The sequence below is a fragment of the Daucus carota genome, chromosome 8, assembly GCF_001625215.2.
Source record: "Daucus carota subsp. sativus chromosome 8, DH1 v3.0, whole genome shotgun sequence".
In the NCBI taxonomy this organism is placed as follows: domain Eukaryota; kingdom Viridiplantae; phylum Streptophyta; class Magnoliopsida; order Apiales; family Apiaceae; genus Daucus; species Daucus carota.
Window position 1 is genome coordinate 3,216,101 of NC_030388.2, and position 124,840 is coordinate 3,340,940.

A 124,840-nucleotide genomic window follows, 5' to 3' on the forward strand; every position below is an offset into this window, starting at 1 on the left:
ATTTATAGAATGTATTTCACAAAATAACCAATTTCATACATTTTGCAATACTTTTATGTCATTCGATAGTTGCAGAACATACGTGATCTACGGTACTACGGTAAATACGTGGACTACATGGAACTTAACTCATATATATATATATATATATATATATATATATATATATATATATATATATATTAAAAAATAATTAATTATATAATTTTTTGAATTTTCCTAATTAATGGCTTGAAAATGATAAATTTAGCTAAATTTTAAACAAGTAAAGTCTTGTAACTAATGATCATGGAGATAGATTTAAAAATATATATCATTAAATTTGTTTTAATAATGTAAATGAATAAGTAAATAAAAATAATATTTATTTTAAAAATACACATGTTAAAGGGAACGTACTATTTCATTCATAGTTATGGCCTCGATCTCAATCTTTGGAATTCTGACGACTATCTTGTTGATTATAAGATTTTCCATGATCGACTCTATCATGGTAAGATTATTTCTTTAAACATTATTTATAAATAACTCTCACTCTTTTACTATTGTTGATTTTTCGAAACTCTAATTCCGTCGCTGTGAAATTTAATTTATAATGATCAATTTAATTTTAACAACTCCACCTTTTCAAGAGCATATATATGGTCCCTGTGTATCGTGTGTGATCAAATAAACAGAAACGAGAGTCCTTGAATTGTACACTTGTCAATAAATTGAATAGTGGCCATTCGAGGCCTTACAAAATTCTAGAGAGTATTAAATTTTGTACACCTATATTTAGCCTTCTAACTCCCGAAAGAAAAGGAAGAGGACGAAGAGTTTTAAATATCAAGCCTTAGCTAGTACATATTCCACAAGTTAATTGTGGGACTCTGCAGCATGACACATTCGGAAATGTATCATCTCGACTTGTCCATTTCAGTCGTCCATGTTTGTGGACCGGCTCGCTAGTCACTCGTCATACGCAAAAATAATTGAAAGAGCTAATTAAATCCAACCGGAGTTGGCGAATTTATGTGCGTGATGATGTTTTACTAAATCTACCGGTGGTGGTTATTATTGCATGGTTCTCTTTCATGATTGGTAATAAGTTTTCCGGTAAACTTAGATCACTAGTTCAGATTAGGGGGCGGTTTGAGTTAACTTTGAAAAATTGATTTTTTATTTAAATTAAAAAAGTGGAATAAAATTGATGTAATAGAATTGAGAACTAATAAGTTAATAAAGTGTTTGTAAAAAATAAGAAGTTGTGAGAGAATAAATTAGCATTCTCAGCCTCTTAAAATATATCTACTTATTTACCTCAAACGGGTCAAAAAATGTAAAAGCCATAAGTACTTGATTTTTCAAAACAAACAATTTATAGCTCATACAATATTTAGGTTACGAAATTGATCATTCATGTGTAGAGAATATAAGATATAATATGATTTTGATAAATCATTTTTCCACTATTTTACAATTTTTTTTTATAATTTTGGGAGAACTTGTTTGTTAACATTATATTTACATGCTCGTCAAATATTATTTGACAATAAATGTCTGATTTTATTTTTTTTTGATTGTCTTTTATACAAGATGATATAAAAGCTTATTTTTTCCGTCCCAACAGACGTCATCTATTGCTGCTTGGTGGCAGCAAGATGGCGGAGATGGTGACAGGCTGCCTGGTGGTAGTAAGGTGGCGATGACGGTGGTTCCACCGTCGTATGGATGAATGACGATGATAAGAGGTTGAACACTTGATCGTAATAGTCACCGAGAGTTTTAAGAAAATAGATAACCTAATATTTAGTTGTTATATTCAAATAATTAATAATTGTGTTTAGTTTTTAAGACTTATATTGGTTTATATTTGATCATCTTCTTATATATATATATATACACAGGCTTTTGGTAATTGTCTCGCTAGAGACACCACACACTAGTTCAGTACACCCCTCCACACACAATCCCACATATTCCCTCATTTCTAAAATGCGAATTTTCAGTTTGATTTTATATTGTTCGGTTTTTCCGGACAAAACTGGTTTGGGTCCGGTTTCAGTTTTAAATAAGTTTGTATGACTTCCTTCTTCTATCTTAATCATTTCTTTACCGTGCCCTTTTTAGGTATTTCATCCAATTGTTTATCTTTGAAAATTTACCAAAAATAGTCAATGAGTCCACCGCTTTCCCATTTTTCTTCTCTTTTCACACTAGTTTTACTTCATTATTTCCATTTTATACATTAAAATTAATCAATCCCAACATTTCACTCACTTTTCTTTCTTTTAACCTCCGTATCCAAACCGCATGTAAACAAATGGCTCCGACAGCAAATCCTACATTCAATTCTTCACCTACTAAACATAACAGCTGGAACATATGTAACTATGGAACTGAAAGATGAAAACTGCACGGTGCTGCATCTAGTTAAATACAAGTACCAAATAATGTAAAACCTGAGCACTGAAATTGTAAGAGAAACAGGCAGACAAGCTGACCATTCCCTCAAATACCAATGTATAAACAATTGGTTTTACCAACTGCTGTGCCTTATCAATCACGACCAAGATTCTGTCCAGCTTGTAATGACCAAAAGGGCATCTTACTTGCCTCTTCTTCTTTTTTTTATTGTTTACATACGCGTCTAGAAGTATGCGAAATACATGTAGATATGCAAACGTGCCTTCTTCTATCTTCTCCTGTTGATTGGTTTATCAGTTTTTACTTTTTACAAAAGACTATCATTGACGTTATATTGTAACAATGAGTCAAAAACTTATCAATTTTAATCACTGATTTTTACAAGAGAAATTATTCTATGACACAAAAATGCTAAGTAGCTTTTTCTTTAAAATTTACTCATTAGCCAATTGGAACTTTCGAAACATCTTCGAAATATTTTTCCTGTTTGTCTTTAGTTGTATTCTTTTAATACTTTTTTTGTTTGTCTTTATCACGTTTGTCAACACACTTTTGATTGTTAATTTTTTTAATTTTTTATTAGTATAAAGTATAAAAACTTCCATAGTAATTAAATACTCATAAATATGAATCCAATAGGATCACTGACGACTATATTTATTTTATAAATTAGACGTAAATTAATAATCAGTCACATGTTATAAACAGTCCCGACATGTAACGAGAAAAGTTACAAGACACGGAGAGAGTATTATTATGCGCCGGGTCTCCTAGCTAGCCTACTACTATTTGTCCAGAGAATTTGACCTCTCAACGACCAAATTAAGGGAAATGACTTGCACACAAAAGCATGGGACTACGGTAGTGGTAAAAACACAAAAGTCACAAAACTTCAAATAAAAGAGCCCTAATAATTCCAAGCCTCTAAGTCCACCAACTTTGACAAGCAACACACTAAAAACATAAATAGGGTGGACAAACACAAGGACCCTCTTCAACTTCATCTTGCTCATCAGTAGATCAAACTTTATGAACACCAGTAAAGACTCATCCGGTCTCCATCACAAGCCAGTGATGGATTACCGTCCTAGCGGAGGCATATACGCGTGAGTATTTAAATGGTCTTGAAAATACTAAAGAACTCGAAAATAAATTAAAATAGAATCAAAGGGCTTAAAATCAATTGGCATGATAACCATCACATATTACATGACTAATTACACTGATCATGGCAATGTATAATTGCTTTGTGGGAAATATGTATAGTAGACTTTATATATGCACAAAATGCACAATCAATATAAAACCCTACTCCAAATTGTACTCCCTCTCCCCTCAATTCTTTACATTACTTGTTGTCATGTTTTCTAAGACTCATTTAAAGTACAGTTTCATAATATATTTTTAATTTTTTTTCCTGAATAAAAATTTGATAACTTTTTATTCAGAAAAAAATTCAAAAATTTTATGGAACTATATTTTATAGGAGCGTGCAAAACCTAGAGGGAGAGAGGGAGTAATAAACAAAACACAACCACCGGAAAATTCAAATCCACCGGCCGGTTTCTTAAGATCTTCCCCATGCATGGTAAGGAGACGGCGAGGATTCGATCATTTTTTGCTGCTTCCACTGATCCATATAGAACTTCATGATGAAATCTTCAGCCTCCTTGTCAACTTGATAAGCATTATTATTAATATTCTCCTCCCCATCTTTTCTCAAGAAGGGTGAATCTGTAACCCTAGTCTGCCTCACCATCGGACTCCGGCCGAACCCGGGCAAATGAATCATCGGTGAGGCCTCCACAGACACATTGCTGTCTTGATCAGACTGGCGGTGGTGGTGGTGGTGGTGGCGGTGCTTTCTCTTGGAGTTGTATGAGGGGTAAACAGGGCTGTTACTGCAGCTGAACTCGTATTCTCGAGGGTAGACTAGTGACATGGCGACGTCGGTGGAGCCGCAGCTGAGGGTGGTGGGGTAGTGGTGCTGCAGCATGAGATCACTTATGTTTTTGCTGGCCAGCTTGCCTCTTTTGAGCATCAAATGAATGTCTACCATTAGTTTGCTTTTGGGGACGCCTTTCCTTAACATGTAGAAGACTATTCTCACGGTGTTCCATAGCTTCTTGGCCACCACCGGTGAGCTTGGTTCTGTTTTCATGTGTGTGCTTGATATTGTTTATACGGAGAGAGGGGAGAGAGGGGGGGGGGGGGGGGGGGGAGGGAGAGAGAGATGAGAGAGAGATGGGATGGGATGATTAGAAGTGAGATATGAGAGAGGTATATATAAGGTCAAGAAAATGAGGAAGTTCCACTGAAAATAGAGCTAAGACGATTAAGAAAGTGATAAAAGGTGTGTCTTAAACATACCCTATTTCTTTATCAAGGTAAGAATCAAAGCCAAACATACCCTAATTCTTTATCATGATATCAATCGAACTTGGTGAGAGTGTTAATAGAGAGTTGTTTGAATACTCTCATATTTAATGGCTTTTAATATTAGGGTTGTTAAACGTACGGATAATTTGGATACGGATATTCGTAATTGTCGGATTTGGAAACGGATAATATCCACTTTATCTCCGATACAGATAATATCCGCTTTTTCTCGAATACGAATGCGGATATTTCAGACGGATGTCGGATTTTTTGATGACCCTACCATTGACGATGATTTTAGACCAAATTTTTACGACTAAGCTCAAATGATATTTTTATATATGTATAAATTATTTGTACAATTATACAAAATTTGTATAAATGTATTATTTAATGCATATACATACGGTACAAGCTAATAGAATAATTTTTTAATTATATATTATATAATTTAAATATTATATATGTTTTTAAGTCGGATTCGAATACAGTAATATCTGCTTTATTTCGGATACGGATAATATCCGCTTTTCTCGGATACAAATGCGATTTTTTCGGACGGACATCAGATTTTTCGAATTTTTTGACAGCCCTAACTTTTAAAAATACAATGATGATTATATTATTAAATTAAAGTATTGGGAAAAATGGTGATAAACCTATAGAGTCACGGTCCTAACAATTTATATATGTTTAGATATATTATCAAATGGAAAAATTATTAGATAGCCTAATTCCAATTTGGAATTGGTTGGTTGGTAACTTGTTTTAGTTTTTGAATAGAGGTATTATTTAACAATAATTTATTATTTGAATTTTGTCACTAAAATATTAAAATTTATTATTAATATTGAAAATGTGAAATACATTCAATTATTATTTACATATAATATTTATATACTTATACACTTTCTAAAAAGTATATGTTATAATATAAATAATAATATAATAAATTTTCAAATCAACTAACCAAAAATTAATAGCCATGAGAGATGAGCAAACAAAATGTTTGAATGAATAAAGCTTTACAAAAATTAAAATTTGTGTAATAGTTACTTACAAGGGTTGAACCTTGTACAACTTTGTGTGTTTAAAATTATTTATTTTGAAATAATTTATTGTATATATTTAATTCCGACATTCCTTTGTACGTGTTGCACCTAAAAGTTAGGTGAGTATTCAACCATGGACATTATCAAAATATTCGTACAATAACACTTTAAAGTATAATTAAGATATAAGGTTGATATTATTTATATGTTTTGAAAATTGTCGATTATATATTTTGTGAAAATGTCTTTATTACTAGAGACATTTGGAACTAATTTAACTAGACACCTTTCTTAGTCAGAACAACATAAAATCTCTTTTAAATATAATTTTATATATAATATTCATATTCAATTTTTATAAATGAATTTAATTTTTCAAAATAGAAATCTTAAAATATTTACTCCCTGATCCGCCCCCATTTTATATGTCTTATTTGACTTTTTGTGGTCAAATTGATCAAACTTTGACTGGTAATTGGTAATTATTCTTACATGATCTTAAAATTTGAAAATATACATTTTAAAGTAGAATGGATGTAGATTCTAGTAATATATTTTTCATAATTTTTTCTAGTTATTTTATATATGTAAATTTTAGTCAAAATTTAGTCAATTTAACCATAAAAAATCAAACAAGACAAATAAATTGGGACATTGGTACTCCCGGCATCCCAAACTAGATGAGCTTGACTTTGGGCACGCATTTTAAAGTCTACGTTACTTATTTTTATAATTTTATTTTTATAAATAAAAATTTAAATATGAAATTTTCATTTACAAAAGAAAAATTAAAAAATAAATTTTGAAACTAGACGGTCAATGCACCTTAAAGTTACGTGCCCAAAGTCAACTAGCTCATCTAATTTAGGATGGAGGGAGTATAAAAAAAAGTAAACTAAGATCATGATAACTAGGGGTGAGCATCGGTCGGTTTGGACGGTTTTGAAGGTCCAAACCGAACCAAACCATAATTATCGGTTTTTCAAAACTGCAATCCGAAACCAAACCGTTAAGTAAAAAACCCGAACCACACCGATCCGTTTAAAACGGTTTGGTTCAGATTGGTTTCGGTTAAAACCGTTTTTTATCAATATAACAAATTCAACAACAAAATTAAACTTGAAATTGCAAAACAAGAATTGAAAGTTTGAAATATATTATGAATTTGTATATTAGATTTTAATTATATTTTAAAAAAGATATTAAATTATAAGAGCTTGAAAAATATAAGGAGAGGGAGAAAGATGATAAAAATGTAATTCTTATACTTTTATTTAAAAAAACAAAAAGATAATACATAAAAATTAGTATATCAATATTCTTTAAAAAAAATATGATAATAGTTTTATATGTTTTATTTTTCACATATTTTGTAGAATATAATTTTATTATCAATTTATTATTCACACATGTTTATTATTATATTCGGTTCGGTTTGGTTATATCGGTCGGTTTGGAGGTAAAAACCGAAACCAAACCGAAAAAATTCGGTTTTTTAAATTTCAAACCGTAACCAAACCAAATCGTTAATAAACCGTAAAAATCGGTTTGGACGGTTTGGATTGGCCGATTTAGGTCGGTTTGGAGAATTCTTGCTCACCCCTAATGATAGCCTTCCCAATCTTGAGTTTATGAAGTTCAACAAATTGTTGTTCGGGAGATGACGAAAGGTTACTATGTTAGATTAAATTACTCAAGTTTGTCCATCCCAATGATTAAAGATATTTAGACGCCGTAATAAATGTGCAAACCAGCACGCCACCTGGAAATTGAGGTCCAAACAGATGACACAATTGCTCATAATGAATACGTACATGTAAATTGTTTGCTGGCTAGACGAACTTATGTAACGGAGCAATATGTTAAAAGCTTTTGGACAAAAGTCTAATGTTTGTTGAACCATTATTTCGTTGATATTATGTTAATCGACGTATAAAACTTAATTATTATATTAGAAAATTAAAATAGATTAATAATTCCAATACTTACCCACGCCTGTCTTTTACACAACTCAATACACACTTTGTTTTTTAATCTAGATTTTACTATTCATCGCTGCTTTAAAGTCGATTTCGTTGGTGCTCGGATTCGAGTATCTAGTTTCATTGCTCTGGATATATTTTGAATTTCTTTTTTAATCATTAATTAAATTCAATAAGATATTGGTGGTTCGATTCTCAGTTCTTAAACACAATATATTAAATTTTAACTGTTATAATATTGATTTTAAGATATAAATAAATGTAAAATTCTGATAATTATATTATGTTTAAAAAATATGATAAAAATACTGAAAGAGAAATCATTTAATTAACTCATATACAGTGTGTTAGATCCTTAAAAATCTTCTGTTCTACTTGCAGTCTACTTTAAGCACATCCATATAAATGTATATTGATTGTAGTATTTCTCAGGCAATACAGAGTGATGTTTAATTATAATTTATATCTCTTCAAATGTGTTGTTTAAGAATCTCTATACAAATTTTAATGCAAATTTGAATGCAATTCAACCATCTAAACTTTATATGGCAATTAAATTCATGGTGCATTTACAAAAGAAACTAGAGCAGGTAGAGCTGTGTTCATGTGTCAACTCTTCTCCAGAGAGAATGTTTTGCTGTTTGGCCGGACTTAAAAACCCGGCTTCTGAGACTATAAGTCAAAAGTACATACTTGTATCATCGTTTGTGTAAAAAATTAAAAAATATTTATAAGAATTTGAAAATACTAGCTTTTATTTCATGACTCCTACTTCTCTCAAACACTTTAATCATTTATAAGTCTTAACTTGTTTGTAGCTTGTACTTCGCTTCTTTGTTTTTAAGCAGAAAACACTTATTTTAAATTCGTCCAAATAGTTTATACCAGTGTTCTAAAAATCCCCGATTTAACCGATTAATCCCCTGCAAGGTCGGCCACCGATCCGATTTCTAAAATCCGATTAATTTTTATATATATTTCTTAATTAAAGTATATATGATAAATTATTAGAATTAAAATACTATATTACTTTAAATATGAGTAATTATAAAGTTTATGAATATAGTAAATATATTAGTTACTAAATAGCTAGTATAATAATAACTAAATATTAAATAATATTTTAATATTAAAATAAATCTGATTTTCACACCGATTAATCCTTCTGATTAATGCCTGAATCGGTAGCTCAGCCGATTAGATCTGATTCCCGATTTCTGTAACACTGGTTTATACTGTGTTAACCATAACAGGATTCATGTAGATGCTAGGTAGCTAGAATGTCTAATGGTGGTGCATAATGGTGCTAACCAACATATTATATGCACTTTAACTCTTGTTGTCTTGAAGCCAGCTTGAGAAGGTTGGCATGAATGAAATGCGTTACCTACTCCTCCCCACCTGCAGGACGACCTTCAAGTCCTCCTTTTTATGTTTCTTTTTAAGGTGGGCATTCATACATAGGACACTCTGTCCATTTTTTTATTCATCAGATTGTGTATATATGTCTTCATATTTATTGATGATCCAACAATTATAACACGGTAGAAATTGTCTTTCAATGGCTTATAACTGTGAAATTAGGACGGCTCATGAATGGAGTTGAGTACTTTTTGGTTTAAATATATTTACTGCTGGTGATCGAATCGATTTTTTATTATATAAAAATGGATTAAAAAAGAGCTATACTCTAGTATTTATTGAAAACAAGTCAAAGAATTTTAACAATCAAGTCCGAGCTTGAATTGTTTAATTAAACACTATTTGTGTTTGAGTTCAAATCTAAACAAATTGAAACCGAGTTTGATTGGACGATAGTCGACATCTCTACTGAAACTGAAAATAAGATATTACATCTTAAATTTATCACTAAATCATGATTATTAATAAAACTAATAATAAAGAAAACTTATACTTATATCTACACAAAATATCCGCTAAACACAACCAATTATCAAAAGTTCCGATCATCAACCGCTCCTTAAAAACTTACTAATGTATGGGAAACATATGCAATGTATATGTTACGAGTTCCAATCATCACTTAAAAACTCACTATAATACTGTACCTAAAATAATATTTTAATGTTATATACATAGTACACTACATATGCAATGTACACTTAAAAAACAGCAAATATCAATTAGAAACTAAATAATATGTAGTTTAAAGTAATATTGCGCAACATATTCTAGAAGGAATTGTGAAAATTGGAGTAGGATTGTGGATGAGGGTGATTCACTATTTCCTCAGTTTGCATGTTGTATTCATCTTTCTCATCTCTTTTAATTTATCTGCCTTTTTCCCATCTCTCTTTCTCTCCCTGTATACACACAAAATGGACTTTTGTGGTCTCCAAGACCACCACCTCGATCTGGTCCAATTCCAAAAGGCAATCATAACAATGACGAAAACATATGTTTTACTGAATTATAAATATTTCAAACAATATATGTTATGACGAAAACATATGTTTTACTGAATTATAAATATTTCAAACAATATATTACAGTACTCTACCCATTAAATTCTTATCTCCTAGATTGTCGAATAATATTACTCGACACGTCTCTTTTTAGTTTGTCACCCTCCTTTTTACACGTAATTTCAGTTGATTAAAAAATATATTTGTAATTATTATTTTTCAAATTGTTTCTTATTGAATAAAAATATAAAAGTTTAACTTGAAAAGGAAAATTTTAAAAATAATAAGTGACAATAAGTGAAAAATATGATTTTTAATCATCTTAAATTACGTGTAAAAACTCAAAGTGACAATTAAAAAGGGACGGAAGGAGTATTAACTTACGATCTGTCGAAAAAAATATTAGACAGACAAAATCTTGAATAAATCAATTTTGTGTTGAGTGATTCTCTGACTCTTCACTGAAAGCTCTTGGAACTAAAATTCATCCATTACCGAATTAGTTGTTTATCAAGATTTTACTATATATCCTCTTTATTTAAAGGATATGTTTCTTAAATTGATATTTTAAAATTAAAAAAATTCTCTACGTATCCTGATCATTTTTTGTATATTATCTGTTATTGGAGGATCAGATGAAAAAAGTGTGGATTTGGATGACTTATTCAAATATTTTAATTCATCTATCTGTACTTTTTCTTAATTAAACATTTCTTGAAAAAGTAAAGCTTCAAGAGAATATTGGCAGGCTTAATTATGATTCTTGGCTTAACGTTTTGACAAAAGTATAAAGACACACACATTATCAATGGGGCCTGTTTGCCTCCAGTTAATTAAAATTAAGTGCGCACCATGTTTATCTTTGTTTAGGTAATGATGTTATAATAATTAAAAGTACAGTGCGATTTCGAAAATTATACTATATTATTGTCATTAGAATGAGATATGTAAAAATGCAATTATTGTTCGTACCTTCTCTCTATTGTTGTTTCAATCAAAGTAAAAATATATAAATAGATTTTTGAATCCCGATTTCAAGAATTCGAATATAAGAACCGAATCGGTGTATATTGTTGTCCAGCTATACGATCTTAACTTCATAATAACATCATAATAATATGATATTGTGTGTTTCGAGCTAGTCGAACGCGCACGATTTTATTTTTGGACAACTTTTAAAAAAAAACTCATACTATATATATGAAATTATTCTGATGACCTTATATCCTGCCTCATCCTTAAGTTTATTTGGGTCATACTTAAATTTATTTGGGTCATTCATCCGCATCTTCTGAAACCCATTCGAGTCATTCATCCGCATCCTTTTAGACCCATTCTAGTTACCACATGAGATTAATATGACCAATCTGATATTTTGATATCAGTTGTTAAGCCAGCTAGACGAGTCTAACTTCATAATAATATGATATTATCCGTTTTGGATTTAGTCCGCAAGATTTTTGTTTGAGCACGTCTCAAAAGATCTCGTAATATTATAATTACTTTGGTTGACTTATATTTTAGCTCTTTATCTTTCTCACAGCCGATATGATACAACTACTTATATATATTTCAACATCGTAAATCAACATAATTGAGTGATAAGAAGTTGCATGTCGAAAATGTAAGAATATAATGATCGAGAGTGTATGTTTATACTTTAAGATTTTAATCTAAAAAATATTCGTTTGCGTAATAATCTTAACTGACAAAATATGCCAAACTTAAAAATCAGATATTAGTTTGAGATATTTTTTGGATGACCTAATTTTTAAATTTTTAAAAAAAATTAAACAAAAATCATTTTTATTTCAATTATTACATTTTTAATAATTTATAAATTATTAATAATTCAATATCATTCAAACAAATATTTCAAACTCCACATTCATCACACTAAATTACACCAAATCATAAATCATAATTTTAAATTCAGTCAAACGAGCTCCGAACCCGAGTTCATGCTAAGATCGATTACGGTATCACGATGAGTTTGAAGAAGTTGCATGTCCAAAAATGCAATGAATGGAAACACTAATATCTGTGGCCACTCCCAACTGCATTGATGTATGAGTTAAAATTTGTTGACTCTTAAAAGGGGTTTAAATTATTGGTGGTCCGGCTATGGACATTTTCCAACTTAGTTGCTTTCTCTTTTATTTTCCTTCTTATCACCTGCACTTGAGATTATTGAGTTTATCTCTGCGCATATAAATCTCGCCGAGACTTGGTGATTGGTGAAACGACCCTTATCAGCCGGGCACTCATCTGTTTTAATTGTTGCATGACACTTTCGAAGTAGTAACTGCTTATTTATTTCTTGCAATTTGGGAATGCATTTAAGATGACTTCGGACATGACTACATTGTCAATAATTCGGCTCAATAATAACGAGTGACATTTACAAAAAGGTCAAGCTCAAATAGTGTTTGAAATACGTGTATATACTTTGCACACTAGTGATAACGAACTATTCATCTTCAGTATAGGACTTTGAAGGAAGTATTTTGATCAAATGTAAACATATTGATGATCGATAAAATGAAAATCTAATTACACAAATCTCTTGAAATGATAAAGCTTGTTTGTCAGAAATGAATCTGATTTAATTTCAGAAGTTAGGTTGAACTATTTTTTTCGATGACTAATTTTTTTAAAAAAATTGATAAAAATATTTGCTCTTATCGATATGCCAAACATATGGTGTGTCTTTCATTCAAAAAACTTACTATCTAACCGAACGATACGAATATGTCTCCGAAAATTTAATTAGACAATAAAAACTTAATGTCCGAAAGAAAAACATCCCGATTTGTAAGATCACGCTACCAGTAACAAATACGATCCATTAATAACATGAAAATAACAAAAAATAAATTTAATTTTTAAAATCGATATACTTTGTCAAAAGAGGGTAAAGTGGATGAATAAATAAATAAATAGTTTTTCCAAAAAAACAAGATAAATATAAAAAGGAAAACACAAAAAATATATCTAAACAAAGGAAGACCCATTTGTTAGATATATAACAAGCTAAATAATTATTAAGAATTTGATTAATAATATAAATATTAAGATATAAATGTTAAAATATAAAACTCTAATCTTCAAAATATTATCTAAAATTTTAAGCAACAAATTAAATATAATAAACGAGGCAACAACATGGCACCAGATTGCCGTTTACTAGGCCTAGAATCTACCCCATCAAGTATGACCACCCATAAATTGGTATAAATAAAAACATCAATGACTTAATTTTTATTATAAAACCTACTTATAAATTAAAAGTTATCCCTAGTTCATTTTTATTTTCATTATTATATTTTTAATAACTCATAATTTATTAATAAATCAAAATTGTTGAAAATAGACATTTTAATTTATCAAGAAGTCGGTTTCTACTTTTCTTGACGTGGTTGCATAAAAAATCAGAAGTATTTATAAAAAGTTGAGAATTTTAGCTTTTGTTTGGGGTTTCGACCTTTTGTTTCAAACAGTTTAATCATTTATAAGTCTTAACTTACTTCTTACTTTTAATCTGATTTTTCATTTTAAGCAAGAAATCATCTTTTTAAAGTTTATCCAAACGGTCCTTAAGTCATGTTAGAGTAAGTCACAATTTTAAATTCAGACAAACTATCTCGATGTCGACTAAATTTTTTCAAGAAGATGTCCTCATATTTAGCGAACCAAGAATTCAAATATTACGAGAATGAACCGACACGAGCGAGCATTGACGAACGAACGGGACAACACACCAATTGTCATCAGGAACCTACAAGCCCAAAAGGGGCACATTCAACTTGGGAATCCACTTAGAAAGAACATAAAAAACAAATCTTTATTTCTCCTTGTATACATATACTTGCACAACTTAACTGTAATGCACAAGGTACTATACACTAAATAAAACAAAGTGTCATCATTCACAAATTATTTAAATTTAGCTTTGCATAAAGCTCACTAATCTCTGCTTTATATTACTAAACAAACTAAACTTGAGTTTTGCTTTAGCATAAAGATTCAAAGAAATGAATCTCTGAGCATGACCAACACAAGCAGGCTTGAACAAAGGGGAATCATTATGACACCATCTTTACTTAAACTACTGAAAGCATGAGAAACTAAAGGAAGGTCTTTCATCGAACAATCGATATGTCTTTCATGATAGTACATTATGCATGATGATAAAATCGCGGAGCCAGCATAATACTCGTTGATCATTGGAGTCGAGGGCTAAATTGCACCTGCAATTCTTGAGAGGACCAAATTATATCAAATATTGGAATTGGCCATACATAAAAGTCCGAACGAGGCAGTTTTGAAAGATAACTTGGTGATCTGGAATCTTGATAACATGATAGTATGTCACAGAGGAGAACGATAAGAATTTGAGACTAAAAGTAAAGGCTATATCTAAAAGAATAATATCACATTCTCCTCTGACAATCACGCAACTTCCTGTGGCAGCCTGTTATAAGGAACCAACATGAGAAGCTTCAAATCTGAAGTTAATGCTGTATCGAAGACGTGATAGGGTGAGCGACCAGACTTAACCCACTGACATAAAAAAGCCTTTCCCTTGTGATTGCCTAAATCGAGAGTTCTAAGATGTAACATCAGGCTCAATTTCTTTATGCAGAAACAGTCCAATTATATAGTATTCTTAAAAAGCACTACTTCACCAGTGAAGTGTGAAGGGTGGGAGAAACATCAGAGTTCAACTCAATCCAGAGAGCTTATGGCATGTAGAGAATGCACACTTTAGAAAAATTTGTTGCAGTAGCTAAAGAATATATATCAAGAGCATTTCCATTGTTATTATATCGATTATGCAGACGCTTTTATTCCAGACACGGACTAGACATATAGGATATAAAGTTATAAACAATCAATTATATAATGGGAAACTTTGGAATCTAATATGTTTTACTGCCATGGTAACTTAGAAGATCATATTAAGATCTATTTATAGTATGCAGAGGTAAAGTCTTAAGCATTTTTAAAATTAATCTAGGTACATTAATCTTCTCAAGCATGGGAACCTTTTGACGACTCTGGTTCTTGACTGATAGTTTTATTATGTTGTTCTATGCGATATCTACTGTTGTCACAGTACCGGAGATCACATAAATCAGTTCAAGGGAAGAACACAGGCATTCACTACTGTAAGCAGCTAACCTGGCAGGCGTGCTCTGTACTCCTTGATATGACAGAAAAGTGCAGCCCAGGTGGCATTGATACTGTAGCAATGAAGACTCTTTAATAGCAGAAGAGCATCAGCATATGCCTGTGCAAGCATTATGAAAGCCTCCATTAAATTGCACAGGACCACAGTAGCACTTAATCCCATTCTTGAAGTCCTCCAGGGCAGCACATCTACAGATAGACATGATCTCCAAATGTATGATCACTTTCTTAGGAAAACAAAAAAAAAAAAGTATAGTGATTTATAATTGGACTCGGGGTTTAACATTGCCATATGAACAGGTGTGGCAAAATCCGACACGACCCTGAACCCCACACGAACCCGACTCGAAAAAATACAAATTAGGTTGAGGATTTTATATTTCGGGTCGGGTAAATTTTTACCCGAAAAAATCGGGCCGGTTTCGGGTTGACCCAGTGTACCCGAACAACAGATATTCCTTGCCCCTTCAAGCTAAATGAAAAGTGCAGGATAGAACACGAACAGCAGAAAGTATTTGTTAGGTACAGTAAATTTGAACTTTCAAAATGGCTGTCTTGTTACATGATGCAATTCTATATAGGAAATTAACAGTTGATCAATATATTACAGCCAGAAATGTAAATAAAAGGAAACTTGCGAGGGGAATCTGATTAGGAGTATAATCACTGCTGCATAACTCTTCAATACTCCAAGATAGATGTAATCCAGCCTAGAAAGCAGGGATACTTCACTCACCCGCCGCACCGCGCACTCGATTTTTGGGGATTCTTCGATACTCGGGGATTCTTGGGGATTCTTTTCATATGATTAATTCTGTGATTAGTTGAATACTCTATCACTTGACTACCTTATAATGTGATAATTGTGTTATTAAATAATTATATTGTATATTGTTAAGGATATTGAACTTATTTATTCAATTATTTGGTTTAAATATGTATATAACTCTTCAAATACATTTATAAAATATATTTTTAATATATTAATATTTGCCGAATCCCCCGCACCCGAATCCCCATAATTTTAGATTTGCCGAATTCCCGTATCCCCGTACCGCGCACCCCCGTACCCGCACCCGCACTCAGGCTTCCTAGAATCCAGCACACTTGGAACTGATTACTAACCTTAAGATATTCAACATTCTTAATCTTTACAGACTCTGCTATTGATCAGCCACATTTTGAGCTTGCATACAAATTTCAGTTTTAGAGCTTACAGGAACTAGGAATTCACCATATTGATTGAAAACCAAGAGAGGAGAGTAGTGCAGATCATCACACTAGCAAGTAATTTTGATTTTAAAAAAATAAGGAAACTGCTGTGCTACGACAGTTCAGACTGCACAAAAGATGCAAGTTCTTTTAGCAGTTAGAATGCAAATTAAATTACAACCTTCTTGCCCATGATTAAAATGAGGTATATAAGTTTCATAAATTAATATCTATATGCTGCTGCAAGTTTACACTTACAGAGCATGCATTTTCCTGTAGGGGTCAAATTGCAAATTGAAATCCCGGTTTTCATTTTGCCATTGATCGAGTCTGAGTATTATACTGTGGGATCTCTGTATAGAACACACCTGAAACTGTTAACAAAGCTAACTTGAGAAAAATGCCAACTAAAATCTCGCCATGAATCTTAGCATAAATGAATGTAATCAATTCATAATCACGGATTCACGGTCTTGGACAATGCAAATGCAGTACAATTAGCCAGTAGTTAAGTATCATGGTCATGTTAGTAATGGGAGGCATAAGAATTTAGCCACAATAAGGTGATTAAAAATTTATAATGTGTGCAGTACTGAAACAACGCAAACCTCTTTTAGTTCGAATTTGTAGCTAAGCTATACGCAGGAATCTTAGCAAGTTTATCCGTCTTCATAACCTTTCTTATCTTCGAAACCTCTTCCCACATTCCTTTACTTGCATATATGTTTGATAATACCACATAAACCCCGTCATTCCAAGGTTCCAGTTCTCTTAAATGCTTTGCAACCCACTCAGCCATCTGCACATTTCCAAATTTCTCACATGCGCCCATCAAACACCCCCATATGACCACATTGGCTGGCATAGGCATCTCCTCAACCATCTCTCTGGCCTCATCAAACATCCCAGCTCGGCCAAGCAAATCAGCCATGCATCCGTAATGCTGCAACAAAGGTTTTATGCCATAAGTGTTCTTCATCATATTCAAGTAGTATTTTCCTTCTTCAACGTTCCCACCATGTACACATGCACTTAAAACCCCAATAAAAGTAATATGATTAGGCCTAACTCCTGCCTCTCTCATACAGCGGAAACATTCGAATGCATCCATACTAAGACCATGCATAGCATAACCCACAATCATAGATGTCCACGACGAGACATTCCTCTCATGCATTCTTGAAAATACTGTATAAGCCAAATCCATTCGCCCACATTTGCCATACATATCAATAAGAGAATTACACATCAACATATCAGATTTCTCCACACTCTTAGCTTGAAAAACATACTTATGTAACTGAAGAGCTAAATCCAAATCCCCTAAGCTTCCACAAGCCGACGTAACACTAACCATAGTCACATCATCCGGCTTAAATCCACTCTTCTTTAATTTCACAAACATATCCACAGCTTCCTTTGCACGTCCACCATGAGCCAACCCAGCTATAATCGCATTCCAAGAACCCAACTTTCTGTCACAATTCTCATCAAACACCTTACGTGCACATTCAAATAAACCCCCTTTCGAGTACAAGCTAATAAAACCACTCTCACAAAAAGCACTTGTCACCAACCCAACCCTCACAGCAACCGCATGAAATTGTGAAACCAACCCAATATCCAAATCCTGACCAACAGCCTTCAAAACAATGGGTAATGTATAACAATCCGGGAACACACCAGCCCGCGCCATAGCAATAAACACACACAACGCCCTGTCAGGTGAATTCAACCTAGTGTATGATCTTACAATATTGTTCCAATAAAATGGAGCATCATAAAAAGATAGCAACTGGGTTCTGATAATATGGGCATAATAGTGACCTAATTGTTTCAAATTTGCACAATTCGAGACCTGGGTCGATATGAATTTAGCCCATTCTTGGCTATTTTCTTGATATGGAGGCAAAGGTTTTCGAAACAGATCATCGGGTTTGGTATATTCAGAAGCTGAAACAATGGAAGACAGAGACTGAAACTGATCAAAATTGTGATAGGCATGGTTTGAGATGTTTCTTGAAATCCTGATGAATTTCACAGGATGAAATGGAATCATATCTGACAGGCCCTGAAGACAAACACAATATGTAAAGAAGTTCACAACTTTAATGAGTTCACCTTAAAGCCTTCATGTAATTTCATTGCAGTTGCCACTTTTCATGATTTGTAACATTCATATGCTGAAAATAGCTTCAGAACTTTTTTCATTTCACTAACAAGATGATTTCGGACAGAGTCCAATGATTTTGGGAACCTCTGAAAAATCGATAATTTCAATACTATTTCTTAGGTAGTTCTCGACTTGAGATGACCCATTAATTAAACCACAGCTGATACATACATATTTTATAGCAAAGCAAACAGGTGCAATTCATTATCATACAATTTACCATGATTAGAAGATGAGCTGGATGAATTGGAGGAAAAGAAACATACTAATAGTCTAATACCATACGTTCTCAAAGCAAATTATACAATCTATATTTAAGAAGTAGAAATGCCAGAACAAACTTCTTGAAAAATATCAGGTTACATCATAAGTTTGAAATTAATGCAGTTCGGACTTTATAACGTGCAACCAGGAGTAAAATAACGCATTTTTGTTGGCAGCCCATGGCCTCGTTTGAAGGCAGATATGAAACATTTACCGCCCCTTTTCAAAACCAATCCTACTGCGACCAGAACCGCCATCATAGCCATCTCGCATGGACGAACCTGCACTAGCTTTCATTGTACCACTGCCCCCAACCTTTTCCATGGCCTTCTTACCCTTCTTGACCTCAGTCAAAAACTGGTCCAAACCAAATGGATCAGCTTCTTCATGTTCCTTCTCAAATTCCACAGGCCTGTCCCTCGGGCCAGTTTTCTCAGATGTGCCTGTAAATGACTTGTCAGGTTTGAATCTATCAGTCTTCATAATCTTGTCTAGCTGCTCGTCTGCACCACCATATGTATCAGCATCAGCATCTTTCTTTGGCCTGTAAAGAGTTGAAAGTGTATTCTGGGCAGTGAACAACCCCTTGTCATACACGTTGTATTGCTCCTCAGTTCCAAAGCCTGAGTCCATGCCTTTCTCCTGGTTGAACAAACGCGTGTCATACATGACTTCGCCACCTCGTGCTCCTCCAGCAGACGCCATTCCGAGTGCAACTTTTTCACTAATATCACGATCTCTATCTCTGGTAATCTTACTTTTCTTCCCCATCGCAGCATCTTTTGCTTCTAATCTTCTCTCTCTTTCCCTCTCACGACGCCGCTCCTCACGGATCTTCTCTCTCCTCAGTCTATCTTCTCTTTCCTCCTTTGTCTCCCTTGGTGCAGCCCTCTCTCTTCCATTATCATTGTCTCCTCTCATGTCATCAACATCCCCCATACTCTTGTCATAAGGAATTGAGGCAGCTGGTGGAGCAGCACCGGTTCTTTCAGATCTAGCTTTCTGAGCTAATGCTCTCAATTCTTGTTCCTTTTTCTCCTTCTCCCGCAACATCATTTCCTTTTGAACCTTAGATCGCATGGAAACAGCCTCTCTTGCCTTCTGTTCTGATAGATACAGAGCTTCCGAGAGCTTTGCAAAATTGTCATTAATCTGAACCTCCTGAAGACCCCTACCATCTGCAGCCAAACGCTTATCTAGTGGGATTGTATAACCCTTTGGATTCTTCCAGTTAGATATACATGGTGGGATTTTCCAATCCTGCTGATCCTTCACAGTCACAGGGCGAGGAGGAGAATGCATTACAGGAACAGGGGGAGAACCATTAGCCTTGGGAACCCTCTTGTGCTTGAACTTTGGTGGCTCCAACGGGTCCACTGGCATCTCAACCATCCTAATAATCCTTTCCTTGGCACCCGAATTATGAGCAGACGACTGATGTGAAGGCTTGTATTTGATAAATTTTGAGTCAGAAGATGTTGTAGTAACGTTTTTCGGCTGTGCAGCACTCAACCTGACATTCACAATCTTCTCCAGGGCCATCTTCGTCTCCAACGTGGTCTTATCTTCAATCTCTTTTCTTTCATCAATATCTTCCTCGTCTTCCTCCATCTCATCTTTCAAGATCTTCGGCACAAGATCCCTATGCTGCGAATACACAATTTTAGATGCATTCTCATTCTGTTTCACTATAGCATCAAACGTAACTCTGCCATGCTCATCAACAGTAACAGGCAACGTCTTCTGACCAGAAACAGCATCCTTTTTCCTACCCATATCAAGAGGATACTGTGCATAAAGTATTTCCGGAAAAGCACCCCCATCACCAAAATGCTCCGGCCTTGATGGCCTAAACCCATCCCTGTTCAAATACAACGGCACAGAATTAGCCTTCACAACCGCAGACACCTCATCCTCAGCCGCAGTATACCTCTGCTTAAACCACGGATCACTAGTGTGATCATAATAAGTAGTCCCACTCGATTTCGCAGGTGGAAGAAGCTCTCTCAAAGCCGTCATAACTTAAACCAAAAAACCTTACTCAAAAACTGCTAAAGCCCCCAGCTTTAGGCCCCAAACCTGATCACAAAAACAAAAAGAGGCAAAATCAATTAAAAAAAAACATGATATCAGGTACCAGAATCAAGAAATTAACACAAAATTAACCCCAAAATATTTTATTTTATTTTCAATTAAACAACAAAATAAACTATTTAAAGCTTTAAATTGCAAATCCGTGCCCCATATATACACAGACATCACTTAAACATATCATAATCGCAAGTAACTAATCAAAATCGATAGCACAAATAAATTAAAGCTCCTTAACCTAACAAGACAATAATAACAGATCGATATCGAAACCAACGCTCCTAAATCCTTTTCATACTAATTCGACAAAACAAATCGACATCGATAATAAACAAGATACCAGAAAACAACACATACAGCAGTAATTCAACGAATCCATAACAGCATAACATGACTAATTAGAGCCTACAGACATCAAAGCCCCAATATATAAACCCTAACCCTAACCCTAACCAATGAAACAAAACAAGATTATGTAGAGGTTGTTTACCTGATTGATTTGATTCGAAGCGGAGCGACGAGATTTGGGGTTCGAGATTTAATAGTGATAATGGGGGCGTGACGGCGTCGTTGAGATGTGTATCGGGTCTTGTTATTGGAACCTATCGGGTTGCTTTTATAAGACCCATGGATGAGGGGCCTCGTGGAATCCGCGATATTAAATTTTTAATTACTTTTTTATAAATTTGAAGAAATGATTAATACATTATAGGTATTGTTATTGTTATATAGTATTTGTTGATAGAATTTGAATTTTTTTAATTATTTAATATACAATTTTGGTTAAAAATTGGACACTTGGCTGAATAAAATTTAAAATCCACTATTGATATAAAACATAAGGGTATAAAAAGATATGTCTTATAGAATAAAATATTTTTTAGTTTTTTAGTTTAGTCAATATATATGTTTTGATTAAAATTTAAATAAATTGACCACATAAAATAAATGGACCAACATAAAATTGACCACATAAAATTTTAAAAAATCATTAATCTAAACTAAGAGATTATGTATTCATATACTTGTATGATATAAATATTTATTTTAATATGATATTGTGAACATATAAATATATATACCGTGAGAGGGCTGGGCTAGAGATCAAATATAAACCAAACCTTAAATAAAAATTAGAACCAGTCCAGTTTAATGATATTCATTTTAAAAATTAATGATTTGTATTGTAGAAATCGATGAAAAGCTCCAGAATTTAGTGAAAAATCTTTAGTCTAGGTTTGTTGTCGATTCTGGTGGAGATGACAATCACGGGGATAGGTGGTGGACATGGAAGGGCGGGGGGAGGCTGGGTGGCAACACCGAAACCATCATACATGGTTAAAATTTGAAAACAAAGAAACTAGGGTAATGGTCAATCCACTTTACAGGCATGGATGATTCTTCTTGGATCTTCATCTCGAGTTTCTTCACTTTGCAACCTGTATCTGCTATGCTTAATCATAAATTTAGTGGTAAGACATCGTAGTGTACATCGTAAACACAACTGAACATCACAATATTTATACCTTTGTAGAGCAGTTTTTGTTACAAAAATGAACATGTTTACTTGTAATAGGCATAACAGGTTTGCATTACAAGTTAAAGAGTGGCTAAATGTCTCAATAAGCATCATCATCTATAAATGCCTCATTAGGAACTTCCCCTGCGGCACTTTAGACACCATGAGATGAGGATTCTTTGTACAGTTTTTGGTGGCAAGGACACCAACCTCAAAGAGATAGGAGTGGTTGTCAACTTATCAAACTTAACTATTGTGAATCAACAATGGAGGAAAGTAATTGTATTGCAGAGTAAAGAAAATAGTTTGTTACATTGAAAAGTTGTTAACAACAAAGCACTCTGATCCTCTATTTATAGCACTACTCTTCTATACACACAGCTTGTATCTATATATATATAACTAACTTTCACTACTTTTAGAAAGTTCTATAATGACAACATGTCACAGTGCCAGTATGCCAGCATGTCACCATGCCAACATATCACCTCTAGACTAATATATCCCAACAGTGGTAGGCATCATGAGCTACGAAACAGTAATTCTTTCACCTCATGATATTCACAACAACGAACCCTTTTTTGCTAAGAACTCTCCTAAATCCAACTCTTCTTCAGTGTCTTTCAAGATCTTATATTGGAGAACTGAAACTGTTTCAACAGTCCACGTCCCCACATAGCTTTAGTTGTATCTATAGTCTTCCTCTCATCATACCATAAGTCTGCTATTTTAGCTTTATCAATATTGGGTGCCCTCAAGTCTTCTTTTATCAACTGCTGACAATAAATTAAATAGTATACATATAATGTAACGGTAAAGAATTACATAGTTTGAATATCAAATTTTTGTTTTTTGTGTTATTATTTTGGTAGTGAACATTCTAATTAAGGTAGACATGTTTTGTTTATATCGTGAACAGTAAAGAATGACATATTATGAATATTAAATTTTTGTTTTTTGTATTATCAATTTGGTTTTGAACATTTTAATCAAGGTGGACATGATTTTTTTATTAGTGAAGGATAAGATGTTCGGATAAATGAGGATCGAACTTTGGAAAATGGACTAGTTTAAGTGAAAAAATTGAAAAAGTTACTAATATAAAATATATGTATAAATTTGTGGTAGACAAATTTTGAAATTTATCATATCTAACAACATCAATTGTGTAATGATCTAGTTGGAGTTTCCGATGGTATATCTATTGTTACCCAAAATCAACATGATAAAATGTACAAACAGGGGTACAAATATGCTCAATGTCAAACAAACGAAAATTGTTTTTTGGTTCCAGTGATGAACTTAACCTTAATAGCTCCACAACATTATCATTGAACCCATAGTGTAATTCTTCCAACTGAAAATCAATTACATAATTAAATACATCATAGTGATAATGATGTTCAACAGATATATTATCTCTCTATCGCACAAAACGGATACCATCCATATAACAAGCACTCAATTCTGGTACATCAGTTATATACTGCTGGCACACTGATATTACATATTTAAAATGTAACTAATTCCATGGCATCCAAAATATCGATTGACTTAGTTTGTAAGACTCGGCAAAGCAAATCCGTAATGCCCATAATCTTATGCATCAAGTGTAGTACAAATAGAAAGTTAAATGATTTCAGTGTCCTTAGAAAACCTCTAACTTCTCCCCGCATAGAGTTGGAATAAGTACTATCTAAATATATTCTCCAACACAACAATTATTGCATATACTTATTAATCAAGCCACAAACAGAGTTAAAGTAAGAGCTCCACTTGGTAGATCTAGCGCGTTGTAAATTTCTAATCTGATTAAGCTCTGTACCAGCCTCACCGTTCTCCTCTAGCTACAGAATTATCAACCTCAATCCCATGTGTAGTCTGCAACTCTACCAAGCATTTAGAAAAACCACTGACAATATACACAATATTAGAGACACCAAAGAGAAGAAATTCCAAATAAAATCTTGTTTTTCGACTGCTCCAATCAATGCTAGTTGTAAACAGTGAACAAAATAATGTACATAATAAGCATTTAGACATTCCTTAAGAAACAAAGCAATTGTAAACAATATATCAAATAAATGAGTTTATATAGAAGGAAAAACAAAATCACATCAGTTTTGTATTATCCTAAATTGCCCAACTCCAATATATGTAATGATCTTTTTATATATAATTATTATTTGTAAGAAAGTTTGAGTAACGTGTGTTCTTGTTTCAGATAAACTTATATCATGCTTAATCATTTTTCGTTCCAGCATTAACTGAACTAATAATGAAAAATGGAAGAAAAAGTACTAATAAATTTGGGATATAACCACTCTGTTCTAGTTAACAATTAACTATTGATAATCTTAACATAAATAATCTTAAATTAACACATATCAGATAAAATCTACATCAAAACATCAAATAATTTCATCCCACCAAACCAAAAGCCACAATATATTCCATTTTCATAGCACCAAAATACCACAAAATAGCTCAACAATACTCACACCAACATACTAACAAATCACTAATTTCGAAACAGAACTGAAATTAGAAAACATAATGAAAAGATTCCACAAACATACATATTTGAGCACTGTTGAACAAAGGGTAATAGTGCAAATTACGGCCTTATCTTGAGCAGTGCGCATTTATGCTGCTAGTCAAGCTACATTTGAGTCATTGACTGGTGTCTCAACTACCGTTGATTTGTAATCAACGAAACTAACCAGGATCAATCCCATCTGAGTTTGGAAAATCAAAATGAGTGATTATTGTGACATTATGGACAATAACTTGGTTGTTCATCCAGAGTAAAAGGAGTCTCAAGTCTCAACTGTCAACAGACACAGTTTTATGTAGTTGGAAAAAGAAGCGAAAGTACATATACAAATGTATATTACCTCCAGTACACGAGGTTGATGTTCCATAAAGTTGAATTTCTGAAGCTACACTCTGCAGCTTATCTTCAAAGTGGAAGGTTGTCATCCCGGGGAAGACGAATGTGTTGTGGAATGTTAGGTAGTCATCGCTTCTTGAAATAAAACGTATAGTCTGAAACCTTTCAATATGCCTGAGCCCTCCACTCCTTAATAAATCAATTCAGATCAGACTGGACAAAAGATAAGCACCACTTTAAAATTAAAGTATACAGAGGCATCTTAGTTAAATATTTAGCAAATATCCACAAATGGAAATCTCTTCCACCCTACTCTAATAGGACAAACTTTCCGGCTCAAACTATCATCTATAATCGCCTAAATAAGTTTATAAAAGAAGCCTTGTATAAACTGAATATTCAATATTCACAATCAAATCTCCAGTTATTTGTACAAATCATTTGAACCCATTATTATTATAGATAGTATCTGAAGGTAATTAATACCACAAACTAATAAGCGCCACCTACATATACACAAAATATTCTCTACTACAAAGAAACTTCTCATGCAACTATGTCTTAACTCTAAACTCATTCACATAAAAATTTCAGCACATCATAGAATTCTGGATTAAGTTCATTGTGTGTGTTATAGTGTTAGGAATATGTACCAAAGAAAGTTTCAAGTTCATACTCTCAGGAAATTAGGCCTCCATCAAAAGAATTAGGCCTACAAAGGCAGGCATAAATATCTTTTTATACAAATTATCAGGAAAATTATCAAACAATTTCTGAATAAGAGACCCATAATTCAAAGGAAGCTTAGATTACCGAATAAAATCAGCATAGGATGCTCTCCGAAAAGCCCTATTAAGAACAACCACTTTATAGATCTCTTGTGGTCCATGTACTCAAGAACAGAGGCCACACAACTCTCCGGCAAGTCCATACCCCAAAAATGAAGATTTTAGTGCGGGGGTTTGAAGAGGAAATGAATTTTTTTTGCCTTCTTTTATCAACAACAGACCTAGATGCCATTCCCCTCAAGCCAGAAACTGTTAACAATAAGGATTAAGAAGATAAGCTACAATTCAGGGAAGAAATAACGGGAATAAAAAGGGGATTTGAAACAAAACATAAACTAACCGCCTTCACGAGCAAAAGATGGAAAGCTATCAAGGTTTAGATGATTGTAAGATACCTGGACAAATAAGAGAAGAAATATATTATATTTTACAAAATCAATTGTCTTCCAAAAAATATTATGAACTTGAATCAAGGAGAATTAACCTCTTTCATCGATTCAGAGAGCTTTGTGATAATAGTGAAAAAAAGGGAGACAAATGAGGAGAATTGTGAAGAAATGAAGAAGGAAATTTCATGCAATTCAATTTGAATTTCAAATCGAAACAAACCTTCAAGTATTTACACAAGAAGAAATAAAGCAGATGCTGCATCGGGGGAGAAGCCGAAATTGAATCTTGTTTCTTTCGGTTTTGAGAATGAGACAACAAAAGATGCTTAGAATGGTAGAGACTCTGCAGCTTATGTTCAAAGCGGAAGGTAGTTGTCCTGTGCAAGAGCTTGGTGCTGAGCAATGTTATGTTAATTTAGGAAGTTTGGACACGTGATATGTCAGAACAGATGAGGTGTTTATTTTTTAATTGTATTGCTTGGAGCATCAAGCTGAGCGTAGTAGTTTTCTGGTGGCAGAATGTGTAATTACATATGAAGTTTTGGGGTAGTGCATGGAAAAAAGTGGCTTTTTATGTAACATGATTTATGATTTAGAGGGATTTATGGATTACCTTTGACAAAAGAAGAACAAAGCCATAATAAAAATATACTTTATTTATTTGCATCTGTCACTTTTTTTTAATTTAAACATATACATGATGATAGTTTTATCAATTTTTTTTGTTAAATAGTTGATTATATCAAATTTTATTGAAGACTTTAAATTCTTTTTATTGTATGTTGATTAAAGTTTTTATTTTTAAATTTCTTTTACCCCAGTGATGTCATATTATTTAGATTTTCTATTTTGATTTTTTGATTGATTTTCTTCAAGAATAAGTTATCAATAATTAATAAAAATCTTATCAAGTTTGTAAAATTTATCTATTTTTAATTTAAAATATGAAACATGCATGTTAATTATGTTCTATATTAAAATATTAAACATAAATATTTTTCATTATATAATTTTAATAAACACTTACTAAAAAATAAGATGTAACGGTCTTTATTATTTCATATCACTAAAAATCAGTATTGTAAGAAGCGGGAATCGGACTTAGTCGGTGAAGGCACCGTCCAACGATTAATCGGATAATCGGAGATTAATCGGAGTGATTAATCGAATCATTAATCGCAATCAATTTAATATTATTTTTTAAATTATGTATATATATATATGTATTAATATAATTATATATAGTATGAATTTATAGTCATATAAATTTAAAAGATTAATGATTTTTTATAACACAAAACATGCTTTTATATACATATACAAGTCCAGTCATCTCATATATAAACTTGAATTTGATTAAATCTACTAAGGAAGATATTGCAAATTTATGTAATTAGAGTTTAGGAGCTAATATTCAAAGAGGGTAACGTAATAAAAAACAACTTTAATTTTTGTGTTTTGTCATTTCCGTGCCTTTTATTTTATTTAAAATTAAATTTAAAATTTTAAAATTTTTTTACTTTTTATTTTTAAATTTTTTAAATTCACCGATTTTTTACATGACTTTTTCCGATTAATCCTGATTTTGACCGATTAATCCCGATTTTGACCGATTTTCTGAAAAAACGATTTTTTCACCGATTAACGCTTAATCGAGACGGTGGTCGACCGAACAGCGATTAATCGGCGATTAATCGGGATTAATCGCCGACTTTTAGAACACTGCTAAAAATAATATAATAAATAATATTAATATTAATATTAACAAAATCAGCAGCTCACTCCTGCAAAGTCTTCCCTTCGTCTCCTCCCAGACTATAACGACTCTACTCTCTCTCTCTCTCTCTCTGCAAATTGCAGAGCTTGAAATTATCATCAATGGTGGCTGCAGAGACCGCGAAAGACAAAGCTCTACGCTATGCATTCGGAAATGTCCTCTGCTTCTTCATCCTCCTCCTCATCGGCGTTCTCGCCTTCTCGATCCGTATCTTCTCGGTATATATGAATACATTGCCATCTAATTTAGATCAGATCTCATTTATTTCAGTTAATTCGATTTGATTTTGTGTTTATGTTTGTGATTGGGATTGTAGGTTATAAAATACGAGAGTGTTATTCACGAGTTCGATCCTTATTTCAATTACAGAGTCACTCAGGTTTGCATCTTCGTAACTCAGATACTCTTTTAATCAATTATTTGCGAAATGTTTGTTGCTACTCGAATGTTTTGTTATCGCATATCTGAAGTTTAATGATTTTATGAAGTGATTGAAACTGATGAAGTCATTTGATTAGTGATGGTCACATTTTCGGATGACTTAGTGTTAAGACAACTTTTTAATTTCCAAATAACCATACTTCTTAAAACAGATATGATCGTTTATAAATACCTTTGAAGTTTGAACAGGCCAACTATGGCCGATTATTACTCTAATTCCACACAAATAAAATCAAAACTTTTTAGTTACACACATAACCTATACCATTTCTTCCAAAGTCATAGTACTTGCCTTCTATAATTTGGTCAAAAATATAAATTGATGAAAAAACTAATAAAAATATTTGTAGAATTATTTAATCTATTATAGTTCTGTAGCCTTTAATTGAAGGGTAGTAATAAAAATATTTATAATTATATATATCAATTTACAAATTTCTAGAATATCATATCAAATATCTACTGAATAAATAAATAGTTACAAATTTATAATCATGTAATATAGCATTTAATTCATTATATAGAAAATACATATAATCTTATCAAATAATTATTAATGAAATAAACATATACTCCCTCTGTCTCCCTCATTTCTTTGCACTTTTTTTATTGCTCGACACGCATTTTAAGACGCATATAAAACATAGTTTCATAACTTTTTTTTGAAAATTTTCCTTTTTTTCTATAAAAATTTAGGTAATAAATATATATTCAGAAAAAACAAATTCAAAATAATTTGTCAAACTATATTTTATGCGAGCGTTAGAATGCGTGCCGAGTCCCCGTCCCCAGTGTAAACAATTGAGGGGGATGGAGGGAGTATATATCTATAATTATATTATAATATAAAATTGTATATATATTAAATCGGGTCAGGTCGAGGTTTTTCCCGTGAGGTTTAATAATTTGATTTGAAGAATAAAGTTCAGAAGAATATTAAGATGGTATGTGTAGTTTCCTTCATTAATAAATTTTTTAAAATTAATGAAGATTCTTTGGAGTTTCAATGTAGTTCAAAAGATGATAACTATGTGGATACTATTTTGGAGGTTATGAATATATATAATTTTCTGAATGCATTTTTTTAGTTATTTTTCTAAAACTTAAAATAACAATTTTGATGCTTTCAATAATATAAGCTCATTCTTGCTCATTTCAGTTTCTTACAAAGAACGGAATATATGACTTCTGGAACTGGTTTGATGATAGGACCTGGTAATTATTTTACTATTTCTTACAAGGACTTTTGTATTTTGGTTTAATCTTTTTAGGTCTTTTAATTATTTAGTGACAATGTACCTGTTCCTGTCTTAAAGGTATCCTCTTGGTCGTGTAATTGGCGGAACTGTTTACCCTGGATTAACGTTAACAGCTGGAACTTTATGGTGGTGTGTATTTATTATCAATTTATGCTTTACTAATATCCATGTCCGTGTTGTGCTTAATACCAGTCAATAACCGTGTTGTCCAACTGTCTGGCAGCTAATTGTTCTAAGCCTATGGTTTCCAGGACATTGAATGCTTTGAACATTCCTTTATCAGTGGAGACTGTTTGTGTCTTCACTGCTCCCATATTTTCTGCTTTTGCTGCCTGGGCAACCTACTTTTTGACGAAGGTTTTTTTCCCTCGCTAAACTAATTTGATTCTATCATGTAACTATATTAGTTTGCTTTCACAAAATGAGATTTGTCTTCATTTTTGTGATCTTTTTGTAGGAGGTTAAGGGTACTGGTGCAGGACTTGCTGCAGCAGCTCTATTGGCCATGGTAATTCTATCAGCCGAAAAGGATGTTTTTTTTCCTCCTCAAGTTTTCTGTTCTATCATACTTTTATTTTTAATAAAAGTTAAGGAATATTATGTTGACCAAGTGAAAGACCATATTTTAGTATTGTAGATGACCAAGGATGCGGAAAGAAAAAGAGGTGATTAAAAAAGGAGAAAAAGAAAAAGATTTTTCCTTGGTGACAGTGTTGATTTAAAGACATTTATTGATGATGGACGTCTTATATAATAGATTTTGAAAACCCCTTTGCAACGGATTTTGAATATCCACTTGTTTGCAAAGTTCTTTGAAAAATTAATATTAAAATATATTGTCAGGTTTAATTTTTGCCATGATATTATATCCCAAAGAATCGTAGATCAATAAGTTATGATGTGTCCAGAAATAGGACATGCTGTCCATGTCACCAAAATTTGGAAACTCTCGAGTCACACTCTATACCCAAGTCAAGTCCGAGCAACATGAAGTGAACTTCAATTTAGAATGGAGTTTATGATTGTACTAATTGTTCCTCTCAACTACTAACCTACAACATCTAACCTTCTATAAATCTTTCTTATTGTTTTTTAACAAATTTTCCCCTAAAATCACATGCAACAGGGTTTGGTATTGCGCTTGCAAATTGAAATCTATTTGTAATCTTGTTTTACTCTAGAAAATTAAAGTGCCTAAAAACTAGCGGTTAATTGTTCCGTGACAATTTTTATGTTCTAAATGTTTTCCTGTTCTCAACCTCTATGGTGATAATAATATCTCAAGTCTTTTGAATATATTTACCCTTGTAATGTTATGTTTGCAGGTTCCATCCTATATATCGCGATCCGTTGCTGGTAGTTACGATAATGAAGCTGTAGCTATATTTGCCTTGATATTCACTTTCTATCTCTATATTAAGGCAAGATTCAGATGAAGTTTTGCCAATTATCCTCTCCAAAATAATTTTCAGTGGATAATTGTTTTTATCAATCCTCTGTATATTAAGATTATGGAGCTTATTATGGTCAATCTCATGAAATCTTTAAGCTATTTTATGCAGACCTTGAATACGGGATCACTTTTCTATGCTACTTTAAATGCAATCGCATACTTTTACATGGTGAGCTCGGTCTTGTGATTCTCTGGGTGCTTTTTGTACCTCTGGTCATACTTATGTTCTGGCTTGCTTATTAACTTACTAACTATATGTGCTCCACACTTTCAGGTCTGTTCTTGGGGAGGATACACCTTCATAATTAACCTTATTCCAATGCACGCGCTGCTTTGCATCGTCACTGGTCGCTATTCTCCTCGGCTATACATAGCGTATTGTCCACTTGTAAGTAGTTCTATCATTAATATTGAACTATATTTTAAAAGTATAAACAAAATAGGTTTAAATATCAAAATTGAAAATGCCTATTGGCTTCCAGCAAAGTAATCTTATAAATATTACCAAGAGCCCACTTGGGTAAAACCTATTAAAGTAACACAATGCCTAGTCATTTATGGTGAAAAGTTATAGTTTTAATTTCAAGCTAGCATCTGTTTGGATATTTTTTTGTTGTGTAACTTATGAGTTGTTAAGAGTTTATAACCAAAATTAAGTTTATAACCTTTATCTGTAATTAAATCCAAGACAAACACCCTGCAAGTGAACTTGGGATGCATGAACATGAAATTTGTGGTATCTACAAGAGGATACCAAGAAAACGGAGAAGATGAGAGTATACTAGTATTGGCAGCCTTATGCATTGGTTCACTCTTCTTTCTTCTTTTCTTTGTTGCTCAAATGTACGATATCATTTAAGTCTGTAAGAAAGGCTAGTTCATTATATTTGTAGATACAATCAAATGGCTATTTCTGTGACTATTAGATGCCATATCACAATATTTTTGTTCCCATCACTAGCCGTAATCTTGTAAAAGCTTTCTTAGTATGATTGTGTTTGATAACATCCGTGCTGCAATAGTCATGTCTCACTTTTACTTTAATAAAAAGAATTACATTGATTAAGATCTGCTAAACCTTTGCATAGTGCCTAAGTCCTGATTTCTAATCACTAATCGGTTCACACTCATTTCTAGCTCAAATGTTGCTCAAGTTATTCTCTGATTCCAGGTCGTTTTGGGCACATTGCTAGCTGCTTTGGTTCCAGTTGTTGGTTTTAATGCTGTCCTGACATCGGAGCATTTTGCATCTTTTTTGGTAAGATAAAGGGCTTATTTATCCAAATAATGATTGTTCTGTTGCTGAGGATTAAGTAAATAACAGAAATGCACTAGTGTTCATTAGGGATTGTATAAGCTCGTTTCACTTAAAATTCTAATGCAATTGAAATGTTATGTTATGAAAGAATTTCTGCCGGAGCATATCAGCTGATGAGCATATATCTCAGTAAATTAAAAACTATAAAAAAATAAATACCAGCCAAATGATTCATATAGCTTGACATTAATATTCTACAATCTGTTTGTTAGTTTGGCTGATTAGTTATTTAACGTTACTTTGCTTTGAAGAATAATTTAAAAATTGTAGCTGAATTAATCGCTCCTTTGATGTTATTAATAATACCGTATTATCTTTATGCAATATATTGTATTCAGGTTTTCATTATCATCCATGTGGTGGCACTAGCATATTATATCAAAGGAATTCTCTCTCCGAAGATGTTTAAAGTTGCAGTTACTCTTGTTGTATCTGTTGGGCTGTAAGCTTCTTTCACCTTCTAATGATAATAACATCTTTAATTTCTGGCACAAATTAGTAGTTTGTAATGATAAATAACAGATGAAAGGAAAATAAAGACGGCTCAAATGATTGTTCTGACATTTTTCAGTGTTAACTATTAGTATAATTTCTACCAAATTATATGTAAATAATTTCCTAGGAAGCACGGTCTCGGATACTGCGACGCATGGATTATCCAAATATCAAAGAGTCCTGGATTTGCGACTCTTCGAAAAAAACAGTAAAAAAATAATAACAATAATAGTAATAATAATAAAACATATATGGAAGCATCAAACTGAGATATGGGTGTTATATATATATATATATATATATATATATATATATATATATATTATATATGGTGTGTACGTGTAATATATGGGTGTGTATAGAAGCATATGAGATATTGCTTAAAGCAAAGAAGTGGATTATAAGTGATAAGTAAGTTATGACTTATAAGTTATTAAAGTGATTGAATAATGCGACTTATAAGTTATTTAAGTGTTTGCATAATTTTACTTATAAGTAATAGAGTGCTTGGTAATCTAAACGTATAATTTAAAAAAAAAAATCAAAAGATTATAATACAATAAACTTTATAAATACATGAATTTCTTAGGAGAGAGGGGGGGGGGGGGGGGGGGGGGGGGGTAGAAAAGACGGCAAAAGTTGTAAAGAAGAAAAGCCAACTTTGAGAGCTTCCTACTTCTGTCTTAAAAGCCCTTAAGAAGTGATTATACTTCTATACCCAAACATGCCATGTGAAGCAGAAGCGGCTAATTTTTTACAAAGAAACCCGGGATCGGGATTCCTTGTTCCCAGACATACACAAGATATGAGAAAGAGGCTGTGAAATTAGGTTAATAGCAGGCTATAAAAAGAAGGTTATTGGGCCTTAAAAAGCAGGTTACCTGTCCTTTTTTAAGGTGTGCCATGTTGCCCCGTGTCGAAGGCGAGTCCGTTTCCGTATGCATGTCGACAGGCACATGGCGAGTCTGACACATACTCGTCCAAATCGCCGCGTCGGACCTGCAAACGGCACCCATTTTGAAAAGTCCGTGCCTCCTAGATGATTGCTTGCTTATAGAGTTATCGACAAATATAACAATTTAATAAATTTCTTTGATTATGATGTATTTGTGTTTATGCAGGGTTGTCTGTTGTGGTGTGATAGCCATACTTGTTGCCCTGGTAGCTTCCAGTCCTACAAAAGGATGGAGTGGACGCAGTTTAAGCTTGCTTGATCCGTAAGTTTTAGATTCTGAATTCGTTTAAGTATACTTTGTGAAGTATCAAACGAAAGATCTAGTTTTGATGTGATTAATATCCTCCTTGAATGTGGAAGCACGATTGCTTATGTTTTTTAATAGTTGCATTCGACTGAAAGTTGTTATGGTGGCAAGAAGAGTTGAGGTGGTAAGTTGATTTGAGTTGATGGGCCCTGAGCAAGGCGACTAGTCGACTGGTCATAGATTAGTTGACCAATTAACATTAATTAATTTTACGAAATATATTATATATTGTTATATTTTACATTTATATTACTAGAGCATTAATACAATTATAATAGGTACTATGTTTGATATAAAGTAAAATAAAAATAGATATCTCTAATATGTAATGTGAGATGAGGTGTTTGACTGATTTGACAGCTAGCAACAATAACTTATGAGTCGATAAACAAAAGAACGAATGTGTCCATTGTGTAGTCTATTCAATCAAACTCGTAGCAATGTTTCCCCCATTTTTTTCTTCCCTCTTTCCTTCTCTGATTCTCTACCATTGTGTGTGTGTGTGAGTAATATATATATATATATATATATATATATATATATATATATATATGGTTGCACTCCCGAAAGAACGCTTTAAAAAAAAACAAAGAACACTATCATAATACTTCATTTTTAATAGAAAATGATTTGTTAATATTGTAATTATATAGTTAAATATCAATTAAACTTAATATCTTTGAGTAATGTCATATATATACATATATATATACATATATATATATACACATATATATATATATGTATATATACATATATATATATATACATATATATATATATATATATATATATATGTATATATATATAAACATGCTAACTTATATCCCGTGTGATGCACATGCGTCTTTTATATTTATTTAAGATTTTAATATATCGATTTTAGCAATACAATACAAATTGTGATATTTAATATTTAATTTATGTTAATTACTTCCTCTTTCCCCCTCAATTGTTTACATTGGGGGACGGAGGCTCGACATGCATTTCAAGGTTCTCATAAAATATAGTTTGATAAATTATTTTGAACTTTTTTTTTATTCTGAATAAAAGTTTAATGTTTAAATTTTTAAACAAAACAATTTTTTTTTAAAAAAGAATTGTGAAACTATATATTATATGCACCTTAAAATGCATGCCAAACTGTTAAAAAAAACTGTAAAGAAATGAGAAGGACATGGAGTATATTTTAGAGGTGACCTTTTAACATAGATATAAAATATAGACCTTTTGATGTGTTTGGGTTAATATGTTTCTAATAAACCTGTTAAAATATTTTTTTAATAATTAGATCCAATACAACAGATTTAAATACAAATACGCCCATGAGACGTGTTTAAATTATTATGTTTAAAATTATTTTAATTAGAATAGAGTAGACCTATTAAATAAAATATGTTTAAGATAAAGAGGCCCGTCAATCGTCCAAGTCTCAACCGACTGCCGACCAAAACTTTTAATGTTTCGACATTAATGGTATAATATAGCATAGACAATAACTGCGTATATATCAGTAATAAAAGAAAGGAGAAGTATGATATTTTGCAACAATGCATTTAATTGATGTATAATTCTTGACTTGGTACAAAGAAAGAAGTCAAGATCTCTTATGTAACTAGATGAAATTACATCCTGCTGTATATTCTATGTATTAGTAGCATTGTAGTATAAGTTTTGTGAAAATAGCTTTGCTTTATGAAGCACATATACAAACACAATATCACGAGTTGGCATGGTTTGTTACACATCAAAAACTCTAGATGTTAATGACTGTTATGTTGGACCCATACATCACCAACTTTTATGTTTTTCATGGATATGTAAGCATATTGTCAAGGTTATTGTAACATACAAATTCTGATGTATGACAATATGGCATGGTTGCGTTACAAGTGTGTCTGTGTGTTCATAATATAGTCTCTTATCACGTTCCCAGTTATAACTTGCATACGGGCCTTCCATTAAGTAATTAGTAGCCATTAATTCCACATGTTTTTCTAGTTTAGGTACGAGCTTTACTTCAGCATTTGGCTCCCAGTGCTTTACATGATAGTAATGTCTAGTTTAGATAGTCTTTTGTTCTTTGGCGTATTTATTGTAGTAGCTTTAGTTTCTAAACTAGACCCCTTTTAGTCTTTTTACTATAATCTATTCCAGAAACGACCTCTCTAACCTTCCTCCACCTTGTTTGTATATATCTTTGAGGTGTGTAGAACTTACGCAAGCAAGTACATACCAATCATTGCCAGTGTTAGTGAACATCAGCCACCTACTTGGCCGTCTTACTTTATGGACATAAATGTTTTAGCATTTTTGGTTCCAGCTGGCATCGTTGTAAGTTCTCAGTGCCTAATTAGTTCTACATAGGAATGTCAATATGCCAAAATTAAACTGGGATATATCATTATATGTTCTCATTCTCCTATGCTTGTTTTTCGATGCCGGTTTTAATACATTTCAGGCATGCTTTTTGCCACTATCTGATGCAAGCTCCTTTGTGGTGCTTTACATTGTGACATCAGTATATTTCTCTGGCGTAATGGTAAGCACAAAGTAATTGTAGCCATGTGTATGCTGTTTTAACTAAATTGAAGTCTTTCCTAAATTTTGTCAGTCTTGACAGGTTCGACTAATGCTTGTACTTGCCCCAGCAGCATGTATAATGTCGGGCATTGCACTTTCTGAAGCATTCAGTGTATTTACGCGATCAATTAAATTTCAGTTGCCCGGTTTGTCGCAGAGTCACCAAATGGATGTAAGTCACAAGCATTTAGTTCATGTGTTAACTCAATGATTTAAGTTGTTCAAATTGCCCTAATCGGTTGATAACATCTGTTATATGCTATGGACATTTAAGGCAGGAGATAGTGTTTCTGAACCATCTGGTGATGTCATCCAAAATGATATTGTAAAAACTGACAGACATGATGAGCCAGTAAAGGAACGACCTACAAGGAGGAACAAGAAGAAGGAAAAGGAGAATGTGGACAAGGCTTCTAAGCCCTCTATTAAGTCAAAGATTGAAAATAGGCTTTTGGTTTTGCCTCTAGAGACATCTATCATTGCTCTGTTTTTACTGGTGCTGCTGGGTGCCTTTTATGTAGTATGTACTCCTCCTTTAATATATGGTATTTCACATTATTTCTTTGCATCACTTGCCCCATGGATAAACTCTGTAACAATTTTTGTTTCATATTATAATTTTCTGATTTATTAAGCATTTAGCCATTTACATACTGGATTTACTTGGCTTACTTGATAAGTTTCATACCATAAGGTACCTGAAAGTGAAATGTGAAAATATAAGCAACTTGATTAGGAAATTTCTGTATTCTAATATTGGAAAAAATACGGTGCTTTGAAAGAGCATAGCTGGATATATATTTCATATGTGTCAACTACTCTAAGCAACACTTGTAGCTAAGATAACCAGATGAATATAGTATAAATTCTTTGATGAGACGTGTCTAATGAAGTAAAGAAATAACTTAGCTGTTCAAATGATTTTTTTTCTCTTGGCAAAAAATGTGGTCATGAACTTTCCAACTTCATTTACTTCTTTGGTTACTTTGTTATCTCGTCCTAGAGGAATTTCCTGGGATTTTATGATCTTAGATTATATTATATTTCTGCACTTGTTGCCATGCTATAGTGTTGTGTGCAATCAAAACGAATGGCAAATACCTGCCAGCATGAAACTTGTCTTGTGGAAATCTAATAAAACATTTTGTTTTTCATGGAATTTTTTTGGCAATGGTCTCTCTGGATTTGTATAGAACTGTCAATACCTATATCATTAAAAAGTTTCAAACTTGGTCTCAGTTAGATCCCCAACGTACTCTTGTTCTTTATGCAGTACCTAACTCATGTTATAATATCTTAATTATTTATTCCCCTTTTTAGTGCTTACTATAGTAGGTGGTTATTTTTCATGTGCTTAAATGTTGATCCTTTTGTATCTCATGAATGTTTCTCCTCTTAGGTTCACTGTGTCTGGGCAGCAGCAGAAGCTTATTCAGCACCTTCTATCGTGCTAACGTCACATTCGCATGATGGTCTTCATGTGTTTGATGATTTTAGGGAGGCTTATGCATGGCTAAGCCACAATACAGATGTTGATGATAAAGTGAGTTGCAAACATATTTTCCTTGCAATTCTGTCGTATGGTTGTTTATGCATTATTTTTGTTCATACTTCATAGTCAAGGCATCTTATTTTGAATAGCTGTATCCGGTGTTTCAATTATTCTTCAAGTATTAGATCTTTAAACTCTATTCACTTTACCTATTAAGTAATTAGTTTGAAAGATAGCTAATTTAGTATCCAACAAACCGATTACTTCTTTCAGGTTGCATCTTGGTGGGATTATGGTTATCAAACTACTGCTATGGCCAATCGAACTGTTATAGTTGATAACAACACCTGGAATAACACACACATTGCAACTGTTGGTACTGCCATGTCATCTCCTGAAAAGGCAGCTTGGGAAATTTTCCACTCCTTGGATGTAAAATATGTTCTTGTGGTCTTTGGAGGTTGGTTCTCTGATTTGATTTATTGATGCAAAAGGAAATGTTAGGAGATTATAAATAAATTGAAGTAATGCTATATTCTAATGACCTCACATTGCAGGTGTTGTTGGCTATTCTAGTGATGACATAAATAAGTTTTTATGGATGGTTCGTATAGGCGGGGGTGTATTCCCTCACATCAAAGAACCTGATTATCTGGTAATGGAAGTTTTTTCTTGATGTATGTTATTGCACTTGATTCTGAACTTACAGTCTAAAATATTATCTTCTAATGCTGTGATGAGAAGTTGGAAGTATTCTATAATTCCTAGTAAAATATTATATAATTCTGAATAATAGAGAAAGATAATGGGAAATCACAAGGCACTCCCAACAGAAGGAACATGACATTTTTCTGTGTAGAGATTTTTGAACTTGTTTTTGTAAAATTCTAAAAATATCTGTAACCAACCCTGCATAAGGTACTCCTATACTTGCTCTCTTTCGTGCAGAGATTTTTAAATTGTTTTTGTAATTTTTAAATATTATTTAACTAACCTCACATTTTTTGTTAATTCTTAAAGAGAGATGGTCAGTACCGAATTGATTCCCAGGCCACTCCCACCATGCTAAATTGCCTCATGTACAAACTATCGTATTACAGGTATAAGGCTGTTTGTGCAGAGAAGGGATTTGTTTATATTTCAAGATATTGCTTCATTTTTTTATATGCATTCTCAATCTTCCCTTCCCCCTTTCGCATTAGGTTTGCTGACACAGATGGTGGTAAAGGGTTTGACAGAGTAAGGCGGACTGAAATTGGAAAAAAGAATATCAAATTGACCCATTTCGAGGAGGTGAGGCTAACTTTATTAATCTGAATAGAATTTAGTAGTTGCCAAATAGCTTCTAACATTTACGGTTTCTACTACAATGGAACACTTCTTAGAATAGATGAAGTCGAGCAATTTTTTTATATGATATACTCCATCCATTTTGATGTAGATGCCCATTGGTGTTTGTAAATTACAAAAAAAGAGAGGCTTTATCTATCTTATTTAGGAACATGGGACAGGGATCTAAATAATTGCATAAAAAAATTGGTGTGAAATTTAAACAACCAAGGTTTAGGATTTTCATTTCAATTCAGACGGGAATCCACTTGGTCCGCTGACATATTAAATTAACTTCAGGTTAGCTCCATACGAGCCACTGATAGGGTAGCACTTTATGGACAGCTCTGCTCATTTGCTAACCTAGATTTTCTTTAGAGTTTGCTCATCTAATGTTGTTCTGAATCATTTGTGGCTTTACAAATAATTATAGGTATTCACAACTCACCATTGGATGGTCCGGTTGTACAAACTAAAGCCTCCGAGAAACAGGATCCGATCTAAGACAAAGAAATCCAAATCGGTACAATTTGCAACAACAAAGATATTTCATTCTTTTAGTTTTCAGAGTATATTCCCTAGAATTCGGCCATCTAACATGCAATCTGTTTTTGCTCCTTTTCAATGGCAGAAGTCTAGCACAGCAACAAACTTGAAAAGAAGTGGGACAGGAAAGAAAAACCCTTGGCACTAAATACATATTCATAGGTATCTATCTTGGATAGTTTATTTGTAATAGATATAGATTCGCAAGCATCCGCTGGGGAAATTGGAGAGTCAGGTAGTTAATTTTCTTCTTCAGATTAGTAAATGATTAATCCGAAATTTTGAATTTTACACTGATACTGTATTCTCACTTGAGTTGTAACTTTTGGTACATTATTTGAGGAGCAAACATTTAAAAGTTTTAGAACAGTCCTTGTAGAACCTTTGTACTAGATTCTGAAGTACCAATATACCCAAATTTTGATATATTATTGTAAGGTTCATCATCTGTCATCAATATACCTGGTGCTGTGCTTTATTTTTACTGCTGCATTTGTAAGATTACATGTGGCTACTGGATTCCTGTTCCATGAATTGTAAATTTTTTCGTAGCTTAAAATAGTGTATATTTGAGCGATCTCAATGCCCAGGCAAAACTCTAAACAATTTGAAGAATTCATAGACATGTCTTATATAAATTGTTCACTGCTGTTTTATTTGGTTCAAACAAACTTATGTTGTGTTTGGTTGGGGTGAATGAAATTGCAAGTAGGGATGGCAGTTTTACCCGACTCGATGGATACCCGACCCGTTCCGATCCGATTGGATCTACCTGAACCTGATTTTTTTGGATTTGGATCCGGATCTGGATCTTATTTTTATTTTTAGACCTGAAAATGTTTGAAAAAAATAAAACATCACAATTTTTATAGACATGATTAATTTTTATTTAATTTTATTTTTAAAGTATTCGAATTAGACCTAAACCCGAACCGAAACTTGAAAAACCCCGACGGGTCAGATCTGGATCTTCATATTCCAGACTCGAACCCGGACCCGAACCGAATCGAAATATAATAGATCAGGTCTGGATCTCAAGAAACTCGACCCGATCCAACCCGTTGCCATCTTTAATTGCAAGGAATGGAATTGAGTGAAATTTGAACTATGTTATGGACAATTGTTTATAAATTTCATTTCTTCCTCCATTCCCTACGCCCTATACTAGATATCACACCCTAATCTAAGCAAAAATAGAACTTGTACTGTGGTTATCTAAAAGCAGGGAGCTATTGCAACCGCCTGTAAAGTCAACATGTATCTTGCTAGATCATTCAATGTGGATCAGAGTTCTTTTAGTAGTTTGTAGGCCTTGTTAAGAAAGTTTGTTGCCATTTTGTCATTCCGATGACAAAAAACTTGCAGGATAGTATGAGATCTGTTCAATACCAGTAGCTTAAGGGTAGAAGAAGCCTGGATTTAGCAGATCTGTCATACTCTCCCATTATCGCGGACTTCTGTTTTGATCCCAGTAGCTTAAGATTGGGAGTAGAAGAAATCTGGATTTAGCAGAGGTGCCATACTCTCCCATTATCGCAAACTTCTATTTCAATTCCAGTAGCTTAAAGTTGGGGGTAGAAGAAGTCTGGATTTAGCAGAGATGCAATACCTCTGATTATCGCGAACTTCTATTTTGATTGCAGTAACTTAAGGTTGGGGGTAGAAGAAGACTGTAGCAGAGGTGCAATACTTCTCGTTATCGCTTACTTCCATACGACTTTCTAGTACGAGAATTGTAAGAATTCACCGACAAATATCTTGTACCATACTCTCCCATTATCACAGCCTTCTATACGACTTTCTAGTGCGAGAATTGAACAAATTGACTGACCAATATCTTGTACGAATTGGTCAAATGCTGATTTTATTCAGTGTAAATAAACTCAGTACGCTTTTGAACAGTAAGTGATAGCAGTTTGAAGCAAAAAACAGAACTATGAAGTGTACATAGTATTACAACAGTAAATATTATGTACCGTTTTAATGTTTTCTAAAAGCAGGGAGCCATTGCAGCTGCGTGTATGAAGTTAGTAATGTATCTGTTCAGATCATTGGAAGTTGGTCACAGTTCTTTTGGCAGATTGTAGGCCTTTTTAAGAAAGTTTGTCGCCAATTTGTCATTCCGATGACACAAAACTCGCAAAATCGTATTAGATTCATTTGGATCCCACTGACCTGAGGTTGGAGGTAGAGGAAGCCTCGATTTAGCAGAGGTACCAAACTCTTCCATTATTGAAGACTTGAATTCTTCTATAAGACTTTCTGTCTCGGTGCGAAATAAAGGAAGAACAAATCTCACCGTGCTTGCAAATTTTTCTATTAAATCAGTTGGCAATCCATCTCCGCCAGACCAAAATAGATCTGTAAGAAGCCTGAAATCCTCCTCTATTACTGCAGAATCATGTACATTAAAAGCACGAGAGGGCCCGCCAGCAAGCAACACCAGTAAAAATCCATCAAAAGCAGCTTTCATTACGTCAGTAATTAGGCGTGTCCGAACTCTGTCGTGGACTGTTGATGCTATAATCTCTAAATATTGTTCTAGCTCCTTTAGGAACGGCTGTATTCTGGAAGAGGAAACTTCCCCTATATATAGACCATCCCAGAGGACATGGCTCAAATCTTGAAACACAATTTTGTATGCAGTTGCCATGCAGAGTGACTGGACCCCTTCCACACAGGTAGCCCGTGAAAGATCAAACTTTGTTACTATAGTATTATCCAAATGAGTAGACCCATTATTTTTCAAATGATCCACTGTCTTCTTCTCCAGAACATCTACACATTTACGGATATGGTGAAAACTATTAATGCGTACACAAAGTTCTCGGATTCCAAAATAATCATTCTCATCTGTAGTCTCCCCTTGAGACTTCCTCCTCTGGATCAATTTATCTTTCTTTCTAAACAGACCAGGAAGTTTTGAGCCGGCTGTACATCTAGTCAAAACGGGCAATGCTGGGATGAAATCACTTCGAGATCCTGCAGAGCATAAAAGAGGAATGTTACTGAGAAAAATCACTTCATCAGAATTGCATGTATTTTGCTTCTTAAATAAATGTTACCGCAGCCAAATTTTGCAGTCAGTATATACTGTTGAAAGCATCTATCAAGACCATTTATTAAGTCGGATAATGATGCAGAATGCTGAGGTATTGGCAACATAAAGAATCCCTCCAATGTTTCATTTGCTGTCCGCAGAATCGCTGCTGCTGATGAAGCAATTTGATCCTTGTTTGAATGTAGGTTCCAGGTCTACAAAAGGTTCACAAACTATAGAATAAAGAACTAGAATACATGTTAATTTGCTTAATAAATGAATGAGTAAGTTAAACTAGTAAAACTCATATATCAACAAACAATAATTTTTATGTATCTATTAATAACTAAGAGCAGGAATGAAATTCGGTGGTTAAAAGTTTGACACTAACATGAGAAAAACTGCCTCTAAGTTGGGGAAATATATTTCAAATCAACACAACTCCCAACAAACATTATTTTGTTTATGTCCAGGAACATTCACTTGCATAATGAGTGTACAAATTTTACCCAACTTGTTAAGGTTAACAATCTAAGTCTTTAATTAGTTCCTTACACCACTTAACTAGAATCTCTATCTATTATACCAACCAATCAACACTTCTATAATGGAATTCAACTGTTTTAATTATAAACACAAGACAGATAAATTACCTCTTGCTGAAGATTTCTGTCAACTGATTCCTTGAGGCTTTCTATTCTCGTCCGTGTCCATGATTTTATCAAGTTCGCGATAACACCTTCAGCCTCATAAGGAGTCATCTCCTGAATTATTGATTTCCCACCATCCTCACTGTCCACCGAATCTTCAACTGCCATATGCACGAGATCTTTTTCTAGCTTATCGGCAGCAATTAGCACTTGTAAGTTATCAGGTGTCAGCTCACTATTAACAGAAACAAATTGCTTTAACTCATTTCCATAGCAAGCATGTAAGGTGGCAACAGCTACACCAGTGGCTAACGGATGCCATCTCTTCAGAATCGGACTATAGATTTCCTTTTCATTATAGGCCAGGTCGATAATTTCTTGAGCAAGTATGCAAAGGAAAGGAGGGGAATTTTGCTGATGTTTCGCCGACCGTCTGCTCAAATATATCCGGTCTCTTGCCTGCTTTATCGTAGATAAGCACATAACTGAGTCATACTCGTGACAATAATACGATCGACTAAATTTACACCTGTAACCTTAGTGAAACAAATTATATACTTATTTCAAAATATACCAGACTACAACACTATCACATCCTTCTAGATATAATTACTTGTTGGGATTAGCACAAAAACATAGTGAACAATTAATAGTTTATTCAGAATTTCACTGTAGTAGAGGAATTGCTGGTCACTTGAAGCACAACATAAATAAGAGCATAATTTCAGGAAAATGAATTATTGAATCGAATAATCGACCATAAAATTTAATTACATAAGACGAAAACCTATTACATCATAAAAAAATTTAAATTAAAAAAAGAATTATTTATAAAGACTAATAGGAATGGAATGTGGTTAATTTGACAATTCAGTATGTAATGTACATAATTTAACAATTTGAATAACTCAAGCGGTAGGGGACTCATCTTCTGTGGTCCCAGATCCTAGGATCGATTCTTGATACAGAGATTTATTTATTAAGAACATATACCAATTTGTAAGCTTATAAGCTTCACTCCTAAAAAAAATAAAAAAATTCTAATCTGCAGGCACACACACACACAGAAGTTAAACGTTTTTACATATGAGACTATCAAAGTAATTCAATAATAATAGATTGGGTACTAGTCTATGAAACTCTAAGCTTAATTCACTTTAATGCACCGCTTACTAGTCCATGAAACTCTAAGCTTATTTCACTTTAACGTCACTGCTTAGTTCACATAGGACATAGAAACAGAAAGGTGAAAACTTGCCTCAGAAAAAGCTTTGCGCAGGGATGACCTTATGTAAGCGTCAACTCTGTCAAGTGCTACGTCAATTTCACTTCTTTTCTTATAGTTATGGGAGATGTCTTCCAGTATATTGGCTGTCAATACACCGAAGGATAAGACACTTTCCATCACGTCGATATTACCCCTGAAAAAATTGTTCTGGTAAAGGAGGAGTTTTTTCTCTGCCCAATTCAATATTGTAGTCATCGTGGAACTCAATGTCTTGGAATACACAGGATCCTTTGTCACTCTTGCATCTTTTTCAACATCCAACAGCAGGTTATTAGCGGCAAAAAGCAAGTCATTTTCAACTTGGCCAGTAGCAACATAATGATGAAAGAAAACCCAAGAAAAGCAGAGATTATGAAAAGTTTGATTTATTCCGAGAATCACCCAAGTCTTCTTAATAAGCTCTAATACCTCATCCACTTCTTCAATAACAGACGTTGCATCATTAATATCAAAACAAGCTTCAAGTAGTATTTGGTAGAGTCTGAGATTCAGCGGAATCCCATCTGCCCAGTGGCAAATCTCAGAGTGAGTCCCGTCGTTTGATCTGCAAGCAAGTGACATGACAATGTCTCGGAGGATTTGCATAGATTCACTGTGCTTACCAGTCTCAATCGGTCTCTTTAAGGACTTATGTACAATCCGCCTAAGTTGCTGAGCACTAGTGTTGTTCTTATCCAGTGGCAGGTATGGGTGCTTGAGAAGTCCAGCTTCTAGTACCTTTAAATTTCTTTGCTGCCATGCTGCATATTCTTTTTCTGTAGGAAAGTCTGAAGAATTAAACTGCTGCAATAACTCCAATGGCAGAACAACTGACTCTATGCGTCTTCCAAGCTGAAAACATCAATTCCACAACAAATATGTTGTATAAAAATATATATAAGTACCACTAAACAGCTATAGTTGCGAATTCTCATACTCTTTAGTAAATGAAAAGCTCCTCCCAATTCCCATGCAATTAAAGGATTTAAAGTTACAGCGGAGCTTCATTAATTAAGGTTACACATATTAGCCGTTGTCGTTACTGTAATTAAAAGCATTTTAGTGCAAAACAAACCAGAAACTAAGAATAAGGAAAATATGTAAAACTAGGATTAAGAAAAATTTATATTTAACACTAGATCAAAAAAGAAACAAACAGCCAAGAGCAAGTTTTAAAACTTTTAGAACCACCATAGACCTATAAAGAGTGAAATTTCACAACTACCTTTCACCTAAAAAGAATTAAAATCTCAGAACCACCCTAACCCTGAAAAGGGTTGAATATTAAATTACCCAGCACCTAAAAGTGTCCTAATGTATTGAATAATTCAACAATCTAACAAAACAAGAATATATTACCAAGAAATGGGATTTTTTCAAACCTTTCGCTTTATAGCAAATTTCTTATTAGCAATGTAATAAATTATTAAAGATAAATGATCCAACTAAGCCATCTACTAGCAACTAATAAGTAACACCAATATACAGGAGAGGTCAGAATTCACACAAATATTTCAACAAACAAAAGTCACGGGTCTGTGGGAGGTCTCCAATTCGAAACCTCTGACCCCAATATTCAAATACTCCTAAAGTTGACTATGAATGACTATGTGAAAGATATATAATCTACTTGATTCCCTAACCTAGGAATTTGATGAAGTTAGTAACTTTACACAAATGTATCCTAAGTAACACTTTAAATAACTACTTAAGCATCATACAGCAAATTTCCAATATCACCAATCCTATCTTTTCTTTCATCATTTCAATCAAGATTCAATTTTTACCAAAAAAATCACAATAAAAACATAATACCTAGACAAAAAACCAAAAAACCTCGAAAACATAAAATTCCTCAAGTAAATCAAAATAACACTCAAAAACACAAAACAGGCACTTAATTCTACCTGAGTAGCCGCAATTCTCAACAATCCCCTTCGAACCCTCGAATCCGTTTGCTCCGAAACCCTCATCTGAACTCTCATCAGCTCCCCAATTGTCACCTCCCTATCACCTCCCCTACTCGAATCACCCCTCACAGCCTTCTTCAATCCCAAAGCCCTCTTCATCTTACTCGCCGCCACCGAAGAAACAGACCTCTGAAGCGAAATTGAAGGCTGTTTCTCAACATTTCTCTTAACAGATGAAGAAACGTAAGTTAAAGGCCTACTCCCACCGGCGCTCCGGCAAGCTCCGATCAAGATCTCATAACACGTTTCCCGGAGCTCCGATTCCGATAAGCCCTGACCCATTTGGCCAAATGGGCTAGAAAGATTAGTATTATCATCATTAGAGAGCTCCATACTTGCTTACTACTGTTCTTGAATATCAAGATTTCATAGAGTAAAGTGAGTAAAGATCGAATCTTTGTGAGTTGCGTGAGGTGTTCAAGTGATTTGGATTGATGGGGTGGTGTTAAAATCAAAAAAGTTTGAATCTTTGGCGCTTTTGAGGAGTGTTTTTGGTGATCTCTATATATGTGGGAGTGGGAATTTGGGTTTATCAGATTGTGGGATGGACCCCTTTTCTTTTTTTTATTCTTGCTTCCGTTCAAAGGAAGGATTTGTGGATGCTGATGGTAATATTTCGTGCTCCCTTTATGTGTTGTGTTAAATAATAACACTTCCTTTTGTCAAAAAAAAAAATATTAATAATAACACTTCCTGATAAAAAAAAAATATATATTTTATGCTATATTTCTGATTACTAATTGTTTTAAATATTTTAAACTTTGACACATAATTTAACTATATTAATTGTATAATAAAATTAATTATTTATAATTTAATTTTTATAAATTAAAATTTTGATTACATGATTTTGTTTTCTTTATATTTTTTAAAAATAATAATTTTAATAATCTGATTAAAGTATTAAAGATGTGTATCAAAAATTTAAAAAAAATCAAAAGAAGAAATGTACAGAGTATATCCTTAAACAATACTCCATCCGTCTCTTAATACTTTTCCTGTTTGCTTTTATCACGTTGGCCAACACACACTTTTGATCGTTAATATTTTAAATTTCATATTAGTATTAAATATAAAAATTTCACAGTATTAAAGTACTCATACATATGAAACCAACAAAATCACTCATGATTATATTTAATCTTATAGATTAGACATAAATTAGTAATTTGTCTCATGTTATGAACAGTACCGACATATGAAACAAGAAAAGTTTTTAGAGACGGAGAGTGTAGTCAATAATGAAGCTACAAGTTGATTCCAACTTCAATTTAGTCAATAATGAAGCTACAAGTTGTTTCTGGGCTCAAACGAGTCAAGAATGAAACTACAAGTTCATTCTAATTTCAAACAATCGAAAATGAAGTTACAAGTTGTTTTAAACTTCAAACGAGTCTGGAATAAAGTTACAAGTTGTTTCCAACTTCAATCTAGTCAATCATGAAGTACAAGTCGTTGGCTTGTCTAACGAGTCTGGAATGAAGTTACAAGTTGTTTCCAACTTCAATCTAGTCAATCATGAAGTACAAGTCGTTGGCTTGTCTATATATTTTATTAGATTATTTATATATGAGTATGTAGACCTGATAAAGAAAATAACAAAATTACATGGTTCGAGCATTGATGATATTCTCGTGAACAAAAAATTGGTAATACTAATATATAGTAATATATAGTTAATGAAAAATTGTTTAAATGTAACAACTTTGGGAAACAAGTATACGTAGACAAATGAATTATTGTAGGGATGGCATTCACCACGTCCAGCTCGATCTCGATCCTATCCCCGCCCCGTTCGGGTCGGGGATTCGGGGAATCTTTCGAGCCCGACCCCCGATTGTGTATATTTATAATTAATAATATATTTATATATATTATACTAAATAAATTATTAAAAATAGATACCTTTTATAATAATATTAAAATGAAAAAATAATCTTTATTTTGATTGGTTGATTATAAATATATTGTAATATAATATATTTTATAATTTTAAAATTGTCTTTTATTTATTATAAATCAATTTTAATATAATTTGATGTTGAAAATATGAGATAATAGTATTTTATTAGCATATTGGAAGTTAGTAGTTTGCTTTTTTAATAAAAAATATATTATATATTATATATTATAAGTTTTAACTTTTTATTAAAAAATAAAATTCCACGAATCCTCGTTAGGGGTTCGGGACGGGATCGGGGATGAGTATTAATTTCGGGGATCGGGGGCGGGGATAGCACTCCCCGACCCCGAAGTGCCCCCGCGCACATCCCTAAAGTACCGTGAATTGTTGGATGACTGGATGGATGGTTACGATTTAAAATTTTATATTATGGACATGTCATGTTTATTTTGCATAATATGTTTTAAATTTTTTATCGCACTATGATAAATAACCATGATAGGTCTTTATTTCCTAGCAACATAAATTTTAGGGCCGTTTGGCTGAACTTAAAAGAAGTGGCTTATTGCTTAAATTGAAGAAGTGGAACAAAAGTGAGAAGTTAGTTTGGACTTATAAGCTATTATAAGTGTTTGGATACTGTGACTTATAAATTTTTAAGTGTTTGGATAACTTAACTTATAGTTGGTATAGTTTCCTAATTTTGTAATATAATTATTTGATATTTACGATATAAATTGAGAAAAGTTGATGAAAATATTATATTAGATTAATATTTATAATTATATAAAAAATATGTTTACGGTTTGCTTTGTCTCTTATAAAATTTATATTAGAGGATATTAATATTTATATTACATAATACAGTAGAAACTCTGTAAATTAATACTCGGTAAATTTATAAACTCTCTAAAATAATAAATTTGTCCGGTCCCGACTTGGGCCAATGTAAAAAGTTGAAAAACTCGATAAAATAATAAGATAATAATTTTTCGGGATATCTCTTTATAATTTTTGGTCCCAAGAAAATCATAAATTAATAATTTATAGAAACTGAAAAAAATATATATTACACTATATTGAAATATGATTCAGTAGTGGTCTGTTTTTCATTCATGTAATTTATATATGTCAAACTTATTTAAAAATATTGTACATTGAACACATTTATCCCTCAATTACATTTACTGTGTAGTATTTTAAAAGTCATTATTGATTTCCAGTACATATCAACACAGTAGTTACTAATTTACGTTGATACCTAGGATTCTCCGGCATCCGGCAATGTAATTCTGAGAGATATATACTAATTTGTTTTTTTGTTTGATATGTACAGTATAATCAGTTAAAAACTCTTTAAATTAATAATTATTAATTTTTGATAAATTAATAACTCTCTAAATTAATAAAAATTTTCAGTTCCGAGATTATTAATTTATAGAGTTTTTACCGTATTAATATATTTTAATATAATTGAAGACAAAAGTTTTTAAAAAAAAAAATCCTTGCGTTTAATCACCTAATATTTGGATGAAGATATCATGAAGTAGGCAGCAATCAGCATAAACAAAAAATTAAACAAAGCAAGCCAAGAGGAAGCACCAACTAAAAGAAGCAGAAGTTTGAGTCTTAAGAAAAGCAAGATTTTGTAGCTTCTTTTGTGGACTTTTTTTGAAGTGCTTCATTTCTCTTGCCAAACAGCCAACAAAAAAGGGGAGTGGGCTTCTAGGCTTTTAAGCCCGAAAGCTTAAAAATATGCAAACTCTAAATTAAGTGAAAATATGCAATTTTTTCAAAATTCAATGATGTGACATAAAGTTTGTATGGCCCTATTTTATAACACATTAAGTTATTTTGCTTGTTTGTATTATTATTTGGCTTGCTTGGATTATTTGGTAAAGGATTTTAGGTTTCGACCCTAGAGGGCTGAACTCCTAAGGTTGCATATGGAGGGCTACAAACTTGTAATGAAGTCCCTTGAAAGGTTTTTATGTAATTAAGGGTTCATTTGGGGTGTACTATAGGTGTTACTCTCAGTTGGAGTTTTCACTGTGTGAAGTCCAGGTTACGATTGTTGGGGCGGGGCGGGGCGGGGCGGGGCGGGACGCCAAGGTTTTGTTGTACTATCTTTTGTTGAGGATCACAATCATCCACTTATTTCCGAGGAAGGGTGGATATTTATGAAATGCATTTAAAAATTATCTTTTGCGCATAAGAATATTCTATTTGATGTTTGGGAAAGTGAACATGGGTACAACCGGCGCATACTCTGTATTGAAAGAGTTTTGTGGATTTTTTGAATTTTGGAAGAGATGTCAAAACTCGTATTGGTGTACATGATGCTGACATTATTAACAAAAAGTTTAAGATGAAACAAAGGATATTATAAAAATTCTTTCTTACTTTGACTAAAAACAAGATGTTGAAGGTGATCTTACTAGACTATATGGGGATGATCCTATTGGTAGGAAGAATTACAGTATCTTTGGCAATGTCTTAGCATTTGATGCTACACACCAAACAAATAGGTATTGTTACAAATTTAATTTTTTTTCATTATAAATACTCACTTGTGTAATATTGTAGGGATGAGCAAAATCGAACCGAAACCGAAAAACTGAACCGAACCGTACAATTTTCGTTCGGTTTGGTTTCATTTTTTTAAAATTACGGTTAATTCGATTTTTCGGTTTGAACCGAAATTTATATTGGTTCGGTTCGGTTTTTGATATAGTATTTCAGTTTAAACCGAAATAACCGAAATTTTATTAAATATAAAAAATATATATGTTATACATATTATAAATATTAGTACATTGCCACTAAACATAAAACACTCAACACTCTATCCAATAACCCTGAACCACTAACGGCGCATCGCGCCTCTACTACGTCCTAACTAGTACCAATGTATCACGATCCATGAATTAATCAATTGATTCAGTTCATCAGCAACTTTTCTCTCCACTGTCCAGGTCTGCATTCGATTTATTGACTCTACTCGTCGATTTGTCTGCACCTACCCTTACTACCTTCTGGTGTGATGCCTTACATATATTAACATTCTGTTGTGATGCCTTGCGTGAGTCAGAGTTTTATTCTTTTTTATATGAAATTAAAGTGTTAAATCATCAAACTTGGTTGATTGATGTTTTCGAATTCAAATTGTAATTTACAAATAATAAAAGATTTTTTTTATAGAAACTATGATTTTTTAAACCGAAACCGAACCAAAATAATTTGGTTGGTTCGGTTTGGTTTAAAATGATAATTCGGTTCGGTTTCAAAAAAAAACATTTTGGTTTTCAGTTTTTCCGGTTCGGTTCTGAACGGAACCGGCTGAATGCTCAGCCCTAGCGTAATGTATATTGCATCATCTAGTACTCCATGATTTTCGTACCATTTAATGGCGTGGACAATCATTGATGCAATGTAAATTTCGCTGCTGCTTTACTTAAAAAAGAGTATTCTAATAGTTTTGAATGGACAATCAATGCATTCAAAAAGTCAATGGATCATGACCCAAAGTGTATTTATTATCGATCAATGTCTTGGAATTAAGAAAGCTCGCTAGATATTTTTTGAAATGAGGTGCCACATCGTCTCTACATAATAAATAAAATGTCTTTGAAGGTTTGAAACTGATTTTATCTTTTAAACTTTAATGTTTCTCTATGCAGTTATAATGTGTGTTGCATAAATTTATTTTTTGATAAATTTATAATATAAAAAATCTTTGAGGTTCCTACTTGTTATATTTTCAACTGATACGTGCTCAAAACTGAATGAAGTATATAACATGTGAAAGTAGTATATGGTATCATTTATGAAATCATTTACTAGCATTACAAAGCACTGTATGCAGAAATATCAGATACCACATTTGTAGCACATTATGTCCGAAATGTTTTGTACTAATGCTAATAAAGAATTATGTAAGAAAGTTCTGTATTAAGTTACTAAACACATAGGTAAATGTGTTATATACCATATAAACGCCACACATCGGTCCAATTATTGCACATTAATTTTAATAATTTGTTTAATAATTTCAGATGTGATGAAAATATTAAAGGGCTATTCAATTTAAACTATAGATTGCACAATGTACCGTGTTCAATTTCTGGACGGATATACCCAACTTCTCAACTCAAAGGAAATGTAATTTATGATTTATGCGATCAATTATACTAAATTACTTATAATACTCTCCTAAAATTTAGTCGAATTCTATATTAATTATGATTTCATATTTTAAAAAACTCTACACGCTTATGTTTTGTATTCTCTCTACATTCTGCATTTTGTACAAATTTTATAATTGTATTGAATATGTCCACTAGTATTTCATGTATGACTTAACATGTGTTATTTATTTGGTTGTCTAACAAAACTGTAATTTTGTAGGTTGGTCCAACACTTGCATCTAATAAAACGTTTATCATGTTGTTAAAATCTGTGGTCTACGGTGATCACTTGTCAACTGTGGACTTCGAAGAGGGATGGCAATTTGTGATGGAAAAATTTGAATTAGAAGATCATACGTGACTAAATGATATGTATAACATTCGTACTGAATGTATTCCTGCATATTTCAATGACACACCAATATCTGGTTTGTTACGTACTACCTCACGTTCAAAGAGTACAAATTCTTTCTTTCAGCATTATCAAAATAGTGGGGATACATTAACTCAATTTTACTACCGTTACGAGAATGCCATTGAGAAGCAAAGGTACACTAACTCAAAGAACAATACATCTTCAAAGTTAATGCCTATAACTCATACCCCTTTTAAAATTGTAAAAGATGTTGCACAACTTTACACTTGTAGCTTGTACAACTTCATTCATGAAGAAATTCTGCATGCAATTCATTTCACAAAAATCGAGGCCCACATGTCTGCCACGTGGCAGTGTGAGGCCAACGTTTGCTGACTTGGCGGTTGTGGTGCCCGCTCACGCTGACGTGGCATTTTGGGGACCCACCGAAAATAATTATTAAATACAAAAATTATAAATTAATAATACGAAGTGTTACAACTTGAAGGCTCAATTGAAACACTATCATTCTACTGCAAAACAAACGACTTAATGAAACAGTAAGTACACATATAATGTAACATTGTTTCATTAGTGTTGCAATCGGGCCAAAAATTATGTCTATTATAACATAAAATAGGCGTTACAATAGAAAAGCATCTTATTTGCCCATATATGGCGTAGTGGCATCTAACAGTCAAAGACAAACTTATGAAAGATTGATTCTTTGAGGTAAGGTTGATTCAATTACAAACCATAAGACGAGCTTGTTATGTTATATTTATGTTTGTTATTAAATCTTCATTTGTCATGGCATGTCTATTAGGTATCAGTATGGTTGTAAGATAACAACGTCGATTGTTCTTGTAAGATTTTTGTGAGATCAAAAAGATTTTTGTGTAGACATGCAGCACTACACAACTGTGAAGCTAAAGAAATTCCTTGTTAATTTGTTTTACAACGTTGGATGAGAAATGCTGACAATATCGATAATGGTCTTGTTCCACCTGAATTAAAGAATCAGTGTTCAAAGGTTCAGCGTATTAAAGCAAAATTCAATGATATGTGATTTGATTTCCAAAGTTGCATGAACTATGTTGGTTTTGATGAGACAAAAGTTGATGATATGCACGAACGTGTGAAAAAATTGAAGGCTGGTGGACAAGGTTCAAAGTATGAATTACGGGAACAACCTCTAACCAATGATGTTAATTGACTTTACGATATTAATCCGTGTGAATCTGTCGTTGTCCAAAATCCAAACTAGCCGTAACAAAGGTACTTGTAAAAGCTTGAAGAGTGGCAAGGAGATTGCTATTAATGAAAAACCAGACAAATAACGAACATGCGGTATTTGTAATAAAAAAGATGGACATCATGCTCGCAGTTGTCCACTTTCTAAGTAAACTGATTTATTTTATTGTAGTATCAATACAACATTTCTAAATAATTTATTAGGATTTTTACCTAGTATTTCTGAACAAACTCTTCAAGTGTTTACCTAATACTACTGAGCATACCGAGCACATGTACAAGATTAAAATTTCTCGAACATGTAAAAACTAATTGATATCCAAATAATGGAACATCCACGAGAAGTGATTTTTTACTCATGTTGTCATAAGCACGACTCAGTAGAAGTGTTTTCTAACTCATGTTGTCATAAGCACCACTTAATTACATGTACTACATTTCTGTCTTTTTAAGTCAACTTTTGACAACCATATTATATAATTATATAACATGTTTTTTAAAGTATTTACATTAGTAGTGACAAGCATAAATACGCACGTCTAATTAATATCAGGTGTCTATATATATATATATATATATATATATATATATATATATATATATATATATATATCCATTTTATTTTTATGAAACATCATTTGTATTACACAATTTACAGACCAGATTTTTTTAACTCATAGTTATATTACATGCAACATGTTATATTATCTTGTCAATAAATCATTATATATTTATGGATATATTTTAGTAGACTACTGGAGTTTCTAATATAGATTTCTGCAATATATGTTTTCTAAACAAATTATATATAGTGACTGTCAGGTCCAATCAGACGTAGAGAGGGGGGGTTGAATACGTCTATACCAATTTCTCGATTAATTTGATTGTAGAATATAATTAAGTTCAGTCCTAATTCAGTCGTAATCAAACAACTCCAGCAAGTCGGGGAATATTCTTGTGTTAGAAATAATCCTCGGGGTGCTACAATTCCAACACATATGTCGGCTACAGAGACTACAATCCACTCCAAACACAAACGCTCGATATCTCAAATATTCTAACTTGCTCTCGAGTGTGTATAGTGTGTGCACTTTACAAAGTGTGTAGTTTGTTTCAAATGAAACTACAAAACTCTATTTATAGGCTTCAACATCTAACCATGGTAAACTAGTTCGTCTTGGATGGATTGAGTTCCACTGGACGGATTGAATTCGTCCTGGACCAATTCAAATTTAACCAGGGTTGGTTAACTTTGAATTGGTGCCAGAAAACAAAATCAATTATCCAAAGCTTTTCCACTGAATCTTGAATTGGCGCCACTGAACTTGCGCTTGAAGTAGCCAATGTAAACTTGCGCCTCTTTGTCCTATGTGCACACAACTTAGAATAATTCTAAGTAGAAAATGAAGTTGCGCCTGTAGCATGGACAAACTTGCGCCTAAGTTGAACTTGCGTCACTAAAATTGCGCCTGATGAATTTGCGGCACAGTATCACACTGTGTGATGGCATGACTTGGAAAAATTCCAATTTGAAGTGAACTTGCGCCAGGAGTATTGTATCTTCCCTGTTCTTTCTCTGTTGACCATAACCTTGCGCCGTTTGACTCGAAGTTGCGCCCGGATACATAAAGTATATATAGGCAAGTCACTTGGTCAAAATTTACTCAAGTAATATAGTACAATATTTAAAAATCGAAGTTTGGGTAAGTGAATTACCATTAATTATACCCTCTCAAAAAATAACATTCAAAACCTTAGTGTTATCTGATAAATGCTACAAATCTGATAATATGACACAAGTGCAGCTTAAGGTTAAGACGAATATACTACTAGTTAGAATTTCTAACATCATGCTTTTCCCTTGTTCCTTGTCTTTCCTCCTACAACGAAATTGTAACAAGTCGAAAAATCTTAAAATACTTTTCATGCAATTAATTATTTTTTTTGATTCCTGATAAAACAAATTTTGACTAACTACATCTATTTATCGGAGTCAAAAGGTAGTCTTCATACTCAACAAAAAACTGAGAATTAAAGTATTAAGCTAGGATGCGAAAAACTTATCAACGCAATCAAAATCATAAGAAAATTTACTTTGAATCAACAAACTCTGGCAGGAAGCTAAAATATCCGGGCTTCTATCACAAGAAATTTCGTTATTAAGCTTTAACAAAATGCTTCTTGCTTAAACTATAACTATGGATTAGCAGTGAGAAGTAAATTAAGACTTATAAATTATTAAACTGTTTAGAAAAGAAGTAGAAGGCTTGAAAAAAAAAACTAACATTCTCAACTTCTTATAAATACTTCTGACTTTGTATACAAACGAGTCCAAGTTGGGTTCTTATCGGAAAAAAGCCACTATTTACCCCCACAAATATATAATAGACTTTTTAAGGAACATACTCCTTTTTTCCGAGATAAGTGTCATTTTTATTTTTACACGTAAATTGAGATGTAAAATAAGAATACAATTCGACACATTATATTTTAAATTTTCTTTTTTTGAATATATATATAGAAGCTAGATCATCCATATATTTGTTCATAAAATGAAAATTTGAAAACTAATATAAGAAGTTTGTTTTCTTTGAACTCAAATTATATGCAAAAAGTCAAAGTCACACTTATTACGATGGGACAGAGGGAGTAGTTGATATCTACATAAACCAATAACAATCTTAATCTTAGTACATACCAAATCAAGCATGGTTTCCACATCCATGATTTCTGGCTTCTTTCTAGATAACCAGATATAGAATGCGTCGGCTCCTGCACAAACACCAGCTGTCGGAACCTTACTAACGATCCTGTGATTCACAACAAAAAACTGCGATGTACATACATAGTTATATTCATATATTGCGCATATAAATATTTATACACTCATATAATCTTATATATGTTATATTTGAGAGATTCACAAATAAATTACAACTTAATGCACGTTCCAAACATATGGAATAGAAGATAGCTGTAATTACGTACCTTAGTTGAACGTTCCAAACATCGGTTCATGGTATATTTCCATCTCATCTTTGCTTGAGTTTGCTTCGTCTTCTTCAAAAAGAGGCCCGCAGAAAGTAAAATATACCTAATTTAATGGCATATAAAAAAGTTTAAAAGGGTTTCAAAGAAGAAAAATTCGGATTTGTCTCTAATTTTCTTTTCTTTATGAAGGGAAATTCCAAAACAGAAAAATAACAACAAACATCTATGCTTCTCCTTTACATAAATATATTGATATCGGTGATTTTCAAAATTTAACAATAAATCATTTTTATTAATAAACAAACTTGTTTTTACGCTAAATTATAATCAAAATTTGATTAATTTGAATGATAAAAATTCAAATCAAATTATTATTTTGAGATCGTAAAACTATATTTAAAGAGGGGACCCTAACGAGCAGCTATTAGTGAGGAGAGAGACGCAGCGAGAGAAGCAAGATGTCGGCGATTTTCCGTTGTCTGGACAGAGGAGGTGACAGACTTATCGAACTTGTGAGTAGTTTTAAGCCAGTGGGGAAGGTAACTCTACGCTCTCTCTTGCATGCAAAATGATATCTATTCAATTTCAATATATCAATTGAGAAATAACAATAACGGTTTTTCTAGTGTGTGGTTTTTGCATATGCTAAGCGAGGAATTTTATGAGTTTGGGAGATTTTGATGGACTCTTATATCTTAATAATGGTGGACCCTTGCACATGCAACAACTACACCAATCACATGTAAAATTTGGCGCTTAACATGTGTTCATGAGCACATACTAGACAAACCCTGACGATAATAGTAATAATAATGTTCCTGTCTGTGTTTTAGATTCTCAAAAAGCACTGGATCATGAGACAATTGGTGGGCTCTGTGCCTTATGGCATGGTTGTTTGGCCGGCTATGGTTGCGAGTGAGCCGGAGGGACGAGCTTGCATTCGGAGCAAATTTAGTTATTTCATGTCCAAAAGGGATGATTTGAATTCTCAGGCCTCTTAACTAGTAAATAGTAATTAATCCTCGTTTTAATTATCAAACAGATAAAAATTATTTGCTTACTGCTTGTTCTGTTCTTTTTAATGATTTTGCTGCCTATTAAGATTGTTTAATCTATTGCATGCTTTGTTCGATATGTATAGTGCTTGTCTGTTGAACTTGTATCCTTCAAAATTTCTAAATATTTGAAGAAGCCTGCGTTTTCACTTGGATCAGCTTCAAGCCTACAACGATGAATACCCCGTGATGTATCTATTGTTAGATTAGCATCTTTCTATAAACATTTAGACTCGAGTGTGTTTGTGAAGGTTTTCAATTGAAATTATAGTCCTTCGATATGATGTAATTTTATGCTTGTGTGAGCCTATTATATTATTGACCGGTAAAAAGCCTGGTTAACATTAAGTATGATAATCGATTAATCGTTCCAAGCTTTCCTCTATTTTGGGATGGATGGATGATAATAACAGAGCAGAGATAAAATTTTTTGACTATTAGCTTTTGAGAGATTAAAAGATGAATCATATGAGTGCATGTATGTTTGGGCTTTTGTTACGATGTGCTTACGCTTTTTTTTTTTTAGAACTTGTAGATGTTCAAGCTCTGTTTGATTTGCACCGGATCTCTGCATTGTGTTTGTGCCGACCATTCCAAACGGTTTCTTAAAAGGTTTTGATTTGCGGCCTTTTGAGAACATTATACTGGTTTTGATTTGCAATCTGCTTGTACGAATCACCAACTCCCAACAAACTCTTATGAATTAAAACCAGGTGCATCTACTTCCTGCTCGATTTCTTGAATTAGTGGTCACTTATGCAGAATGTTACCAGGGCATTTATATTTATATTATATTAAAATAGCTCATATATTTTTTGTTTAGTTGTGTCTTTGTTTTTAGCATAGTGAGATCTGTTGACGACCAACGAAAATACAAAATTCACAGGTGCCGCGAGCTTATGGTTTATTATAAGAGATTAAGAGAACAGAGGAAAAATTTGGCTGCTCCGTAGAAACTTGTGCATTTTTTGTGGATGTTTAGTAGTTTGCATGCTTCATATTAATGAAAGGCTTTCATAGCTGATCACTTGTTCCCTATTTTTACTCCCCGAGTCCCAGCTTCTTTGAGTCATGAATGGGAACAGATTCAAGTCTTTTTGGTCATGGCAGCATCAGGAACATGTTGAGAATGCAGCTCATGGACAAAGGTGCAAGGCTGCATCAAACTGCAAGAATGATCCAGAATGTTCAGATGCTGTCAAGTTGCCACCCTGATTCTGTTAGTTAGTTAGCCTGTTACAAAACAGAATATGCTGTGCATGATTCTGTTAGTTATTCAGTTAGTTGGTATCCATTCTGTTAGTGTGTGAGCTGTAGTATAAGAAGACTGGAAGTAGCAAGGTTGTAGCTTAAGAATTCTATTTTCCTTCTTCTATTCTCTCTCTGCAAAATAGCTTAACAGTTCTTGTAATCTCTGTAGTTCATTTCAGTAATACATTGCAAGCTTTAGTGTTCAATATACAAGTATTCATCTACAAACTTTATCATGGTATCAGAGCAGTAAAACACGATCGTCATCTGGATCTCAAATCGCTGCAAGTTTCTTGTATGATCATCAATGGCGGATCTGATTGTTACTTGCTCATTCGTTCGAGTTCTTGCAGAATAAGGTGTTTTCTATTCTGTAATTCATAGATTACTGTTCTTAGATTCAATTCTTTATCTGTTCATTGTTGTTCGCTTGTCAAAATGGGAGAGAATGCTTGGAATATTCATAATCGAGGATCAACAAATGATCAATCGAGTATATTCTATATTCATCCTTCTGATTCTAGTACTTCACAAATTGTTTCTGTGAAATTCAATGGTACTAGTTTTACTAATTGGCAACGATCAATGTTATTGAGTTTGTCTGTTAAAACAAACTCGGATTTGTTGATGGTTCCGTTCCTAAACCTGCTGCAAATTCACCGGATCTCAAAGCTTGGGATCGATGTAATGATCTGGTTTGTGCTTTGTTGTTGTCTAATTTGGATGAGACAATTGCTCAAAGTGTTCTGTACTTCAAAACTGGTGTTGAAATTTGGAGTGATCTTAATGAGCGGTTTGGATATACGTCCATGGCGCAATTGTATGCTATTGAGCAACAATTAACTGATTTGAAGCAAGGTTCTAAGTCAATTTCTGCTTTCTTCACTGAGATCAAATCTTTATGGGATGCATTGAATGATGCAGATCCATTACCAGCTTGTGAGTGTGGAAAATGCACTTGTAATGTTACACTTAAGGTGTTAAAAAAGCAACAGAATCACCAGCTTATACAGTTTATGATGAAACTGGGAGATCAGTTTTCCGGAATTAGGGGCAATGTGCTTATGCAACAGTCTCTACCTAATCTTGCTGCTATTTTTAGGATGTTCTCACAGGAAGAGAGACATCAAGAAATTGCAAGTATGTCTTCTAACACTGAGTCATTGGCTTGCTTGGCCAATAACAATTTGGGAAATAGACAGTCTCATTCTCAGAAGCAACAGTTTAACAACACTGGCACCAAGAAAGTTTCCAAATATTTTTGCACTCACTGCAAAATTCCAGGCCACAGTGTTGAAAGGTGCTTTAAGGTGCATGGCTATCCACCTGGATTCAAGGGCTTCAAAGACAAGAAAGTTGCTGCTGCAGTTTCTTGTGCTAATTCTGATGAGTCTGCTCCCATCACTATGGCTCAGTATAATCATCTGCTTAATATGATTAATAACAATGGTTCCACTACTGCAGGAACAGTGTCAGTGTCCACTTCTCAGAACAATACTGATCATCATGCCTTACTAGCAGGTAAATTTTGTATGTTATCTGATCATCATCATACTGTTGGTTGGCTTATTGACAGTGGAGCAACTGATCATATTTGCTCTAATTTGACTGATTTTATCAACTACAAATTAGTTGATCCTGGTGAGTTCATTACCATTCCTAATGGTAAGCAAGTTCCAGTTAAGCATATGGGAACAGTTTGTCTAAATGAAAACATTATACTCAATAATGTTCTTCATGTTCCTGAATTTCAGTTTAATCTGTTATCTGTTCAAAGATTGTGTACAGATTTGGATTGTAAAGTCTTCTTTACAAAGACTGAGTGTATATTACAGGACCTTTCACAGAGCAGCTGTCAGATAGTTCTTGGTAATCTTCAAGGAGGACTGTATAGTATCAACAATGTTGGAAGATCTTTTGCAGACAAAACATGTAATGTAGCTGTTGCAGATGCCAAGCTGTGGCATATAAGATTTGGTCATCTACCATTTGACAGACTCAAGCTAGTGTTACCTCAAGTTGATTCTTCTCATAGTGATGTTCTTTGTCAAGTTTGTCCTCTAGCAAAACAAACTAGAAACAATTTTCCACATAGTAGTATCAAGACACAGAAATGTTTTGAGTTGATTCATATAGACATCTGGGGTCCTTAACAAGAAAAATCTACTACTGGTTGTACACATTTTTTGACAATTGTTGATGATTACAGTAGATTTACATGGATTCATTTGCTTAAGCACAAATCTGATTGTGTTTCTATTTTAAGCAATTTTTTCCAGTATGTTTTTAATAAATTTGGCACAACTGTCAAAATGGTGAGATCAGACAATGCTAAAGAATTCTGTCTTGGTGAATTGAAGAAATTGTTTGAACAAAAGGGTATTTCCCATCAGACTAGTTGTAGCTACACTCCTCAACAGAATGGAGTAGTAGAGAGGAAACATAGATCTCTTCTTGAGACTGCAAGAGCTTTATACTTTCAGTCCAAAGTTCCTTCTAAATACTGGGGAGAGTGTGTATTATGTGCAACTTATCTGATTAATAGAATGCCTTTGCAGAGCATTTCTAATGACACACCATATTTCAGACTGTATAAAGAAAATCCAGATCTCACTAATCTGAAATCTTTTGGATGCTTGTGCTTTGTGTCCACTCTTGCTGTCAATAGAGGGAAGTTTGATGCCAGGGCTGCAAAGTGTGTATTCATTGGATATTCTCCTTCACAGAAAGGATATAAGGTTTTGAATTTGACCACTGGTCAGATTAGTATGTCAAGAGATTTGATTTTTCATGAAAGTCATTTCCCTTTTCGTAATGAATTGACAACAAGTCAGACACAGAATTTCTATCTTCCTAAGATCACTATTCATGGTGATTTTTCAACTGACTTTGTACCTGATGTGTTACATGAAGAAAATACCAACAGTGAAGGTAATAATACTCATCCTGAAATGTCTGAGATGCATGCTTCTTCACAATTTTCTTCTGGTGAATCTTATTCACATGAATCCAATTCACCTAATACATTTAAGGTGCATGGCTATCCACCTGGATTCAAGGGCTTCAAAGACAAGAAAGTTGCTGCTGCAGTTTCTTGTGCTAATTCTGATGAGTCTGCTCCCATCACTATGGCTCAGTATAATCATCTGCTTAATATGATTAATAACAATGGTTCCACTACTGCAGGAACAGTGTCAGTGTCCACTTCTCAGAACAATACTGATCATCATGCCTTACTAGCAGGTAAATTTTGTATGTTATCTGATCATCATCATACTGTTGGTTGGCTTATTGACAGTGGAGCAACTGATCATATTTGCTCTAATTTGACTGATTTTATCAACTACAAATTAGTTGATCCTGGTGAGTTCATTACCATTCCTAATGGTAAGCAAGTTCCAGTTAAGCATATGGGAACAGTTTGTCTAAATGAAAACATTATACTCAATAATGTTCTTCATGTTCCTGAATTTCAGTTTAATCTGTTATCTGTTCAAAGATTGTGTACAGATTTGGATTGTAAAGTCTTCTTTACAAAGACTGAGTGTATATTACAGGACCTTTCACAGAGCAGCTGTCAGATAGTTCTTGGTAATCTTCAAGGAGGACTGTATAGTATCAACAATGTTGGAAGATCTTTTGCAGACAAAACATGTAATGTAGCTGTTGCAGATGCCAAGCTGTGGCATATAAGATTTGGTCATCTACCATTTGACAGACTCAAGCTAGTGTTACCTCAAGTTGATTCTTCTCATAGTGATGTTCTTTGTCAAGTTTGTCCTCTAGCAAAACAAACTAGAAACAATTTTCCACATAGTAGTATCAAGACACAGAAATGTTTTGAGTTGATTCATATAGACATCTGGGGTCCTTAACAAGAAAAATCTACTACTGGTTGTACACATTTTTTGACAATTGTTGATGATTACAGTAGATTTACATGGATTCATTTGCTTAAGCACAAATCTGATTGTGTTTCTATTTTAAGCAATTTTTTCCAGTATGTTTTTAATAAATTTGGCACAACTGTCAAAATGGTGAGATCAGACAATGCTAAAGAATTCTGTCTTGGTGAATTGAAGAAATTGTTTGAACAAAAGGGTATTTCCCATCAGACTAGTTGTAGCTACACTCCTCAACAGAATGGAGTAGTAGAGAGGAAACATAGATCTCTTCTTGAGACTGCAAGAGCTTTATACTTTCAGTCCAAAGTTCCTTCTAAATACTGGGGAGAGTGTGTATTATGTGCAACTTATCTGATTAATAGAATGCCTTTGCAGAGCATTTCTAATGACACACCATATTTCAGACTGTATAAAGAAAATCCAGATCTCACTAATCTGAAATCTTTTGGATGCTTGTGCTTTGTGTCCACTCTTGCTGTCAATAGAGGGAAGTTTGATGCCAGGGCTGCAAAGTGTGTATTCATTGGATATTCTCCTTCACAGAAAGGATATAAGGTTTTGAATTTGACCACTGGTCAGATTAGTATGTCAAGAGATTTGATTTTTCATGAAAGTCATTTCCCTTTTCGTAATGAATTGACAACAAGTCAGACACAGAATTTCTATCTTCCTAAGATCACTATTCATGGTGATTTTTCAACTGACTTTGTACCTGATGTGTTACATGAAGAAAATACCAACAGTGAAGGTAATAATACTCATCCTGAAATGTCTGAGATGCATGCTTCTTCACAATTTTCTTCTGGTGAATCTTATTCACATGAATCCAATTCACCTAATACATCACATGACTCCAACTTAGTGGATATGAGTCAGTCAGCTGATGTTCCTGAAGTAAGAAGGTCTTCAAGACAACACAAGCCACCTGCATATCTGGATTCTTATCAATGTCATTCCAGTATTGTTTCTTCTCATTGGTGCAATCTGGTACAACACCAACCTTCTTCTTCCTTGTGTACTTTGACTGAGCCTAAATCTTATGCAGAAGCAGCTAGTAACCCTCTGTGGTATGATGCTATTCAAAATGAGCTTAATGCTTTGCATAAAAATAATACTTGGGAATTAGTACCATTGCCACCAGGAAAGAAGGCTATTGGATCCAGATGGGTGTATAAAGTGAAACTCAAAGCTGATGGCAGTTTAGATAAATGTAAAGCCAGACTTGTGGCAAAGGGTTTCAATCAGAAATATGGAATAGATTATGAAGAGACCTTCTCTCCTGTTGTTAAGATGGGACCTATCAGGATTTTACTTGCTTTGGCAGCCAGCAAACATTGGCCTGTATTTCAGTTGGATGTGAATAATGCTTTCTTGCATGGAGACCTAATTGAAGAAGTTTATATGACTGTGCCTGAAGGAATTCCCAATCCACATAATTTAGTATGCTTGCTAAAAAATTCATCTATGGGCTGAAACAAGCATCTAGGATGTGGAATGCCAAGTTGGTAGCAGAATTACTCAGTCAAGGATTTATACAAAGCAAGAATGATTATAGTTTGTTTGTCAGAAATAAAGATGGAAAGATCTGCATAGCAGCTGTCTATATGGATGATGTTTTGTTAACTTGAACTGATAGTGCTGGTATACAATCTCTCAATACTCATATTGATGCTTTATTTAGTATCAAAGATTTGGGAACAGTACATTACTTTTTGGGAATAGAGATTGATTATACCAATAATGGCTTCATTCTAAGTCAAAGAAAGTTTGCCAGAGAATTGCTGAAAGCTGCAGACTGTGATGTATCAAAATCTGTAGTTACTCCATTGCCAGTACATCTTAAACTCAGTAAATCAGATGGTGATTTAATTGACAACCCTGAGAAGTACAGGTCCCTAGTAGGGAAATTGAATTACCTAACAAATACAAGGCCTGACTTGGCCTATGTGGTACAGACCTTGAGTCAATTCATGAATGAACCAAAGACTACTCATTGGTCATCTTTAGAACACACTCTAAAGTATGTGAATTCAACTTTACATCAAGGATTTTTGTTGAACTCTTCAGACAATTTGAAGCTCCAAGCTTTCTCAGATGCAGATTGGGCTTCTTGTCCAGATTCAAGAAGGAGTATCACTGGATATATACTTCTGTTTGGTAACTCTCCAGTTACTTGGAAGTCAAAGAAACAGCCTACAGTGTCTAAATCTTCATCTGAGGCTGAGTACAGAGCTATGGCAGCTGCTGCATCTGAGGTTACTTGGGCAGTTAGGTTACTTGAAGATTTGGGTGTTACTGAATTAAAACCAGTCACTCTACATTGTGACAATCAAAGTGCTTTGTATATAGCCAAGAATCTTGTTTTTCATGAAAGAACTAAGCACATAGAGCTTGATTGCCACTTCACTAGAGATAAGGTCTTAGAAGCTTTACTTCAGCTGACTTATCTTCCAACTAAATCCCAGCTTGCTGATGTGTTCACCAAGGTTTCACCTTCTGTCCAATTCAATTCTCTATTAACCAAGTTAGGAGTTTGTTCCTCAGACACTCCTAACTTGAGGGGGGATGTTGAGAATCCAGCTCATGGACAAAGGTGCAAGGCTGCATCAAACTACAAGAATGATCCAGAATGTTCAGATGATGTCAAGTTGCCACCCTGATTCTGTTAGTTAGTTAGTCTGTTACAAAACAGAATATGGTGTACATGATTCTGTTAGTTATTCAGTTAGTTGGTATCCATTCTGTTAGTGTGTGAGCTGTAGTATAAGAAGACTGGAAGTAGCAAAGTTGTAGCTTAAGAATTCTATTTTCCTTCTTCTATTCTCTCTCTGCAAAATAGCTTAACAGTTCTTGTAATCTCTGTAGTTCATTTCAGTAATACATTGCAAGCTTTAGTGTTCAATATACAAGTATTCATCTACAAACTTTATCTGAAAATAAGAATCAAGTCAATGGCATTCATATTACCTGTTTCTCCAGCAATTTATGCTCCGTACAAAAAATCTGCAAAGTCCTGGTACACCTGTTCCCCTCTTCACTGATGTTCTACTCCTTATTCCCAGACTGTCCTAAGAGAATGTAGAGGATAGAGGCGCTTCACCTTTCTTTTTTCGTTCAAAAATACTTATATCAGCGGACATGGATAGCCTAAGGGTCGTAGATTGATTAGAGCCTATGTTTAACATACTCGTTGCTTCTTGTTTGTGATTTGCCAAGTCTCGAGCCAACGACTTTCCAAAGATTTATGGGAGTCTTGTATCGTTAAAGAATAATAAAATTTAAATCTTATATCATCAAAGGATCACTAAATCTGAGTAGTATCACAAATAAAAAAATTGAGTACAACTGACCGCTATTACTGGTAAATGTAAAACTAACTTCATATTACTAATGGAATTTGGCCCTCTTATTGAGAATTTAGAAATCCAGACCTTTATCAAACAATCATTTTAACATTTAAACCCAACTTGTTGAACTATTACATGAATCTGATAAGAATGAATCAGATGCAGGACATAGGAGTACCCGTGTAATGATCTGCAAAACTTATTAATTTGATTGATGAATATGTAAATGTATTGCATGTAACTCCACTTGATTTAATAGATTCAGTTGTTTTTTCCTCAGATATTTTTTTGGTTGAGGAGTTGTGTCAACACTTGCTTTTGTAGTATCTGCATAGGGCCGTCCGAGACTTTTTTGAGAGCCTGTGCTAACTTTAAGAATGAGACTCTTCCAAATGACAAAACAAAATTTTAATATATTTAAAATAACAAGATATCATAAACAAAATTGTACTACTACAACTGAAAAATTGTTTGTTTTTTGGATAGTTAGACTTAAATATGTGTGTGGCCGTGTGGCCTGTGGGAACCGTTCCAAACCGAGAAGTAATTGGGTTTGTTTTTTATTAACCCGAATAGATTGGGTTGGGTCAGGGTTTTTAATTTTTTAACCCGCACCCAACCCAACCCAACCCAACCCGTTTAAAATAACATAGTATGTTTATGTGTTCTATTAATAACTGTCATTGCTATTTAACAATGCAAACACAGTGTTAGATTATAGAAGGGGGTTAAATAAAATCTATTGCAATTTTCAAATTCTTTTCACAGATTGTATTCAAGAAGTAAGAACAAATAATATAAAATAAAAATTAAGAATCACAAGCTTTCAAAATTTCTGGTCGATTGTTTTGATCCACCTGAGGATTTTTTATATTGAAGAAATCTCAAGTAAAATTACTTGGCTGCTTACAAGTTGGAAGTGCTAACCTTTACAGATTTTTCTGCGAGAGGTCTTGCGCTTCTCAGAAAATTCAACTTGAAAGATACAAACAAGAGAATATATAACTTGGTATATAAACCCAAGAAAAGTCTATTTTCTATTCTACAAAATACTAGCTGCTATCCTATCAACTTTCTTCGACAAGGATGTATTTGAATTTGGTTGCTCTATGTTGTGTATCTTATGTTCTGTTTTATGATTCTAGGTTTCCAACTCATTTGGTAGTTTTCTGCTTAATTCTTATGACTTGTTTTTTTTTTTCACAATTCTTATGAATTGTTTTTTGAAATGACGCAGCTATCAGGAACTGGAAGGGTGTATTTGAACTTGTTATGTGCATTACCTTGAAGAATGTATTTGAACTTGGTATGTGCATTATGAAATGTTTCCGAAAATAAGTCAACTGCTGAAAAAAGAAATCAGAGCCTATATTTTACTGGGATAATTAATTTATACGTCCTTGAACTTTGGCCCATTTTTGATTCGTGTCCTTGAACTAAATTTGTCAATTTATGCATCCTCAAACTTTGTAAATTTCCAATTCAGGTCCCTCCGTCAGTTTTTGACTAACAGAAGTTAGTAATTAGGGTTATGAATTTGGGGGTTTTCGACTCGTTAATGGATTGTTGAAATTAATGGTATGGGAAGTTTCGGGAGGTCAAACCGAAGGGATTCATGTAGGTTTCAATGGCGGAGGATTGCCGGAATGATGGCCGGAATCAATGGCCATTTTCCGGCCGGCGGAGACATTGCCATCATTCTGGCAATCCTCCATCATTGAAACCTACATTAATCTGTTCGGTTTGACCTCCCGAAACTTCCCATACCATCAATTTCATCAATCCATGAACGAATCGAAAACCCTCAAATTGAAAACCCTAATTGACTAACTTCCGTTAGTCAAAAACTGACAGAAGGACCTGAATTGGAAATTTATAAAGTTTGAGGATGCGTAAATTGACAAACTTAGTTCAAGGACGCGAATAAAAAATGGGCCAAAGTTCAAGGACGTATAAATTAATTATCCCGTATTTTACTTGTTTAAAGGACATTAATTTATGCAAACTTCATACTCTTGAATAATTATAGCCAGCCATAAGATAAATAAGTTAAAGAACAGAAAATCACAAAGTCTACTTTCATTCCATTTTAAATGTATCGATATTCTTTGTTCAACTGTATAAGTATTCAAAAATTTACAGATCAATCATTACAAGAGCAGCCTCGCAAGGGAGGGGTGAAGAAAGAAAAAAACAAACAATCAATTAAATGATAATATGAATCTACGACCCTGGCAAATTAATCTATGAGACTAATCAGCTACCTTAACAAGGGTCAAAATAATCGGAACTAAATCTGTGTTGAAGGCCTGCACTGCCACCAGATCATGAGAACAAATAATATTTGCAAGTCCTTGCTGAATGCTGACTATCAAAATGCACAACAGAAATAATCACATGTTCACTTGTGTGTAATGCAATTCTATACATCCAATTTCTTAGGATCCCGCCAGTGAGTCAGAGTTTTAGACAATAAACCAAGAATTGAGATTTTTGCCGGAGCTCCTCTCCTTCCATATAAATGTTTTCCTCCCAAATCTGTAAATTTAGGACCCTTGTCCTTGCTTCTTTCAATCTGCCAAAAACCATTATTCATTTTGTTAAAAACCATAATCAAAACTTCCGTTCACGTCCTAACAAAAAAAAAAATCTGTTCACGAGTGCTTAGTTCTTGCAAAGAAAATTAAGAACTCAATAAACCAACAAAAGTAAATACCAGTACTAATATACCAATAGAAAGAAAAGTGGTCATTATTATTGTTATTATTAAGTGATTTTTTTAGATGGAATTTGTAAGTGAATTAGAATAACAAAGTTTTTTTCCCAGATTTTAGACAGGAAACTTCAGTATAACAATAACCAATAAGGTGAAAGTTTATAAGCACAAAATAACATGCCTTGTGTATTTTCCCATTCTTCAAGTGGTACCGAATACCAGACCAATTGATTGACTGAGAAAAATGAGAACGCATTGCAGAAAAGGGATATAAGAAATTGTCCACCAGCATTGCAACGAACACCTGTTAGTACATTCATCAATGCCTCCCAGTGCACCAACAAATTGTTTTAAGGGATAATCAAGTATGTAATTCGCTTAGAAATTGCATGCATGTATAAAAGTTTCTAAAGATCTTACAAGGGCCCAATTATAAGAAGCAAGCGAGAGTGAAGGCGCCTCTGGAGATAACATGTTGCATAGCTGAACTTCTATTCTTGTCAAGTTCCACATTGAAAGAAGTTCTATGACTGTACATAATGCTTGGAGCCCAACCAATAACAACCCTGGGAAAATATATACCAAGTAAAGTACATTTAAATAAATAATATATATATATATATATATATATATATATTGCCAATAATAATTCTGTATCATGTACAAGTCAAAACACTGGCAACTGCCGCTTTAATCAAGATCACATTTATAAACATATAATAGTATTGGAGAAACTAGAATCAAGAAAAAGACATAGGCTTGTCTTCGAATACAAACCATTTCATTTAGTAAAATGAAACAACACAAATGATTTTAGCCTACAAACTAAGGTCAATAGTGTTCATATGTTTAAATTTTAATCAATTGCAAATATGTTTTGGTGAGCCAAGTATTTTTCTTTTTCTTTTTTTTCTATTTTCTGTATTCAGGATATTTTGGTAAATCCTAATTATATTTTTAGTGCATCTATAGTCAATATTGGTGAATTCTAGAGCTTGTATGGTTTGTACGTTAAGAATTTTGTAGAGGAGCATGGCCCTAATTATATACATGTAAGACATGATATTTCCATTTTAATGACTCTTATTGATAATAGGCCTTCAACTAAGTTCAACACCCGAAGCAAACTCCCATCACATGTTTAGTTATTCCCAGAAGAACTATACACTGTTGTAGTTGGTGGTCACAATATACTACTACAGTCAGAGTTACTGTGAGGAAAAACTAGATGAAAGTTATATAGGTCGAGTACGTTACACCCACGGACTGGTAGTGTCTTCAAAATGCATAGTGAAGTCAATAGCCAAAGTCTGTAGGAGTATTAAGCAAATAGAATACACTATTTGCATCAGACAACCTACCTAAAAATAAGTAGAAGTGTTCTCACCAGCAGAAGTGAAGTCTGTTTCTTCCAGCAAATAATCCGCAAAATAGTATCTTAGTGCTGCTGCAATATGAATCAGTGTCATAATATACGGTGCCACAAATCCCCAAGATAGGTAGAAGTGAACAGAAAATAATGCACGGTTCATTATCCAATTCGCATGTGTTGTGTATGACTCCAAAACAAAGGTTTGCTTCCTCAAGTAATTCCAATACCTTTAACAAAATCGAAACAGTTCATAGGAGATTTAGTATATCAAGATGTAAATGACTTTTTATTAAGAGAACAATGGAAAATGTGTGCTCTACAAACCTTGAAAAATTAAGATCAGTAGCAAGAGGATGGGGGAAAACAGCAACTGGCGGGGATGTAATGAGCCTCTTATGTGCCCCTAAAAATAGAACGATGACATCTATCAGGAAAGTAGCTCAATCCCTACAAATGCATGTCAGTATCCATATTTTCCAGAATGTTTAACATTACTAAATAAACGAACTTAAAATATACAGCTACTCAAAGGCGCCATCTGTTTACAAGGCTGCTAAACACAACTAGTGTCAACTGTCAAGTGCAATCATCAAATCAATCGTTAATCACCGGATAGCAGATAGCTCATCAGGATCTCAATTAGTTTTGAAAAATAGAATAATTACTACAGAAACCTTTAAGTTTAAAGGTTAAAACAATTAAACTATACTTGAACGGTCGTGACGAGAATGTGATGCTGGACCACAGGCATGCAAGATTAAAATATCAGATACCATACAAAGATCACAAAAGAATACAGAAGACTTAATAAAAGGTATCAAGATTATGTGCAGTGATACTTATAGTATAAATGTGATTTTGTTTATATGATCCATTTTGCATGTGGGAATGCTAAAATGTCCCAAATCCCAGTGTATATATACTTAGGATGGTTATAAATCTATACGTTATAACAATATAAAGGACTTCCAATTTGCACTAGTTACAAACTTTTGGAAATAAGAGTTTGTTTTGAAGACACGTCGTCATGCTAGCCATTAGTTTACAGAATACACGAAAATTTCAATCGTATAATTCCTAGAGTTGTGGACATGAGAGTTTTCACGTATTTTCAGCAATTATTTTTATTGTCGATCTATGAATTCTTAAACTGACTTCAAGATTCATACTGAAAATTAAGCCAACATAACTTGGTTGTCACTTGTAAGAATAATTTTGATGATTTTAGGGGAAGGTCAAGTGATTCTTAATTGGTGAAATTTAAAAAGAAAAAAGTATTGAAGCCAGTCTATGATGATGTGTTTGTCAGAGACTCAGATGCGTTACCCGCTATAGCAGCAAGAGTCATATCATCAGAATAACCGCCATCACGGAGTCCTGAAACCACACCATGTCGATCTGTTCTAAAATCATCTGAATGCATCTGAAAAAGAATTTCCCCTAAGCACGACAGTAAATAGCAGGTATAAATTATATGAACTACAATGTTGAGCAGAATTAACTTGCCATCATGCATCCTCCCCACAAAAAGAATGTCCTACCACCAGTAGCAAATCCCATTGAACAGGGCTGCAGCAAATTTAAGAATGTGTCTAACTTTAAGCATATTACAATTCAAATTGTTTATATACAAGCAGAAACAAGCCAGTTATCAATATACAGCACGTTATAAAAAGGCACAGGTTACATAATATTAGAATTGAAGTGACAAAATCCAACCCTTGCATGTTGAAGTCTCTCAGTAAACATGTCATAATATCTAATAGTTGAACATGTCTCAGGACTCTGAGCAACAAAAGAACACATGAATCACAACTTTAAGTTCCACCTAATGAACACATTAATTCCCAAGAGCTGTCTTCGACATATTATGCAACATAGATGATAACACAGCCTCAAAATGCATAGAATCTAATAATTATAAATTCAAATCCCATCACCCTCAACAAATACACCATTTAAATTACAACTCTATAAGAAAATTGAGTAATAATGACATACTGGGTACAAGTGTTTGTGTGTGCATGTGCAAGTGTGTGCAGACTAACTATAGAACCCAAGGTACTAGATGGCAACATACCATGTGATATTCATAGATACAGTAACTTCCCAAACTTCCAGATGGTAAATCAAGAGGGTATCCTGTTTGGATAAATATCTGCACAACATGTCCAAGCAGAATATAATATAAGAAAATGGAAGCAGATTAGGATGATATCCATGGAAACCTTTTTGCTTACTTTTATTTTTCGGGGGGATTATGAATGATTAATGCCAATGATAGCAGGATTAACAAACCTCAGGATTCTTTTCCATCTCTGCAGTTAGGGCTCCAATGGAGCCTGGATGCAGCTTAACATCATCATCCAGAAACAGCACATACTTGCTGTCCTTGTGCATTCTCTCTACCCCAACCTGTACAATGCAGAATGATTGCATAAGTAGCCGTAATAAGCTAACTCTGAATTTACAGTATACAAACATCATGTCCACGGACACGGAGTAGTACAAGCAAGTAAATGATTTAAGTCCAAATGCATTACATTTAAGGTTATAACAGTTTCTGTTATGACATGCCTGAATAAATTTTTATGCCTTTGTTTTTGGGATGGATAGCTATAGTCTTGCCTTTTCATAAAATGCACTTGGCATGCCTTCTATTTCTTGTTCCTTTATTCTTTACTACTCTTGTTCTATTTAATACAATCCAGGAGTCTCTATGGAAACAGCCTAGCAGAATAGAGGTAAGGTCTGCATACGTCTTACCCTCCACAGACCCTGCTCTACAAGCGGGATCTACTGGGTATGTTTGCTTTGGTTTAGTTTTTTTTTATGTAATTATGTCATGCCTCAATAACTGTTAAGAACTGTATAATATGAGACGATTAATGACATAAGCGAGCTGATGTCATTAAGTTCACTTCATCAATTGTTACAAGAGTTCTGAGCAAGATTTGTTTTCTCAAGAAAAAGAGGCTATGCCTCAGTATAATAGACACATTACAAGTGTTAATTATAATATATATATACACACACACACACACAAAGTTCTCTGCCTCTATCCTTTCTCACTTTACTGACTAATTCCCTTCAATATTTTATGTTTTCTCATACTTTGTAAAAGGGCTGTCAGCTTTTCAAGGAGCATGTATTACGGATCCGGTACTTACCAACTGATTGTGAATTTTTTGACTGCAAGTTGTTGATGGGCCAGCAACAATAACCTTTGCATCAACATCATCCTAAAGACATATAACCAAGTCAGAAATTAAACATTGAAATATATATATATAAATTTCAATCTCGCAATTGAATCTTAGATAATTATCTAGAATTCAGTAATATATTAGAATCAGCTAAGATGTAGTAAGTACATGTCATTGCACAATATGTCACAAAATCTGCATCAAGAGTGCAGATGCCGAAATTCAAGCACACATAATCTACAAAATTTGTTTTAAGTGCTTGTCTCCTACATTCAGCAATTGTTAAATACATTTAGCCTCATACTCACAGGACCATCAAAATTTTCATGCATAAACCATCTTCATAAAGCTAAAGTTTCAGTGCATTGTAATAAATCGCAAAAGCAAAAGGTAAATACAACAAATGCCACTTGGCCATATATACCCAGCAAATATTTTCCAAAAATTCATGTCTTTTAGCAACATTTCTGCTACATCTACTCCAACAGTTCAACAATAAAGAAATGGATTTTTCAATCCAAACTATGATTCATCAAATATCTAGAGTAAATGTAATATACCTTAAAGTCAGATAGTAAATGAGATACAGCATGATAAGCTGGGTCTTCTGTGCTATCGACCATAAAAAGGAATTCCAGGGGACCACCATATAAGGATGTAATCTGCATTTAGTACCCGTTGATCCAGACAAATAATTAGTTTACATATATACACGTGTTGTTTAAGAGATTGTTTAGAGGACAACATGATCACCTTGACACAAATTTATCTAACATTTAAAAGATAGCAACATGTTGCAAAAAACAAACTCCCTTTTCGTCAAAAGTCAACAACTACAACTGGTTTATGAGCTTCTTACCTTTCAAGTTCTAAAGTTGCATAGATATCAGGAAAAAAGGTTTTAGCCAGGCAGGGGAAGTAATCGGGAACCTTTTTATTACAAAGCACGTCAAAAAGTCTCTGCAACCTTTATATATCTAGTTTGCTGATGTAAATCACCACAACTTGTCAATAATGCCAAGAATGACAGGCCTTGTTTGGTATCCATAATAAACATTTCTTTCTACATATGTGAAAGTTTCAAATAAAAAAAAAATTTGTTACTTCTCTAATTCTTTTTGGTGGCAATTGGCATTGTAAACCTTGTGATGAGATATTACACACACACACAGGACTCCATACATTTACAGAAATACAATCTAGTGATCTACGTGTTCCGTAATAATGACGATCTGATGCAATAAAGGCACATTCCAACTTGTTCGGACATTACTCAAGTCAAACTACAGCAAAATAGACTGTTGAGCAAATAAATACAACAAAGACTTAAAAGTTTCAGTGACTCGGAAAGAATTGCTGGCCCATACCTGAGTTCTCCAGTTGTGCAGATTATGCTCACCAAACCCTTTTAATGGCATAACAACTGTCACTCTGGGCAAGTTGACCTGCTTTGAATGCTCAAATTCATTGATATCATGATAAAGAAAAGCCAAGCTATTGCCATCTTTCATACGATTCTTCATAGTTCTTATCTCTCTATTCCTGTGAGAATTAGAAAAAGTCCAACTCCTTCAGTTCAAGAGTCTTTACTTTTGTGATCAATTCAAATCATCAAAAAGACAAATGAGTTAACATAACCACTGGACAAGATAGTACAACATCAGATATTTGAACCTGACATAAGCAGCACATGCCCATCCTATAGCGAGGAGTGAGCAAATCACATATCCCTGCAGCACCAGAAACATCTCAATCATCAGATAGGAGTAACTGATCATGCACTCCCTTAAAAATGGAACTTAAACAAGTAGATAGGCCAAGTGGACTCTAAATGTGCAATTGAACAAGAAAACACTGAAGCGCATTCTAATAACAAAGCTGGACTCTAGTGATGCAGCTGGCCAAGATAACATAAAGCACATTATTTTTTCTTTTGCTAAGTAGAAGCACATTCATTGACAAGCCCTATCTAACTCTTGGGACTACACAGTAAAAGCACTCTAGTCTTCTATCTTTCAAATTGCTGGTCAAAATTTCGAAATCACATGGAGTTTAGTATGTATGAAGACCTTATGTCTACTCATAAAAGTAGAGAGGTTGTTCTGCAAAGATCCTCAGCTTGCACAGGGCAAAAGCATTGATAAAATACACAAGTTAGAAAACCAGATAAAAGACAAGAAAAACATACTTATATATCATGCATCAGAATAACGGATTACAAGCATGCAAAATATATTGGAAAATATTTTTAAAATACAATACACTAAACCAAACTAACACAGAGACATAAAAGCCCAAAAAGAACCTAAACCATTACCCTATCGCTAAACCCAAAACTCCCAACTTCCGGTTGTTGAATCACCCAAACCTAAAGGAAAATCAGCAACTCAGATCCCGCATCTCAATAAACTCCTATCTAAGGCTCAGCTGCTCATTCTACTATCTACACATAACGCCTCTTATCCTCACCCCCTCAACCAACATATCTAGACACCGCTGATATTATGTATAAAGACAGTGCAAATACATTTCCATTGCAGCATCCTTATTTCAACACAATGTATTACCAGAAATAGTCAAATACCCATGTCAACATACCCCGTGCACTAGCCTACAGACGAATAACACCATTAAACCGCTACACCTCATAAAACCTCCATCGACGTGTAAAAATAAATTCAACCTCAATTAGCATATACTTCAATAATTCCAAACACTAGTCCAATTCACCAACTTTCCACTTTTGTTCTTGCCACAACACAACAATAAGTGATGTACATTACAATGCAACAATCAACATCCCCAAAAATCGACCCTCAAACACATAAAGTTCCAAACTTTACCACCTAAAACCCCATAACACAACCCAAAAACCCCACAAAACCAGAATTCAGATCCATCAATATCACCAAATCAAAATTCAAGAAAATCTTGAAAATTCTTGAAAATCACCATTACAAAATTGCACACTTCACCAACCTAAAAAAACACACACCCACTAAAACCCACAAGCAGAATTAAGGGGAAAACCTGGATCTGTACAAAAAGGCCAAGAGATGAAGCACAAGCTTTGCTAGCAGAAAAGAGAAACAAATCCAGTGAATTTAATGGAGACATTGCTGCTGCATCAATTTGGGGAGAGAGAGAGAGAGAGAGAGTATGTGCAAGTGTTTGTATTCTCTTTCTCTCAGAGAGATCACCAGAGAGAGAGAGGAGAAAAGGGGGAGAAAAGAGAGTGACCGCGTAATTTTATAATTCGAAGAAACAGAGAGATATGATGATGAGATTCTGTAATAAAGGTACTTAATTTTGAATGCTATAGTAATATTTTTTACTTAACTTGCTGCTAATCAAATTGAGTTGAATCAAGTTGAACTGGAAATGGATTCTTTTAATTCATTTCCTCCGTCCAATTGTTTACATTTCACATTAATATTGGTTTAAGAGCTCTTAAACTAATCATCATCCAGGAGTTTTTAGAAATTTTTGAAAATTTAAGAGCTACTTGTCTCTCATCTCTCGCCGAAAACATTTACTAACTCTTAATTTTTATTTATAAATATAATATTAAGTTCTCTAACTTTAATTCCAACATTTCTCTTTTTATACTTTTTCCTCTTATTTATATTAATAAAATATATTCTTGTACGCCCTCACTCTATCTCAAAAATTAAGATTTGAAAAACCGTCGTATTCATCTTTCAAGCTACTTGAGAGTGGAACCACTGGTTTCTTCTCCCGTAGAAAGCCCCAATCCTTTTGTTTTCTTTCATTTTCGGTGATTTCCTTTTAGTAAAACCCAGTTTTTTGGGTGGTTGTGTGTCTCTACTTTTAGAGTATATTTGGTTTGTCTCTCTTTGGAGTGATTTGTTATGTTTTTGTTTAATTATGTTTGGATTCATTTTATGTTAGATCTATTGAGAATGATTTTGTTGATGTTTTTTAGAATATGGAAAGCCCGCGTCAAATATCAGCCGGTGCTAATTAGGATAGGAGCTCACTTTTCACGACCAAAATTGTTCTGTTTGGGGTTTATATTTTCAGCATGTCTATAGCTGATATCCGGCATGTCAATAGCTGAGGTCCCGCTCCTCCAATCTCAGTTTATGAGATTAGGGTTTTTAAACACTATTCAAACAATAGTTTTTATGTTGATAAGGTTAATTGTGATGTTGTTGCAATTTGGATCGCGTGGAAGATATTTAATTTCATTTTTAGTTTTAAAAATTTTAAATTTCACGTGTCAAGCGATCATGAAACAAATCAGTTAATTATTTTTAGTATGTTATTTGTTTTGGTCATTTGGGGTTTTGTCCCGACCGTGTGATATTCTCGTTAATGAAATTGCTTTTATTTTGAGTCAAAAGAAAATATGAATACAGAGTATGTATAAAAAAGAGTATTGAAATTGTCATCTTCTTCAATGTATTAACTTACTAGGAGTCGCATATAATATTATATTTTATAGAATGATTTAAGAGTATCATCAGAGATGCTCTTAGCTGGGACACTAACAATGATCAAACTTAGTATATTTTTCTTAACTTTGTATATTATAAATTTATTTTTTATTTATTTAAAGAAAGAGTTTTGATAGGAAAAAAATCTTAAAGCATAAATACTGAACAATAATAAAATTTAGTATTTTTTTTTTTTTGACAAATATGGCTTATAGCCTTACAAATGAGTATCTGTTCTAAGATATTCTCGAAATGAGCCAGGGTCGAACCCAAGACCTGGGACGACAGAGGATAAACCCTTAACCACTAGGCTATCCAACCGTGCTAATTTAGTATTTTTAAGAGAAATAGTTGTATTAAATATAATTTCTGTCAAGTTCTGAGCTAATTCAAGATTAAAAAAGTTCACTAACTTTAACTTCACCCTTGTAGTCGTGATCTTTTGATTTAATTGTTTTCACAATTTAATTTTGTTTGATTTTGGAATTTTCAAATCGCCCATTCATCCTTTTCTTATCTATATATGTAGTATATTTTAAAAAAAAAATGTAGAATCGAAAGCAACTATCTTGGTATGCTAGCTAAAATGAACACTTTTGCAAAAATCAAAATGTCAAAAATAAAGCTGGAAATCCAGTTGTTGATTTCCTAAGAAAAAACGGTAGCTTAGCAAAAGAGAACAAGTAATCAACCCAATTCTCTATAAATTAAAGCATACAAATAAAATAAGAATACGCAACTAATATCAAATTGGGCATACAAGTATTATTGCAGAGCTAATAATTGCAGCTGTTGAACTAGATCAAAACATTTGTTTAGCTAAAACAAGCTCTGCACATGAATCATGGTTGGTGTATTTACTTATTGGTCATTGTCATATTGTCAAATTCTCGATTAATCGGATTAATTATCGATAATTTTTTATCATTTGAACTATTTAATAATATTTAACTAATTATTAACTCTAATAATATGTTAAATCTCGTACACTAACGTATAAAATTATTCTTGGGAAATAAATGAAATCCAAATACACATAAATATATTCTCTCTGTCCCGGAAGATTCTTTACGTTCCTTTTTGACACGTACTTTTACGCTCCTGTAAATTATACTTACATAGTAAAAAAGATAAAAAAAATTCCTGAAAAAAAATTTGATGTTTAAAATTTTATTCAGAAAAAGAAAAAAATAAAAAATACATTATAAAACTATACTTGACAAAAGTCTCAGAATACGTGCAAACAGTGTAGGGATGGATGGAGTATCAGATATCTACAGGGGTGTGCATGATGCGGTTTGGTGCGGTTCCGGACATTAACCGTTACCAAACCGATGAATGCGGTTCGGTTCGGTTAATCATCATTAACCGTAACCGCACCAACTAAAACGGTTTTTCGGTTGCGGTTAACCATTAGTCGGTTGCGGTTTTTTTTCGATTTTTCCACTACTATTTGCTCCTCTTGTGCATAATGATTTTTTTTAAAAATATAAAATTTTCATGAATATGTACAATATGTTCGGTTACTATTTACTATTGTTTCTCATATAGGAAACATTACATACTTTCATCTAAAAAACCTTAATACACAATAAAAACTAAAACATACATATTTTGACAAGAAATTAGACGATGTCAAGTCAATAAAATCACCCAAAATCAACTAATCATGAAATTCAAATAAAAAGTTTTGAAAAAAATACATAAATAAAAAAAGTAGAATAGGTTTCATAATAAAATTTGATCAGCAGATTAACAACAGAAATATTTCTGCTTTGTGGCAAATCACAATAGCCCTAGTTTTTGATCAAGCCGCTCCTCCAAATATTTGGGTGCCCGGTTATTTAAGTGATTCAGCAAGTATGCAAGTATGGAAGAAGAACCTCCATATAAAATTAGCTGTGAAGTTTAAAAATGACTAAGGTGCTTTATTACTATTATTACTATATATATATATATATATATTTATATTTATATATATTTCGGTTCGGTTAATTTCGGTGCGGTTTTAGCATAAAACCGAAAATAAAACCGCACCACTAATTTCGATTTTTTATCTCGGTTATTTTCGGTTTTATTTGCGGTTTGGTTTTTTTCGGTGTGGTTTTTCGGTTTTTTTAGGGTTTTTTTGCGGTTTCGGTTTTTCCTGCTCGCCCGTAGATATCTATATTATACTAGCAATGACAAGATTTAGTCGCTATATGTAAAGTATAAATCTAGAAGTGTTACAGCTAATTGATGACAAATGCTTTAATATTTAATATATATTTTAAGATTCAATGATATGTTTCGAGAATATTCCATGCATAAACCATTTGCTTTGGAAAATAAAAAGATTTGAGGCAGACAGACAGTTGTAATCCGTCTGTTTCAGTTGTATTGCGTACAAGAAAGGCTGAAAACAGTACAAATCATAAACAAACAATTCCACCATAAAATAATTCCTTTTTTTTTTTTGTCTATATAAAACGAATTGTAAAATTGAAAATCAAAACTAATCGATTGACATACCAATTCAGGATTTATAAGAGATGTTTTTGATAAACTCAAATTTTTCTGTCAAATTAGAATGTAATCGATAAGTCGATAAAATATTTTCTAAGAATTAATCAGGAAGGAATCTTTAAAACAAGTAGTATACGTTCTAATAAATCTCGAGTCAGCAACACAGCAACAGTCCGAAATAATATATATTCTAATAAATCTCGAGTGAGCCAGATAATTTTTTTTAACTCCATCTACTCTATTCTAGAAAATGAATCATCTTACTAACTTCTCTATAATCCTGACAGATGATAATGAGTTTCTTCTCTGACAGAATGTTCATCTCTTATCCCTTGGTTGCTTCTCAACAGTTTCTGGGTCAAGAAAAACATATAACATGTGGAATTATTAGTTACTAGACCATAGTTTTTGACAATTTTGCTTTTGCATAGTCATAACCGGAAACATCAGTCAATCTTGTCCTAACAAGAGGTCGAGGGTTCGAGAATCGGCATGAATTTGTGAACATTTAGATAACTGATTAAGAAGTTTTTTTTCCGAGGGGCCGGAGCTCAAAACCAGAAAAACTGCCAAATAATTAAAATTTATGTCAAACCAGGCCACCACACAAATCTGAAACTCGACAGCTATGTATACGGCCCGTTGATTCTGACAGCAAGTTGCTGACAGGATGGATATGTATAACCAAGGCAGGGATGACCACCAAATACTAATGATTTTATGTCAACCATAGAACTAGAAGTAGCTCTCAAGAACATGCTTATCATTGAAAGCTTGTTTGTTTCAGCTTATAAACCGCTCATAAGTCACAAGGCGGGGTAAGTTCTAGTCCCCAGCATTAAGTTCGTAGTTACAGAGTCGAATGAAAAGTGCTGCAATTTGTAATGTCCCTACTTGCAGTTTTTATAGCATGATGACAAACACAGTTTCAACAAGTTGGGCAGTTAACAACTAATGCAAGATATAAATACAAGAAGAGCAATCATGCCAGAGAAGAAATTATCACAACAATGAAAACAAAAGAGTATAATTCCCAGATATAAAATTTGGGTAGTGACTAGTAAGTTTCCTTGCTGAAACAATAAATATAAAGCTACAATGAAAGATAAAATTGTCACAAGTGCAATGAATTCTAAGTCAAGCAATGGCACTTGATCACCTTTGCATTGACTAGTGCCCTGAGGGTTTCAAATTTCTATATCTATGAAAATTTTCAACTCACTTGAACTTTCTTAAGTATTGCTTGTTCCGGACAATCTACTTCTTTCCGAACATAAATCTTCACCATATCCTGTATAATAATATAGTTGGTTGATCATACCTGACATGTGGCAGATATATGGGGGGGTATGGGTAAGCTGAGCTCACCGTTGCATCTTGACTGTTAGATATCGACTAGCAGTCTGCTACTACATGTTTAACTGGAAACACCAAGCTAAGTATCTGAAATGCTAAAGCTAATATTCACTGCCCTGCCATGTGAAGACAAATTTTCTTAGGTATTAATGAATTTAAGACATTTTTTAAAAAAGTAATGGTTTCCGTTCAATATAATTCTTTTTCTAAATTGAGTACTTCCTATTGTTAAGTATTACTGAATCATCAATTAAATTTAAAATAATCATGAATTATGGATGGTGATTTGAAAGAAACACCCCCCCCCCCCCCCCCCCCCCCCCCCCAAACCAAGTAATTTCTGCATCTGCAATATATGCGTGCGTGCGTGCACTAACACTGCAGCTATACTAAACATCTTTTTTGCACATAGAAAACTCCAAAGAGCTAAAACAACTGTACAAACTAAATAATGCAACCATATTAATGTTACTACCTTTCTCTGTTCTTTATTTTATTTATGCCCCTACTGTTTATGTATATGTATCCAATGCAGCTATATTCTTTCTTTGTGCCATAACATTCTTTTAACGCAGGAAATTCCAAATAGAATAGACTACCTTAAAACTAAGACTGATATCATATGAAAATTGAAGACTACCTGAACTGAAACTAATGAAATATATACCAATACAAGGCTTAGGGACATGCCATCCACAAGCTTCATGGTGGCAGAACACATATCTTATCTATCGGCTATTTATAGGCAAGCAAAGACATGCAACTTAAACTATAAGACACTCCAACGGCTTGGTCAAGTTAAACCACAAAAGATATATTTCATTAGTAGTCACCAATAATGATTAAACAGATTAGCAAAAGTTGATGATAATAAACCAAACAGAAAAAAAATACCTATGAGATAAATTCAAGGCAATTGCACTAATTTTCCGCTTCTTGTATCTGACTAACACTGTTGCTTCCTATTAAGTGATGAAGAAGCACTCCTGCTGCAACACTGACATTCAAGCTCTCTACGGCAAGAAAAGATCGAAACTCTTCAGCCGAGCATTTAGGATTGGTTTCCAAAGTCTCATCATCTTCAACTGCTGCACTTACATCTACGGGAATGTTTCCAGGTATTTTAATCAACTGAGTGCATGATCTCTCTACCAATGGCCTTAAACCAGTGCCTTCACTGCCTAATACAAGAATTGTGGGTAAACCAGAAGCAACTTCATTAAGGGGAGCAGATTTTGGGGCAACCGAACCTCCAAGAACCCTCCAGCCATTTTCAGCAGATGAAACCAAGAACTGCATCATGTTCTTACAACATCTAAGTTCCATCAACTCAAGTGAGCCAGCACTTGCTTTGCTTACAACACCGCTCAGTGGAGCAGAATTCTTTGCACACAAAACCACCCCAGCAGCACCGAAGAAGTATGCTGACCTGATAATTGCACCTAAATTTTGAGGATCCGTCACCTCATCTAAAGCTAACCATAGAAGACCGTTTCCTTCATCAGCTGGCATAGGATCCAGTTCTTTAATACTTACCATCTCCAACGGAGAAGCATCAAGCACCAGGCCTTGATGGGGACGGTTATCAGATATCATGTTGAGATCATGTTTCGATATCTCCTTTTTGCTTAAACCAAGTTTCTCAGCTATCCTCAAAACTTTCTCAAAGCCTTTCTTGTCCTTCTTTTTCTTGTTATTAGTACTCAAATCCAGTCCCTCCTGAGTATATAAAGTGTAGAACTCTCTCCTCCCAGCCGACAAAGCAGCCAAAACAGGACCAACCCCGTAGACCCCTTCCCCTGTCATTTTCGGTAATGTAGATTCAGCAGCTTCTTTCCAAGTCTTCTTCCCCCACATCTCCTGTTGATCCCACCTCCTAAACTCTGATCTCTCCGACCTCGGTTTTACATCAACAATCCTCCCAAACCTATTCTTAATATTATCCCATCTCGGATCTTTACCCTCCTCTTCATCCCCACCTTCTCCCTCTTCATCACTACCAACCCTTTTCCTAAAATCACCACGTCGGCTTTCATACCCCCTACTTTCCCTATTCTCGACACTTGCTGCACTACCAACCTTTTCCCTAAAATCACTACGTCGATTTTCATACCGCCTACCTTCCTGATTCTCAACAACCGCTGCACCACCAACCTTCTTCCTAAAGTCACCCCGTCGAGTTTCAACCCCCCTGACATCCCCATTCTCAACAACTCCCGCACCACCCTTCAAGAATGTCTCCGCTGATTCCTCCCAAGACGACCTACTCGTCTTCGGAGCCACCACCGACTTCCCCACTCTCTTCCCATCACTAAACCTCCCTTTAGCCAACCAAGGCAGCACCTTCCCATTCCCACCTCCATTCCCACCAGCACCTCCACCAATTCCCCTCGTATAAGAACTTGAGAAACCCCGAACCCCAACAAATGACCCAACACACCCAATCGGGCACCTAATCAAACGCACATTTTCTTGGAAAACATTCAAGAAAGCATCTTTACACTTCATTCCAAAAGGGTATATCATTTTTGGGACCTTAGATTGAGACCCATTAATTAAAGATTGAATCTTTGAGGTGGGTATTGCATTATAACATCTTGCTGAAGGTAAAGCTTGGACCTTTGGAAGATTACAGTACATTTTAAGCAAAAAAATTATTATACACTGTATGTATATTGTAAAGCAAATAAAAATACTTACAACTTAGAAGATATGAGCTTCTGGGGTCCAGTATTCTTGAATAAGTTTGTTGATTTCTGCTTGTAGATTGAAGAGCTTGCAGGGTTTTAGCTGTGGAAGAGAGCAAATCAAGAACCCTCAGAAGATAGGGGATAAAAGAAGAAAGACATTACAGTACGATGCCGTTTGGTGAGAAATTTAAACACTTAAAATTTTAAAAATTAAGAAAAAAGTGGAAAAATACAGACCTTAATTATTTTACTAATTTACTTGTTTAAATTTAGCAATACTCAGACCAAATTTTTGTGCTTATCTTTGGGCTCTTGATTTTTAGAAAATCAACATAAAATATTTGGTACATGATACTTTTAAGTTTTGATCATGACATGTGTATAATAATAACATGTAGGCATTTTTCGTGAATCGGCCCGAATCGGTTGAGATACCGATTCAGGATTAATTGGAAATCGGTGATTAATCGAAATGAGTAGTTGGAGTGAAAATCGGGTTTATTTTAATATTAAAATATTATTTAATATTTATTTATTATTATATTAGCTATTTAATAACTAATATATTTACTATATTCATAAATTTATAATTATTTATATTTAGAGTAATATAGCATTTTTAATTTTAATTATTTATTATATATACTTTGATTAAAAAATATTTATGGTGATTAATCGGATTTCAAAAATCGAATCGATGGCCGACCTTGTAAAGGATTAATCGGTGGATCGGAGATATTTAGATTCGAATGCAGGATGATAATTTTTTAAAATTAAATAAACTATATTTTGATTATTATATTTTGATACAAGCAGATATACTTATGTTATGTGGTATTTTAAAAATCCCCGGTTTAATCGATTAATCCCTGCAATGTTGTCGACCGATTCGATTTTTGAAGTCTGATTAATTATTATAAATTTTTCTTAATCGAAATATATATAATAATTTATTTAAATTAAATTTCTATAGCATTTTAAATACTAACAAATATAAAATCTATGATATAGTAAAGATATATTTACTAATAAAATAGCCAATACAATAATAACTAATGACCAAAAAATATTTTAATATTAAAATACATCCGATTTTAGTACTTCCGATTAATCTCCGATTTTCGATTAATCCTAAATTGATAGATCAACCGATTAGTTCCGATTATCAATTTTTCTAACACTCATGTTATGTGATATGCGGTGACTAAAACAAATAGAATTCTAGATACTATTTGAACAAGATGTAATCTGAAGAAATATAGTACTCTATCAGTTAGGAATGAGCATTACTGCCTGAAACTATATTTATACCTGGTGAATTTGGTGTGTTTTATCAGGTGTCTGTGCTATGGTAAACATAATTCTCAATGTATATTTTTGCTAAGCAAGCCTAATGTAATATCGAGGATGGTGGTCTGCATATCAGGATGAGGTAAGTTTGACAGACAAAGCAATGTGTTTATATTTCAGCGAGACTTTCTCAAGACTTTGATCGAACACTATATTTGAGCAAGCAAGTTGAAATTTCTGATTTTAGGATCGAGTGGATAAATGGCGCGAGGGTCCTATGTGTCTTCTGAGTCTACCCTGATAGAGTAGCTAATTCAACTATTCTTTTTATTTTTTCTGGGAAACATTCTTACTATCCTTAAGGTCTCTACCTAATTGTGTTTATGTTTCCGAGTTTCTGTCTTCAAGCAGGACATACTTATGTGCGGTAACTAATGTTCAGAGCTTATGCTAGCAAACTATGTAGTGTTTTGATTCTATTCCACTGAACTGGAGTAAGCATATTGGTAAGCTCCTCAAAAGTCTGGGTCCTCTGGGACATGATTGCAGTTGTTTACTCTAGCAAGTAGCATCTTAAATCAGGTTATTTAGTTGACGGACAATTCTTTTGTATTAAGGCTAGTACCTCATAAGATGATGAATTATAGCTGGTTTGATTTTTTATATATAACACCAAAACCTATATGGAATCTATGGATTAAGGCTATGTTGCTGGCTGCATTTTGGAACTGATTAAAATGTAAACCAAAATGAAACCGATGAAACAATAATATGATGGCCCTGATCAAATGCTGAAAGGATACGCTTATCAAATCAAGTGCTGTGCAGTATGTTGTTTCTCTGAAACTTCTGAAATGACTATGCAACATTTTCCAAGTCCGGTCACCAGTCCATGATGCTCAGCCATAATTTTGAATGAGTATTCAACCATAAACTTAATTCCCTCAACCTAAACTTAATTCCCTCAACCTGTCAACCATAAACTTAATTATTGTCGCCCCTATGTTGTGTTTGGTTGGGGTGAATGATTCCGGAAGGAATGAAATGAAAAATGAACTATCTTATGGATGATTTTTAAGAAATTTCATTCTTTCTTCCATTCCATTCCCTACATCATATGCTAGATATCACCCCTTCCATTTGAGATGGAATGCTCCATTCTCTCCCATCCTCAATTTCTTCTCAAATCTCATCATAGCAATTTTGCACTCCTTCAAATTTTTTCAAAACTTTCTTCCTATCTCTATTAGTTTCAAGTATTTTTTACTCATTTCATTCCATTCCATTCCATTCTCCCCAACCAAACACAACACTAGAGTAAGACGGGAACAAAAATTTGGAGACATTTCTTTTTCATATGAACTTGGACAAAATCAAATAGTCATAATGTACAGATTAGTTGTGCATCATAAAGGATAGTGATCATTCATGCATGCGTTTCTAGTCTCATGAAAAGTAGCAATGTACAAATTCAATGATTAAATCTGAATTTTAATTAGCACAACACATATTTTGGTGCTTTTTGTTTATAAATTGATTTGCCTACTTCCTACTTCCACAAACTTATGCTCACAACATTTTCAACATCTTCCTCCTCCTCCTCCTCCTCCGCCACTGCATGCCAGTAAATATCATAACCAACACACAGAACTCCTGCATCAGCATGTCGATAACAACTCACAATGCACTCCAAATCTTCACCATATTCTTTCTAACTAGCCTAACTTCTGATGGCAACTGTCAACAAATAAACTACCCTGAAAAAAACATCCTTCTTCAGCTCAAACAATTCTGGTTTCATCCACCTTTAATCAAACAATGGTCTTCGGCCAAATCAAGTGACCATTGTACCTGGCCGGAGATCACCTGCATAGAAAATTCAGTCACTGAACTTGACCTTTCAAGTAAAGATGTGACGGGGAAAATCCCACCTTTTCTATGTGACCTCCAAAACCTCATCGCTCTTAATTTTTCATATAATTATATACCTGGATCCTTCCCAATAGGTCTTTACAATTGCTCCAAGCTTCTGTATCTAGACCTCTCTCAGAATTACTTTGTGGGACCAATTCCAGGAGATGTTGACAAACTGTCTCGACTTACAGTCCTCAATCTCGGATATAACAACTTCACTGGAGAGATTCCTGCTGCTATTGGACAGCTTTCAGAGCTTCTGGTTCTTAAGCTTTCTGCTAACTTGTTCAGTGGCTCTTTCCAGCCAGAGATTGGGAACTTGTCTAATCTTCAAGTTCTTGAAATGTCCTATCACTCATATGGTACTCATCCACCTTGGACCCTACCCATAAATTTCTTCATCAAGTTGACAAAACTGTTGTATCTTTCGATGACTGAATCAAATTTAATTGGACAAATTCTTGAAAGTATTGGCAATGCGACTGCTCTGCAAATTTTGGATTTTAGAAGCAACATACTGAGAGGAAAAATTCCAGATAGTTTGTTTCTGCTAGAGGACTTGACTTATTTGTCTCTTTACGACAACAAACTTTCCGGGTCAATTTCTCGGTCCATTAAAACTGTAAATCTAAATTTGCTAGATTTATCAGCAAATGATTTGACTGGAACTATCCCAAATGATATCGGAAAACTTACAAAATTGTCATATTTTTCATTGTTTCTCAATAAATTATCAGGGAAGATTCTAGAAGGATTGTGTGGTGGTTTGGCTCTAGAAAGGTTTTTGGTAGGTTTAAACAACTTTTCAGGATCTTTGCCAAAGTGTCTGAAAAAATGCTCCAGACTAGTTGATGTTCAGGTGGACAGGAATCAGTTCTCCGGCAATGTTTCTGAGGTGTTTGGTGTCCATCCAAATCTTGTCACCATTTCTATGAGTGGCAACAATTTTACAGGTGAATTCTCGTCCCAATCGTGAAAATTTGAAAAATATTACTTCTATTATGACAATCTAGACCTGGCCTTGCAATTTTTTGGCATATGCACTTTCACTTTAATACCAGGAATTTGATTTTGCCAATTTATCCAAGCTATTTTATCTTTTCCAGGAGAAATTCCTACAACGCTTTGCAATATGACATCCCTTGAGATTCTTGATTTGTCAAGAAACAGTTTAAGTGGTGAACTTTCTTACTGTAGTGTTTGGGAGATCTTAGCAATCTCATTGTTATAAATCTTCATGAGAATCAATTTTACGGGACAATACCAGCAACCTTCCTGGAGAACTGCCTACTGACAAATTTTAATATAAACAGCAACCATTTCAAGGGAACAATTCCCCTGGCCTTGGCCAACTGTAAGAAGTTAAAGATCCTTGATCTTGGAAACAATAACATATATAAGTGGCACATTTCCTCCGTGGCTAGATAGTCTTCCAGATCTACGAATCCTTGTCCTGAGGTCAAACAGACTTCAAGGTGAGTTGAGTGTTAGCAAGAAGGAATATTCATTTCCCAAGCTTAGAATCATGGATCTCTCTCACAATCAATTCAGTGGCGACCTGCCAATCAGTTTTTTAGATAATTTCAGAGTTGCAGTGAATTCTGATGAACTTGCTGATATGGATTTAGAAAATACTGATACAGGTTCTTATTACGAAGCTTCTGTTACATTGATTGTCAAAGGGCTAGAGGTTGAAGTAAAAAGAATTCTCAGTATTTACACAAGTATAGATCTATCTAGCAATAAGTTTACTGGAGAACTTCTAGAGGTCATCGGGGTACTTCAATCCCTGCGTCTGCTCAACGTATCTCATAACAGGCTTTTAGGCCATATCCCATCCTCGTTGGGAAACATGAGTATTATTCCCTGGCAATTGACTAGTCTGACATTTCTTTCAAACTTGAACCTCTCGGAAAACCATCTTACTGGAGCAATTCCAAAAGGAAGGCAATTCGACACTTTTAGTAATGAGTCATTCATGGGTAATGCGGCCTTGTGTGGAGTTCCTCTAATGAAAAAAATGTGGAAATGATGAGTCCCTAATATCAGAAGTTAATGATGATGACGACGAAGATTGGTTTGCATGGGAACTGATGCTAATGGGTTATGGATGTGGACTGGTATGCGGACTGTCCACCGGATACATTGTTTTCACAACTTCAAAGCCTAAACGATTTGTGATATTCGTTGAAGGAGCTCAGCAAAGGCTGATTAAAAGAACCAAGAACAAGAAGATCCGGCCTTTTTATCAGACAGCTAGTTACTGGTTGATTTTTGTTCAAGTTTGGGGTGCCTTGTTTTTGTTGCTTCTGGTTTTTGGAATTTATATGTTTATCTGAATGCTGTTGTTTAGTTCTAGATTTATTTGACACGAGATTGTTATATAATGATAATGAGACTATGTTTAGTCATTGTGCTACTACTAGTCAACCAATAAAACAGAAACTCTTAATTCCTTTTAGCCAAACAGCTCCTTATGAGCTGTAAATGATTCTGTTAGTACAAGTGGTGCATAGCAGTAGACTATAAATATAGACTCATTGTACAGCTTACTCTACAAGTTGTAAATACATTTCTTAGTTCAATATTCAGTATTTCTCTCTCTAAATCTCCATGTACAGTTCCATACTATTTGTTGATTCCAGTCATAATCATGTAGATCATCCATGAGATCAAGTCTTACTACTTAGATTCATGAAGTCTTTATGGTATCAGAGCGAAGATCGTTGGGATAAGCTTCTCAGTTGCGAATTGCTGAATTCTAGGGTTTGTACTTGATCTATACTCATACAGTTCTTGATTCTATCTACACAGTACTTGATTCCGCACTAGTTATAGCTTTGTTTCAATTTGTTATTTGATGAAATTCTATCAAATTCTATGTTGATTTGGTGAAATTTGTTGAGATTCTTGAAGTTTAGAGAATTCTGAATTTAGTATTGGATAATTGACTTGAGAATGGTGAAGAACACATATGCTAATGTAGTTACAAACACTGCTAATATTGGTACTTCTGGTATGATTGGGAATTCTGGTAATATTGGCACTTCTGGTGAAGATGCTAATCTTGAAGGTCATAACAATGACAATGGAATAATGTTGAATACACATCCATTGTATCTGCAAAATGTTGATCATCCTGGTTTAGTTCTTATTTCCAAGAAGTTAACTGGAGCAGAGAACTATGGACCTTGGTGTAGATCTCTTAAGATTGCTTTGTCAGCCAAGAATAAGCTTGGAATTTTGACTGGAACTTTTCCAGTACCTGAATATGACTCTCCATTGAGAGCTCAATGGGAGAGAGTAAATGATATGCTGATCAGTTGGATTTTGAACACAATTTCTGATGAAATCAGTAATGGAATGGACTATGTACATTCCGCAAAAGATGTTTGGGATGAGTTACATGAACAGTTTTCATCGATCAATGGACACAGAGTTTATCAAGTTCTGAAGGATCTACATGCCTTAGAACAGGGTGATAAATCTGTGGAGTTGTATTATCACAAGATGAAGAACATGTGGGATGAATATGCAGCCTTAGAACCTATGGTCAACTGCACTGTTCCTAATTGTCAGTGTGAAAAACACATAGTTCAAGATAATAGGGAACAGAGAAAGAGATTGCTTCAGTTTCTTATGGGACTACATGAGAGTTACTCTGCAGCTAGAGGCCAGATTTTAATGATGAATCCTCTTCCATCTTTACCACAGGCATTTTCTTTGATTAAGCAGGAAGAGAGACAAAGGCAGAATTATTCTACTTCTACAACTTTTCTGGGAAATGTCAATGCAAAACCAGGTGCAACTTCTGGACTTAAATCTCAGACAAATCAGACTGATCTTGCTACAAAGAAGCTCATGAAATGCACTTATTGCCATAAGGATGGTCACTTGAAAGAAAATTGCTACAAATTAATAGGCTATCCACCAAAGGGCAAAGGCAGAGGCAAACCTCAAGGCTTCAGACCATATCCTCAGGCTAATCAAGTTTCAGCATCTGTTATTGGTGATAACACAATTTCAGATCAACCATCTTTGGAAAGCCTTCAACAGCAAATGTCTCAGCTGATGAACTACATGAAAGGAACAAAAGCTGGACCTAGTGGCACTACACCTGAGGATCACATTGCCATGGCAGGTCTAGTCTATTCCTTTTCTATGTTTTCTTCTGCATCTGTTCCTTTAGGCTCTATGTGGATAATAGATACTGGAGCTTCCAATCACATGTGCTGTGATAAAGCACTCATGAGTAATATCCACACTATACTTCAACCTTTTCACATTGCTTTGCCAAATAAGCAAACTATTCTGGTTAATCAGCTAGGCACAGTTCATTTGACATCACATCTTGTCTTGCATAATGTCCTTTTTGTGCCTACATTCAATTGCAATTTACTATCTGTTAGTAAATTGACTCTAGATAGTGATTGTACTGTACAATTCACTACATCTCAGTGTCTTTTTCAGGACCAGAACCAGGTGATTCTGGCCACTGGTGTTGAAAGGGGAGGATTGTACTATCTCACACAATCAACTTCCCAAGTTTCTTCTACTTCACCTGTTTCTTCTCAGCATGCTGTCTGCTCTACAGTTGTTTCTAACACTGTTTCTAATGCCAATTCCAAACTGTGGCATCTTAGATTAGGTCATGCACCTAATTCTGTACTTAAACACATTAAGTGTGTAGGCTCTTTGCAAGATTGTAATGGTGATTGTCCTGTTTGTCCATTGTCTAAACAATCTATGCTTCCTTTTCCTAAAAACAGTACATCTCATGCTCATGCTGTTTTTGATTTAATACATATGTCTGGGGTCCATATCACATCTCCACTACACAAGGATGTTCTTATTTTCTCACTATAGTTGATGACTGTAGTAGAGCTACTTGGACATTTCTTTTAGTTAGCAAACAACATGTTTTTGCTAAATTTCAAGCTTTTCACAATTTTGTCCACAAACATTTTAACACCACTGTTAAAACTGTTAGAACAGACCATGGTAGTGAGTTCTTAAACAGTTCTTTTCATGCTTTGTTTGAAAAACTGGGAATAAAACACCAAAAATCTTGCACGTACACCCCTCAGCAAAATGCTAGGGTTGAACGAAAGCATAAACATTTACTTGAGCTTACTAGAGCTCTGAGATTTCAGGCTGGTCTGCCTCATAAATACTGGGGAGAATGTCTTTTGGCAGCTACTTACCTTATTAACATACTTCCCACCCCAGTCCTCAATTACAAAAGTCCTTTTGAGATTTTGTATAACAAAGTACCAGATTATTTGAGTGTTAGAGCTTTTGGATGTTTGTGTTACTCTTCTATTCATTCAACTGATAAACTAGCACCAAGGGCAATTCAGTGTGTGTTCATTGGATATCCATATTTGGAGAAAGGCTACAAATTATTGAGATTGGATAATCACTCAATTTTTGTGAGTCGACATGTTAAATTCCATGAGAATATTTTCCCATATCACATTACTTCATCTATTTCTCAGTCACATACTATACAAAATCCAAAATCTGTGCAAACAACTTCAGCAAATTCCTATACCTTTCTCAACTGGTTGGGGCAATCTGATACACAGTCTATACAAGATTTTGAGTTTGATATGGGATCTCCTATTCAGCAAAGCACTCCTCAATCTGATCATCACAGTCCACATATATCTGATATGTCTAATCATTCTATTCCAAAGGTGTCTCCTGTTCTGGTTCCAGAGTCATCTGTGTCTGAAATATCTTCTATACCTGCTAATGGTATTAGACAATCTACTAGAGAGAGACAGAGACCATCATGGTGGAATGATTATCAAGTACCTACTGCACATGTTTCAGTTAATGGTATTGACAGTTCTGTAATGCCAACAAGTGTGCATTCTGATTCTCCATTAGAAACTGATGCATCAGATCCTTTTACTATGCATTTGTCTCATCATACTTATGATCCTGATACACAGACATGTGTAGCTTATTCAAATGCTGTTTTTGAGCCATCATATTACCATCAAGCTGTTCAAGATCCAGAGTGGATTAAAGCTATGCAGAAGGAATTGGCTGCTTTAGAATCTACTAATACTTGGTCATTAGTTCCATTACCAAAGGGCAAGCGGACTATAGGTTGCAGATGGGTGTTCAAGGTGAAATATTTGCCTGATGGTAATGTTGAACGTTTTAAGGCTCGACTTGTTGCAAAAGGATTCACACAATCAGCAGGCGTTGATTATCATGAGACTTATGCACCTGTTGTGAAGCTGGTCACAGTAAGAACATTATTGGCTATTTCAGCAGCAAAAGGGTGGTTTGTTGAGCAATTGGACGTCAACAACGCTTTCTTACACGGAGATCTCACTGAAGAAGTATATATGCAACCACCTCTTGGATATGCATTTACGCCTTCACAGTCTCATTTGGTCTGTCGATTGAATAAATCCATCTATGGGTTAAAACAAGCCTCTCGAGAGTGGTTTGCTAAATTGAATGCTTCATTGGTCAAAGCAGGATATACTCAATCCAAACTTGATTATTCTCTGTTCACATATACAAAAGGATCAATTTTTGTGGCTGTTGTAGTGTATGTTGACGATATTCTTCTAGCTGGAAATGACATGCCTACCATCAAAGCCCTTAAGCAACTTCTGGATAATCAGTTCAGCATCAAGGATCTTGGTCCTATTAAGTACTATCTAGGACTAGAGGTTCATAGATCTGATAAAGGAATCTTTATGAACCAGCAAAAGTTTATCACAGATTTACTTGTGTCTGCATCTATGACAGATTGCAAACCATTATCAGTTCCTGTTGCTCCACATGTCAAACTGTTTGACAATATTGATTCAGGTGAACTTATTGATAATCCTTCACAATTCAGAGCTTGGGTTGGAAAACTACTTTACCTCACATCTTCTAGACCAGATATCTCCTTTTCAGTACAATCATTGTCTCAGTTTCTTCATGCTCCAAGAACTGCACATATGGAAGCTGCTAAACGAGTCCTTCGCTACCTGAAGCATACCATGACTCATGGTTTGTTTTTTCCTTCACGGAACACACTTGAATTCAGGGGTTATAGTGATAGTGATTGGGCTGGTGATGTGGTCGATCGACGTTCAGTAGGGGGATATTGTTTCTTACTTGGCTCTGCTACAATTTCTTGGAGAGCTAAAAAGCAAACTCTCACATCTCGTAGTTCTGCCGAGGCTGAATACAGAGCATTAGCTGATGCGTCTTGTGAAGTTATGTGGCTTAAGCAACTTCTGCAAGAATTGCAAGTGCTTGTTCCTGGTTCTACTACTTTTTTTTGTGACAGCAAAGCAGCAGTTGATCTCACTGCTAATCCAGTATATCATGCCTGAAACAAAACACATAGAGATAGATGCTCATTTCATTCGAGAAAAGATAGCACATGGTATTGTCAATGTTATCCAGATTGCGTCTCGAGAAAATTTAGCTGATGTGCTAACTAAAGGACTTGGCAAGGTTCCACATTGGTTTTGTCTGTCTCAATTGGGCATCACATATACTACTGCTGCTTCACTTCCTGATGGGGGGAATAAGGCACTTTACAAAAACAAAGGAAAGGCGGTAATCATAGAGGATGAAGAAGAAGCAAAGGATCAGCATATGTCTGATCAAAGGGGGGCTAATGAGACTATGTTTAGTCATTGTGCTACTACTAGTCAACCAATAAAACAGAAACTCTTAATTCCTTTTAGCCAAACAGCTCCTTATGAGCTGTAACTGATTCTGTTAGTACAAGTGGTGCATAGCAGTAGACTATAAATATAGACTCATTGTACAGCTTACTCTACAAGTTGTAAATACATTTCTTAGTTCAATATTCAGTATTTCTCTCTCTAAATCTCCATGTACAGTTCCATACTATTTGTTGATTCCAGTCATAATCATGTAGATCATCCATGAGATCAAGTCTTACTACTTAGATTCATGAAGTCTTTAAATGAGTGGTTCTGTAGATTGTAGATATTGTGTCACTTAATACGGTGTTTAGAATGAGCCTGCAGATAATAATGCACCACATCTGCTATGTGACTAAGCGAGCCTTTACTTGAACCTGTGGATGGAATCCTCTTGTAAAAGGCTTTGAGTTTACTTGTCGCGAGCTAAGTATACAGTGATCTGTGTTTCGGAGATAATGTTGCTTGATAGACAACGTTTCTTTTATGATGACGTATCTATGCAGCAAATGCCAATTTTATTTTATTTTTGTTTCGCCGTTTTGATTTCATTCCAATGAGCTATGGCATTCTTCAGTCACGAAGCATACTCTCTGTTCTTAAGGTCTCTACCTCCTGGACACGTTCATATTCCCTAATCATCCTGCTTCCGAGCTAGTGTCTGACAACAAGCGGTCCAGATCAGCTAGCACGCAAAACAATTGTTATGTATTATCTGGTTGATTATGTCTCCTAGATGTCTTAAATAAGCTTATATTTCAGTCTGCATTCTGGAACTGATTGGACTATGATGAAAACCAAAATGAAACCGCTGAAACGACCAAAATTACATGGTCTGATAAGGGTTTTTATGTCCCTATATAAACATTATTATCATGTATTTTTTTTTTATTTGACTTTAGCTAGAATTTGTCTTTTTTTCTTTATAGGATTTTTATGTCCCTATATAAACAAGATTTATGATGTATTTTATGATCTTTATCAAGTTTTCTCCTCTTTCTGGTGGATACGAGACTTAACAATTGAATTCGTGCTTGCGGATTCAGTCTTGTTTATAATTTATGCTTGTGTTTCATGCGCATATTTCACTTATTCTACATGTTTTTGACATCAGCACAACAGATGCCTTCCTGTATTCTTTAACCAGTGAGAGAGTTGAAAACCTGATGAAACTATTTACCTTTTCGACTCGAACAATTCTGATCACTCACCTTCAATTGAACAATGGTTTTCTGCCAGATTAAGTGACCATTTTACGGTTTTACCTGGCCACAGATCACCTGCACAGAAAATTCTGTCGCTGGACTTAACCTTTCCAGCAAAGATGATGACAGGCTACAGTTGTAATTAGTGCAAGTATATTTACAAACACGATTCTGATAACAAATCACAAGTAACACATTACATGAAGATTCATGATGCCAGATTTTAGTATTATTCCTGTTAACATACAAGAGTCACAAAAAACATCACCAGGATAACTTAATCCAGACCTGCAGCCTCTGACATAAATACTTTAATAATGCGATACAGGCCTTAAAAATTCATGATCATAACATACTGACATTTAAATATATCTCCTGCACATGACAACCTAACCACAGGATAGCAATTTACATGGCATTTGGGATTAAATAACTAATCCATGTATCAATTCACGAGAAGACCACATGTTGCAGCTGCCCAAGTGCACATACTTCGTGTCTCACTCAAAGATAACCTCGAGATGGTCAAATTCTTCCTCCACCATTCTCACCATAAACCCTGCATCAGCATGTCAATAACAACTCTTATTTCACTCAAGATCCTCACCATATTCTTTTTAACCACCTTAGCCTATCAGGGCAACTCCGAACCAATTAACAACCATGAAAAAAACATCCTTCTTCAACTCAAACAATCCTGGTCACATCCACCTTTGCTCAAACAATGGTCTTCTGCCAACTCAAGCGACCATTGTACCTGGCCGGAGATCACCTGTACAAAAAACTCTGTAACAGGACTTTGCATTTCCAACAGAGGCGTGAAGGGGAAAATCCCACCTTTTATATGTGAACTTAAAAACCTCACCTTTCTTGATTTTTCGTACAATTATATTCCTGGAACATTCCCTACAGCCCTTTACAACTGTTCCAATCTTCAGTATCTAGACCTCTCTGAGAATTACTTTGGAGGAGTGATTCCCCAAGACATTGACAAGTTGTCTCGTCTTTCTTTTTTCAATCTTGAGGGTAACCAGTTCACTGGAGACATTCCTGCTGCTATCGGACAACTTTCAGAGCTTGTGACTCTTAAGCTTTCTACTAATCTGTTGAATGGCTTTCTCCCACCAGAACTTGGGAACTTGTCGAATCTTGAAGTTCTTGAATTATCATATGCAAGTAAGTTTCCACCTTGGGCACTACCCACAAATCTGTTCACTAAATTGACAAAACTGAGGAATCTTCTTATGACTGAATCGAATTTGATAGGAGAGATTCCTGAAAGTATTGGCAATTTGACTGCTCTCGAAATCTTGGATTTCAGCAGCAATAACTTGAGTGGCAAAATCCCAGATAGTGTGTTTTTGCTGAAGAATTTAACTCAATTATATCTTAGCATCAACACACTTTCAGGACAAATTCCTCGGTCCATTGAAGCTTTGAATATGGAAGAACTGGATTTATCAGTAAATTATTTGACTGGAACAATCCCAGATGATATTGGAAAACTTACAAAATTATCAGTTTTGTCTTTGTCTTTAAATAATTTATCAGGTGAGATTCCAGTAAGTATAGCAAGACTACCTTTCTTGAAAGATATAAGTATTTTCAGCAATAGTCTGTCAGGAGAACTGCCACAAGATTTGGGTAGATTTTCAATGCTCGAGACCCTTACAGCCACTTTTAACTACTTTGTGGGAAGATTACCTGATAATTTGTGCTACAATGGGGTTTTGAGAGATGTAGTTATTATTGAGAATAATTTTACTGGTGAAATCCCTAAATCACTAGGGAATTGTCCTAGTTTGGAGTTTCTGGGAGTTTCAAATAATCAATTTTCTGGTAAAATTCCAGATGGTTTATGGACTTCATTGAATTTCACACAAATGATGGCAAGTCACAACTCATTTACTGGACATCTTCCTGATAGATTATCTTCGAGTTTATTTGCAGTCCAAATTGATAATAACAATTTTTCGGGTGAAATTCCTACTGGAATATCTTTTTGGAAGAATCTGAAGGCGTTTGTTGTCAGCAACAATCAGTTTAATAGTTCAATTCCTACGACACTCTGCAAAGCGACATCCCTTGAGATTCTTGATTTGTCAGGTAACAGTTTAGGTGGTACACTTCCGCACTGTTTATTAGATCTTAGCACTACTCTCACAATTATGGATCTTCACAAGAATCAATTTGGAGGGATAATACCAGAAAGTTTCCCAAAGAGCTGCCAACTCACGACGTTTAACATGAATAACAATCACTTCGAAGGTCCATTGCCCCTAGCCTTGGCCAACTGTAAGAAGTTAAAGATTCTTGATCTTGGAAACAACAAAATCAGTGGCACATTTCCACAGTGGCTGGATAGTCTTCCGGATCTACAAATCATTGTCTTGCGATCAAATAGACTTCATGGAACGTTAAGTCTTAGAAAGTTGGAAAAACCATTTCCCAAATTGCAAATCATGGACCTCTCTCACAACCAATTCAGCGGCAACCTGCCAATCAATTTTTATGACAATTTGAAAGTTTTAGCGAATGTTGATCAACTAGTGGATATCAATATAACAAAGGACGGTTTATTTTATGAAGCTTCTGTTTTGTTAACTGTCAAAGGTAGGGAACTTGAATTGACAAGAATCCTCGGTATCTACACAAGTATTGATTTATCAAGCAACAAATTCAATGGAGAAATTCCAGAGGTCATTGGAGAACTTAAATCACTGCGGCTTCTTAACATATCTCATAATTGCCTTACAGGCCGTATACCATCCTCGCTGGGAAACTTGAGCCACCTTGAATCTTTAGATTTCTCCTCAAACCAACTGACAGGCGTAATTCCTTGGCAGATGACTAGTCTGACATTTCTTTCGACCTTGAACCTTTCAGAAAACCATCTTTCGGGAGCAATTCCAAAAGGAAGCCAATTCAGCACTTTCAGTAATGAGTCATTTCTAGGTAACTTGGCTTTGTGTGGATTCCCTCTGACGAAGATATGTAAAACTGATGAGTCGGTAACTCAAGAAGTTGATGATGGTCTAGATGATGACGATGAATGGTTCACGTGGAAAACAGTGCTGATCGGTTATGGATGTGGATTGTCTATGGTATACATTTTCTTCACAACTTATAAGCCTAAATGGTATCTTCTCTTTGTTACAAGAGCTGAGCAGAAGTTGATCAGAAGATACAAGAAGAACACGTAGATCAAACTAGTCATATCCTTAACCTGTTTCTATAGCTGTTGGTCTGAGGTTCCTAGCTCAAATTCGGATGATGTATATAGAAGGATTAAAATGTAGAATAATTATTCGGGGTTCATTGTAACAGAGGAACAGAGAACAGAAGTTAGAATCCAGTAGCCCAAATTGGTCGAACATTTTGTTTCATTGCAATACAATTAATTTACTGGTTTAGCTTTAGAATGTGGTATGAATGTTATGGTTATTTGACTGATATTGTTTAGTTCGAGTTCTCTCTGTCGCAAGCTGATGATTGATGATTAATGTTAAAGAGATACCACTCTTAGTTGATAGATGATTCTTTTGATCATGATTTATAATCCCTCGACATCTCATCATTCAATCTTACCGGTACTTTATCCCCTGACATTTCTTGTCTCAAGAACCTCCGGAACCTCAGGAACCTCAATCTCTCGAACAACATGTTCAATGGAACGTTACCGAGTTCTTACAACCTGGAAACCCTGGAAATACTTGATCTGTATAATAATAACTTAACAGGCGAGCTTTTGGGGGATATTTATGATCTGGAAATTCCTGGAAGTTTTGCAGAGTTAAAAAAAAACACTCTTAAGTCTTTTTTTGTATCAAATTCACGGTTCTATTCCGGGCTTCCTTGCTGAGTTACCAGAATTAGAAGTGTTGCGGCTTTGGGAAATAATTTTACAGGAAATGTGCCTCAAGAATTAGGGAAAAACTCGAAACTTCGTTCTGTGGATATATCTTCAAATATGTTGGCAGGACCACTTCCACAGGAGTTGTGTTCCCGGAATAGACTTGAAACTGTGATTACTATGTATGAATATTCGTCTGGACCTATTTCTTATTCACTTGGGAAATGCACATCGTTAAGTCGGATTTGGATGAGGAAGAATCAGTTTAGTGGCTCTATTCCAGAGGGGTTTAGTTATGAGTTTGCTATGGCTGATGCATTTAGATCTTCACCAAAATCTTCTCTCTGGTGAGTTAAGCATATGAATGTTAATTTGTATAGTAAATTAACTTGTTGGAACTTTACTGGATATTATTTGTATATATGAATGAACAAATTCCAAATGGTTCGGGTATTAATTGAGTTTTTTGGCATTCGGACTTTAGTCTGGTGTCATGACAGAGATTTCGGAGAGCTTTGATGCACCAATTCTGCCTAGGTTTGAGTTCGATTCAAATAATGGTTCATGTTTAAATTTAAGAAAGTGATGTGTTTTTTCGATTGCTTCTGCCTAGTTACGGTCATTTGGGTTGTAGAAGATGTGTTACTTGATAGATAAATCTTCTGTCAAATAATTTGCTTAGTGGAGAACTTCCTCAAGGTATTGCGAAATTTAGAAACTTGACGCTGTTAAATTTTTCCGGAATCAACCTCAAGGTTTTATTCTGGAAGTAAAAGCTGAGTTAGCAGAGTTATAGTGTTGCAGCTTTGGGAAAAGAATTTTACTGGAAATGTGCCTCAAGGATTAAAAAAAAACTCGAAGCTTCAGGTTGTGGATATCTCATCGAATAAGTTGACTGGACTTGTTCCACCAGGGCTGTGTCCTGGGAATAGACTTGAAATTCTGGTTGCTTTTGAGAATATTTTGTCAGGGCCAATTCCTCACACACTCGGAGAATGCACATCATTAAGTCGGATTCAAATAAGAGCTAATTATTTCGATGGCTCGATTCCAAAAGGGCTTATGACTTTGCCACAACTTGCGCTGCTTAATCTTCAGCATAATCTTCTGTCAGGTAAATTTCTTTCCAAGAACTGAGTACACATATGCCCTTTAACACGAGGAAATTGGTTTTGATAAATTTATCCAAGCTCCAATTCTGCATACTTCTGAGTTGAAGTGAATGAGAGTCAAACTCAATTCAAGTTTCATGTTTTAATTTAAGAAAGTTATATGGTAATTTGAATTCTACTGGTGTATTTCTAATGTTTGCTTTGGTATGTATACTTTCTTACTATGAGCCTCATTATAAATTTAATTTGCACTACTTCTGCTAGGCAGGTTCAGAAACTATTGTCAAGCAGAGGATTAAGATATATTTTATAGAACTTATACTCCCTCTGTCCACTGTGTGTGGGCAGCTCTTACCACAGATTTTTTTATAATTTTTCATTTCATTTTTTTCTCATTTCATTTTTTTCTCATTTCACACCATCAGAGGCGGATGCACGTTAGGCCCCCGGGTCACGTGCGACCGCTATAAAAATATTTATAAGTATATTTTGTATATATTTTATTTTCAGTTAGTTGTATATTATATGATATGTCCTTATATAATATTGAGTGCCCCACAAATATGTGTATATTTGGAAAATTAAAGATCATTTAATTCATCTAATAAATTATTTATAAGTCAAAAATATCTCATTAAAATAAATACAAGGAAGTTTTAAACAAATAATGTGCATTTAAGATAATTTTTTGCCTCTATAAAAAATTTAAATTTTCTTGTAATATCGTTGTATACATGGTGCCCTCTCTCTATAATTGTTTTAGATCCGCCATTGCACAATGAAATCTCGGACCCGCGAAACAAATATTTTGAGATATAAGCCCGCGAAACAAATATTTTGAGATATAAGCATTATTTTAGCACATGAACTCGGTAGGCTTCATGTATAATATCAAAAGTAGGAGAAACTTTGCTGAGAATAAGCTAATGGACACAAACACGACTACACGAGTTCATGCAGATCCCTGTATATGTGAGTTTCTAACAGAAAAGGTGGGCATTCAACGCTCTGGTCAGAGGCGGATCTTAGAAGGGGCAAGAGGGGACAACTGACCCCCTTAAATTTTTTTTTTTTAATATTATACATATTTTTAGGTTGTAAAATTGAAATTGACCCCCCTTAATTTTTTCGTGACCCCTCTTAATTTTTTTTACAAGAAAACTGACCCCCTTAATTTTATAGTCAGATCCGCCACTGGGCCTATGGTGTCTCCTGTAAATTGGCCATAAGCTAAAGTATGACAAGATATGTATTATGACAATGCAGAACATGAAATTTTATGATGGAAAAAATAACAGAAAACAATAAACATATTATTATGTATAAGTATTAAAATTTTAACATATGGGAATACGTTTAGCAATAAACTGAACAAAATTTACGGGTCATAAGAGTATATTTTATGTTCTAGAATTGGTTAAAATAAAAACACACTGAACTCTGTTCGCACTCGTCTTGAGTCTCGACTTAAATTTTCATGAGTATATTCATATTTAATTAGTTTATTGTTTTTTTGTGTGAATTAATTAGTTTATTGTTGAGTCCATCTTAAACATTCATTCCGTTAAATGTTACTTTCATGGTCCCTCTCATTTCTTTACACATTTTTTGCATTGCTCGGCACGCATTTTAAGGGGCATATAAAACATAGTTCCATAACTTTCTTTTCAAATTTTACTTTTTTGTATAAAAGTTTAGATACTAAATTTTTATTCTAAAAAAAGAAATTCAAAATAATTTATCAAACTATATTTTATGACAGTGTTCGAATGCATGATGAGCCTCCGTTTTTTTAATGTAAGAAAGGGGACGGAGGGAGTAATGGTTTCAATTGGGTTCAAATAAAACTAGACTTGTGGCCCAAAAATGTAGGAGTCCTTTGTTGTTGGTACAAAGCCCAACCAGCAGAACTGGATTTGTTTGGCACTGCAGAGAAATTTATATTTAAGCCGACTTAACTACTCCGTATTTGCTTGGGGTAAAAAGTTTAATGGTTGAATCCTAATCATTTCTAGATGATTAACTTAGGATTAAGGAGAATAAACGTGGAAAATTATGTGCACGCAAGGGCTGTCATGTGCATCTTGTTCTTAGAAAATTCCGAAAGTTGACTTTACTATTTTCAAGTCAAAGGTCACGGTATTCCTTATGCTCCGAACGGAAAATCAATATACTTATATAAAGGAGAAGCGAGGAGCGTGTAGGTGGCGCCTCTCACATCGCTCTGTTTTATTTTTCTAATTTTCTGGAATTTTTGGATGAAAAATATCAAAAATTAGAACTACCTTTTATAATTTCGGGTATCAAAAATTAGAACTACCTTTTATAATTTCGGGTATATTAGAAGCAAGTTTCAGAATCTGATTTTGTTTCATTATTTATGAAATATAGTAGTTTGAAAGTTTAATCTGATTTTGTTTCAAATTATTTAATTATGGGAAAGAGTAGCACACAAGTCTCTCTGCACCTATAAATACCCCATAGATGGTAGGATTTTGAATCATCAAAACACAACCTCCTCTCTCTCTCTCTCAATACTACAACCATACCTCTCTTTGGTGATAGTTCTCTTGCTTGATTTCTAATTCGATGGTGCCGATCTTCTGCAACGATTAAGTGAAGGCTGTTTATATAGTATTAAAAAAATAAAGGTTGTTGCAAGTAAAGGTAGTTATAGATCGCTACGTGGGAGTCGACAAATTCAAACAAGGGAAAGAATATAGTCTTGACATGATATTGATAGATGATATCAATAAATTAAATTAATGATGTATGTTTGTTGGTTATTCTTTTATAATATTTGTTTTGTTCATCGGACATGTTTGTTGTTAATTTTTATATGTTACTTTGTATACAAGAAAATATGGTGGAGAAGCGAGGGGCGTGTAGGTGCCTCTCAAATCGCTCCGTTCTAATTTTCTGGAATTTTTGGATGAAAAATATTAAAAATTAGAATTACCTCTTTTAGTTTCGGGTATATTGGAAGCAAGTTTCAGCATCTGATTTTGTTCCAGATTATTTTTGAAATATAGTAGCTTGAAAATTTTAACCTGATTTTGTTTCAGATTATTTAATTATGGGAAAGAGTAGCACACAAGTCTCTACCTCTAAATACCTATATAGATTTTAAGGTTTTGTATCATCTAAACACAACTTTCTCTATCTCAATACTACAATTACCTCACGAATTTAAGTTAGATGTTTTTGTGCACAATCAATCCAAAAAAGTTGGCGGAAGTTGACAATGTAAGAACATGATTACTTTTCATAAAAAAACACAAATAAAATTAAAATTCGTCGTGCTTTAAATTGTTGATAATATATATAATTTTTATAGACAGCCACAAAATTATTTTATTCTACAACTATTAATATTAAACATTAATATAATTTTTATAGGCCGCCGCAACGCGCGGTTTCTTAACTATTGCATTCAAACCATAAACTAGCGTCTTGTCTACGTCAGGCATGACCTCTCACCTCCAAACATTATACATGCTCCGTATGCGTCGGGCGGTTTATTTTGGGAACGAGAGTTTAGCACGTATTCTAATATTTCTACAAAATATAGTTGGGTCACTTGTTTTTTAGTTTTTTTTTCTTTTGAATAAAATTTTGATATTTAAATTTTTATACATAAAAAGAATATGTCAAAAATAAGTTATCGAACTATGTTTAATAGGAATCTTAAAATGTGTGTCGAGCAGTGAAAAAAACTATAAAAAATGAAAGAGATGAAGGGAGTAGTAAAATCTAACATAGACGACGGAGATACACTCCATCCGTCGTCTGAATTGTATACGCGTGGAAGCGGCACGCATTTTAATGTTTTTCTAAAGTATAGTTTTATAATTTATTTTTTAAATTTATTTTTTTCTGAATAAAAAATTAACTATTAAATTTTTAATCAGAAAAAAAATTTAAAAATAAATTATAAAATCATATTTTATAAAAGCATAAGTACGTGCTAATAGCAAAATCCAAAGGGACGGAGAGAGTATCGTCGAGGAATGCGAAAGGAATCTAAAACGAGAACTAGACGATGTGCGAAATATTATCATTTATGACTTAACCTGACTATACGTGATTAAGGGTGATAAGTCTAAAATTTAAAATTTTTGTAATTTTGATTTATTAATAATTTATGAATTATTAAAATATATTAATATAGAAAAATGATTTATAATTAACTTATGTTTTATGTGTAATTTTTATCAAATTTTTTTTAAGGAAATCAAGTTATTTAAAAAAAATCTGAAACCAACTTCTGATTTTAGTAAGTTAGTTTTTTTTGACTTAGAAAATGTTTGACTAAACTTAAAACAAGTGACTTATTGCATAAAGTAAAAAAAATAAAAATATTACAAGTGAAAAGTTGACTTGGACTTTTAAATTATTAAAAAATGATTGAATATAAGTTGATTATAAGTGTAACAAGAAGCTCCCGCGCCCAAATAAGCTAGATTTCCTATTTTGCTTTTTTACCTATGAAGCTTCAATATAAATGTTTCTCTAAGAGACTAGCTAAACATATCTATTTATGCAGACGTGGACTTCCGTATCCAAAAAGCCTAGAAGTCTATTTGCCAAAATCCGCTTATTCCTAACTTTAAATACAATTATTATTATGTATATAATACAAGAAAAGTAGTGTATATAAGAGAAGTATTTTATAAAACTAAAGATGAGAGAATGTGTGATAATATCTTTCTATTTCTCTTGTCACTTCTCAATAAATACAAGTCTCTTTATATAGGACTTGGAATACAAATGAAAAGTCAAGAGTTTTGAGTATTAATGGAGAAAACTAAAAGCCAAAGGTCATGGAAATTTCAAGAGCCAAAAGTCATCCACCACTTTATTTCATAACACTCCCCCTTGGATGACTTGTAACAACATCATGCCTCGTTAAAACCTTACTAGGAAAAACCCAGTGGGAAAAACCCTAGTGAAGGAAAAAGAGTACATGAGTTGTACAAAACAAAAATATATCATTTATGTCTCCCCCTCATCACGGTATGACAATTAAAAAAAGACATCAGCTAATATCTTGAAGTCTGCGCATCCTCGTCCGGTGTACCAATTTCTCAAAAAGGAGTGGCACGAAGTGTCTTTGTGAGGAAATCTGCTGGATCATCATTCCTTGCACATGATGCTGCCTCGTTAAAAACTTTACCAAGAAAACCCATGGATAAGGGAAAAAGAATGCAGTGTGCATTTGCTTTTCCTAAATAAAAATTGCCTGCAACAATTAAATTCACAGAAAAAGAAAATCTCCACTATAATTTATTCAACTTTTGACCCCATACTTCTTTATGCCTGCAAAATTAGCTTAAAACTTTATAGAATAAGTTAGTGGAGATCGAATAAAATTATCATTTTGTAACTTCAGGACTAACACGTCCTTAGAGCGAGTGATCTTTTAACAATGAACACTAACCGAAAGTGGAGACTTGCTTTAAATAATTATTGTCAAAACGTGTATGATAAAACATGTTGTAGTTTACTTAGATACGGCGAGAATTTGTTTCAAGTGTTCACAAAAGTTAGTGTACTATCGTGTATTTATAATCCTTCTGGGATTCATATAAGACAATATATCATTCATCCAATAGTTATTCTTCTTTCAATATATACACCAAAAAACACTTTATCACATAATATAACATATAGTATTTTAATCAGGTGCAACTCAATTCAATGTTAACTAGAAACACATTCTAGTTTCCATCTGCTCTGGCCAGAGACTTTATGAGTTGTCACCTATAATTTGATATATAATGATGTGTTTGTCAAAATAATTTTGTGTTGGACTGCTGGTCCGAATCCCTTTTCCATTTGAGAGGGTATAGTTCTCGAGAGTTTGTTGTTAGATATAATTGATGATTACTAATGTTCTTAAAGTTTGTTTTAGAACAGGAATCATCAGAGTTTAATCTGGAAGCTGATCAGAGTTTGATAAAGTCTGACAGAGTTTGATAAAGTCTGATCAGAGTTTACATAGTCAAGACTCGTCAGAGTTTACACGTGGAAAGAGCTCAGAAGCGGATATACTTCAAGGAAGGATAGAAGCTGAGGAGTGATTTGCTGACTATGGAAACTAAACAGAAAACTGGAGCAATCTTTGATTGATAGATTTATTAGCTGATTTATAGGATATCAAATCAGAGATTGATTTTGTAACTGTGTCTATATAAACACAGATTAGGGTTACTCTATAGGAGTTGAGTTATCGAGTACATAGTTTAGAACCCTAGCAGCTCTTAGTGATACAATATAAATCACTGAGAGAGTTTTTGTAATCATAAAAGCTTTGTGAATATAAGAGTTTACTGCTTTCAATCTCTTATATTGTTTTACTGTGTTACAGATTGTGATCACTATATCATATTATATAGTGAGTTTATAGGACCTAACAAGTGGTATCAGAGCCAGCTCTGTTAAGATTACTACAGTGAGATCTTAAACACAATCATGTCTGAAAAATCACAAGCTTCATCCTTTAGAGTTCCAATCCTTAAGGCATCTGAATATCCAGTCTGGAAAGAAAGAATGATCATATTCTTAGACTCTGTTGATCCAGAATACCTTGACAGGATTTATGATGGACCACATATGCCCACCAAGCTCTCTGTTGGGATTGCAGATGAACCTCAAAAGATGGTTCCAAAAGAAAAGAAAGATTATACTCCAGAGGACATCTCATCTATCAGTAAAGATGCAAAGGTGAAGCATCTGTTGCATAGTGCCCTTGATAATGTTTCAAGGAAAGACAGAAACTCTGACAGAGTTTATGACAAGAAGAACTTCAAGAAGAATGAGGGCAAAGAAGGGAAAGCTGGAAAAGCTGACAAGTATACCTGTTTCAACTGTGGTGAAAAGGGACACTTTGCATCTGAATGCAAGAAAGCCAAGAAGGAAAAAGAAAAAGCCTTCATCACCAAGAAAGGAAACTGGACAGATACATCTGATTCAGAAGAAGAAGTCAATTATGCTCTGATGGCAAACACTGACAACAACTCTGAATCTGCTGCAAAGGTACCTCATTCTACTCTTGCCTTTGATACTGAAGATATAACTGAGCTAAGATTGTTTCTTAAAACTTTGCACATCAGCTTTAGAGATCAGACTTTAGAAAATGAAAGATTAAAATCTGAAACTCTAAGTGTGAAGAAAAGGAATGATTATCTAGAAAAAGAATTAGTTCAAATGTTGGAAGTTCAGAAAGAAAGAGATGATGCTGTCATTATCAAAGATGAATTATTAAAGAGGTATGCATCTCTTCAATCAGAACTTGCTAAGGAAAGGGAGATCATTAAGACATGGACTAATTCAGGCAAAACTACTCAGGATATCTTAGGTAGTGGAAACTGGAAGAAGGGACTAGGTTACACTAATAACTCTGAAGCTGAGTCATCAAAAACAGAGTTTGTTAAAACTCAAAAACCTAAGGTTAAACCTGTCAAATTTGTTGTTGAATCCTCTAAGTCTAAACAGAGTAGACCAAAATCAGAGATTAACAAAAATTTAAAATCTGATAAGCCCAAACAGGTTAACATAGGACTGATGACTCAGAAACAGCTTAAACATAAGCTTAAAGAGGTAAAGTCTGATGACAAAAACAAGGAGCCTAGGAAAAATAGAAATGGCAAGATTGGTATAGACAAGAGTAATAACTACATGCCTGTTCCAAATGCACCTAGGAAGACATGCCATAACTGCGGTAATACTAATCATCTTGCTAATTTTTGCAGGAAAAACAAGGACATTAACTCTTTACCTACAAAGTCTGGAGTTAGAAAAAGTAGTATTAGATATAAACCACAAGATCCATGTTTTCATTGTGGTAGTTTATGGCATTCTATTTATACTTGCAAAGAATATCATAGTTTGTATTATGATTATTATCAATTGAAACCTTCTTTAAAGGTTAATAAAAACTCTGATAGTACAAACTCTGTTGCAAAGTCTGTTAGCTCAAACTCTGATAATAAAACCGCTGCAAAAGCTAACAAACTTAATAAGGCCAAGGGATCCAAGCAAGTCTGGGTCCTTAAAACTAACAATTAGTGGTCTTTGTGATTGCAGGGCAACAGGAAGAACGTTCTAGTCTTGGACAGTGGATGTTCAGGACACATGACTGGAAATAAGGCCCTGCTATCAGAGTTTGTGGAGAAGGCTGGCCCAAGTGTTTCTTATGGAGATGGCAACATAGGAAGGACTCTGGGATATGGCAACATCAACCTTGGAAATGTCATCATATCAAATGTAGCTCTTGTTCAAGGGCTGAAACACAATTTACTCTCTGTCAGTCAGATCTGTGACAGAGGATATAATGTTGATTTCTATGAAGAACACAGTGAGATAGTAAGCAAGTCAACAGGCAAAGTGGCAGTAACTGCTCACAGACATGGGAATATTTATGAAATCCACTTGCCTACAAACTCTGAAGGAAAAGCAATTTGCTTGTCTACAAGGATCTCTGCAGAAGAAAGTTGGAAATGGCACAAGAAGCTCTCACACCTGAATTTCAACTCCATAAATGAGCTTATAAAGAAAAAGCTTGTGAGAGGACTCCCTGAATCACTACTTACATCTGATGGATTATGTGATTCATGTCAAAAAGCCAAGCAGAGAAAGACATCTTTCAAGAGTAAGACTGAATTCTCAATAAACAAACCATATCATCTTCTACATGTTGATCTATTTGGACCAGTCAATGTACCATCCATTGCAAGGAAGACATATGCTCTTGTCATTGTTGATGAGTATACCAGATACACTTGGGTATATTTTCTTCACTCTAAAGATGAAACAGCCTTGCATCTGATGGATCATGTGAAACAACTGGATCATGGATCTGAAGACAAAGTGAAGATCATTAGAAATGATAATGGAACTGAGTTCAGAAATTCAACAATGGAAGAGTTCTGCAAAGAAAGAGGTGTAGTGCAACAATTCTCTGCACCTGGTACACCACAGCAAAATGGTGTAGTTGAAAGGAAAAACAGGACTCTTATAGAAGCTGCCAGAACTATGCTTGATGAGGCTAAATTGCCTACTTATTTCTGGGCAGAAGCTGTTCAAACAGCTTGTTTCACTCAAAATGCAACCTTGATTAATAAGCATGGCAAGACCCCATATGAGATGGTGAAGAAAAAGAAGCCAAATCTGAAGTATTTTCATATATTTGGGTGCAAATGCTTTGTATTAAAGACTCATCCAGAACAGCTTACCAAGTTTGATTTAAAAGCTGATGAAGGTATTTTTGTAGGTTATCCTTTGATAACAAAGGCCTTCAGAGTCTATAATCTGAGAACCAAGGTGATCATGGAATCCATACATGTGTCATTTGATGACAAAAGAATTATGGGCTTAGCAGATATGGATGATCATGAAGAACTGCATTTTGAAAATGAAGAAATATTCTCTGATTCAACAAACTCTGATGAACAGTCAAACTCTGACTGTGACCAGAATACAGCAAACTCTGGTGAAACTTTACAAGTTCACAATGATGAAGCAACTGCTGAGGGGGAGCATCAAAATGTTTCAGGCTCTACCCAAGACTCATCAGAGAATGCTGACTCAAACTCATCAGAGAATGCTGATTCAAACTCTGATAGCACAAATTTAGGGGAAGCTACAGAGAATGATCAACAGAATCAGGAGAGCATGGATCAAGGGGGAGGATCCAATGATGAAAATGGTCAACTTCCACATGCTAGGAAGTGGACAAAATCTCACACACCTGATTTAATAATTGGCAATCCAGAAGCAGGTGTGCAAACAAGGACAGCTACAGCAAATGAGTGTTTACATCATTGCTTTCTGTCACAAACAGAACCTAAAAAGGTGGAGGAAGCTCTTCAAGATGCTGACTGGATACAAGCAATGCAAGAAGAGCTAAATGAGTTTGAGAGAAACAAAGTATGGACCCTAGTACCAAGACCTAAAGATAGATCCATAGTTGGTGCAAAATGGGTGTTCAGAAACAAAACTGACAGTGAGGGTGTCATTACAAGGAATAAAGCAAGGCTTGTAGCAAAAGGGTATTCACAACAGGAAGGTATTGATTATGATGAGACATTTGCTCCAGTTGCAAGATTGGAGGCAATCAGAATCTTTCTGGCCTATGCTGCTCACAAGAAATTCAAGGTATTTCAGATGGATGTCAAAAGTGCTTTTCTAAATGGGAAACTGGATGAGGAAGTATATGTTGAACAACCTCCAGGATTTGTGGATCCAAAACATCCAGACTATGTCTACAGGTTGGACAAAGCACTTTATGGACTAAAGCAGGCTCCAAGGGCATGGTATGAAACTCTGGCTCAATTTCTTCTTGAAAGTGGATTTACTAGAGGTACCATAGATAAAACCCTGTTTTATTTGAATCATGGTAATGATCTGCTTTTAGTTCAAATCTATGTTGATGACATTATTTTTGGCTCCACTAATGCTAAACTCTGTCAAAGATTTGCCAAGCTCATGCAGTCTAGGTACCAAATGAGCATGATGGGGGAACTCAGCTATTTTCTGGGTTTACAAGTTAAACAGACTGAAGATGGGATTTTTATAAATCAAGCCAAGTATACCAGAAATCTTTTGAAGAAATTTGGTATGCAAGACAGTTCAACTGCAACTACTCCTATGGCAACAGCAACAAAACTAGACAAAGATACTGGTGCATCAGTGGATATCACAAACTATAGAGGAATGATTGGATCTTTGCTTTATCTGACTGCAAGTAGACCAGACATTATGTATGCCACATGTCTATGTGCAAGATTTCAGGCAGATCCAAGAGAGCCTCATCTGATTGCAGTAAAGAGGATATTCAGATATCTCAAGGGAACCACATCATTGGGATTATGGTATCCTAGAGAATCAGATTTTAGTCTAATTGGATACTCTGATGCAGATTTTGCAGGTTGCAAAATTGACAGGAAAAGCACAAGTGGGAGTTGTCAATTTCTGGGTGGAAGACTTGTTTCTTGGTATAGCAAGAAGCAAAAGTCCATTTCAACATCAACAGCAGAGTCAGAGTATATAGCTGCAGGCAGTTGCTGTGCTCAAATTCTTTGGATGAAGAATCAACTGTTGGACTATGGGTTATTCTTTTCTAAAATTCCTATTTATTGTGATAACCAAAGTGCTATTGCTATGACAGGAAACCCAGTTCAACATTCTCTGACTAAGCACATCAGCATAAGATACCATTTTATAAGGGAGCATGTGGAGGAAGGAACCATTGAACTTCACTTTGTTCCTACTGAACAGCAGCTAGCAGACATATTCACCAAACCACTAAGTGAAACAACCTTTACTAGACTGGTGAATGAGCTAGGAATGATATCAGGAACTGAGTAAACATAATGGTCAGATCTTTCAAATTTAAATTGTCAAATTACCATATGTATTACACATTTGCCATGATATACTCTGATTGTTAAACTCTGATGACATTCTCTGATGATATACTCTGTGTGCTATTCTCTGACGATATTCTCTGATGGTTGTAAACTCTGAATCTTGATTAATAATCTCATTTTTATTTCTCTGAGAAAACAAACCTGTGAAGATACTATGAAGCATGATATGAATTAGTAATCATGAATCTCAGTTCAGTTCTTTAATCTTGATCTCAATTTTGTGCTACTATTTTACACTATATGCATGTTGATATCATTGAGACTCTATTACTTCACATATCTTAATTATAAGTGAGACTGATTAATTTGCATTTTCTCTCAGTAAAATTAGACAGTGATTATAAACTCTGATGCTATATAAATACCCCTGCAAATAAGCATAGTACTCCTTTGAGATCTTAGATGTCTATATGACAGTGACTGGAAAGACCCAAACACTTACTGGTATTAAGTAATTGCCAAGATTTTATAATCTATGGTGACCAGTCACAATCTCTGATTACTGGAGAAATACTGTTGCAAAATAATATTTAAAGGTCGTGATTCATTTACACTGAAAAACGTCCTTGATGAAAAAAAAAAAAAAAAGGGGTTGGTTTATTTTATATATTTCTCCATCAGAGTATATCTTTTATCTATGTCTTGTGAGTTTAAATAAATTATTCTTGTCTACCTTATAATTACGAAATTGTGAAATTCTCTAGTCTCTGATTTAATATGTTAAATCACACACATACTGTCACAAGCACATTATTGAGCTATGGATTCTATGACAAACTCTGATTTTTTGATGAATATTCTGAAAATTATGTCTTTATTCTGAGGTACTTAGAAATTTATTTTCTTTGATGTAAATCTCAGAGTTTAAAATTCGAGAGATTTAATCTTGATTTTTAAATCTTGTACATTTCAGGAGTACAAATATTCAGAGAATATGAAGGGAGTATTTCAAACGGATGTATTGTTAGTGGGTTTACATGAAAAACATTTTAATAGGAGAACGTGTAATCAGCATTTATTACTGCACATGTTTTACTGCGCTCATGATTATCACTCTCGTTTCTCTATCCCACTAACATTCAACTACCAGTTAAAATCTGACAGGTGTCCAAGAGAACAAAGAGCCCAAGCGTGTACAGCTAAACAAAATCTGAAGAGTTTATCATCAGATTTTATTGCTTTTTCTTCACTTCTACACTTAATCTTTACACACAAACTCTTACTCTCTTCTCTCTCAAATTCAAATCTTCTCACACACATTTTCTCAAACACATCTCTCTACTCACAATCTCTGATATAATGGCAACTACTACATTTACCCATGCAGGTGTGGACTTTGTCCCCAACAACTACGCAGCCATTCTTGACACTACTGAAGCCCCAAGAGATTATCATCCCTTCCAGCGCTTCTTGGCACAGAGTGCTCTGGCCACAGCCCTTACAGCTCCTGCCAGACTCTCTGGAAGTCAGATTATAAATTTTTGGAGGACGGGTCATTATGATAATGGTGGTACCAATGGATCTCCATCCATTGTATTCTCTTACGAAGGAGAGGAGTATGCTGTCACTCCAGCCACAGTTCGTCAAGCTCTTAACCTACCTGAACATTCAAATTACATCACAAATGGCGATGCAAATCTAAGAGTCATGATGACTGACTTGGGCTACTATGACTCTCTGGACAAATTGGGCCAACTGAAGCGTCCTGGACTAAGGAAGGAGTGGAGTTTCTTCTTTGATTGCATAACCAGGGCTTTCCAGAAGAAATCTACCAACTGGGATGCAATACCCATGGACATGCTACAAATTGGGTATTCTCTGATCTATTCTACTAATTTCGATTATGGTAGATTAGTTATTAGAAATATTGGTGAAAGAATGAATGAAAATCGTAAAGTTGTCTATTTTTCTCGATTTTGCCAATTATTGTTCAATGCATCTGTTGGAGAGGTAGCATTTGATGATGAGATCAAATCTTTTAAGCTACATAAAAGGGCTTTCAAAGATCTCATCTCTAAAGATGAAAAGAGGCCAGTTCTTAGGCCATTACAGGTTCCAGCACAAATGAGAGAAAGACTGAACATACTTCCAGAAAATCAACACTCTCCAGTCTCTTCTCAAGCAGCCAGGACACCTGCATCCAAGTCCAAAAGGACTGCAAAGTCTGATGCAGCCCCTTCTACTGCAAAAAGAACAAGAACCTCTGTTGCTACACATGTTCTGAAACCAAACACTGATGAGCAGACAAACACTGATGAGCCAGTAAACTCTGAGGCTCATTTAAACTCTGAGGCTCATTTAAACTCTGACCCTCAAGTAAACTCTGAGACTCCTGTCCACTCTGAAGCTGCTTCTCCTCAAAAGCAGAAGACAAGAAGAAGACTTGTTGCAGCATATGAATATGATGATCTAGAACCTGCACATGCTGACAACTCTGAACCTATTCCTACAACAAACTCTGACCCTGTGCAGACCAGTCCTCAAAAGCCAGCTCGATTCAAAAGAAGGGCTCAAAAACCTGCAAGGGCGAAAGTTCCAATCACTGAAATAACAGACTTCACAGTTGAGGAAGAACAAACACCATCAATTCCAGTTGCTGAACATTCTCAAGCTCTGATGGTGCTTCCTATCCAAGCTGTTCCTCTGACTTCTCCTACAGCATCTTCAACTTCATCTGAAGTAGATGAAGAAATACAGTGTAATGAACAAGCTACAACTGAAGCTGGAGCAAATATGTCTGATCCTCATACTCCATTATCTGATCATGGACCCTCCACTCAAATTCCTAATTCTCCAATGAAAATTCCAGAGGGTGCCATAGTTCATGATACAGCTCCAGAAAACTACAGGTCTGATGTAGTTGATGAATCTGACAGAGTAGCTATGGAAGCTCTACAGTCTCTTGCTCAGACTGGTGAAGAGCCTATCAAATCACAGTCTGAAGCTCAAGAAAAATCTGCTCAAGATACTGTGGAGAAAATTGCTGATCCTGTTCCTGAAACTGACAAAGCAAACTCTGATGCTGATACTGATGATAATGACAGTTCAGATACTGACAAGGATGAAGATGATGGAGTCCCTCTGACACAACAAAAGTGGGAGTCTACTAGCCAGTACAATACAAGGCTACAAACTCTGAATACAGACTCTGAGCCACTTCCCAGGGATCTTCAGGTTGATCCACCAAATGAAGTCTGGGATAAACTCTGGTTGAGCCACCAACATTCTCTGGAGCCAGCAAAAGCTGAAGATTTTCTCTCTATGGCAGAGAATAAAATTTCAAACTCTGATGTTATGTCAAGCCTCAAAGGCACAATTCTCTATCTGAAGACATTTCATCCTGCTCATGCTCAGACATCTAAATCAATAGATAGTCTAAGAACAGAGGTGGCAAATATCAAGGAGACAAATGAACTGGAAAAGAAAAGGACCATGCTACCTCTGAAAGAAAATGTACAGAAGTTGGTGACTGCAAATGAATCTCTGGACAAAAGGATGACCATCATTGAATCAACTCAAAAGAAGATGTCCAAGCAGCTTGAAGCCATCCAATCTTCACTTTCTCTGATAACCTCCATACTGATTCCTGATGAGGATGATGTCAAAAAGGGGGAGAGAGTAGCTCAAGTCAAATGCAAGTCTACTACTCAAACTCTGAAGAGGAAGAAGAATGATGATGATGATGCTGATGATTTCACAAAGCACAAGAGATTTCAAGCAGGGACTGGTGGAAGAGTTTTAAACTCTGACAGTCAAAAACAATCAAAGCAAAGCACAAAGTCTGCTCCAACACATAATGTCACATCTGGATCAAAGCACAGACCAGTGGCTGGATCAGATAAACCATTGACTGATGAAGAGCTTGCTAGATTGGTTATTGAACAAGAAAATCCAGAAGCCAAATTGGATTTGGAATTGATTGCTGCAGAGGAAGCTGAGCTGAAAAAGGAACATATTGAAGCCATAAACTCTGGAAAGATCCAAAAGCCTGCAAAGTCATCTACCAAGCCAAAAGAAAAAGGGATATTGATCAAGGAAGCTACTGTTGCTGATCAGAGTTTACCAGTCAAAAAGGTATACTCTGAAGATGAATATACTTCCAAGGGCAAAAGCAAAGTAGATGAACATCTGGAGAAAGGCTGGGAAAAGAAGAAGTCTACAACCTCTGACAAGGATCAAGTTGTAAAGGAAAAGAAATTAGAAGCTGCAATCTCTGACAAAGCTCATGTTGCAGAACCTCAAAAAGAAAGATTAACCTCTGACATAGCTCATGTTAATAAGGATGCAAAGAAGGACACAACCTCTGACAAGGCTCAAGCTGTGTTCAAACCAACAACTACTCCACTGGCTGGATTTGCAAAGCCTACTCTGATGACTGAGATAAGCTTTGAATAGGGCTCAATTCAACCAATCTCTCATCGTAAGGCAGGAAGAGATAAAGGAGGGCTGGGATCCAAATATGAAAAATTTGATCAGAGTATAGGATCAAGACCAGATGACCCCTCATCTCTCTGTGCTCCCAAGACTGGAGTATTGCAAGACAAAATGGACAAACTTGATTCAGTCCAGTTGGTGAAGAATGACAGAGGAGATAATATTCTTATCTACTTCATGTCTGATGGAACAGTGTTTAGAGTACTTGAAGCAGATCTCTATGCTAAACACTGGGAGGAATTGAGATATGTATCATACATATTTCAAGTGAAAAACAAGTCATGCCAACACATCTCCAACCTGCTTAAAGATCAAATCAAAAGAAAGATGGGTATTACAGGAAACAAAAATGCTGGACCTTTTATTCCAAAATACTTCAACAGTCAAGGACAGCTGGTTGAGATGAAGAAAAATTCAGCCAAAATAGAGACATTAGCTGGAGTCAGTGCTCTGAGTTTCAATGAAGAATCTGACAAAGGCCACATTATGCTGAATAAGGACTTAATGAAGAAGAACAAAATCTATGATCTCAGAGCTGCAATTTATCAAACTGGAGTTTCAAATCCAGAACTAAGAGATGTAAAGAGACAGATGATAGCAGCTCTTGAAGAAGCAGAAAAAGAACTCCTTAGAGGATACTTAAAGACTGCTCATGGTGTCTATGAAGTTAGGGAGTAAAGTTTCTGTAAGTTTTAAAAGTTTTCTGTTATATAGTTAAACTCTGTTGCATTTGACTTAACTGTTTTGACATCATCAATTATCTGTTAACTTGCACATAACATATTTATGCACAAGTTGGGGGAGATTGTTAGATATAATTGATGATTACTAATGTTCTTAAAGTTTGTTTTAGAACAGGAATCATCAGAGTTTAATCTGGAAGCTGATCAGAGTTTGATAAAGTCTGACAGAGTTTGATAAAGTCTGACAGAGTTTGATAAAGTCTGATCAGAGTTTACATAGTCAAGACTCGTCAGAGTTTACACGTGGAAAGAGCTCAGAAGCGGATATACTTCAAGGAAGGATAGAAGCTGAGGAGTGATTTGCTGACTATGGAAACTAAACAGAAAACTGGAGCAATCTTTGATTGATAGATTTATTAGCTGATTTATAGGATATCAAATCAGAGATTGATTTTGTAACTGTGTCTATATAAACACAGATTAGGGTTACTCTATAGGAGTTGAGTTATCGAGTACATAGTTTAGAACCCTAGCAGCTCTTAGTGATACAATATAAATCACTGAGAGAGTTTTTGTAATCATAAAAGCTTTGTGAATATAAGAGTTTACTGCTTTCAATCTCTTATATTGTCTTACTGTGTTACAGATTGTGATCACTATATCATATTATATAGTGAGTTTATAGGACCTAACATTTGTTATACTGCTTCTGGCAGTTAAGATCCTTGTCGGATGATTATTGTCAAGTGGGTCGTATAAAACTTAAACTGAACCTTCACATATTGCGTGACTATTTCGCAATTCCACCACAAATACTATTACTCTTCATGACCAATACAAGGTCATCATACAATTATCTGAATTTCACATTCATAATAATTTTTTTTTTGGAACTTCATTTCGTTCTCACACAAAAATCATTCATATCCCATTGACTTGACACCTTTAGGTGTGTTAACTGCAGTTTCAAATATTTCTCTATTTTTAAGAGATAATGATTCGTAGGGTGCACCACTTTCACAACTTCAGGTGTGAGAGGACTACTGGTCCAAATAATTTTTCTTCATAATTGCCTCAATTATGTCTTCTTCCTTTTTCTTGGCCAATTTAATCTATATTCTCCAATAGAATTTTCTTCATGATCCTCATTATCATTATTAACCTCAGGTTCAATAAATATCATCGACGTCGATTCGATTTATGGTTCCATTTTATTCTGGACAAGAGATGATATATCGAGATCTCAATATTTTTTATTACTTTTATTTTCTCTAATCTTTCATGTCTATAATCTCTTCCAGAGATCTTTCAATATAATCTCTTCCGGAGATCCATAAAAAAATTTATTGATTTCTCAATCTAGCCATCATCAATTACTGCTCCTTTACACCTTTTTTTGTATAACATATGGAACCAACTTGTCTATCACGCTTCAAGCGTTCTTTAGACATAGTAGTATCTTGAGTTTGTCTTTCTGCGACATTAATATCATAGAAGCATATGAAGCTGGTGTTTGTGCCATATTCACTATTTTTGGTCATCAAAATGAATTATCTTATGAACTTCTGGTTCATATTCTTTATTTTGAGGATCAAGATGAGGCACTGATAATTCATTCTACTTTCACCAGCTATTTATTTTTCTCCCCCTGATTTTGGAAAAACAAACTCATTAAATCAATTCATAACAAATACATATTGATGATTCCAAATGCACTCGTATGTAATATAAATATCCAATTGAGAAATCGATCTTACTAACGTGGTGGAAAATCTGTGATGACCAAATAATTTATTTATGATGGGGAGAAATTAAGAAAAATTGTTTATATGATGCGAATCGATAAATATGTGATACAAAATACTCAACAATTATTATGGACGAGATAATACTCATTGTGAGATTCACCAGCATTATAAGCATATATTCCAAATAACGAATCTTGCATACTTCAGGATGCAAGTTGTTAATAACTTCGTATAAAATCATATTTTTCACAAAATATCTTATTATTCAATAAAGGGAGATTTATAACTCATGTCATATCTTCATCTATTCATTCTCAAAGATGAAATATCACAACTATATCTTTACTGGTGATAAATATTGCCTTATAAGAAAATAACATATGTACCACTGAGAAGAAGAATCTACAGGTTTTTCAACAAAAGTCCATATAAAATATCAATTACTATTTACACCTCTATTAAATTGAGATGGCTTAGCTAGTCAGGCCAGACTGTAAACTGACAAGTAAACTTCTGGTTTACTTCAAAATCAATTTCAATTATGCTTATTATAAACTAGTGGAGAATCTTTCTCTAAGTTACTTTTAGTGCACTGAATGAAATTCAATATTTGAAGGCCCTTGATATCTCAATGCGATAAATTATATAAATTTCATTCTTCAGTCTTCTTGGGAGAGTGTAATACTATACATGCTCTTCCAGAATAAAATGTACTTGAGAGAGTAGATAAAAATATACGTGCTCTTCGAGAGCCTTATACATGCTCTTCAGGAGTCTTATATATGCTCTTCCGGAGCTTTATACATTCTCTTCCCGATTCTTATATTTAGAAAAAATCTAATGAGACATCCTATATAATCCTCTCCTTTGGATGACTCATTTTAGATATGAAGTATTGATATTAATTAGTCATCTTTATATCAATCGAGAGAAATATTTCTTATACACATAATAAGAATATGACTTAAAGTATTTGTAATGTTATGACCATTGCTACTATCATGGTTGATATCCTCTAATTTTCTAATACTTTCACATTATGGTACGATATCATTTGTTGCAATTCATAATCCTTTCATCAATAATTTAAATTTAGTAAACCACATTTAGTCACGATATTAACTCATGAATTTAACAATCAAAATATTTCATCAATTTCATAATATTGTATATGTGGGACACAATAAAATATTTATTTATTCAATTAAAATCTATTATATCCAAATATTATACCATTCTTTATATAGAACCATCCTTCAGGGATATCATATCATCTAGGATAAACTCATAATTTGAATATTATACTACTATATCATTCTTCTGGAATGTAATCAAGTGTTTAAATACATAACATTTATTCTATAGACATCACTCAATGTCATTTTTATGAAAAATTTGATCCTTATTAGCCCCACCAAGATAAATGCAGTACTCGGTCTACTCATCGTTCCAATACATATTGCAACTCCTTTAGAAATTTCACAAAAATTAAACACAATGTCAATGTGATAATAAAAGAATTTTATTATATAAAGACAACTTCTAGTTCTTAGTACGTGCAACTTCTAGTTGCAATCATATACAATCAATTTATTAAAAACAATGTCAAATAGGTGTTGTCGATTATATTAACACCATTTAGCTCAAGTGGGATAAAAAATCACTTTTACAAATTCTAAGTTATAAATCAACTATAAATTTAAAGACAAGGAGTGATATTAATATTCTATACATCAAGAATATCACATAGAGATCACATAATATCACTTACTTGAAGCATGAATATTTAATATATTTTAATATGTGAGTAGGACAACTTGATATAGTGATGTAGTGTGTGTGGTCACACAAGTCATCTCATCCGAATCATAATACATGTTGTTTTTCACTATCTCAAAACTTTTAGTGATTTAATGATTAAATATATACATGCAAGGACCTTTTTAGTATATATTAACCAGGGATATATAGACAACAACTGAATATAAATTCACACGTGACATAGATAAGAATGATAGAGAATTTTTGCATTCCTCATAAATATATTAGCCATGCCACTAATTAGTATGTACAATCTGCTTATTATGATAATTAAGATTAGTACCAATTCAAATCTCAATTTGAAGTAGATAATGACTCGAGGAAATCAACTTTTGGATTAGAGAGATGCGTATATTTTTTTTTGATAAGCAGGCGGCAATAATATATATCAATCTCGGGATGTCTTACAAAGATTGACTTCGAGAAGCCAATCCAAAAAGGCACAAGGCCAGAACCACAGTAACCAGCTGTAGCAGAGAATGAAAGAAAACCCGAGAAAGTACAACTTACGACAGCTTAGACCTAGGGACTAAAAAAAACTAAAGACAAACCTAAAGAACTAACAGCAAAAGGGAACAACCAGTTCTAACAGCAGCAAAAGGAGACTAGAAGCCAGATCTAACAGCAGCAAAAGGAGACATGCAGAACTCTACTCAGACACTAGAAGCCCTACGGCTTCTCTTGGAGGATGGATGGGGAGGATCCTCTTCAAACTTCATGAGTGACAAGACCGAGTTAACCGGCATGAGATCTATTTTCTTCGCACTCACAATATCAGCGACAGAAGGATGTTTATCTTCCAGCATATGCTCAAACATGCCAAGAGTGTCAAGAACAGCGTAGTGGAGGATGTCTTTGGCGAAGAAGCCGTTCGACACATGGGACTCCAGATCAAGAACCTTTTCTCCAAACACATCAGAAAAGTGTAACAAAGCTCCTGAATCAAGCATTTCGATAGCTCGCATGGACAACTTTCCATTATCATAGAAGGCATACTCATCATACATTTTAGCTTTACCTTTTCCCCGATCCCCAAACATAGCAGCAGCCGACTTAAAAGGAGAGACCTTGAAAACAGGAGGATCCTGTTCCCAGGTCGGAGATTTGATGGTCCAAGAGGAGAGAGAATCGTCCTCTCCATTGAAGAGGCCAACATTCAGGAAAGTTAGATCAGTATCCAATTTTGCCACCCCACGGGAGGGGCTAGCCATTCGACGCTTTAGATGATTAGGAGTAGGAGGTGGGCCATCCACGATTTCTCCCATCCCCAGATTTGGTAGCAGTTCAACCTCTGGGTTAGCAATGACCATCCCCATGTCCCTATCTAGTAGGAACTGTAAGTTTCCCACTGTTTGTGGGCCTGGAATTTCCACGAAGCTAGAGAAGTGGTGTAGTCCATACTCAGCCATGTACGCAGCTACCTCATTCATATGTTCTGGGATCCAT

The 124,840-nt window shown here is 34.2% G+C and overlaps 11 protein-coding genes and 1 long non-coding RNA gene across 20 annotated transcripts; 5 read left to right on the forward strand and 7 right to left on the reverse strand.

Annotated features, from left to right (window-relative positions):
- Nucleotides 1-3,976: 3,976 nt before the first annotated feature.
- LOC108197675 (uncharacterized) lies at nucleotides 3,977-4,570 on the reverse strand. Its single transcript, XM_017365364.2, has one exon. The coding sequence runs from the start codon at nucleotides 4,568-4,570 to the stop codon at nucleotides 3,977-3,979; it is 594 nt and encodes a 197-aa protein (XP_017220853.1).
- Nucleotides 4,571-14,104: 9,534 nt separating this feature from the next.
- Nucleotides 14,105-18,948, reverse strand: LOC108199404 (pentatricopeptide repeat-containing protein At1g77170, mitochondrial). 5 transcript variants are annotated; one of them, XR_001802402.2, is made up of 3 exons: nucleotides 17,262-18,948; nucleotides 15,433-15,630; nucleotides 14,105-14,722 (listed from the first exon to the last, which is right to left on the reverse strand). XR_001802402.2 is itself a non-coding variant. In XM_064082402.1 (2 exons), exon 1 carries the CDS (start codon nucleotides 18,710-18,712, stop codon nucleotides 17,267-17,269), a length of 1,446 nt encoding a protein of 481 aa, XP_063938472.1. In that variant the 5' UTR covers nucleotides 18,713-18,948; the 3' UTR covers nucleotides 14,105-15,630; nucleotides 17,262-17,266. The 5 variants fall into 5 exon arrangements, 2 of the variants coding, with proteins under 2 accessions (XP_063938472.1, XP_017222693.1); XR_010286103.1 differs by having other exon boundaries at nucleotides 14,106-14,498; XR_010286102.1 differs by having other exon boundaries at nucleotides 14,106-14,506.
- A 124-nt stretch (nucleotides 18,949-19,072) lies between these two features.
- LOC108199403 (SNW/SKI-interacting protein A) lies at nucleotides 19,073-21,818 on the reverse strand. Its single transcript, XM_064082401.1, has 2 exons — nucleotides 21,672-21,818; nucleotides 19,073-21,169 (listed from the first exon to the last, which is right to left on the reverse strand). The coding sequence occupies exon 2, from the start codon at nucleotides 21,107-21,109 to the stop codon at nucleotides 19,301-19,303; it is 1,809 nt and encodes a 602-aa protein (XP_063938471.1). The 5' UTR covers nucleotides 21,110-21,169; nucleotides 21,672-21,818; the 3' UTR covers nucleotides 19,073-19,300.
- A 2,343-nt stretch (nucleotides 21,819-24,161) lies between these two features.
- LOC108198992 (uncharacterized) lies at nucleotides 24,162-27,371 on the reverse strand. The gene is made up of 4 exons (XR_010286273.1): nucleotides 26,866-27,371; nucleotides 26,722-26,776; nucleotides 26,407-26,630; nucleotides 24,162-25,806 (listed from the first exon to the last, which is right to left on the reverse strand). It is a non-coding gene; the product is annotated as an uncharacterized LOC108198992 (long non-coding RNA).
- Nucleotides 27,372-28,551: 1,180 nt separating this feature from the next.
- Nucleotides 28,552-41,209, forward strand: LOC108199704 (dolichyl-diphosphooligosaccharide--protein glycosyltransferase subunit STT3A). 2 transcript variants are annotated; one of them, XM_017367646.2, is made up of 23 exons: nucleotides 28,552-28,765; nucleotides 28,864-28,926; nucleotides 30,148-30,203; nucleotides 30,305-30,376; nucleotides 30,499-30,604; nucleotides 30,705-30,755; nucleotides 31,573-31,668; nucleotides 31,810-31,869; nucleotides 31,975-32,088; nucleotides 32,872-32,958; nucleotides 33,357-33,460; nucleotides 34,635-34,730; nucleotides 36,989-37,109; nucleotides 37,237-37,317; nucleotides 37,399-37,530; nucleotides 37,633-37,878; nucleotides 38,758-38,901; nucleotides 39,124-39,310; nucleotides 39,408-39,505; nucleotides 39,871-39,950; nucleotides 40,053-40,143; nucleotides 40,613-40,702; nucleotides 40,811-41,209. In XM_017367646.2, the coding sequence occupies exons 1-23, from the start codon at nucleotides 28,649-28,651 to the stop codon at nucleotides 40,871-40,873; spliced, it is 2,355 nt and encodes a 784-aa protein (XP_017223135.1). In that variant the 5' UTR covers nucleotides 28,552-28,648; the 3' UTR covers nucleotides 40,874-41,209. The 2 variants fall into 2 exon arrangements, with proteins under 2 accessions (XP_017223135.1, XP_017223136.1); XM_017367647.2 differs by lacking the exons at nucleotides 28,552-28,765; nucleotides 28,864-28,926 and having other exon boundaries at nucleotides 30,189-30,203; nucleotides 30,471-30,604.
- Nucleotides 41,210-42,538: 1,329 nt separating this feature from the next.
- On the reverse strand, nucleotides 42,539-48,232 carry LOC108199754 (protein unc-13 homolog). Its single transcript, XM_064083055.1, has 5 exons — nucleotides 47,590-48,232; nucleotides 45,674-46,534; nucleotides 44,419-44,874; nucleotides 43,791-43,980; nucleotides 42,539-43,707 (listed from the first exon to the last, which is right to left on the reverse strand). Exons 1-5 carry the CDS (start codon nucleotides 47,983-47,985, stop codon nucleotides 42,788-42,790), a joined length of 2,823 nt encoding a protein of 940 aa, XP_063939125.1. The 5' UTR covers nucleotides 47,986-48,232; the 3' UTR covers nucleotides 42,539-42,787.
- Nucleotides 48,233-66,040: 17,808 nt separating this feature from the next.
- Nucleotides 66,041-67,213, forward strand: LOC108197959 (uncharacterized mitochondrial protein AtMg00810-like). Its single transcript, XM_017365694.1, has 2 exons — nucleotides 66,041-66,171; nucleotides 66,235-67,213. Exons 1-2 carry the CDS (start codon nucleotides 66,041-66,043, stop codon nucleotides 67,211-67,213), a joined length of 1,110 nt encoding a protein of 369 aa, XP_017221183.1.
- Nucleotides 67,214-69,964: 2,751 nt separating this feature from the next.
- On the reverse strand, nucleotides 69,965-78,468 carry LOC108197086 (uncharacterized). Its single transcript, XM_017364577.2, has 14 exons — nucleotides 78,225-78,468; nucleotides 76,869-76,924; nucleotides 76,562-76,736; nucleotides 75,755-75,856; nucleotides 75,159-75,230; nucleotides 74,287-74,403; nucleotides 74,069-74,146; nucleotides 73,495-73,557; nucleotides 73,315-73,411; nucleotides 72,313-72,391; nucleotides 72,004-72,215; nucleotides 71,037-71,182; nucleotides 70,798-70,920; nucleotides 69,965-70,475 (listed from the first exon to the last, which is right to left on the reverse strand). The coding sequence occupies exons 1-14, from the start codon at nucleotides 78,309-78,311 to the stop codon at nucleotides 70,323-70,325; spliced, it is 1,560 nt and encodes a 519-aa protein (XP_017220066.1). The 5' UTR covers nucleotides 78,312-78,468; the 3' UTR covers nucleotides 69,965-70,322.
- Nucleotides 78,469-82,395: 3,927 nt separating this feature from the next.
- LOC108199846 (uncharacterized) lies at nucleotides 82,396-86,349 on the reverse strand. Of its 4 annotated transcripts, none has more exons than XR_001802501.2 (3): nucleotides 84,410-86,342; nucleotides 83,528-83,631; nucleotides 83,147-83,450 (listed from the first exon to the last, which is right to left on the reverse strand). XR_001802501.2 is itself a non-coding variant. In XM_017367846.2 (3 exons), exon 2 carries the CDS (start codon nucleotides 86,039-86,041, stop codon nucleotides 84,437-84,439), a length of 1,605 nt encoding a protein of 534 aa, XP_017223335.1. In that variant the 5' UTR covers nucleotides 86,042-86,134; nucleotides 86,216-86,349; the 3' UTR covers nucleotides 83,147-83,631; nucleotides 84,410-84,436. The 4 variants fall into 4 exon arrangements, 3 of the variants coding, with proteins under 3 accessions (XP_017223334.1, XP_017223335.1, XP_017223333.1); XM_017367846.2 differs by having other exon boundaries at nucleotides 83,147-83,631; nucleotides 84,410-86,134; nucleotides 86,216-86,349; XM_017367845.2 differs by lacking the exons at nucleotides 83,147-83,450; nucleotides 83,528-83,631 and adding an exon at nucleotides 82,396-82,512.
- LOC108199847 (receptor-like protein 52) lies at nucleotides 86,282-91,773 on the forward strand. The gene is made up of 2 exons (XM_064083099.1): nucleotides 86,282-86,383; nucleotides 87,543-91,773. Exon 2 carries the CDS (start codon nucleotides 89,114-89,116, stop codon nucleotides 90,383-90,385), a length of 1,272 nt encoding a protein of 423 aa, XP_063939169.1. The 5' UTR covers nucleotides 86,282-86,383; nucleotides 87,543-89,113; the 3' UTR covers nucleotides 90,386-91,773.
- Nucleotides 90,935-91,441, forward strand: LOC108197960 (receptor-like protein 9DC3). Its single transcript, XM_017365696.2, has one exon. It carries the CDS (start codon nucleotides 90,935-90,937, stop codon nucleotides 91,439-91,441), a length of 507 nt encoding a protein of 168 aa, XP_017221185.2.
- Nucleotides 91,774-98,751: 6,978 nt separating the features above from the next.
- On the forward strand, nucleotides 98,752-101,514 carry LOC108197961 (receptor-like protein 36). The gene has a single exon (XM_017365697.1). It carries the CDS (start codon nucleotides 98,752-98,754, stop codon nucleotides 101,512-101,514), a length of 2,763 nt encoding a protein of 920 aa, XP_017221186.1.
- Nucleotides 101,515-124,840: the final 23,326 nt, after the last annotated feature.

What these genes read in the sequence shown, in the direction of transcription:
- LOC108199404 (XM_064082402.1), bottom strand. Translation starts at nt 18,712, where the DNA reads ATGATTCCATTTCATCCTGTGAAATTCATCAGGATTTCAAGAAACATC.
- LOC108199847 (XM_064083099.1), top strand. Translation starts at nt 89,114, where the DNA reads ATGCCAGTAAATATCATAACCAACACACAGAACTCCTGCATCAGCATG.
- LOC108199704 (XM_017367646.2), top strand. Translation starts at nt 28,649, where the DNA reads ATGGTGGCTGCAGAGACCGCGAAAGACAAAGCTCTACGCTATGCATTC. An exon ending in CAGCAGCTCTATTGGCCATG is followed by an intron (nt 30,756 to 31,572) that starts GTAATTCTATCA and finishes TTATGTTTGCAG; the next exon opens with GTTCCATCCTATATATCGCG. An exon ending in CTTTCTATCTCTATATTAAG is followed by an intron (nt 31,669 to 31,809) that starts GCAAGATTCAGA and finishes TATTTTATGCAG; the next exon opens with ACCTTGAATACGGGATCACT.
- LOC108199403 (XM_064082401.1), bottom strand. Translation starts at nt 21,109, where the DNA reads ATGACGGCTTTGAGAGAGCTTCTTCCACCTGCGAAATCGAGTGGGACT.
- LOC108197959 (XM_017365694.1), top strand. Translation starts at nt 66,041, where the DNA reads ATGTGGAATGCCAAGTTGGTAGCAGAATTACTCAGTCAAGGATTTATA. An exon ending in GTCTATATGGATGATGTTTT is followed by an intron (nt 66,172 to 66,234) that starts GTTAACTTGAAC and finishes TGCTTTATTTAG; the next exon opens with TATCAAAGATTTGGGAACAG.
- LOC108197961 (XM_017365697.1), top strand. Translation starts at nt 98,752, where the DNA reads ATGTATCAATTCACGAGAAGACCACATGTTGCAGCTGCCCAAGTGCAC.
- LOC108197960 (XM_017365696.2), top strand. Translation starts at nt 90,935, where the DNA reads ATGGATCTCTCTCACAATCAATTCAGTGGCGACCTGCCAATCAGTTTT.
- LOC108199754 (XM_064083055.1), bottom strand. Translation starts at nt 47,985, where the DNA reads ATGGAGCTCTCTAATGATGATAATACTAATCTTTCTAGCCCATTTGGC. An exon ending in TGAGAATTGCGGCTACTCAG is followed by an intron (nt 46,535 to 47,589) that starts GTAGAATTAAGT and finishes TGATGTTTTCAG; the next exon opens with CTTGGAAGACGCATAGAGTC. An exon ending in ACAGAAATCTTCAGCAAGAG is followed by an intron (nt 43,981 to 44,418) that starts GTAATTTATCTG and finishes AACCTTTTGTAG; the next exon opens with ACCTGGAACCTACATTCAAA.
- LOC108199846 (XM_017367845.2), bottom strand. Translation starts at nt 86,155, where the DNA reads ATGTACTGTAATCTTCCAAAGGTCCAAGCTTTACCTTCAGCAAGATGT.
- LOC108197675 (XM_017365364.2), bottom strand. Translation starts at nt 4,570, where the DNA reads ATGAAAACAGAACCAAGCTCACCGGTGGTGGCCAAGAAGCTATGGAAC.
- LOC108197086 (XM_017364577.2), bottom strand. Translation starts at nt 78,311, where the DNA reads ATGTCTCCATTAAATTCACTGGATTTGTTTCTCTTTTCTGCTAGCAAA. An exon ending in AGATGGAAAAGAATCCTGAG is followed by an intron (nt 74,147 to 74,286) that starts GTTTGTTAATCC and finishes CATGTTGTGCAG; the next exon opens with ATATTTATCCAAACAGGATA. An exon ending in GTATCTATGAATATCACATG is followed by an intron (nt 73,558 to 74,068) that starts GTATGTTGCCAT and finishes AATTTGCTGCAG; the next exon opens with CCCTGTTCAATGGGATTTGC.